Below are 144179 nucleotides of genomic sequence, written 5' to 3'. Positions count from 1 at the left end.
AGAGAGTGCAATTTGTATAATCGTGGAGGACCAGAGTTGGAGGTGAAAGATGCTGGAAAAGTGTTGGAGGATTGCTCGGAGGTTGGTGAGTCTACTATGGAGGGACAGGTGATTCCTGGTGTGCTGAAAAATACCACAAGAACCTAATTGTTTCATCAGAAGATGCCAATGTGGAGTCTACATATTTTTTAAATGATGTAGAGTGTGAGGGTGAGGGTTTGGCAGAATTGCCTTTCTATGATAACATAGGTGATATGATGCTAGCATGAATTAGCACTTAGGTGTGCATGGAGATATGGATAGTGGTGTGGATAATGATACGGGTGCTTTGTTGGGATGATGCCTTGGAGGGTGTTTTTAGTTTGTTTAAAGTATTTGTGAATCTAGGTGATGGTGAGCACATTGATACCTATGTGGGTACTAGAGTGTGTGTCAGTGATGGATGAGGTATTGGATGTTGTGATGAGTAGATTGTGGAACAAGCAAGCGGTGGTTGATTTTGCTGATTAGAGGATGCAACAGATTATTGATTTGAGCTGTTTGGATGTCAGCGTTCAGGTTGTTCCTAGAATTTGGATTGATGTTGAAGAGGATAGAGATGTGTGTGCAGGCAAGAAGGATTTTTGGAATTGTGCAAGAATAGTCTTTGGGTTGGGTTGTATGCAGGTGTGCAGCACAGGGATATATGGTGTTTGATCCAGGTGGGTGGATCAATTCAGCCGGATGGCTTTGGAGGATTGACATATACCCTTTTGATCTAGGAGGGTGTTGAGATGCTGGATGGTGCCTTTGTTGCTATATATAGTGATGTATAGAGTGGTTTGTGGAAGAGAGGAATTTGGAGCACAAAGGAGACAGTAAAACACTTGAAAGTGTTTCACCTAGGGGGTTGGGAAATATGTGAGGATAGCACATAGGGGCAGCAAATGTAGCCCAATGGTTGACTAGATTGAGCCCAAAACATGGGAAATTAAATCTCAATCAATCTAGCACTATGGATAGCAAGCAACTTAGGAAGAGGAAAAGATTTGGTTTGGAAGTAGCATAACCTTTCTAGAAGTAGCACAACCATCAGGCACATGTCTTTAGGATAATGGGAGAAATGCATGGCAAGTGTGACAAGACACAGTCTCCAAAGGATCTAACATCAAGGTTTTACTACAAAAATGGGGACAAAAGATATGAGGCCTCTTTTCGAAGCACAACTCGACTTTTGCCATGTTGCTGCTTTGCACCTTAAGACACCGGTATGCTTGCTTTGCTGGTTGAGAAGAGCATGGATCTGCATGTACATTGTTGTGTATCAAAGGTCGTATCCCATGCCCAAGTCGTGTTTGCGTGACATTAAATCAAACCTGCCTAATGCCTCCTTTTACTGGCAAGTCAATCTTGTTTGGAGTCAGCACATTCAAGAGATTGTCCTTGGATATTTTTAGCTACCAAAGGGTTTCTCCCTTGACCATGGAGCTAAATGTGGGGAGATCCTCGTGAAGCTTTTCAAGAATCTTCTTGAAATCCTCAATGGAGGTAATAGATCCGCATAAGATGTTGAGACGAGGTAGCATGAACTTCTAACTCCAGAACATCAGCTTCATTGCATGTATCTTCTAAAGTAGGCATTCTCGCCATTTCATGCACAGAGTCAACGATGAGAAAAATGGAATGCAGGTGTGGAAAATGCTCCTTGAGTATAAGCCAAATCTTGTACATGTGCTTACAATGAGTTGTCTAATCCAGACACTCACAATAGTTTGATTGCATGCTGATCAAGTACCAATGGGATTGTGTACTTGTACTTTGAATCCTAAAAAGCATCGAGGTCTCATTCAAAACTAAAAGAGTGGAAGGATCAGCCTTGAACCTTTGAAGTATCTTTTCTCATGTAATCAACTTAGTTGTATCTCTCTTGCTTGTGCCATATGTATTGAACCGACCACAATCAGCTGGAAAAAAACCAAACCATTAAGTCAAGCAAGAAGTTGCAAACCATATAGTAACGCAAGAAAATGCAAACCATATAATAACGCAAGAGAGAAGTACAAAGAGGACAATAGAACGAATATAGAAAGTAGGACAAGAAACCATCGCCTAGTTCTTGTATTTGCTTGAAAAATTCAAGTAACATCCCTCCTGTTTGAGTACTAGTGAGACAATCCCCTACAAGTGCATGTAGTAATTCAAGGATAGATCTATTTATCCTAGCATCTAAGAGTATTTACTTAATGTATTGCCACAATATCTTCACAAAATTACTCATGTCAACATTGCTATGTGGAAACAAGCGTCCAAACTTTGGCCACATTTCTTGCCATATGCATGTCTTTGCACACCAACCATTTGAGATGTATCATTGCACATTCACATGCAAAGGAGTAGCTCATCACCACCATGAGAAATTGATACCTTGCTTCAGACTCTTCCTCAGTAGGTGTGTGCATAAGTTCCGATAATGCATTGTAGATATGGTCTCTCTTGTCTTGTGGGACTTGAAGAAGAAGACTCTCTACCCATTCCTTCTTCGTTGTTATGAAACTAGCACACTAAAACATGGCATGCACTTTGTACTCGATGCCCTTCATGTTCTTTAGTCTAGCAATGAGGATCCTCATCGACCACTTTCAAAATAGCCTCAAGCTCTTGTATGAACTTGTCTATCACAATAGCCTTTGGTTGAATAGCACTCATCCTTAAGAAGATGACCCTCATGGTTTACTTAAGTGTAATGTTTGGTGCCAGGGTCATTCGTGCACATCATGAACCATATAGGCAAGCCAACACAATGCTGTTTTGGCAAGACAACAACATACAATGGCAAGTCAAAACCATTTGTTTTGAATATGCTATCTAAGGCCCAGGAGTTGTGGAGGGAGAAACAAAGAGCATTTTCTAAAATCCACTCATCTTGGATGACAATGTTGACATGCCTTTTTGTCTCCTCCAGCACACTTGGGTCATAAGGCTGGACGTACAACACCTACAAAAGACAATACGAGCATTAAGTGTACAAAGTCACTATCCATCACATGTCTATATTCTCACCATAGCAAAGAAGGCACGTATACCAAGAAAAGCAAACAAGTTGACTTAAAATCTAAAAAATACCATCTTTTGGGCCCTGGGCCTTCAATAACTCCACAAACATTTATGCTAGTCATCCTTGGAAAGTATTCCTGTGAAGAAAATGGTTGTGTCACTGTCCCCGCTCATGTTAGCGAAAGGTAAGAGTAGTGCTTTTGCACATGCACAATTGGTAAGACATCGTTTGAACTTCCTTAGGGATCATGCAGAACTGAAGGTGTCATGATCCAACGGTGAGGCACTTTGCATGTGAAAGCTTTCTTTCGATGTGGACATCCTTGCTACATGCCGACATGTACTGACATTAAACAGATCATCCATGCAAGATTGAAGCACACATGAAAATGGTACAAGTTTGCGAGGGCCCAGAAGATGACCCTTGTGATGTGCATGCAAGATGGTGGACACATTATCCAACCCATCAACATACTTAACTTGCACCTTGACGGGGCATCCACACTTCTTCTACATTCTTAATCTTTGCATGTGAGCTCCCTTTCGACCAACTCTCGGCCAACTCTACCACCTCGAACAAATATACTCAACATGCATTTTAGATGCCCCATATTTCTACGTAGAGCAAAGTAAGACTAGCCTCACCTTATGCTTGATCATGATGTCAGCCAAGGCATCCTCCACTCTTTTTTGATCCTTCTTGTTGTGCAAGTCAAGGAAAGTATCAAAATCAACCTGCTTGTTGATGCTCTTGTAGAGTTCATATGACCTAATCACGTCTTTGAAATAAGAAACGGGTATACCATGCTTTTCCTTGTCAATGCACCACCTTGATTTGATGACGTCAAGTGTAGCATTGATCCCTAAGTGATATCCATGTCGAGGATTACAATGACTTCCTTGAACAACTCCTTCCCAGTCTTCCATTGGTGCAATTAATAAATGGAGGCTTGCTTTCAAGCATAGCCAATATCAATCACAACCTTCATCACCTTAAACCAATCCAATGGCATCCTTCATCCTCCACCATTTTTTGAGTCATGAATCCCTTTGTTATCACATGCTTTCAATGTCTCCAAGGTGACATGGACACTCCCTTGAAGATCTTCTAGCATAAGGTTATAACTCTTTTTATCAAAAGGATGAGACATAATCTGAAGGATTCGGTAGAGTACACACTGTGGTTGAAAAACTCTCCTTGTCGAGGTTCAGGATGTGTGGATCATCACTACTTGGATCTGAGCTTTGCACATCCTGATATAAGCATTCATCAAATTGGAAGGCATTTGGTTACATCTAGTGCGAGAGTGTTTGCTCCCTCCTCTATAAACTTCCTTCTATACCCTTGATCTTGCGTCTGAGGTTGTTCTCAGGTTACACCACACAATTGTTTGCCATCGGGAACTATCTCCAACCTGCCTTCACTCTGTGAACTGGGATAGTGGATGTATCCCCAGTAAGAATGTGACCAGAATACCTACAGAGATCCTGTAAATCTAAACGGGAAGGAGTCATGTGCCTGGAAGCACTAGAAGCACCACTGTCTAGAATCCACTCCCGAGTATCCGTAGTAGCGAGGCGAGTCCTCCAACCTCCTCCCTGCCCGAGAAGAAAATGAAACATTGGTGTCCATCACCTCCAGGTGCACAAATGCTGGAGTCTTCACGATTGCTACTAAGGATTCTTCACCCTTCTTAGTGTTCCGCTTGGGAGTGGCCTTTCTCACCACAATCATTACAGGTCCTCTCTGCCTTCAGTTTATCGCGGTCTGAGTCGGACTTCTTCTCAGAAGACTTCTCCGATGAAGCCTTCCCTTTGCCCTTGTTATGGCCTTTTGACCATTGGCTAGTTAAGGCCTCCAAACCTTCGCCCCCTGTGGAGGATTCGAGAATCTTTTCTCTTAGTCCAAGACCATGGGCACAAGCTCCTCCCACGTGATGGTGCTGAGCCTGCCACCACTGGTAATCAAAGACGAGTAGAATGTTGAGTACTAAGAGGACAAATGCGACAGCAACGTGATGGCCATATCCTCTGATGATAGCTCCTTCTTCTCAACCTAAAGAACTTCCTGCTGAAGAGCCTGCAGCTTGTTAATGTGCTCCCGCATCGTTGATGACTTTGCAGGGTTCATAACCCGCATCTATACTTCCAAGGAAATCCTCTTCATGGGCGATACCCTATTATAAAGAGAAGCCAAATGCTGCCATATACCTTTGGCCAGTGTCATATGCTTTATATGATTGAATACCTGCAGTGTGCAGTTGAGGAAGATGAATGAACGAACCCTGGCATTGACATGATCCCACAACTGTGCCTGTGCCTTTTGGTCCTTATGAATCGACGATAACTCCCCTTCCTCTACCTCTGGCCGTAGAACCCCAACAAACGATGAAATCAGCAAGGTCGTATGACTCCAGAACAAATTCCATCATAACCTTCCATATGCCGTAGTTAGTCCCATCCAACTAATGGTCCATAGGGAATGTGGGGAGTGTCAGCCATCTCAAGCAGATCTGCCATTGCGGGGGGATGTAATTGAAAAGGGTGGGTGGGTGGGTGCGAACAAAGAAGAACTTACACCTACAAGTGGCTGTCCAGCAAATCATCCCGCATTCCTCTTGCTTCTCCTCTTCTCGAGCAGTCCAAAACAGTCCAACAATCAGCAACACAACAGTCCCCCTCTTGCTCACACAATTCCCAAGATCTATCAAGAGCCTAGGGCTTTGATAGCATGTCAGAATATGTAGCGGAGATGAAGACAAAATCTGAGAACACAAGAGCAAGTGCAAAAAAATACAGCAATATATATATATATATATATATATATATATATATATATATATATAGAGAGAGAGAGAGAGAGAGAGAGAGAGAGAGAGAGAGAGAGAGAGAGAGAGAGAGAGAGAGAGAGAGAGAGGCGTGTAACTCTGCTCTATATACACAAGGAAAATCCTGGAAAACAAGATACAATGGCATGGGGGCTATGGGGCCATTTTATATGGCCCCAAGAGAGCAGTCGGCCAGTAGAAGGGACAGTTGACAGGACACAAAATCCCACGACCAGCATATGTCACCTGTCGGCCCAGCAGAAAAAAGTCGGCCAGCATCTGAGAGGTCCACCACTAGATCACAACAGTCGGCCTGCTCCAGAAGGTGAACACATGCAATCGGCCAACTACTGGGACATCCTGCCATCACAAGTCAGCCACCCAAGCCATGGAAAAATAGGGAACAATAGGAAAAAAAATGGAGAGTGGATAAAAATGAGAAAACACCTAATAAGGGTGGGCACACCCACAACAGAGGCCCTGGTGTATATGTATAAACAGGAGATGACTTCTAACAGTACCATTGTAGGTTCTTGCATTGAGTCCACATAGCACAAGGAGTCAAAGCTTTAGTGCAGATCTCACAATGTTCAGTGTTTTGGATTAAGAAGACTTCAGTTTGCTAGTTCCTTTTTTGTGTGTCTATCAAAGGAAGGGGCTACGCATCTGAAGACATCTACACTCTTAGGGGTGGGAGAATGTCAAACATCTGCCACTCACAACTACAAACCCATCGCAAAAGAGAGTAAAGATACCTGAATTCATATCCCAAGCCTTCACATAGGTATATAATTGGGCGGCCAAGAAGCTTAAGGGGGTTATTTAATAGATGAAAACTAGGGGGAAAAAGATTGACGATTTCTCTTTTCCTTTGTCATACAAAGCAACAATGACTACCCCTTTTGTCTGCTCTTCACTTCTAGACTTCTTGGCCTCTTGTTGTGGGCTTTGGGATTTTTCTTTTCTCCTAGACGACTCAACATCCTCAGAGGTGCACTCCACGACATCAAAGGTGGGCTTGTCCACATTTTCACACAATTTCTTTTGTTCCTTTGGGATTTTAACAACCATCATGGTTCTTTAAGTGTCTTCCTACCTAGATCTGTATCAAGCTTGAATCTCTTTAGTTAGCCATCAAAATCTGTTTCTTGGACTCCCCCGCATACTCTGTTTTCTACACACAAAACAGAGGATTATTTTGCTAATCAGTGATTAATCAACACTAATCACTGATTATTTTGCTAATCAATGATTAATCAACACTAATCACTATATTTTGGTACAATTGAGGGTTCAAATTAACCATTGGGTATCTGATAGAGATCCCTATAACTTCATATTGCAATTCGGAGATGGTTTGATACTCCAACCATTCAGTATAGATTTGTTACCCTTTGCTTTATGTAATTTCTGGTGAATTTATGGTGATAAATCTGTTGTTGTAATCATCACCTAAACACTAGATTGAGTTGTAAAAGGATAGACATTGCCCTTGAATCTTGAAATTGGATCAAGAGGTAAGACCCCCTTCACATCATCATGATCACGGCACAAGAGAGCCAAATTTAATGGGGAGCAATTTTATATATGGCAAACAAAAACCATGTATTTGCTCATGAGGAAAAATCTGTGGGGGCTAGTTGAGGGAAGAGATGAATGCCCAGAGGTGAGTGGGAAAAATGAGTGGAAGATCAGGAATGAGAAAGCATTAGGACTCATCGCACTCAGTTTAAATGATGAAATCATTCATCACATCACAGGGATACAATGGGAAAAGATGCATGGGATGAACTCAATAAATTATTTGGCACTCAAGCAAAAAATTCAAAGATAAATATGTTAATGCAATTCTACAAACTTGATATGAAGGAAAGTGAACCTTTAATCACACACTTGAACAAATACAAAAGCATTAAGCAACAACTGGCAGCCATTGGCAAGAAGGTAGAAGATGATGAGGCACTAGCAGTGCTTCTGAAGAGTGTGGACAAAGGTGAATATGAAATTATTCTATAAATTGAGGCATTGGCCTAATGAGAATTTGTTGGTTTTTGATTATCCATGCCTGGATGCTTGGATGTAAACTCTATAAATTGAGACATTGCCTAATAAGAATTTGCTGGTTTTTTATTATCCATGCCTACATTAAGCTATCAGTTAATTTCTCACTAATCTCATCTTAATCATCATCTAATCTCTTTGTAATGATGTTGATTCTAGCATTTGATCCACCATAGCTCATCACATTGCTGCAAATTTAACATTATCACCCACCAACGAGCTTCCACTTTGAATTCTTTTGGACTTCCTAACCAAGATTTGAAGATGCTCATTAGCCTTAACAAGGCTTCGACAATGATCTCCTTTGAGCAATGTGAAACTAGCCTGGGGTTATCACCCACCAACAATGAGCTTCCACTTTGAATTCTTTTAGACTTCTTAACCAAGCTTTGAAGCTGCTCATCAGCCTCAAGGCTTAGTCCACATAGTTGGGAGAGAAAAATCTCTACCTTTTCCCTAGACAACATTGCTTCCTATCCAGTGAGGACTAGAGGAGATCGAAGGTGGCATAATGGCTTCCAAGGGCAAGGAGGTGCTCAAGAAAAGATAGGGGATGGACTATACATTAATCTCCATGGGGGGAATCTGGCTTAAGTACTCCACTTCTTCCTTAAAAAAGGCTTGCTCCACCATGCTTGGAACTCCTTTCGAAGAGGCACCGAGGCTCTTAAAGCTCCTTGGGGCAATGTAACTTTTTCCACAATGGGAGTCCCTTGCTGAATATCCCTTGCTGAATAAGAGGAAATGCCTCAACTACGGTGAGACCGAAAGGATGGCAAGAATGGGTTTGGTGTAAGGATCTCTATTGTTTGAACAATGTAAGCAAGGTGGAGAGCCTTCCAGCATCGAATATACCGTGACCGGTAGTGCCCACTCCCACTACATTTAAAGCATATAAGAGGCCTAGTTGGATTGTTCGGGCCGGGGGTGAGGGGGAGGGGCAGATTAGTGTTTCTCTGAAATGGTCAAGCCCCATATTCTTGATTCAAAGGGGGGGACACATAAACCATTGGGTTTTAGTAGAGACTAGGGCTAGTTCGGCCAAAAAATAGGGCTGATATGTTGAGACTATACCAGCTTGGTACTACACTTGCATTATTAGAGAAGGTGAAGCATATGCCATTGTTTGTGCCCTAGGTTGGTGAGCATGCGCATAAGAAGCTATAGCCAAGGGAGCGATGATGGTTTGTGGAGAGGTTAAAGTAAGTGGTGGAGATGGTAGGCAGAGTCACATAAGCCTGAGGTTAGGATGTGGGAGCTACTACCACCATTATTATGGTATGGTAAGGATAGTATACCACAATGCTACAATTGGGTTTATCGCCACTTTTCATATCAACACTAGGAGCATTGGTGACCATGGTAGTCTTTGGAAATTGGATTTAGAGAGGTAGCCCCTTGGTGAAGATGTTGCTACATTAGTTGAAGACCCTTGCGGGTAATAGCAATCACCCTTTGAGCACAGAGGGAGAGAAAATGTTGGCCTTGTGAGCTGCATATTGTGTGCCCCATGGGCGTGTCTTGGGATCTTTGGCTTTGAGTTCTTTAATCTCTTTCCTCTCACAGTGTGTCGTAGTGCTGCCGATGGTTGCACATACGCTGCTGTACTGGTGCTACTGAAACCTCTTGAAATCTTCAAGCTCCTTGATGAGCTTAGCTAGATCAAAATGGGGGTAATAACATTCCTTCAATGATTATAATTTTAAAGGGAGTTTTTGTCGTAGTAGTTGAAATCTTCAAGCTCCTTGATGAGCTTAGCTAGATCAAAATGGGGGAATAACGTTCCTTCAATGATTGTATTGTGCCACCTCCCCACTATACCTTGTGTATGGTCTTTTTTTCCAACTCACACACATATGCACAGAAGAAAGGTTTTTGTCGTAGTAGTTGAAACGATTAACTTCATCGAGAAATGATGTTGGTTAATATATTGATGTGTATAGATTCTATGAGAGGCATCTTCAATAATTATTTAGAGAAAAACATCAGAAGCATTACCATTAGGAAGAATTTGGACTTACAAGGGCCCTCTATAAGAAGAGCCATATCATCACTTTTCTAGAAAAAAGAGAGGGCCATGGTGAAGGAATCATGGTGAATCTTATGTACCTTACATTAAAACTGGGCCCCCAAAACCCCCCATGTGATATACCATCGAAAAGCCCTTGAAAATTAGATTCCAAATCTACTATCTCTGACAAATTTAGAGTTGATATGCTCAAGTTATGCCTTCCCTACACTAAAAGGGCTTTCTAACATTAAGATATGTAAAGTTCACCAAGAAAAGTGATGACATGGCTCTTCTTAGAGGGCCCTTTTTTGAGTCCAAAATTTCCTATGTGGAAGATCTTCTTCTCGATGGAAAACTGGGTTGCCCAATTTCTTTAGGTAACTTATCACATTATGTAATCATTGCCACATATTTTGCTATAAAGATTGTGCATGTACATGCATAGTACCACGAAAGCACATATGTTAAACCACATGTCAAAAAGCACATCGAACCACATGGCTATAAAAGCGGGCAAGCAAAAAGCATGAAGAGTTGATAAATCTATCAATACTATTAAAAATGTGTGCTTTTGAATTGGCCGGCTCCTTCTAGCTTTTTTAACTAGCATGCTCCAAAGCAGTAACATTAGTCTTCTTGAGGGAAGGTTTTAAGTGTGTTTCAATCGCGCATTATTATGCATGATAATATTTGGGACTCTGGGCAGAACAGTTCAAGTAGAAACAAGTGAGTGAGAATCTCAGGGTTCGAGAAATTTTTTTTAATGAACCGGCCATGAATCCTCCTCGCTACAAGTTGAACAGGTATTTCAAAATTTTAGGCGGCATGATCCTCTTCATACAAGAATGAAGAATCTCAGTCCCTCTTGCTACTTGAAGAAGGCGGACCATATCCTTCTACGACTTTTCTAAACCAAAATAACATGCATTTCATAATGTACACATGCTATAAAATTTAAACTTAAATACGCTATCCTTCTACGACTTTTCTAAACCATCATAATATGCATTTCATAGTCACTAGTGTATATGTGCTATAACATTTAAACCTTAAGATGCTGCATTTTGCCATTGATACAACTTCACATAGTTGAAATAAAGAGACTAGAAATCATACTTGAAAGAAGCAAGCAAGCATATTTCCAATCCTGGTATGACATCTCCATAAACGTTTAGTGGTTGTTGCTAAGCACCATTGCTCTTTGAAGAGAAAAAGGTTCCTGCACATGCATTTGAAAAAGTTTATCTATTCACAATGAAGCATGCACATTCTATAAAACTATGTTACTTATACTTCTAAGATAATTTGACATCCTTAAGAACTACATACAGATGCCAAGCCTATCAAGTTAGAGGATGAAGATTGAGGTATAGAGGAGCCCTTACCAAGACTTGAAGCACTCAAAGTACTTTCAATACTATACAAACCTGCAAGGCAACTCATTTGATAGGTTTACTTTCCTAAACTCAACATAAGCAATCACGATGATAATAAAGTAGTATCATTATGCATTCTTACTTGAAAGTTGAAACACCCTAAAACAACTAGCTCTACACACACACACACACTTATATATGAAGATATATATGTATGTGTGTGTGTGTGTGTGTGGCCTCAGAGAAGTATATACATCACTAAGTCTCTGCACAAAGCCAAAAACAATAAAAACCAATTTTAGTTTTTCAATTTGAAAGATAACAAGTAAAACTAAAAATGAGAGAGAGACTACTAAAGAAAGAAATGAAAGGATAATGAGAAAAAGTCAAGCAATAGAGACACATAAAGAGAATGCATACATTTATAAAAATTCTGTAAACAATAAAAAGAAAGAAAGACAAAAGCTAAGCTAAACAATTAGGCAAGCAGGTTAAAAGAAGTACATAATAATAAAATATAAAGCATAAGAAAGAAAGAAAGAAAAAACATGAAAAAAATTACATACAAGTAAGAAAACTAAAAAATAGTACAAAGCACAACTCATAAAATTAAATAAACACTAACTAGTAACAACTTAACCGTCAAAAGCTAAAAAGAACTCTAAACAATAAAAGATGAAAAAAGCTAAGCATATGTACAAAAAAACCCAAAAAAAGAAAGAAAAAATGCTAAGTACATGTGAGCTTAGGATCCACAACTACTTCAATATCTCATCATCAGCCATTAGTTGTTTACAAAGCAAAAAATCAGCATAAAACCCATGTCTTACAAACTTTATTGCAAGACCAATGAGCAAATACCATTAGCTGTGAATAAATGTCGATGAGCTTTGCTAGCCCACAAGGCTATACTATCAGCAAACTCTGAATCACTCAAGTTCTCAGGACCTTCAACATACAATTTCATTAAAGCATCTAAACTTTTTATCTCTAGACGATTTCTTAGCTTGTCTTTTATCACAGTACGTGCACTAAAGCCTCTTTCACAAATTGCAATACTGGAACATTGTACAAGGGCAACTTGACAAATAGATAATACATTGGGGAATGCATCTTTCCACAAATCATTGCATGCAATAGATGAAGTTACCTTTGGGAGACTATACCTCACCCAATCCCTTGATGCTTGATGCTTGAACTTTGTATACTCCTTTTTGAACTGCTTAGGATTGATCACTGCATTAAAATCTTGCACATGAAGCTTTTTAGAGGAACCATAGAACTTACATATTCGATCGACCTCGTTGATGCCATAGGTTTTCAAAGGCCTTTCTAACAATGGATGTTGTGCAGGCACCAACACCTTCATACAACTCAACAGAGAGTTGTCATCAAACCTAGAAGTTAAATTTTCAATCACAGCATTTGCAATTTGAAAATCCAATGCTCTGTTCAAATCTTCCCCAAACAAATCACGAGTCAAATCATGATCATACATTCTATTACCACGCAAAGCATTTCTCAAACCATATAAATATTCTTTTTCAGGACCATACTCTGGAAGTAAAGCATATCCATTCACTCCATATGTATAAGCATTTATATCAACATCTGGGGCATCCACATAATATTGTTTGATGCAAGCAATCTCATTGTGTACAAGACTTTCAACAGTAGTAGTGACATCAACAAATTTCTTTTGGAACATTTGACTCAAAGTAGCTGATCCTCTTAAAATGTCAACCATAAAATGCAAGCAATAAAGACACTCAAAATCTGATAAATCACGGTAAATATGAGGGGCCTCAGTCTTTGTAATGGTAAGAATAGATTCCAAAGATTTCACAACTATACTTATCGCTCGATACCTGCTTAGCCATCTAATATCAAATGTGTGTTCCAATCGAAGAATAGGGCATGCAAGATCAGCTTGCATGATTTCAAGGCCCTCTAATCTCTGGGAACTTCCATTGAAGTAGCTTGCAATAGCATTGATTTTTGTCAAGCTTTTTGCAATACTCCATCTCTTTGGCCATATTTGATACTGCTAAAGCAGCACGATGCGCTACACAATGTATCGAAGTCAAGAAAGGATTCACATGTTTTTTAAGCAATGCTTGAACTCCATTATCTTTTCCTACCATTGTAGCACATCCATCAGACCCAAAAGCAACAAATTTAGAAAAATCAAGGTTCATTTTCTTGAGCTCTTCAAGAATCGCCTCATAAATAGATTTAGCAATACCATCATGAACACACACAATTCCATAGAAGCTCGTTTTTGGAATGCAAGCACTCTCAAGATAAGAAAGATAAATGACCATATGACCATGTTGAGAGATATCATTAGACTCATCAATTAAAACTCCAAACCATGGACTAGCTGTAACCTTCTTTATGGTAAAATCCATAAGACACTTTGCCATACAAAATATCATCTCAGCACATGCTTTATCATCATTATATAGAGTAGTAGTGTATGGAGCATGACAATCTTGCACATATTTTATGATATGAGAAAAATCTGCAAATGCCATGTTTCTCTTTGCAATGAGATATGCACCTCTAAACAAACATAATAAAGCTTGATCTTTTATCTCTACTACTTTTTGCATACTATTTTGAATGCAATCTTTATTCTCAATAAGCACGGCATTCATAGCTGCCTTATGACAATCAGTTTGTGCATGAGACTTAAAATTACTTACCTTGAAGTTTATCGATCCACCTTTGGAATACGCAGAATGTGGATGAGGATACTTTAAGCAAAATTTGCAAAATAATTTCACCTCCTTATCATCATACTCGAGCCACTTATAATCATCTAGCCATTCTTTTTGAAAGAGTGCACGCCTTTCATTTTTCCGATCATACTCGACTCTCTCTTCAAGAGACATACACTTCAAGGCTTCATTAGTAACATTAGCAACACTCTCACAAGCTGATGATGGACCAGATTCATTCTCAACAACCTTTTTAGCCTTTTTAGAAATATTAGTTACATCAATGCTAGCCCAAGTAAGAAGTGTACCTTGTCTTTTATCTTTTGATTTAGGTGCCATGATGAAGCATAAACCTTACCTCAAAATAGACACCTTTTCTACAATTTGATAATACATGTCGCTCCCCTGCATGCAAAGAATTGTCGTCCGTCTTTGATAATACACAAGCTGATAACCAGGGAGAGAGAAGCTGCGTTAGGGTAGCAGCTAGCTTGATAAGAGGGGCAGCATGAATGGCTGCAAATGCAAGGCAGCCTGTAGAACTCATATCCCTGGCATACAGACATACAGTTCATGTGGAGCTAGCACCAACATCCAACGGTCAACCAAGGCAAGCACAGTTGAAAACTTGAATGGAAAACAGTTGCGTGGAGTTACTGCCCTGAGGTTCCCTCCTGTAGCGACTTAATGCTCAGCCAGGAAGTAGCTGTACTCGCGCATACAAGGTTGAAGGCTGTATGCCGCATGCGTGTAGACAAAATTTATTTTCCCTGGGGAATTTTCCTTTTTTTAAAAAGCGACAGTAAGATTCAGAAGATTATCTCTTCACCGTTCACGAGCCGACGGGCAGGGGAGAGTCGGAGACTTTTGAATCTTGATGCAAGCGATGGCAAGCAGGTTTCAAAATTCATCGCTTTGAAGCCATTGTCGCCGCGCAGTGCACACACAGGCAGAAGAAAGAGGACGATGACTCTTGTCAGTTGTGGGTGTGGCAGTTTTCATGCAGGTAGTAGATGTCGAGGGTGAACTTGTGAAGCCACATGGCACAGAGCGCTCAGCCAACCTTATCCACCCGTGCACCCAAAATGGCAAAACGGTAAACCCCCTCAAGTTTAAATCCACCATAATAAATTATATACTATATACTAATATTAAGTATAGTATATACTATAATATATATTATATACTATATTAGTATATTGTATAATATATATATTATATACTATATAAATTAATCCTCCTAGTGCTAGTGTGAACCGATCGGAATCCCTTTCGAAAAAGCTCCACGAGGTTTCAATCCTTTTCATGGAATTTTTGAACAAATTACCACTTCCTCCCCGACTCTAGATGAACAAGTATTTGCACAATTTGAACCGGCCCAAGGTTGAAGCGAACCCGACTTTTCCCGAACCCTGAGTGAGATACACAAATACAACACGAGAAGTGTGCTTTGTTCAAAGCTATGCACCTGATGGGAGAAGCTCTGCCTAGTCTTTGTTTCTAAGGGATCTCCAGCTGCCCAAATAAAGAACGACGTGGTGTGGTGATGCAAGGTGTGGCAGAAACACGACTAGTTTTAGTACACTTTATTGGAGTAAGATACACAAATACAACACTTTGATCACAGCTATGCACCTAAATCTCCTGATAGGAGAAGAACCTCTCGTTACTTTATTGAAAGCTATGCCTACTAACTCTAAGCTCCGATGACTTTGTTTCTGATCCGGTGGCTGACTTCCAGAATTTTGTGAAAGGGTGCCACGTCTTTCACACTAGGGTGCTCTACGATGGTTTTTATCCATGCATGGAGCTGGGGGCACCACTGGGTTTGGTCCGGCAGCTGGAAAGGTCTGGAAGGCGTCGAACCAGGGTATGAAAGGGGCAAGGGCGATGTCCACAAGGCCGATGCTGTCGCCCCACCAGACAGCTGAAGGTGCTGGGCGCCGTCCAGGGTCACGAAGCAATCAGCGAGCTCCTTCTTTCCCTGCTCCCTGGCGTCCTCCTCGGGGCTCTTTATGATGCGCATGCCAGCATCATAAATCTGCAAGAAAAAAAATAAATAAAAATTGCATCAAAGTTTGCAGAAGCTAGCTTTGTGTGTGGGTTGTCTGTGAGCTTACTTACCTTCTTGTCAATATAGTCTGTGAGTTTTTATCCATGCATGGAGATGGGGGCACTGGGTTTGGTCCGGCAGCTGGAAGCCACCCAAGGTCTGGAAGGCGTCGAACCAGGGTATGAAAGGGGCAAGGGCGATGTCCACAAGGCCGATGAGAGACTCGCATATGGGCTGCTGGCCGTTGTGGATCAGCACGGGTACCTTCTTGTGCACAGGGTTGGAGTCCAGCAGCAGCAGCTTAATTGCTCTTGTTGTTGCGCACTAGATCCTCCTCCTCCACATACTCGTACTCCACGCCTTTCTCCTTGAGAGGGCAATGAGCACCCTCATGCCAAACATGCTCCGCCATCTGTTAAGCACCTTCACATGAGCACCGCTCCCTTCAGCAGACATGGTTACTAATCACTCTGCTAGGCTTCAATTAGATGAAACTGTATTAATTACACACGCTTACATTGTAGCCACGGAATTTGAGAGCTTCTAGGAGTCTCTCTCCTCACGGTCTATGATGGTTATGCTTACGCACAAAACAAAAGTTTCGGCAACAGGAGTCGCAGTGCTAGGAAAAAAAAAGGGGGGGTGTGTTTTAATATATTTTTGAAGGTGCAATAATTAACACGAAGCACTCGCCCATTGTTCCGGGTCAAATTAGAATGAAGAAGGTGACGACCTATTACAGGCGTAGCAGCATTACACCGTTTTCGTGATTCCAAAATCACACAAAATTCCATCCTTAATTTCGTCATTAAAAAAACACACAAAAAAGCTATGATTAAAACTAGAGGGATGTGTATCTATCTATCTATTTATACAAGATATACAAGATACAGGAAGAAGGAAGAGTGCCTACCCTTTCACTTGAGAAAGGAGAGGGAGAATTTTTGAAAAGGAGAAAGAAAAAGAGAAGACAAGTGTTTTGGGGTTTCTTTCCCACATGCCTAGATGCATTGGGGCTCACAATTAGTTGTCACCATCAAACCATTTACTCATTGAATTAGTTTCTTATATATATATATATATATATATATATATATATAATACATTAGAAAGCAAATTGCCTACCCCTGTCCCTACTCCTCACACATACACACACACATACATCTCTTCTCTTCTATATCTATATCTATATATATATTACTTGTAACTTGCCATGTGGCAAGCAAAGGAGACCCCCACTTGGTAGCAAGAGGAGTAGAGATCTTTCACATAAAGGAGAAAGGAGATTTTTTTTTAATTTTATACATATTTTTTACACATGCCTAAATGCATTGGGGCTCACAATTAGTTGTCACCATCAAGTCATTTGCTCATTGAATGAGTATATATATATATGTATGTATGTATGTATGTATGTATGCATAGGAGAGTTTCACATTTTTGAACTTTTTAAAAGGAACGGTTCTTTTCCACCACAAGCCTAGAAGCATTGGGGCTCACAATTAGTTGTCACCATCAAGTCATTTGATCATTCAATGAGTTTCTTATATATATAAACACACACACACACACACACACACACACACACACACATATATATATAAACACACACACACACACAATATTATATTATGTGCACATGTGTGAGAGAAGAGAACACACACACACACACATATATATGTATTTATAGGTGTGTATATATGTATATATAAATAGATCTATATGTATGCCAACATAAAAACATGCATGTGCATGCACACAACGCACCACACACACACACATGCACCCAAAAAAAACACATACACACACACTCGCATGCACGTGCACATACACAAATATGCACGCTTACACGCACACACTTACTCAACCTCACACATACACATACATGTATATAAACTTACATATATATACACGCATACACACACTAAAATACACAAATACATGTGCACACACATCGATAAGCACACATGCATATGTAGATACACATGCACACACACATTTGCATGTGTACATGCACACAATCTCACACACATATGCATGTGCATGTGCACACACATAGACACAAAAATGTCCACATAAAAAAATTGACATGCCCTCACACATATACATTCGCATATGCACACATTCATATATGTGTGTGCGTGTGTATGTGTGTGTGTGTGTAAATAATATACATATATACATATATATATATATATATATATATTATAAAGAGTATAATGTGTATATAACTATATGATATATATATATATATATATATATATATATATATATATATATATATACATACACATATATATATATATATATATATATATATATATATATACATGTATGTATGTATGTATGTATACATACATACATACATGCATACATACATCCTCTTTATCAGTGGCATGGTCAAAGGAAGGGGTCCCTTTGGTGGCTCAATTAGCTTTAGCATTTACTGGAAGAATGGGTATTTTGTGGACATGGGCTCTTCTTCTCTCATCAACACGGTTACCTATCCCAAGGCTACTTGTTTACAAGGTAGTGGTTCTTGAGTCCTAGTCAATTATGCCCCATCTATCCTTGTCCAAGAAGTATGTCTTTGTGCATGGTAACCTGTAAGCACGACAAAAACTTTCCCTTCCAAGGGGTTATTCCTCCCAATATGAAACATGGTAGTGAAAGCTTCTATGCATGTGGTTTAAGACATGGTAGTGAAAGCTCATATGCATGTAGTTTATAAAAAGTTCACTCCTTCCACATGCACTTTTGTGGGGGTCAATGATGGTTGCTATAGCGTGCACTAAGTCTCATAAGATATTAGGTTATGATGGTTGCTATAGCGTGCACTAAGTCTCATAAGATATTCGGTTATGGTGGTTGGCTCTCGTGTCCGCTCGCGAGTGCTAGCTTTTGTTTGAGACCACTTTCTATGGTCATGCTAGCTAGCCAGAGTCTAGCGGGCTTCACCTCCCAATATTTCTCTTCTAGGTTAATGTCTTGGGCCATGTTATCGGAGATGCGCAGAAGTTGCATAGCTTGTTTTGCCTACCCTTAGACTGGGCCTCTCGTTTTACCACTCTACATCCTCTTTTATTTTCTCTTTTTTCTTTTGGTGAGAATGGCCTTTTAATTTGCAGTCAAAGGACCATAATAGCATCTAAGTTTACTACCATTAAATAATCATTCAACACCATCATTTCAATGCGTGTGGATCCTTGAGGGGTGAATTTGCAAACTAGGAATGGTCCCATTCCCTTGTACTTTAGCTTGTGCTTTTGGTTCTTGGTATTGTACATGAGAACCATATCCTCGGCTTCCATTTCCTTGTCTTTGAGCTTCTCATCACACAAACTATTCCTTACATCATAGATTTTCAAGGATCATTCCATAGACTGCGTATAGTTTGGCTTCTCCTAAATAATTGAGTAGTTAGGATGTTTTCTATCAACCTTTCCTTAACAGTAGTCCTTAAGCTCAGTACTAAGAAATCCATGGGTATGATGACATTTGTTTCATATCTCAAGTTGAAAGATGTGGTGTGGATGGCTGCCTTGTAGGTAGTTTTGTATGCCTACAGAGCAGCTAGTAACTTTTTTTCTCACTTGTTACATGGGCTTCAACTATCTTAGTCAGAATAGCACATATAGTGTTGTTGGTTCTTTCAGCATGGCCATTAGCCTAGAGATAATAGAGCGAGGATTTGCAATGTACTACCATAAATTTGCTTAGCAGCAAGAACTTGATCACGTCATTGAAGTGAGTCCCCCCATCACTCAATAGTTTGAATCTCATCAAGGATTTTAGCTATTGCTATGGCATCAAGCCTATTGTAGTAGCACAAGCCTCAAACCATTTGGTATACTAGTTCGTAGTAGCAATAATGATGATAAAATATGCTCAAGTTCCTAGCGCATCTAGACTAACCGGTCTAACAAAGTCAATACCCCATTTCTCAAATGGTTGTAGGGAAACTACAAGGTGTAGGGGCATTTTGTCATGGTTGTGAACTCTAACGAAACCCTAGCAAAATGTTGACATTCATCGTCGTGCAGCCTTTTATAAATTATGTTGCATCTCCAAATAAGGTAGGCCACCATAGGCCTACATTAGGGAAATTACGAGCTCATTAAGCAGTTTTCTGCTCTTTCTTTCTCTAAAAAATGGGGCCATGGTGAGCCCTATCAATCTTACGTTAGAACCCCTCCATGTGACATATCATCAGGAAGCTTATAAGTAGATTTCAAATATACAATGTCCGATAACTTTAAAGTAGTAATACACAAGATACACCACAAACAAGATAATTTTTAAAGGCCGAAGTGTCAATGTGCACATGGAAGATAATATCCTATTTGGGAGATCTTAGGATTGGTCCACTTGTTAAGAGGGTACTCTCAGTTGGACTATTGCAAAAACCATTCACAACCAAATATGTGTTTTTCTCATACCATGCTTTGAGAGCCTAGTTAAGGCCACATAAAGCTTTTCTTAACCTTTATACTATAGAATCATGTGTCTTGTCAATAAAACCATGAGGCTAAGTTATATAAACCTCCTCGTGTATGTCACCTTCTTGGTCTCAATATCCAACTGATGTACATTCTAACCACCATGATGCACTATCAATATGCAATAATATAGATATAGTCATATAAGACATGGGTACAAAGGTCTCATCATAATATATGCCTTTCTCCTGAGCATAAACTTTACAACAAGCCTTGCACTCAAGCTTGTAAACCCACTTCGTACCAATAGCCTTTTTACTGTAAGTCAAATCTGTTAAATACCAAGTGTCATTTTTGAGGATTGAGTTATATACTCATCTTGTATGGTCCTACATCCAATTATCATTTTTGTGTGCTTCCACAAAGGAAACAAGTTCCTCTTCTTCATGGCAATGAGAGCATGATCCACAATAGAATAAGATGCATGCCGAGAACTTGCACATGTCTTGTTATGTAAAGAAGTATCTAATTTGTTATCTTGCAATGTTTACACCACCCATTTTAGCATACTCTTGGATGCTTGTATGGCTGCATCAACCATAATTGACTCATCAATAGAATGATCTATGGGCTAAAAATTGAGCCGATTTTCAGTTGGTATGGGTGATTTTTGCAACACCTTATTAAGCATTCATTTACTCCACATATGGCTACCTAACATTGTACAAAGGTAGGAGCGTATCAAAATTTACTATTCTTTGCACAAAAGCATGGATTGAATTGAGTTTTCAATGAAGACATCTCTATTTACCAAAATCCGCTTTGTAGCCAAATGGTAGAGTCTATATGCTTTGTTTTTTGAGCTGTATCCCACAAAAATGCAGTTTACCGCCTTATCATCCAACTTATTGTGTTGTTGCTCAAGCATAAGAACATAAGCAAGACAACTAAAAACACATAAATGATCCACAAAGGGCTTCCTACCATTCCAAGCTTTATAAGGGGTAATTGTCTTGGTGGGGCATCTGTTTAGCACATAAGTGGCATATATAACTACCTCCAACTAAAAAACATGAAGCAAATCTTTGCCTTTAACCATGCAATATTCCCTCTCCAGGAGAGATCACTTCTTTTTCTTAGCCACACCATTTTGTTGAGGTGTGTAAGGTATTGTGCATCGATGTTTTTATGCCTCTTTTAGCCATATATATATAAAACTCCTTTGACTTATATGGGCCTACTTTACATGTAGACACATTTTTAGCCATAGAATCAAAGTGTTTGAAGTATGTAAAAACCTTATACGTTTCTTTCAATGAATACACCTAGGTGCTAAGTCTGCTTGGAGTAGTCATCAATAAAATTCACAAAGTAGAGATATCCCGAGATTGTTGATGTCATCTCAACATGAACAAAGGAGACATGGTACTTATTTACTATGTCAAAAATGGAAAAAAAAACTCAAATAAAGAGGCCCAAGTCCCTATAGAGTCTCAAAAATCACTCCTCAAGGGATAGTTCAAATTGAGACCCTAGATGTACAAGAAATGGTTGGATTTTTCAATGGTAGCAAACTAAAATGCTACTATGGACCGCTCACCCAGGATATGCTTTATTAAATCCACAAGAAGAAAGAAGAAAAGAAAAAACAAGACAATGAAAAGTGCAAAGCATGACTTGAAGCGATGGATAGACAAAAAAAGAACCAAAGAGGATGAATACGTGATAGTGTACATATAAATGTTCATAAAGTTGAACTTATAGGTCTTGATAATCAAAACTCATATATGGAACTAGCTTGTCTAGATCTAGAGTTTCCCCAACAACTAGACCATATATCAGTATGGCGAGCCGTGGTTGATATAAGAGCCAATCATAATGTAATGTCATGGGAAACATTGACCTCGTTAGGTCACCCAAATCTCACACCGTCGATAGCAACGATTGCTGTAGTCAATAATTGTCAAATAATGACTGTAGGAAGCCTTGAAACTGAGTTTTTTATTGGGACTAAATGTGTATTTTGTAGCTTCTATGTGACTCTTGCAGGAAATTGAAGAAAGGGGGCAGATTGGAAAAACAATCCCCAAGGGGTTGCACCACAGAGGCAATGATGGTGGAGGCTTGCATTATGTTGGGCTATCAGATTCCTTGGGAGCAGTCCAGCTTTTTGTTGGAAGAGGAGAGATGGTCTTTACTTTGTGAACTCTTAAATGAAGTCAAGCGTGAAAAATAGAGGTTTGTTAGTGAGGAAATTTTCATATGTATATGGCTTAAAAGTGTACTTCACTTTTTTCAGCACTTATATATAGATATATGCTATTGAACCCAATTTTTTTTAAAGAAAACATCATACTAGGGAGAACATGGATAATGGCCATGGATTGTATATTGGTCAATTAGACAAAAAAACGGTAACCCTTCAATTGCAAAATGATAAAGTTTCGGTACCATTGGAGCATGGTACTAACCAGAACCATGCAATCTCTCAAACTTCCACTTTCAATAACAATAACACAAGTCAGGTAGGTTTTAAACATGAAAAAAATACTAAAGTTATCGTGTTGAATAGAAACCATAAACCTTAATGAAAAACCACAAGAACAAAAATCAGAACCTAGGAAACCAACAAAACAATGGCCTAAACAAGCCCCAAAAAGTATGGACACCAAAAATAACCTTGGATTAACAGAATAGATACAATGCCATACCTAAACCATGGCAACCAAAAACCTCATCCAAAGGTACTCCATACATCAAAAATTCGTTTAGAAAGTATCTCTTAAGTTTATAACTCTCTTAGCTGACTATAGAAGAGGTACATAGATTAACACCTACACAACATAAGTCAAGAGAAAGATTGGAGCAACAATATGAGAGGATGAATTCTATCCACTATGACACGAAAACCTTATTTTGGTATGAAAACCCTTTTCTTGGTTTACACTCTAATGAGTTATCATAATACCATGCTAATTGATTAAAAATGTACTAAAACTTGATATTTCTTATTCAGTTTTGAGGAACAAATAGAGCAAATTTTTGACACTCCTTAGGAGACGTAAATAATCTAATAAAACTAGCTGATCGAGAGGAAAGGAGAAGAGAAAAATGTTATATAGAAAACATCAAAACTTGGAATCAGAGAGGATGAGTGAATACATGCATGAGGTGCTCATAATAACATAGTCTCACCAGAAATAAAAGTATCTATCTCAAACAACATCAATAGACTAATACATGGTCTTGATTAGGTGTTATTCATAATTATTTTACAATATGATTTTCTCTATAATGAAAAACCATTGCTCACATGTTTACAAAACTATTTCTCAGAGTATTTAATGGAAATGTTTTTTGGTGCAACTTTTTTTTAAAAGTCTTATTTGGGGATTTTCCAAAGAGATTTCTTAAAGATGAACTTTGGTGTTCTATCTGCATCTGTTGTGTATGTTCTCCTTGGTCCAATGTTGTGGTGGTGGAAACTAACATTTTTTGAACTGATGATACTCGAGTTAGCCACACATAGTCATTTGAATTAGAAAATAAATGAAAGAAAGGGAATTCTAGATTAGCCTTGGATTAGCCTAGATTAGGGAGATTAGCCTAGGTTTAGAGAGAAAAGAGAGTAATTGACTTGAATTATGATGGTTATCCAAAAAAGGTTTTCATGGCATTGGCCCATGTTCACTTATATACTAGGCCACCCTTTCACACTACACTTATTAATGTCCATGGGTATGCCCAAACCTAGTCCTAGCCCTTGGTCCCTTTCACATCTTCTTCATGGACCAAATTGACTTGAGTCCCTTTTTGCTGTGTTACAATCTATCTCCACCCAAGAGGTTTCGTCTCCGAGATCTTAGGCATATATGTACAAACTTGCATGGATGAAGTATACCATCAAGGACTCATGTCACGTAGCATGCTCATGCATGATCCATGTATATTGGAGCCATAAAGACATATGTATGGCTATAAACTTCCCTCAAATCAAGCCATATCATGTACTACATAATGGCATATGCACTTCATGAAGCTTCCACGCATTTTGCATCCATAACCAAAAGGTATAGGGCTGTCCAAATAGTGATTTTTAGAAATTCCAAAAATCCATAATCACTGTTTTTATGCGGCGCCAATTGATTCCTCAAAGTAGCCAAAGGACAACTTATCAAAAACTTTGACCTCCCGGACAAAAGGAAAACTGAGAGAGAGACCAACAATCATGCCTCCTCAAGCACAAGTAGCCACTTGGATCAAAAGGATAGCTACTATAGTTTCCAACCCATACAACTTGGCTACCACATATACCGGGGTCAAAAGGAAGGCATATCGGTATATCCATCAATCCAAAATATAAATCCAATACACCATGTGTAAGAGTATTTCCATTATCCAAGGGCAATATACCAAAATCATGGCATGTCACATAGTCTTGCACCATGCATCTCATATGACAAGTGATGCATCTGAAAGTGAATACCCCAATCGCATAAACCATATAATCACTTTGGCATCCACAAAATCTAAAAGTGTACACCTCAAACTCCATGTCCATATGAACTTTAGTGTCATCCTCAAAATCCACTTAAATATCTCCACTACAAAGCATAGAACATGCATCCACATAATGAATATCTTCCTTGTCAAGGCTACCATCATCCACATCTTCATAGACATCCTCATCCTCATGAGATGAATGGTAGTGCCATGATCATCAACATCAACCACCAACAATCACCAACACATGTGTAAACATTCTCAGCATGATAAAATTCTCCTTTATTTGCATCATGATCCACATCTTCTAAGCCTTCATAGTAAAATAATTGACAATCATATGTCTTCCAAACCAGATCTAAAAATGGATCATACAATGTATTCTCATGAACCTTCCATGAGCCACTCAATGCATCACCCAATGCATGATCATCCAAATCTGGTCATCATGTGTATCACCAAACAAATGAGTCATCATCCCATTTGTCATCAACAAAAAAGTACTCATCTAAAATGTCATCAATGACCATGTCCTCACAATCTTGTGGCATCATGTCATGAGTTGAAAATTCATGAATCAAAGCACTCAAGAAAGCTATCCAATCATACCCATTTTCAGCTTATGTATCGCCTTTGACCATGGATATATTGGGGTGACTTGGCAAGAAAGATTAGGCAACAAAGTATCTTCATCTTCTTGCTGTCTAGAAATTACAGCAGCATGCCCTCCAATTCAACACCCATAATGTGTGCATAAAGGCCCACATAATCATACTCTATGCATTACTAAATGTGAGAGTGAATGGAGACCCTCTATTGCTTTTGGTGAAGTCCAAATCTAGCAACATTGAGTGTATAATAGACCTTCTATCCCCACTCAAAGAAATAAGGAAACCAAGAGTCAGCACCAACAATTCACATACTTTGATCCTTCTTATCTTGGCTTCACTTGTAGTAGCTTCACCATCAAGCATTGTGTATTGCCTTTATCCAATCACTCCTTTTGAAGAAAAGAGTGTTTGACAATGTGGCTCATTAATAGACAAGGGTGAAGTGAATCTTTGATTGCACATATGCATTGAAGAGGAACCATACATAGGCATACTTGATCCATATGTATCAACTTGATGCATAGACATACCATACACATAAGTTCCACCTTGGTGCATTGAATATGGAGGTAAGTCTCCCTTTCCAAGCATAGGTCCATGACTTTGATCACCATAATACATATTGGCTTGAATAGCATGTAATGTATTTGCACGTGTTGAACCCACAAAAGGCTTACCATCTTGTGGTCCACTTGCTTGAAATGTGTTTGGTGCATAAACATGCAACATTGATTCACCCATAAGTTTTATGGCCTTTGCCAAGTTTTTGTTCCAAGCTAGATAATCCACAATAATTCTTCTTAATCTAGGCATTGGACTTGTCCACTATGCGTTAGAAATTTTGGTCCATTCTGTCAAGCATACTAGCTTGAGGAGTATGCAATGCATTTGCATGTGAAGGTCCCGCAAAAGATCCATAAGCTTGTGGCCCCATTGGTGGAAAAGGGTTTGGTGCATATGGATGCAACATAGGTCCACCGTAAGCTTCTTTGCATTTATCCACATCTTGCCTCAAGCTAGTGATCCCATCATGCAACTCCTTGCTCTCATAGAGTTAAACTTGTCCACCATGGACTAAAATCTTTGGTCCACCTTTTTAATCATGTATGAGATACATCATGTTGTTCATGTTCATGTCCCTGCCTTCTTTAGGTATTTGTGGAACATTTGCCTCTTGATGTATCCCTTTATTGATATTTCTACTAATTTATTCTTGCATAGCTTCTTCAACATCTTGTCTTGCATCCAATGTGCCCGCTTCATACTCAAGAGCTTCCTTGTAGTTCCCCTGGTTGGGTTTGGCCTTTGGCATCATCTCAAATGTTTAAAAGGCTTTTGAAAGGGTTCCCTAACTCCAAATCAAATGGTCTTTGGCTTTATAGATAGGTGTTCCAATGCCCTATCCACTTATGTAGTTGTGTTTGACTTGGTCAACCATGTACTATTCTCTATTTTGACTTTTTTTTTTGAAAAGTCTACTTCAACACAAAAGTGACCAAATCTTGATCAAACGAAAGCCAACTTTGAAAATCTTTAGCTCGGTGGAATGCTTAAAGTAATCCCTACGCATCCATGGCAACACCTTGACCAAATTTGATCGGCAACATTCCTCTGTTTTGACCCCTTTGACCAATCAATTATTGCCATTTGACCAAGTCAATGGTGCCAAAATCAAGATCCCTTTGGTTTGTTGGGAAGCTAATGGCATGTACAATGGTCCCACATACTCAAATCTCAAACTTAATTCATTGTTTTTGACTGGGAACCACTTTTGCCTTGCAAGGAGACTTGCCAATTGGAGAAGCAAACAAAGTCAGAACAATAGAGCACTTGAGGGCTCCAAATGTAGTCCTTGGAGAGTAGAATGATTCTCTATGTAAACCACTTGAAAATAGCCCCAACCTTCTTGGATTGAATTAGGGATTAACACCACAATAGAAAACTATCAAGATTGGCTGCCTCTATAGGCATGTTCACATCCAAAGTAAACATCCTGCCATTTCTGTTACCCTTTACAACCAAGTGACTGATTTTTGAAGTCTTCCACAAAACATCCTTGAGGATTAAACCTTACTTGTGCAGACCTTGCTCAACAATCTATCCCCAATAGAAACCAAGTTCTTTGTAATATTTGAAACATGAAGTACATCTGCCAAGTACTTCATTTTGCCATCCTACATAGACAATGGCACTTTACCAACATGCACAATGGGATGTGTAGTATCATCACCTGTTTCTACATAACGTGGGTTTTCCATTTTTTACATGTCTCTAAACCACTCAGCATGACTTGTCATATGGTTAGAAGCACCATAATCCAAATACTATGTATCTTAATATCTTGACACATCTCTTGTTATGGAACTAAGCATATGCTGCATCACAAACAATTGTTCACTTCTGTCTCATCACCTCCATGTTTACAAGATAATGCATAGTTGCCTTGCTGCAACTTTCCACTTTTAATGTCATTTTGCTTTTTGCCATGGGCCCTGGTTTGCCACAATAATAGCACTCTATGCTATTTGCATTCTAATTTCTTTGCCAACCACCTCGGCCTCTTTGGCTCCCCCTACCTCTACATTGACCCCTTCCACCTGTGTATGATTGCTGCTATGAATCATTGGATTGTTGTTGTCCAAAATTTTGATTTCTTTGTCGGCCACCACCTTGGCCTTGACCACGACCTCTACTTCTACCTCTAACTGAAGTAGAATAAAAGGCCTATTCCGATGTGTTCTTTATTTGTGCAGAAAACTCCTCACCTAGTGACTTTTCCTCATTATCAGCATAGACACCAAGTCCCGAAAGTTGGAAATATTTTCCCTGACTGCAATGGAGGTCTTGAATAACAAGTACTCTTTGCCAAGCCCATTCAAACAGACACTTACCAAGTCATCATCTTCCACCGATACATTAATATACCTAAGGGATTCAATAATTCCATTAATCTTTAAAGCATACTCATTGATAGACATGCTTTCCTTTCCACAGTATGCAACTCTTGCTTTAGCCGCAATTTCCTTGCCTTTGTGTTGGTTTGGAACATCTGCACCAGGTTCTGCCAACGCAACTGCTCGAGTATTGGCATCCTGAATGTGTCCTATCATTGTGTATATGACACTAATTGAAAGCCAATATATGACTTTCCTTGCACCTTGATTCCAATCCTCAAATGCCTTTATGTCTACTAGAGTGGCATTCTCTTCAACAACTCAGGAGGCTCCTCATTGTCTCCTTCGACATAGTCCCAAAATCCTTTATCCATAAGGAAATTGGTCATTCTGAACTTCCAGGCATGGAAGTTGTTCTTGTCTAGCTTCTCACTGACAATTTGATTGATTTTGTCAACATACATGTTTTCCTGCAACAATAAAAAATCTACAATAGACAATTTCTATATGCAACCTGTAACACAACAGTATCTTCTATGACTAGCAAACAACGGTACTTCAACACAACCTATAGGTCACCAGATTTTACCAGAGTACATGTACATACACCCAATGTCAACAATACATGTGCAAATATTGTCTACACTCCCAAAATGCACTACAATAACCAAATTTTGACTAGAGACAGTTCTCAGCCAAAAACTTCCTAAAACTGTAAAAAATACCTTAGTGATAGAACGGAGACCAAGATGCACTCGAGATGCATTTCTAGCTGCAAAATTGATGTACAAAGTACTATGTACCACATAGGAAGCTCCAAGCTTGCGAAGACAGCTTCTCAATCGCAGATGTGTAGCTCCTAAACTACCGAGGGGTGTTGTACCTAAACCAAGGAGGGAAGGAGATGGTGATGCTCCTACCCATGTACCGCTTCCTTCCTTGCTTGTTCTTGCCTCTTGCTTGCCTCCTTAGCTCTCACAACAAAACCGTAGCTCTGATACCATAAAGATAATGTGGGGGAGAGAGAGCTTGAGTTTCTTGCCAAGCAAAACACACACACACACACACACACACACAAGAGTGCAAGACGCAAGAGAAAGATGGATGACTGAATTTTATTCTATCTTCTTCTCTTCTCTACAACCATATAACTAAAAGATAAGAGTACATACATAAAGGAAAAGTACTCTCCTACAACAACATACAAAGTATGAACCCGACTATATGAGCTGGCGTTATAACTATGCCATAATTCTAGTGCTTCAAAGTGGCTGTCACACAGCCTTTCATCCACTGGCGGCATATCAACCATAATCTCACCAACTGTACCAGTGGCATAAGTGCAAAATCTATTACCCAAATAGGTCATCAATGCCTGCCCATAGCACTAGTTGAGCTTGATATCTCAACAAAAATGGGTAGAAGACAAGGCTTTGAAAGACTATAAGGCATCGTGAATAGCAAAGTTTCTTTATGAAACTATTATGACAAGATTCGGGTGCCCAACTTCCTCAATAAAGTGATTAAGAAGATCACAGAGCAAAATATGATCATACATAAGAAATCAACATTCTACGACCCACAGGCAAATAGGCATGCAGAATCCACCAACAAAATCCTGAAAGGAATTCTGGTCAAGACGGTAAATGAAAACAGAACCAACTGGGACACGAAGTTACATTCAGCATTATGGGCATTTAGAACAGCTTACAAGAACATGCAACGGGACTTATGCCATTCAGCATAGTGTATGGAATAAAAGTAGTAGTGCTCATGGAGTTCCTCACACAAAGCCTCAAGATAGCCTTGGCAGAAAGAATCTCTTTGGAAGAATCAAAAGTGCATAGAATTGAGAAACTCTTGTGAATAGATGAAAGGAGACTGCACAGTGCACATAGATATCGAGGAGCCAACTAGCAACAGTGTGGAGGTGGTGGGAAAATCGATGTTGCCGCCTCAAAAAAGGATGCATGGATGGAAAGAGAGAGGCATCATGTCACTTTTGCTCCAGATCAACCTGGCCATTAATGACCTCGCAACTCATGCACTAGAGGCACTCATGGACAAAGTTTTAAAACAATTAGGGAGAATCATGGAGATATCAGGCAATTATTGCTATAATAAGGGAAGGCATGCACCATGACAACGGCTAGAAATTGTATCACTTTCTCTATCAAAAGCCTAATTTTCATGTCTGTTATGCAAAAACTCTCTACTCTGCGATGTGCTTCCAATACACTCTGTGCTAAGCTCTACTATCACCCTTACCTTCTTTCTCGCAACCCTAGCTACCTCGTGTCTTATAGGATGGTGGAATTTGAGTATCTCTCGTCCATCCTCAAGTAGATAGATAAGCATGTTGAAAGGCTGGAGAGGATGGGTCTGAAGAAATTTGCAGAGCCACCCTGGGAGGAGCTCCAGCACAATTTCACAGCTGGGGAGCAGTTGGAGCAGCTCTAGAAATCAAACGGCATCATGCTACCCTCTATATGTGGCCGAGGTGAGAAGAAAGAATTCGACCCTCTATATGTGACCAAGGTGTTCATTTTGCCAACTGAGGGAGAAGTGGAGATCAAGTTGGTGAAGGACAATGACTTGATTAAGGAATTTTGCCCACCAGAGGGAAAAGCCAAGGAATATAAAATAACAAGCACAATAGATGAAGATAGGTAGAAGCGAATGCGCTTTATGGTGGAGATGATAAATCTCACCCACAAATCGTATTGCATGTCTAGAAAGACCTTTGGGGGGATGGTGAAGGCGCTGATGCTGGAACGAGAGTGGCCTGGGTGGCTGGAGTCCTATATCACTCCCTGAAAGAACAGATAGGGAATCTCACCTGGCCCATAAAAAATGAAGAGTGGCCCATACCTGGATGCTATGTTTAACCAAGAGCTAAAAAAGATAAGGAGGAGGGCCCCAAGGAGAATGCACCAAGAAACCCTTATGAGCATAAAACTTCCGGACAAGGGAGAAAGCCTCAAGAGCAGGAAACTTCCGGACATGGCAAAAAATCTCAGGACCTGGCAACTTTAGGACATGGGGAAAAAGAGGGCATTTGAATTTGGAGAGAAAAAGGCTGATAGCAAAAAGGGGAAGATCCAAAAGAAAGGGGACAAGGTGATGGAAGTGGCAAGCGGCTAATTTGAAGGAGGACTTGGTCGACATAGGCAAGTCAGTTTTGTCCCATAGGCTGCAGCAACAGTAGGAGGCTACCTCCACCACCGGCCTACAGCTAGATACACATCCTTCACAGCTAGGACTCAATGCACCCATTTCTACCCAAACTTTGTAAGCACATGCAAGTTTTCCAAACACCATTGTGTGTAGGGAGCCCTTCATTACCTTCAACGATGCATGAATGATGGGCTGAAGGAGATGACAAAGCTACAATCTATCATCAAGGAGAAGGACACTGCCCTGCAAATGGTTATGAGCCAACAAGAACCCCTACAAGAGGAGATGCATAGGAGAAGAATGGAAAGCAGGCTGACTCAACAAAATGCAAAAACAAAACCAAGAGCTCCAACAAGCCAATAAAGAAATGAAGAAGGAGATGGAGGAAATGAAGGAGTTGCACAAGGAAAACAAGCAGCTGAGGCAAGAAATTGAAGCTTGGAAAAAGAGATTCATGGTTTTGAAAGGAGAAGGGAAAAATTCAGCCACACGCAATCCAAAGGTAAGGGGAAAGAGATCGTTCTGTGGACTGGATCAACAATGGATCTCATCCTCGAGGATGAATTAAAGGAGCATGCATGGGCAGCCACAAAGAAATGAGAAGAAAAAGTGAATGATGAGGCCACTCTCAAAGTCTAGATAAAAGAACTAGAGGCACTATCAAAGAATTCAAAGAACTTCAGAAACAAGATGGCAAGACCATCAAGGCCCTAAAAAAGGAAGTGTAGGCACCTACACCTACAAGAGTGACCAGAGGCAAAGGTGCGAAGATGACCATAAACAAGCTAAACATCTCTTTGATGACAACTAATGCTGACCTCAAGAAAAAACTAGATCAGATGGAGGCTATGAAGAAAGCACATGTTGAGGAATTGCAGTCCAAGGACAATATGCTTCAAGACTTCCAAAGCTAGGCCAAAAGAGAAAAAAGGTCAAGGGAGGACATGCAAACAAAAGTGCAAGAAGAAATAGGCCAAAAAAGCCTAAGTGTCTGAAGGAGACCTCCCTTAGTGTATGCAGAATTTGGTCCACATGGCATAGCAGGCGGGTGCCATGAGGCCTTCCGTAGTGGGATGACATTGCTAAGTGCATGAGCCAGTTGGAAGTGCCTAAGGTGATAGGTCAAGGCCAGAGCAGCTCCCACACAGCAAAAACGACAGGACAAGGTAGAAGCCCCTCCCTCGGATCCAAAGCTACGTGGGGAAGCAGTGGGCTCTTATGACTCATGGATCTGAGTGAGGAGGAAACAGCTCACTCAAAGAGTAACATTGCTAGTTCCCCTCACTAATGGAGTCACCTAGCAGACAGAGAAAAGGGGGTTCCAAAGTCAAGATCATCAGGCATACCACCCTATGGATGGAAATGGAGTCGAAGTGGAAGAAGACGGCCAAGAGAGCCAGAACATGCCATCTTTGAAGATGACATCATCACTTCAAAACAGACGTAGCCACACACTTTTGCGATCGGCATGGCCATAGATACCATGAAAAGGGCTAAGGCAAAGTACAAGTGCCTCCCATAAACATGTAGTTCAAATGGGCAGATGAAAGAATGGGATTGGCACACACCTAGGTGATCAGCAGAAAAAGGGCCTATGAGCCAAGGTCTTCCCAAGACCGCCCAATAAAGTTTGTATAGGGGGCATCACAATAGAGGATAAACTAGAAGAAGGCGGCTAGAATAGGCCATAGGTGCCTGGATGACATAATCTAGAGTTAGAGGCAATCCGGATCCAGAAAATTTTTAGAGTAACAACAATTGTGGGCTTCACCTCTGCTGGCGCAATGTCCACCGTGATTGCCAATTATTGGCGGCCAACTAGCTCATTTAGCTACTGTCACTCAGACTATCCCGTTGTATAACAAACTATTATGGTTTAAGCCTTCTTGCTTTGTAACAAACTTGTAATGGTTTCTTGGAAACAGGTAGTACCCGGATGGATGTAAGCAGCAAAGGAGGGATTATTCAAATATGTGTGGATTAGAGGATAAGGAACGGAGGGGATAGTTGAGTACAGAGTCGATGAGTTAGTCTTTTGCCAATGTATTGCATTGTATTGTTCAAGCTTAGTCTATCTATTATGCATCATCCATTCCATGTTAAGTGCATTCTTACATGGACGTGAACTCCTGTCCGGAATCATGAGATGAGATTAGGAACTAACCTACTTGTAGTCACGATAAACTCCCCTAGATTAGGTAGACGAGTAGCTCAACGTGTGGACGTTGGCTTATTGCATTGGGCACAATTTCATTAGTCGTCACTCTTCATTCAGAAGCCAACTAGGTGGTCCGGAACCACTTAAGTGCCACATCTTCAAGACAGCGACAATCACATATCACTAAGTAATACATCACACTATCATCACAATATCATCATAATATCTCCTTACACCTGCCTGTGATCCTCAAATAAGACCTCATACAAGATGGCATACACTATTGAGCCCGATCACTCTTAGATCTTTGTGTAGGCTAGTGCATGGTGGGACGAGCCCAAAAGCTCAATCCCATGTGGTGATTTGATCACCTCTATACGTAGGGAGTATTGCACCTCACCTAAATCCTTCATTTCAAACTTTTTCTTAAGGAGCATCTTCACCTCATGAATATCAACATTAGTGTTCCATGTGACATCATCAACATAGATGACTACTAGAGTAATTCCCCTGTCTATCTTTTTCACATAAAGTGAAAAACATGATGTATATATATGAAATCTAATATTGACAATATACTCTCCTATCTTGTCTGACCATACTTTAGGTGCCTATTTCCAGCCATATACGAGGCTTTATGTAACCTGTAAACAAAAATTAGGCTTTCATAGTCCTCATATACTAGCACTATATAGACCTCCTCTTGAAAATCACCATGTAGGAAATAATTCTTTACATTCATTTAATGTAAACACCATCCCTTAGCTGCATAGCAATGATTGCTCTCATGATTGGGCTTAAATCCCAATTTCCATCCTAGTAATTGGGCTAAAAGTCTCCTTTATGATCAATGCCATAAGTCTATACATATCCCTTGTGTGAGGCAGATGCAAGATATTATAGGGCTACTTCGATCATCACAGTTGTCCAAGAGTGCTCAGGCTCATTGGTGCATACCATCATGGTCTAAGGATTGCGGTCATGGTGCGAGGATATTTTTATTGATTGAGGTCTCTGATGAGTTACTTGGATATTTGTAATGTGATGTGGACATATGACATGCATGGTTTGAAAAGAATAATGTGACGTATTTTTTCTTTTGAAATGACTTTTTATATATAAAGGATTTTGTGTGTGAACTCTTGTTTTTCTTTATGAGTGGTGTGTGTGATTAAAGTGGTAATTTTAATTATGGGCATGTCTCACATCCACCAAAATTTGAAATACCACTATCCTAGGAGCCAAAGTCAGCCCATCGTAGGAACCTAGCACACTTCAGTATCGATGTCACATATATATCTAGTCCTATACCAAGCCACAAGGCACTACCTTGCCCTTATCACCTGGAGTCGCTTCCTTTTTCATCACACTAATTGTTCCACCAAAACCACACCAATTGTTTGGTTGAGAGGAGTTAAGGACTCAGAAGACCACCTTCATGTGAGCACCCTATGGATGACATCAATCCATACATCCATGTTTGGTTGAGAGGGGTCAAGGTCTTGGATGGCGGCTTTCCTATGATGCACCCCATGGATGACATTAATCCATGAACCTTTGTGGTACCTTCACAGGTTTCCACAATAAACAAAACATGTATATCACATGAATAGAGTGTCTTTTCAAGACATGATTTCAAGTAGCATACGTTATACACATAACCAAAGGTAGTGTAAACCATTGCAAGTCTGACAAGACATCATATCTCTCTAGTCAAAAATCCAAATAAGTTGAATTCCTCCAGCCCATATGTATCCTAGTGAGGTCTTCTCAAGGAACTTTCTTCTCAACATTCTTGGGATCATACCTAATTTTCTTACGGTATCACAAATCTTTTTTCTCTACAGCCTTCTATGGTCCTTCTAAGGTCATTATAATTTTGATCTAAAGTTAAATGAAGATTCTTTCTTGGGCCATTTTTGCTCTAATTTCATAGCCTTAGAAATCTACTTAAGTTGCTAAAGTATTTTCTCTATCAGAATTGACTAACTTTAATTACCTATTTTTAATTTTCTTATTAGGGTTTGCCTATTTTCTTCACTAATTTCTAGAGAGATAAATTGTGAATTGAACAAAGGTTTTTGATAATAAATTGGTTTCACATGGGTCTTTACTCCTCTTTACTGATAACAAATTAGTTTCACCTAGGTTTTATTTTTCTCTTTTATTTCTCTTTTATTTCTCTTTTATTGCTCTCATTAGAGCTCATGCATAGCTAATGAGAGCTCATGCATTGTTCTCAATAGCTACAAAAGAGAGCTTATCAGATATCTCATGCATAACTCATGAGAGCTTATACATAACTCATGAGAGGTTATGATAACTCATGCATAGCTCTTATTATGCATAAGAGAGCTCATGCATAACTGATGAGAGGTTATGCATGATGTAGACCTTTTCTGGCAAGAAAGTGAACTAGGGAAACATTTTCCGGCAAGAAAGTGAACTAGGGAAAAAAATACCAAGATTTAAATTTTAAAACACTATCCACAACCTGTTGGAAAGTATAGCATAGTGGTTAGATGTTGAAAGCTTGAGCGGTTGGTTCCAAGTTCGAATCCTCTTTTGCATCGAGCTCAACCCCTCGAAAATTTTCTAAGTCCCAAAAATCCACATGGTATACCCTGAGTTCACCCCTAGTTTACCCTGAGTTCACCCCTAGTTCACTTGCCCAACAGGAATCGACGGTCTAGATTAGGCAAGATCTCGATGCCTCTTTTCAGCCTTAGATCCCTCCTGATCCATAGAGTGTCATTTAGTCTCGTGGTGCACCCAGCTATGCTGACATGGGCCTCGTCCTCTTCTGTGCCTGTGATGTGGACCCAGGATGGCAGGTTTGTGACGTTGCATGGAACATAGCGGGGATGGCAGCTTGTAGGGGACATAGCAGACAGTATGGCGATGGGGCAGAGGAGCAGCAAGCGAAAAGTAGGCAGGGCCACGAGCTTTTTTCTTTTTCTTTTTCTTTTTTTAGGTTTTGGATTTTTTTTTGGTTGGTTGTTTTTCTTTGGTTGGTTTTCTTTTCTGTGTTGGTTGTTTTTTCTTGGTTTTGTTTTTTTTTTCCTTTGGTTATGCAGCTGGCGAGGATAACGTTGGCGCTAGTAGCGACAAGAAGTTGCAGCTGTGACGATGGCAGGAGACGAGGAGAAAGAGGTATCGCGATCGGGATTTGATTAACACCGTTGGATTCCCAAGTGAACTGTGGGTAAACTCGGGGGTAAACTAGGGGTGAACGTGCAAGGTGAACTAGGGAGACCTTTTCCGACAAGAAAGTGAACTAGGGAAACATTTTTCGGTAAGAAAGTGAACTAGGGACCAAAATATGAAGATTTAAATTTAAAAACACTCTCCACAACCTGCTGGAAAGTATAGCAAAGTGGTTAGATGTTGAAAGCTAGAGCAAATGGTTCCAAGTTCGAATCCTCTTCTGCATTGAGCTTAACCCCTCCAAAATTTTGTAAGTCCCAAAAATCCCCTTCACCCTGACTTCATTTGCCTGACAGGAATCCGACGGTCTAGATTGGGCAAGATCGCGATGCCTCTTTTGAGCCTTAGATTCCTCGTGAGGTATAATGTGTCATTTATTCCCCGCCCGGGGAGAAGATGGGGAGTTCGAGCTGGTGTGGAGTAAACGTTTTTTTTTTTTTGCGCTTTTTCCTCAGCTGGATCCACGTGTTTTCTTCATAAGCCTCCACATGTGCTACTGCGCTTGCCGCCACCTTGCTCATCTGCAAGCCGTAAGTGATTCCTGCTTTGCTGCGAGCTGTGTTGATCGATAGCCCATGCTCTTCTCTGGTTGTGTGTGGTGTGGTGTGTGGTATCTGTTTGCTTTAGCTGCCTGCTAGACTGCTTGCTCACCTGCTGCCGGTGCTACTATATGCTGTCATGCCCATGACCGATATACAGAGGAGGCGGCTGTCCGTTGCTTGTTTGGTTGGCTGCACTGAAAGCTTGGTTACGCTGCACTCTCTAGTGCCGGGGCCTGTTGCCCATTTTGCTTTCTCGGCTCCACGGGCCTGGTCTTGCTAGTCGGCGTCTGTGCAACAGTTTGCTTCCACACTAGACAGTCCATTGCCAGACTGTGGTTGCTTGCCCATTTTCTCTTGTCCACTCCTCTTATTCCCTTTCTTCCTAGATGCAAGTGAGTACCGTACACGCCTCTTATGCAATGGGGCACCTGAATATTTTCTCTGTCCCATACTCTTTGTTTTAAAACAAGCTATTGAACATTTTCTTTGAAACTCGATCTCTTGAAACTTACTTTCAAAGAAAACAGAGAAGCTAGTGCATAACAATTCGTTTTTCTATTTTGAAAAAAAAAATGACAAAACAAATGCAAAATCGATGGGTTTGAGGATAACAAGAGATGAGTAAAGAAATGATAAAACAAGAAATGAATACCAAAATTAAGAAAACACATGGTTTTTACGGGGGTTTTTTGTTAACTTATCCACTCATTCTTTTCTCGTTAGTAACCCAAATCAAGCATGCAAGCAATGCAAGGATGCTAGGTGATGTCCCGGCAACGGAACCATTTATGTCGGGCCTTTCGGCCACTCCAATGGGACTCTTCTCTCATGCCTCAGGGAGCCTAGAGTCCAACCCAAACCCAATATGCCATGGGAAACATGCAATGCATTAGTGAGATAACTCTCACTTACCTTTACTCGTTTTCTTGAATCAGAGACTAGTAGCTACGTCAATGGAAGCACGCCAAAGTAGCTCAACAAAGCCACCACCACCACCCCTCAAGTGTAGCCACTTCTCACTCCCTCCCTCACATACACACCCACACAAGCATTCAAGGAAAGAGATAGGCAAGGTTTGATAGATGAATAGAGCACTATCTTTACTTAGAGCACACAAGAGTGCATGCAAGAATGCATCTAACAATGCATACAAGAATGGGGATTTAAAGTTACAATTTGACCTTTACATTGGGTTCATAGAAGAATGAGGATTTAGAGTTACAATTTGACCTTTATACTGGGTTCATAGTGTTCACACTTCGCCGGCCAATGTTAAAAATGAGGTCCTAGTGTATCTAAGACTGCCTACACTAGTGCAAACACATTATCCTAGCTAGTAACTCTAACCTTATTATCCCATGGCGCGCCTTTCATATACGAGCAGCGATCGCACATGTAAAATAATCCATTACAAGATAAATATGAATTCTCTAGTGCCCAGGCCTTTCATATACGAGCAGCAATCGCACATGTAAAATAATCCATTACAAGAGAAATATGAATTCTCTAGTGCCTAGGCCAATCAAAATATGTGGTGGCTATGGTGTCATAGAAATCGATGGTGTAGAAATGGCTGGTTATTTCAATGGTAGCAAACTTAAACGCTACTATGGCCCTCTCACCAAGGCTACCTACCTTAAATGGTTGGTTATTTCAATGGTAGCAAACTTAAACGCTACTATGGCCCTCTCACACTGAGGCTTGATGGTGTAAGAATGGCTAGTTATTTCAATGGTAGCAAACTTAAACGCTACTATGGCCCTCTCACTGAGGCTACCTTAAAAGCCATCCACAATTAAAAAACAGTGCAAGAAAGACTGATGATATGAAAAAAGATGCACAACAAGAGGCCAAAGTAAGGCAAGCCAAGCTTTGGTAGAGACACATCATGGTCAATATGGCCTAAGTGGTCGACCTTGAAGATGAAGAATGGGAGGTGAAGCTAGCTCGGTTGTGGTTAGGAATGACCACCCCGATGAGCTTTGTCCAAAAATTAGCTCTTGTCGCGATACCGGGGCTAGTTACAATTTGATGTCCCTTCTTGAAACATGGTGTTCCCTTAAGGGATCCTCACTAAAAGAAACCCTTGCCATTGTTACCACTGTAACGTCACAGTATGTTCATTGTTTAGGAGTTGTTTAGGCACAGTCACACTTTTATTCCACATTGGAAATAATCTCCAAAATCTGGAACGGGCACCACCTCCGGACCGCTTCACAGATATCCCCTCATTCATAGAGGCCGGACCCTCTTCCCCCCATGCAGCGTAACAAAATATAGTTAATACCCTTCGCTAGGCACAATCAGGTAGTTTTCGCTCCAGCCAGGCTTATGCTGAAAGTGTTCATGTGCAGCCTATGGCGACGTGCCAAACTTTGCTTTGGGAGTTTCACACATGGCCAGAGAGTTGATCACGTAGATGAAGGGTTGCATCTAACATCAACAAGAAGTGGCAAAAGTTTCATAGCGTGTGATGCTGCTAGCTAAAGCACAAGAGCGCTAGGTGTCTGAAGACCTTTATTAAGCCAATTTGCTTAACATGCAGCTCCAAGCCAAGTTTGATGAACAGACACAACAGCTTGGGCATGCCCTTGCCAGAATCACTGACTTCTAGCAACAACTCACACAGGCCCATGAAGCTGCTTAACAGGCACACCATGAGCCGTCTGTCGTGGAGAACCTTGCACATGAAGCCCAAGATTGTGTGAAGGTTGTGGAGAAGGCGCTTGTACATACACAATATGATTTTCAGAGATATAGGGAGATTTCCAAAGATGTCATAAATCAGATGATGGAAGAGCACCTCGGCAAGGCAGAAGCCTGAGCAAAACAACCCCCTTCCACCCCCTCTGCTCCCTCCTCCAGCGCTATGGATCGTAAGGTGGATGCTTTGATGGACACAACCACTGATCTCCCTATCCTAGCACTCCTCCCACAAAGCCCATACCAGCTCATTGACCTCCACTTCCTCCAGTACAACCTCTACTTGGACGAGCCCCTCTCCTGACACAATTACACGTACCTCCTTAGCAAGATCCACATCTCTAGTATCACCCTCATCCCACACTTATTTTTTCAAGGCCTTCTCTCTTTCCACCACCCCCATGACTTCTACAAACTCCCTCAACACCCTCTCCAAGCCATTTTGACTAGTTCGTTCCAACTACTCCGTTTTGGCTTCCCCTCCGACCCTACAGAGCTTATAGACCTCTCAGTTCCAGAAGGTCTCTGCCCATATCCTTACCCCTTCCCAAGTTTCTATAGGGGATCTACATTATCTATAGGATATTGGGGATGGCATGTGGTTAATAGCGCATACGTCTCTCTCTGTGGGTGCTGATGCTCTCCTGCCCTATTTTGCCGAGGGCCTCCTCATTTTATACCATAGGTGCTATGAACAGATACAGGTGATGGCCGGGAATGCGCATCGCCTTCCGTGACATTCCATCCACCTCCGCAAAACCCCCACCCCTCTTTGACACAAGACTCGCCATGGGAGCCTCCACCTGGACAACCCCTCCAACCTCGTCGCACTGACACAACCACCCTCCCCACACACAAAACCTCAAAGAGGGAGAGATTCCGTTGCCACCACCACTGGAGAGTGAGGAGGTCGATCAACCCTCTTAATTGGCAGGACCCCCTCGACCATATGGAGTTCGAGCAGGCGATTGCCATCCTGCTCGGTCAACAACTCCAGGCAGATCCCATCACCCGCATCATGGACTGCATGGACATCCATGTCCTGAGTCCTTACCTTGAAGCCAAGCATCACTAGTGGTAGAGCGAGAGCATCCCCCACGAGCGCGCGGAAGATACCACCGGCCACTGGTCCACCGCACCTCGCCCCATCACGTTCGAGCTCATGGGCGAGTAGCCGGTCTGGAGGCGCCCTTTCCTCTTCAAACCTTTCATCTGGGAGACTTATTGCAACTCACCTTGTGCACTTCGCATCAGCTCGGACTACCTCTCTATACAAAGATGCTGAGCATGGCATGTTTTCCACCATGAGGGACAGAAGCATAACTCGAATCTTAAGTTAAACTTTCCTTGGTTCGCTCCTCCATCAGTGCATCAGCCATGTACTGAAGAGACGATGATTTGACACTTCAGTGACTTCATCTTGCCTACAACACGAAGTCCCAGACCCAGTCGTGATCGCAGAGGATTTGCTTCTTCCACTTGATCATCACGTTGATGGAGTACTTTCTAGATTGGGACCACTACCATGAAGGCGTGTAGTGTTTGGCATTCAACATCAATAAAGGCCCAACCGTCAAGAAGATTTTTGGTTACTATGAGCGCATCATGTAGATGCCCGCTTGGCGCGCCTGTAGACCTTCAAAGACATGATGGAGACCACCTTCTGGACAAGCTACAAGGTCTTCCATCGAGCCCCCCCCCTACTCCAACCTCGCACTGCGACTTCATCCGAACCTATTCAATCTACTACAGATAAATTCGTCCAGCTTCGAGGACGGACCTGCATTAGGGAGGGGGTATGTTAACCACTCTGGTTAACATTACCTTTCGCGTGGCTACACTCTTTGTAATCTATCTTTTGTGATCGTGCAATGTGCTTATTGGGATGATCGAGCTTACGACTTGTGTAATGATGGTCATGTGAGGAATAGTTGTACATAGAGCTAGAGAGACCAGGAAGTTTAGTTTTGGGCCCCCACTTGTAAATGGGTGGCTGGCCATTGTAACTATGAGCTCTTGTATATAAATCATTTTATGAAATGTGAAAAGGGACAATCCCATTTGTCTCATTTGAGCTTGTGTATGCATGTTAGCTTGTGTTCTTGCTTGCTTGCATGTTTGATTGTTAGTGTATGTAAGTAGGGATGGTAATGCTCTCATTTCTCTTCTTCTCTACCCTCTCTTTGCTATCTACCAAGTCCCTTTTGTATGCTACCCTCTCTTTGCTATCTACCAAGTCCCTTTTGTATGCTAGTTGCATGAGGTGAAGGTTGAGCTCTCCATAGCTCCCTCCTTCTTGCTCTCTACTTGGCCATTGGATTTCTTCTTAGGTGACACAAGAAGAGGTCGAGTGAGCCCCTAGCGGCTTCACATCGAGGAGTTAACCCTCTTAGGGTTGGCTAAGTGCAACTCTTCGACCCTTGCATGCATCTCTCTTCTCTTCTCTTTCCTTCTTGTGTGCAAGGTAGCATGTTATCCTTAACACTCCGACACTTCATCATTGGCCATTCTACAACTTCAAGCCTTTGCCTAGCCCCTAGGCTATTTGCCATGCATTTCAATTCGGAGGAAGCACCATCACCATCGCCAGCAACTATCGATTAAAATGAATCAATGTTTTTTTTTGGGAAAAACATAATGGTGAGCTACCTAAGGTATTTCTAGCCTAATTCCACTCGTCTCTGAGGGGTTTTGGGGTGCTGCAAATTCACCTACGGTGTCCATTTTGTGAATCATCGCCTGTAGTAACTGCCTCGACTCTGTGTGCATATCAGAGTAAGCCTCTTTATCAAAAATTAATTAATTCTTGATTACTCTAGTTAATCAAGGTGTTATGGGCTTAAAACACAAGCACATAGGGTGCTATTTCTCCCCCTTAAACTTTCTTGAAGAAGGGCTCCAATCAAAAGCTCCAAAGTGCTGCTATTTTCTACCTCATAAATTCTAATCTTTCACTAATCACAATGAATAATGATTGATTAACCACTAAATGTCTGTGCATAATTAGTAAGGTATCAATCATGCCTTCATCTTGTGAGTCCTTGAATGCAAGGTATATCAAGAAAAGCAAAAAGGTCAAAAAATCTAAAGCCAAACCTCATTATTATTCTAATGCAAAGAAGGTGGGTTTCTTTGAATTGCTACTCACATGCATTTGTATCGAGAAGGTGGCTTTTGAACTTTCTTTGATCCTTTGTAAGGGTTTTAGACACTGCCCTTGGACCAACTTTCCAAGTGGTAAGACCAGCCCACATCATGTCAAACTCTTCTAATTCTAAAAAGTTTGAGGGTAACGGTTTCCACACATGGCAAAACAAAATTAAGTTTATGTTGATGAAGAAGGGATTGTGGGGTGTTACAAATGGAAAAGAGAGAATGCCTGCCCACCAGAGAAGGAGATAGCATCTGGGCTAGCAACAAGGATGAAAAGGCACTTACGATCATGGCCTTAGGTTTAAGTGACACTTACATCCATCATATAGATGGAAAAGAAACTTCTTAAGAGACCTGGAATACTCTTGACACTTTGGAGCTCAATCTAAAAGTCAGTTTTCTCATTAAATTCTTTGAGTTAAAAATGAATCCAAAAGAATCCCTTCCAACTCATTTGAATTACATGAAGAGTATCTTAACCCAGCTATAGCAAGTATCAAGAAGCACATTGAGGAAGATGTTATCAAAGCAGTTCTTTTAAAAAGTCTCCTTCAAGAAGAATATAGTAACATTGTTACTACTCTTACCAACTTACCTATATCTACATTGATGGATGTTGAAGCATCTTTACTGGAAGAGTTTAACAAATTTAAGCAAAAGAAAAGCATCTTAGAAGCAGCATTTTTCAACAAAGGTGGGGTTAAGAAGTTTGGTTCAAAAGCTCCCTTCAAAAGCGCACATCTAAAAAGGGATCTTTCTACGAAGTCCTACAATTTCTATGGAAAAATAGGACATGAAGAGAGATACTTTTTCTTTAGAAATAAAGAAAAGAAGGCACTCCTTATAGCACGTGACGATGAAGCAAGTGACAAAGAAACAGAGGAAAAATAAACAGCGACCCCAGTAGAGGTCAACTTTGCTCAAGATGATTGGGCTTTCTAAGACCAGCTAACTAGAACAAGCCCAACACCCCTCTATCCTAAGTGAAATGTTATCATAACTAGAAGTCTAACATCTATCTCATCATTGACTGGCATTGTACACAGCCATGAGTAAGACCTATGGGCACTTGCCATGGTCATCATAAGTAGCTTTTGTAAATAGTAACTAGAATTTAGCATTGACATCATACTAGCCATATATATTTTGTTGAGGGAGGGTGATAGAAATACACCAAAATATCATGTGACATTGGGGATATGGGCATATGGTTCTATGGTCTAAGGGTCAGCCCCACAGCATATAAAATAGCCTTTTGGGTTCCACTTCATTCTAGATAATGGGTGCTCTTTTTGATGCACTTTTGGATTAGGTAGTTGGGATTATCTCTTAATTACCTTTTAATCACCTTTGTTACAAGCCTATAAATAGGTTGGCTACCATTGAGTAAATATATGAGATTTGTCTCTCCACTCTCTACATCGCAAATATATGAGATTTGTCTCTCCACGCTCTACATCGCAATTGTGTTGAGCTCTTGCTTTCTCTCTCTCTCATCCACCTTGGATTCCAATAGTAGCGAGAGAATTGCATAAAATAAAAGGCCTCACCATATAGTGAAATAGAACTCTAGTGAAATAGAACTCTCTTGGTCCTAATTTTTGTTTTGATTCCATCGCTTCCTTCATTCTAATAGACCTCACCATTAAGCTTGGAAGGTAGCGACGAGAGAATTGCATAAAACAAAAGGCCTCATCATATAGTGGAATAGACCTCTCTTGGTCCTAATGTTTTTTTTATTTCATCCCTTTCTTCACTCTAATTTGATGGTAGCCCGATCTCAAATCAATCTTTGAAAAGAAGCATGCACCTTTGAGTACATCAAGGAGATAGATCATCTATCGTTAGAATAGGGTAATGGTTCTTAACCGTAATCTTGTTGACATCCCTAAAATCCACACATGCGAAAAGTGCCATCCTTCTTCATCACAAGGAAAATAGGTGAAGAAAATGGTGGGTGACTTGGGTTGACACAACCCATATCAATCAATTCTTGAACTTGTTTTCATCTTTCTCCACCTTGAAGGCCTATATGGAGGTCTATTGACAATCTTCTCATTTGGCTCTAACTCACTAGTATGATCTACGTTTATTTTTGGTGGTAGGCACTTTGGCATGTTGAATACATCTTTTTATTCTTCCAAAATTTGTACCATATCCTTATGTAAAACCTTCTTGTCTTCCTCATTAACTTCATCATTGTTGCAAAGCTATAATACAAAGATTTGCCCATTTTTTACCTCTCTCTTGAGTTTCATGACATTTATCATTACCATCGTGGACCCACAACATGAACTCTCAAGGAAACAATATTTTCACCATACATAAATGTCATAAACCCTTGTTGTATATTCATGTGGTGAATGAACCAAGAGTGGCCATATCCCATGGCAATGTCAATCGGGTCACTTGACCAACCATATGACTAACAATTCAACTTTGTGTGCTTAGTCAAACATAAGCCCAACATTTTGACATGACATTATACAATGCATTTTTTTTCCCATTGGTCACTTGTACCATGTATAAAGATTCCAAATATGTGGCTTTAATTTTCAGGTTTTACAAGGATTTACTATTTGCAAAACTATGCATACTCTCACTATCCATAAGGATAGGTGCCTTTCTACTCTTGAGTTAGGCTTTGAGCCGCCTCAAAGTTTGAGAAATTTTTCACCCCATATAGGCATCATGTGACAATTTACATAAAGTGACATCCTTGCATCAATCATCCAAAGTTTACATAGTTGGAAATTCATCATCATAGTTCTCCAGATCTTTGCTACAAGAACCACCGGGATCAAAATGGATTTTCCCATCAAGTTCATGATACTCCTCTTCTCCCATTGATTCATTGCATTCCCACAAACTCATCCATTTCTTTTCCATGCTCTTCCCCATCCACCTCCGTGAGTATGGCATTGAGCGTAGATTTTCTTGCATGTCTTTATGCCACTTCCTACCATATTTAAAACACAATCCTTTGCTCCTAAGCTCATTTAACCAGTCCTCTATACTTTGTCTTGCTTCTACCACATTAGAGACCTTTCCATCCCCACTTGAAGCCTTTGAAGAACTACTACCAAATCTGAACTTTTTGTTATCATCCTTTTCATAGATGACTGTAGGATACCCAGGAATGGTCACATTTGAAGAAACATTGCTTATGGGTCTCACATAAGAAGATGGGGCAGCTTCAATTCACTTGAAGCTCTTGTAACTAGGCATTTTTTTCATATGTCTTTGCCAGCATCATAGATTCTTTAAGAGTGGTTGGCCTTTGAGCATTAACATCAGCCCTTATGTCCTTTACAAGGCCTTTGACCATCTTGAAATCATCACTAGGGCTTTCAACATAAAGCATAAGCTTTAGGAACTTTTGAGATGCGCACTATGCCTTGTGGTGTTATCTCAGTGACAAGGAAAGGTCCTAGAGCTTCTTTTTATGTGTCTTGGTCCTCGTTCATTTTTTTTCCCTTAAGCTAGTCATCGAACCATTTTTTGCGCCTTAGCTTCTTAACAATCATACTGTATACTGCTAAAAGGCGTGTTTCATTGAGCTTTTCAAGCTCGAATAGGTGACAACCTCAGACATTTCCAATGAGCTTTTCTTATACTGCGACATGCAAACTGGGGACTAAGAACTCCATGGGTATGATAGCTTCAGTACCATAGATTAAACTGAAAGGGGTGGCATTGGTTGTTGTCTTATAGAAAGTCTGATAAGCCCAAAGTGGAGCCGGCAACTTTTATTCCCAATTGTTGCGGCTGGCCTCCATGGTTCTAGTCAAAATGGCAATAAAATTTTATTCGTTCTTTTCGCTTGGCCATTCGCTTGTGGGTAATAGGGGGAGGACTTTCTGTGAGTAACAAGGAACTCTTTTGCAAGAGGAATTGGATTACCTCGTTAGTGAAATAAGTCCCATTGTTGCTAACGAGCTCAAGGGGGCAACCAAAGCGTGTAATGACTTATTCGTAAAGAATTTAGTAGTCGATCTCACATTAGCCCTTACGGGTCGTCGCCCGAGCTTCTACCCACTTAGTGCAATAGTTCGTAGCAACTATTATATATCGAGCTTAAGTGTATTTGGTTGCTGGACTGATGGGTCTCATAAAATCTATACCCCATTTCTCAAATGGTTGCAGGGACACAATTGGGTTCAAGGGGGCATGTGGTCCTTAAAGCGAGGATTTGTTGTACGCTAGCACTCGTAGCCCAGTTTAGTGTAATTCTATTAATCCTCTTCTTCTCTTGGAGATTACCCTCTTCTTCTTGGTGGCCAAGCTTCTTCTTGTGGGCTTCACTTCTCTCTAAAGAATCAAGCCAAAAACCAAGGGTAAGCCTAAAACAATGGTTTTTTACTCTCTTCTTCAATGGTAATCTTCTTCCCAACCCCTCTAATTCTTAGGAAGCATTTCAATTTGACGTATTTTGTTGCGTTAGCCATTAGAGTGGGCCATCATAACCTAGCCCATGAGGACCTTCCGTCGCGTAGTGATATCTGCTACAAAGTGCCCCCCAGCACTGGCAGAGTGAGCCTATTCAAGGAGGAAGACATACTCGTCTTCCTCGGACACAGCATCATAGAATTTTATATTTCCCCTGTTTATAAAGCTGACCTGAAATGAGTTGGTAGGGGGCTGCTTTTTTTATTAGACGAGGGGCACGCTCCTTCTTGAGGAGGGGATCTACTATAGATAAGCCATTGGCTAAGAAGTGTGCCACCTCCTCGCCCCATTCAAGAATCAAGCATAGTTAGAATAGCACGGCGTCTGGTAAATCATCCTTTTCTCCCACCAGCGGTTCTTCGCGTTGGGGATCCTCGACATGTGATCTGCTAGAGCATGCTAAGAGCCTTTCCTCACCGTGATGGTGAAGTCAAAGTCAAGCAATGTAAGTAGCCATTTAGTGATTCTACCAATCATACAGGGCTTGTTTACCACATTTCATCTCCTTTGAAGTATTGTCCAAGTTTTTTCACTTGAACCGTAGGGGTGACAGTTACCTTATGGGATATAAGAAATTCTTCTTCCTCAAACTCATTAGAACTATCAGGCTCCATAGATTCGTGCATGCCTACCCCGAGGCATCCTTCCATCCAATCCTTCAGATCATTCCTTAAACTTGGGTTACCTTCAACCAGTGCCACTAAGGATTTGGATCATTCCTTAAACCAGTGCCACTAAGGATTTTGATCTGAGAAGAGAGGAAGGAAGAGAGACCTGCAATGTCTCTTCGAGTGGGGGTTTCCCCGCGAGGAAAGTTGGTTTGGCTTAGTGTACAAGATGGGAATAGGGATTTCTATGCTCGTTCTCCTAAGATGGTCATCCCCCAGGTTTCTAAGATATTCGGCCACCCTGTCTCCCTGTTGGGGGTAGCTGCTACAGTGGAAGTTGCTGCTTCTGCTAGCCTTTGTGGGGGTGGCTCTCCAGGATATACTTGAGCTTCTTCCACAGGTCTCAGATTTGAGACCGATGGGCATGGCTCAAGATAGGTTGTAGGAGGCTTATCTTCCATTTGTGCTTAGCATTCCCTGACCAACTCTTGGGCTACCAATAGTCTCTCCTTTTCCTCCATAGGGTTGAATATTCAATGAGCTTTTTTGGTAGTTGGGACGTGTCGATAGGTTCTCTGGCGCCCGGGCGGCAAAGCGTAGCAAATCTTCTTCTTCCGATAAAGAAGATGACGCATGAGTTATGCCGTCTTCTGAACCACTTTTGATAACCACTCGGCTCTCACCCTTGCCAATCTTTGTGGCTTTTTTTCTTGAGAACCTAGTCGCTCTCGTACTTATTCAAGGGCACTTGCTTGGCCCTGGTCTCATGAGATTGATGCCTCCGCTGTACAGCGTGAGCTGCAGCCCTCTACCTGTTTTGCAGTGTCTAGTTGCAGCATTAAGTTGGACTGCTCTGATGAAGCCATCTCTAACACTCAGCAAGTTAAGGCTAGTGTTCGGACTGGCTTCGTGAGACCTTCCTATTGTTCCAGGTCTTAGCATACAATCCTTATACATGTGATCAATACCACACCCTACACATAATGGAGTCAAGGAGGAAGCACCTACAGAGGTACTTGCCATCCCTTTCCTGTTCCCTTTCCTATTGGGACACTCAGCCACTCGGTACATTAGGACCTCAATGGAAGTCTTCTTGGGCCCTTTTATTTGGCAGTTTAAGGAGTCAAACCTTTTCTCTTAAGAAGAAACATTTTCTAATTAGAAGCTTCAAAACGGCTACTTTATTCGAATTTGAATTTTGGAGAAAAAATGGAATTTAAAATCTAGCGGACAAAACCATATCATGTAACATATCTATGGAAAGCTCTTGATGCGTAGATCACGGATCTATACTCTCCGCTCAAATCGGAGCTTGTATGTAGAAGTTATGGAGGTCCGAAAATTGTAAAATTGCCTCCCCCTTTTTGGGGGAAAAAGTGCACCCTTTGACCACTCTTACACCTCTCTTACAAACCCAACATTTCAGTCCACATGGCAACCCCCCATTTGGCTATTCCTTAATCACCTTGATTAGGCTTGGGTAAATTAAAGGGCCCAAGAAGACCCCATTCACTTCCTAATGATCATAGCACTATATGGGTGGTCATTTAACCATCCTATTCATGTCTCTGGCCCGCGGCATTGGGGTTGCTAAGTACATCGGGTACATTTGGTCTCCCTCCATAAAATAGTGACTTAATATTTAAGAGGGTGGGCTTGTTGGCTCTAGGTTTTCATAAGTGGGAACTTCCAGAATTTCCCCCTTGTTCCCATCTTCGAAGATTTCAGTTAGAGTTAGCTAATGAACTGGTGCAACTCTTAGCACAGAGTGGGGGTTGAGGTGGAAGAACCGAGGGTGGTAAGGGCATTTCGGGCACTCTGAGGATTCCTCTTTGGGCCACTTCTTAGTAACTGGGTTGAGATGCGTTATGGAGGGCTGGCGGTGCTGGCAAGGCCAGTGGTTTCTTGGGTTGGCTTTTGCAAGGTGTGAGGTAGAGTCCGAGCTAAGGCAACACTTTGATGATAGCAGTAGGAGCCTTCATGATTTTCCCATTTTAAATAATAGGTGCGGTAGAGGTTAGTACAGGGTCTCAGATGTGGACACTCCGTGTGCCAGTATGGTTAGCTTGACAGTTCGGACACCATACATGCTCCCTCTTTGGATAGAGATGGGGTTGACCTCCTCGATCCCGACCTTGGCCAATTCTTCATTGTTGGGTCATTTGTTGTCATTAAGGCAGTGGACAACTGCTCAACTTGTTGTCCAGATGTGGACTCTTGCCTTTCCCCTTTGACTTAGTGCATGTGGGCTTACAAGAAAGTTCTGATGTGCCCTCATGAAGTTCTCGGGAACGTGTTCCCGTAAAGTTGTCCTCAAAATCTATAGCACTCCTGCAGCATTGCTCAAAGGAGGTATGGCCCAAGGCATACAATGAATTGTGTAAGGGCACATCATCAAGACCCTCTAGAAATCTCTCTATTAATCTTTCGTCAGAGAACTTGTCTTTGGCATTGCAGCATGAGTGGAGATATCTAATTCTATTGATGTAGTCTCTGATGGTTTCTCCTTCCTTCTGTCTAACATTATGCTGCTGCTCCACTAGGCTCCATCTGGTGCCTTAGCAAGAATATCCTACCTTGAGGCCTCTTTCAAGGCTTCAAAGGCGGCCTTGTCCTCAGCTTTCAAGGACCTAAACCATTGGCCTGCTTTGCCATCAAGGGTGAGGCTGAAGGCACTCACCTTGACTTGATCATCTACATGGCCAAAAGCATCGTAAATCTAATTAGACATCTCGAGGTGTGGGATGGGATTTCCAGTCCCCTCAAACTTAGTGATAAGCTTCGAGATGTTATCAGGTTTATTCCGCTCTAATCTTGGTGCAAGTGTAGGTTGTACTGATACTAGGGGGGGTGTGATGCGCCTGCAACCACCCCCTCCCTATTTCCATGGCTAATCTCAACATTTCTAGTGTCAGCCCTCCTGCCATGGCTAGAGTGGGTGTAGTTTGAGAACAGGTTGGTGGAGAAGTGGAGCTAGAAGAATAATATACCATTGGAGGCTCTTATCTGATACGTGGGTTAGCATGTATCACTTGTGTTCCCATGTGGCACCCAAGGTAGACTCCTTGTGGTGGGTATTCTTGATATACAGAAGCTCAAATAAGACAAATGGGATTCTCTTTTCATATTTTATAAAATGACTTATATTCAAGAGCTCATGTGGTGCCCAAGGTAGATTCCTTGTGGTGGGTACTAATGATATACAGAAGCTCAAATAAGACAAATGGGATTGTCCCTTTTCATATTTCATAAAATGACATATACAAGAGCTCATAGTTACAATGGTCGACTGCCCATTTACAAGTGGGGGGCCAAAACTAGTCTTCCTAGTCTCTCTAGCTTTATGTACAACCATTCCTCATGACTGGCATTACACAAGTCGTAAGCTCGGTCATCCCCCATGTCTCTTATACAATAAGCACATTACGTGGTTACAAAAGATAGATTACAAAGAGTATAGCCACGCAAAAGATAATGTTAAGAGCTCATAGTTACAATGGCCGGCTGCCCATTTACAAGTGGGGGGGCAAAACTAGTCTCTCTAGCTCTATGTACAACTATTCCTCATGATCGGCATTACACAAGTCGTAAGCTCGGTCATCCCATGTCTCTTATACAATAAGCGCATTGCGTGGTTACAAAAGATAGATTACAAAGAGTGTAGCCACGCAAAAGGTAATGTTAACCAAAATGGTTAACAAGGAGAAGAAATCATCCCTCCATTGGCTAGGGGTAAAGAGTTAACAAACCTGCAAGCTCCACAACTAGGGTTTTTGGAGTTTATCCACAAATAGCTCATGGCTCTGATACCATGTTGGAATCCATGGTGAATGAGAGAGAGAGAGAGAGAGAGAGAGAGAGAGAGAGAGAGAGAGAGAGCAAAAGTTTAACGTAATTGCAATGTAGAGAGTCGAGAGACAAATTTCATATATTGATTCAATGGTAGCTAACCTATTTATAGTCTTGTAATAAAAGTGATTAAAAGATAAAGGGATAATCCCATCTACCTAATCCAACATTGCATCAAAAAGAGCACCCATTGTCTAGAATGGAGTGCAACCCAAAAGACTTTCAAATGCTATGCCTGACCCTTAGACCATAGAGCCATATGCTCATATCCCCAATGTCACATGATATTTGGGTGTATTTCTAAGAGCTACCTTCCAAGCATTAATAAATGAGATGCTTCATCCTTATCTGTTCAAATTGATGTTGGTGTATTTCAATGAAATAGATCTTGTGAAGCATGTGCATGAAGTTTTGGAGGCATTAAGAGCCAATGAATTATATGGTAAAAAGAGAGAAAATTCACATTTATGTCACAAGAGGTGGAGTAACTTGGGCATATTTTTGAAGCATGTGCATGAATTTTGGAGGCATTAAGGGCCAATCAATCATATGCTAAAAAGAGATGGAGTACCTTGGGCATATTGTTGGCAAGGATGGTATTAGGGTGGAAGAAAGTGGAGTGCATCAATACCATTTGACATCACACAATTAAGAGGATTCTTGGGTCTCTCATCTATCCAAGGTAATTGCGACCCCATTGGCAGATAAGTTGAAGAGGGATTCGTTCTTTTGGGATGCAATGGCATACAAGAGTTTTGAAGAGCTCAAATGAATTCTTACTTCAGCCCCTATTCTTGTATGCCATGATTTTTCCAAGCCTTTTACCATAAGGGAGGATACATGTGGAAGAGGGGTTGGGGCTATTTTATAACAAGATCATGGGGTATTTTCTTTTGCGAGCCAAAAGCTATGCATGTGTATGATCAAGAAATGATAGTCATTTTACATGCAGTTATGAAATCGCATCATTATTTTTATGGGAGTAAGTTCAATGTTTGAAGTGTCATCGAGTGCTACAATATTTCTTGTCATAACCTACACTCTCACCCAAGAAAAGGACATGGTTTGACTATATTCTATGTTTGAAGTGTCATCGAGTGTGCTACAATATTTCTTGTCATAACCTACACTCTCACCCAAGAAAAGGACATGGTTTGACTATATTTCACAACTATGAATCTAAGATCACATATTCAAAGGGGAAAGACAATGTGGTTGCCAATTCATCATCAAGAATGTGGGCATTTACATTGGCACCCATATCAAAAGTGTATAAATATTGGATTATGGACATACAAGAGGAGTATTTATTGGATGATGATTCAACTCATATGATGCTAAAATTACAGCGTGGTACATGTGAAGCATTGCCTCATTTTTGTATGAGAAATGATCTCATATATATTTCAAGAATAAAGTCTATCTCATTTCCACTTTAGCATTCAAGAAAAAGGTGTTGGATAAAATGCACCCTTTGCCCATGGTGGCTAGTCATTGGACTCTACAAAACATATGATGCCGTGAGAAAGAATTTCCATTAGAATGGGCTTTAGAAGGATGTGCATGCTTATGTGTCCAAGTGTTTACCATGTCAAATGAACTAAGACCCTATGCATAAAGAGGGTGGTTTTCTTCATCCCTTACCTATTAGAAAGGCAAATGGATGCATATTGCTATGTACTTCATTACCAATCTTCCTATCACTAAAAACAAAGGATGGGATAGTGTTTATGTGGTGGTGGATAGGTTGACAAAGACATCCCACTTTATGCCAAAAGAAATGAGATATTAGGCATCGCAGGTGGTGCATCAATTCATGGAGAGTGTGTTTAGATTGCATGGAGTTCCACAACAAAGTAAGCAATAGAGATGTAAAGTTCACGAGTAGCTTTTGGCACGCTTTTGGCGCGCAAGCATGGGAAAAAATTTTGACACCAAGCACCGCCTATCATCTTGAGATGGATGGTTGAGCCAAGAGTGTGAATGACTTATTTGAGACACTATTTCTTTGATACCCAACATGTTTGGGAAAGTTTATGTATAATAATAGTACTTACTCTAGCTTTGAGATGTCACCATTTGAGGCTATGTATGGATACAAAGTGAGTTTACCAATGGTGATTTTCAAGCAAGATGGTATGAATCCAAATCTAAGAGATGAAGTGGAAAAGATGCAAGGATTCTTAAAAGTAGGTAGATATGGCTCAATCAAAGGCAATACATGCACAAAGCTTGGTCATCATTATTATGAAGAAGGGATTGCCTTTCAAAGGAGGTTATTTGATGTTTTTGAGGATTTCCAAGAGTAGGTAGATATGGCTCACTCAAAGGCAATGCATGCACGAAGCTTGCCCATCATTATTATGAACCATTTAAAGTATTAAGAACGCTATTATGGACCATTCAAAGTGTTGAGAAGAGTTCCCCATAGTTATTATGGACCATTCAAAGTGTTAAGGAGAATTCTTGGCCATCGTTATTATGGACCATTCAAATTGTTGAGGAGAGTTTCTTATCAACTGTTGCTCCCTCCTATCACTAGGATACATGATGTTTCCTATGCATCACATTTGAAGGCTTGCTTGGGTATGGATATACAAGTGGTGGATACCTCCTATGAATGAGGAGGGCATGATTGAATATGTGCATAAGAGTATAGTGGAAAAAGAGTGCTTTGCAATCTGTGGTGGACAAGAGGGAAAGAGTGCTTTGCAACAATCGTTCACCATAGTGGACAAGAGGAAAAGAGTGCTTTACCAATCGTTCTCTAATGGACAAGAGGGAAAGAGTAATTTGCAATCGTTCTCTATAGTGGACAAGAGGGAAAGAGTTCTTCGCGATCGTTCTCTAGTCAAATACTTGGTAAAATGGAAAGGTTTACCCCATGAGGAGGCTTTATGGAAGTCTTCTTCCATGTTGGAAGGGTTTAAAGGACTTATGGATGCATTGGGTGGTCGATAATAGGATCTTTGGCGTCGTTGATCCTACCTTTAAGTGGTTTTGTGTAGATAAAAAATGGTTGTCGATGTCGAGTGGCAAAGTAGGCTGTTTTGTGTAGAAATTCAAAGTCATGTTACCATCATAAGAGGTTGGGTTGGATAATAGCAAGATTGTTGTGGAAGGGGGTCTTTAACGTTGTTGATCCTACCTTTAAGTGGTATTTTATGTAGATAGAGAATGGTTGTCGATGCCCAAAATTCCTCTTTATTTAGCGAAGTAGGTTGTTGAGGGTTTTTTGCAATTGGAACGTGTTATTTTAGAAGCTCAAACATGAGGTTGGTGTTGATGTAAGATTTTTTTCCGGATGGAAGTTGTTATTGTAGAAGCTTGGGCTTGAAGTTGAATGGGTGTTGTTATCGATGAGATTAATGAGATCTCTTGCTCTTCAGGACACAATTTTGTTGTCAAATCTTTTTTCCTTGATTAAAACATAAATGTGGCATTGAGTGGCTTCACTCCACGCCTATATGTGCACAATTGAATCTTGTTTGTATCCTATACAACATTGACATCATATTCAAAAAACAAAATTTGCTCTTTTCGGGTTATAAAAAAGATATAGTAGATACTCAAAATATCCTATACAAGAAGGTACTTTAACTTCAAGGATTCACAAGCAGTTAACATTGGTGCACCCAAGTCTATCTATATTTCCTTAAACTTAAGATTATTCTTGGATTCTACTTGACACACACACACACACACACACACACACACACATATATATATATATATACATATGTATATATATGTGTATATATATATATATACACATATATATATATGTGTGTGTATGTGTACATGTGTGTGTATATATGTATACATATGTATATATATATATATATATATATGTATATATATATATATATATATATATGGAGAGAGAGAGAGAGAGAGAGAGAGAGAGATACATACATGTGTATTAGGATAGATATACAAAGATATACATATATATACGTGTATATAGGTAGATATACATGTATGTATATATACATATACATATGTATATATATGTGTATGTACACACACACACACACATATATATATATATACGTACATATGTATGTATGTATGTATTTATATAAGGTACCTTAACTTCAAGGATTCACAAGCGGTTAACATTGGTGCACCCAAGTCTATCCATATTCCCTTAAACTTAAGATTATTCTTGGATTCTACTTGACATACATACATAGCATTTTTGACACCTGAGTGTGGGGGAATTCCCCTCATGATGCATATATATATATATATATATATATATATATATATGCATATGTATATATATGCATATGTATATATATACATATATACATATATGCATATGCATATGTATACATATACATATATATATATGCATATGTATATATATACATATGCATATATATATATATATATATATATATAGAGAGAGAGAGAGAGAGAGAGAGAGAGAGAGAGACAAAGATATATATATATATATATATATATATATATATATATATATATAGAGAGAGAGAGAGAGAGAGAGAGAGAGAGAGAGATATACATACATGTATGTGTATTAGGATAGATATACAAAGATATACATACATACATGTGTATATAGATAGATATACATGTATGTATATATACATACATACATATGTATATATGTGTATGTATATACATACATATATGCATACACACACATATATATATATTTGTACATATGTATGTATATATATATGTATGTATGTATGTATTTATATAAATATGTAATTATATTTATATATATACATGTATTCACACAGGCACACAAAGAGACCTGCATTTATACATACAATATATATATACAATAAGGATACATGTGCTGCCTTAAGGCCGCTCTCCATGACATATGCATGGTCTCAAGTCTTGCAAATAGCTCATGAGTATGTCTGTGGCCTCATAGTAATTTGAATCCTATACCCTTGGCCCTAGCACAGGAGAAGGGTGACAGGTATGACCTCATGACCAAGTACAACTCTCAAACCATATTAAGGCCCAGTACGCACTTGATTGGGAGAAGAAAGCTGTCCTATATCCAGAGCACAGATGCTACAACGTTGAGTTTTTTCTGCATAAAACAAGTGATTCGAGGGTTCACCAAAAGGCTAGCTTCTCTATTATTCATGGGGAGATGAGATGAACTTTTTTCGAGTCATAGCCACGCTACATCTGCACTTTATGACCATGAAGCTGCAAATAAGGCATCCCATACTGTCTTATTTGCAGCTAAAAATGAGGCGGTGTCATTTGACCCAATCGGGACAAGATCTAAAAAAGTTCCACATGTAAGCATGAAAATTTGTGTGCATTAAAATAACTATCACTGCACCTAACCAGAGGGAATAAAGTTATTCAACAATTATAATGCGTATTTGACCCATGAATCAGACTTTATGCAGAGGATTAGACAAGGATTAACCTCTTGGTTACAGAGGGTCTTCCTACTATGGGAAATTTATCTTGTACAAGTAATACTCTCGACCCACCAGGCATAGAACTTCTCCCATCAATTCTTACCGGAGATGTCTTGATCAATATACATAAAGCCCATCGTCCAAATCAACGAGCAACCATGATATGATGCATCATCAGCATCAAGGGATGACTGCCATGCATTGCCATCTCTTGTGTTGGCATAATCCACCACGTGAAAATAAGTGTAGAGATTTCCGCACCATGAAAAAAAAATACACCATGCTCTGCTGAAGTTGAAGTCCTTTGAAGAAAAAGTTAAACCACACCAGGCATTATGCTTCATTCCATCAAGATGGTGGCTTCACCATAGAGGTGGAAGCGGGCATCGCCATACCACCGCCCAGACCCATCGTGTACAAGCCAGGCCTCAGCATATGGGAAGGATGGACAGCTCCAGATGGCATGACAGCTCCTGTTGGCATGACAGTGGGGGCTACTGCTGACCCAGAGAGAGGGCCTGTTGGTCTCGTATTCATAGGATTTGGGTTCCCTGATATTGGCATCTGTGGAGTGAGAGCTGTAGGACCTAGATGGGTGCTCATGAAGCGTATTCGCTCCGTCGAAAGACGTTGTCTGTTCTTTTCCATCTGCTCACGTTCTTTTTCAAGGACAGAATCAATGTCTCCGAGTTGCTTCAGCTTGACACTCAGCTTTTTCAGCTGGTATAGACAGCACGGTTTAGTAGAACATTCAATGTCACCAAAGAAATTGTTCTCCTGAAACTATTACTCGTTATACCTGATTGTCGACAATAATTGCTGCCAACCGCTGCACTTCACGCTCCTCTTGTTCGGCAAGCAGTTTTGCCTTCATTGCAGCCGTAGCCAAAGCAGCAGATGTGACTTTTCTCATTGAATCCTTGGATAGGTAAAGTTGGTGGCCATCATGACGGGGAACTTCTGGAATGCTTTGTTCTCTCGCACCTCCTTTATCTAGGTAGTAGGAACAAACAAAATTATTGCCACATAATGCATGCAACATAATAAAACCAAGAACAGCAGCTTCATCAAGAGTGTAGACAACAAAGTAACCTGTGGCATTTTCTGAATTTGTTGTCTTCTCAAATCCTACATGCATTGGACCTGTAGAGTTTGCAGCCATGTTCTGATGCCGCTTTTCTTCTCCCACCCTGCAAGGTTCCAGGGCAATCTGAGAGCTCTAGATTTTTGTTATCTTTCTTTATTACTATTTTGTAACCAGGATGATGTACCTTACGGATATGATGTAACCTTTTGGTCTCATAGGTCATTTTGCCTTCTGAAGACGTTAATACAACTCTCTCTCTCTCTCTCTCTCTCTCTCTCTCCCCCCTTGATGGCCCCCTCCCAAGGGGTTAGCTCCATAGGCTTTATGATGATGATGATCATCCCATTTTGTATCATATGGCTCGGATTTGACATTCCCAGCTCATAGCTCTCGTCTTTGTTTTATTTTGTACCATGATGAGATTACATGGATACTATTGTATCACTTTGGTCTCCTAGACCCATTGGGTCCTTTGAAGACGTTTAATGTAACTTTCTTTCTTTCTAGCAATCAATGCGCATAATAAAACAACACTTACTGAGCAGCCTGGTATTCTTCTGAGAGGCTTGAAAGTGCAGCATGGGCGGCAACTGCAGCCACCCGAGGTCCCACTGTGGCTGCTAAAAATGCCACCTACAAGACAGCAAGAGAGGGATAGGGAATGAATCTCCCTATTCATGACATATGTGCCACTCATTCCATGCTACAACAATAACAACTGAAGGCCATGGGAGGATAAAGAAGACATACCAAAGACATCACAGGGTTGGTTGCCCCTTCAAACGCCACATGAACTTCAGGTTCGCCTTGCAACTCACCCGAAGTTTTGGGGTTCATGATCCACCCTGCCTTGTCTGATCCTACTGGTACTTTGGCTTCTAGATCGATAACAGTAGTTGAATGTTCTTCTTGTGAAATTAACGATTGGTGAAGATTGGTTTGTCTAGTTCTTACTGTTGTAAATGACCTAGGTACTTCCATATCTTCAAAAAATCTGTCTTCGATAGACAAGCCAATAAAGTGCGAAATACACTGGGCCTTGGACTTGGTTCCCACAAATTCTGAGACTTCTGTCCAATTGTCACCATGGATCTCCAGGGCTTCTAGCAGCATCAGTGTCTCCTGGTCACTCCAATTGCTACTATCAAAAAAATCTGACGCCTCAGGGTACCCATCTAAAGGAACAAAATCTGTAGTAGTCATTCCAATGCCAAGCTTCCCATTGCCATAACAGTCAGGACAAACAATGTAATCTGCCTGTCAGAATCATGGAAATTGATTAGTATATTCTGCAAGCTAAGCATGATAAGTTCAAGTGACCAATACAAACATCACATAATTCCTGTGGACAACCTACCCACCATGAGGCAGCTCCAATTCTACACTCAACATAACATGCCTATCAAGGGTGACCATAGCTAGAAACCTTAGTGACTTTGAAGTTGAAACCAATTTCTGCATTGAAGAACACCAAATCACCTTTTTTTAGGGAGGAACTATACCCATCGTTGCATGAAACAGAAACGGAAATGGCTTGAAACTAGGAAACGGAAACGGAAACGGCTAGGAGACAACAATTCAATAACATTAGACAGTACATGACAAGTAAAATTGAAAAATCAAATAAAAATGAAGGAAAACCCTTTCATACTTTACCCTATTTTAAATTTTTGGGGGCTTTTGAACATTGTTGGATATCTGTCCCAAATCTTTGCATTTTTGTAACTAATTTATGTAACTCATTTATGTTTTCAAATCCCCTAGGAAATTAAATTTGGAGTGTTTTCTATGCCTAAAGGCACCCAGGGTAGGGGTGGTTAGGGGGGTATAATTGGGGCTGCGAATGATATCCCCCCATAGGTTGAAGCAAACTTTTCCATACCTATCATGCTTCCAAACGTTTGGTGCTTTCCAGACAAATGATTGGAACTATGATGTCACATGCTAACTATGTGGAAGAATAATTAATGATGATTAAAGTTAAGCTACATAGATTAACGCTAATCACATGCACAATGATGACACGGAAAATATACCAACATATGATGTATATACCGTAGTGGTTGCGTACTTTAGTAGGTACGATGCGGTACGGTATGGTATGCGTATGAGTACATAAAGTACGCATCAAGATAACGCATCAAGATAAGTACTTTAAGTACGTTCACTTTTTTAAAATAATGTGTATATAATTAAAAATATATATATTAAACCATTCATAATTTGGTAGCACTGGTATACAAAATTGCGCAAAAAACAATTGAAATTCAAACATCTATGCTCTATAAGTGTCAAATGAGCTGCGAGCATACAACATGAAGTCTTGCTCAATCTAAAATCCTAGTTCAAATGCCAATAGCCATATGGTTCACACAAAAGAATATGACATCATACATCTTTGAAGTGCACTTTCCCCTTCCAATTTGGGGGCCCAAATCTGAAGTTTCAAATTTGGGTCTGCCAAAATGTGAAATTTCAAATTTGGGCCTTCAATTGGAGAGTGTAAGTGCAATTTCTCCCTCCAATTTGGAGCCCAAATCTGTAATTTCAAATTTGGGCCTTCAAACTTATTTACAATTTTATTTTAACACTTACAATCAAGAAAACAATAGTACCAAAATCAAGTAGCGAATAACAAAACAAAGTTTAGAACTATGATGCATTGTTGATTGCATCCATGGACAATTCTCAATGATTTTCTCATTCTAAGTGATACTGAATACATGTTACATAAACAAAAAATAACATGCATCATAATTGGTGGAGCCGCAAGCACACATTGCAATAATGTTCAATATTGAACGTTTTTATTTCTTCCTTCTCGACTTTTTTCAGTTGCTTTGAAATGTTGGATGAAACATCCATGACTAAAACGTTTCAATAGCAAAACATGTTTCACGTTTCAGCAGCAACGAAACACGTTTCACGGTGACCCTGTTCACATGATCACCTACATTTCCAATTTGTACACATCGCCTACTCAGAATGGCATTTGAGTCTTCTAGGTAGCTTGCACAGGTTGTCAGGTAGATCCGGCTCTCGCTCCGCCCCTGTAACAAGATTCCAAAATCCTTTTCCTTTCAGAAAGCTTTTAATCCTGTACTTCCATGCCTCGAAGTTCTTTCTATCCAACTTCTCACCCACAATCTGTACTGGGTTGTCTGACATATTTGCTCAATGCAAATGCACCTTCTGCACACATCCAATTCTGTAAATGAGCCTTCCTCAGCTCAACCACACTCTAATAAGTGTCCCAGATACTCCAACGTACTCAACCAACTTCACTGTTGATGTAGAAAATCACCCTGATTGCATTCAAATTGAATTGGCATACTCAGTCCAAAAATACCATGTTTTGGCGCGCTTTCCAAGGCTTCCAAATGCTTCAAATTGCAATATCAAGTGTGGATAACTTGCATTGACACCCGAACAAGCTCAATGTTGCATATTAACACCAACCAAGGTGCATACATACTAGAAATATCAAATCCCCTTCTCTGTTTTGGGAAAAACCAATAAAACCATGAGAAAAAATGCTCTAATTTCTTTAATTCTTGTCCAAATTGAGGGACCAGGCATTCATTAGCTTAGCAATGATGTCTACTAACTCCATGTAAAAGGAATTAGACCAATTGTAAAAGTTAAGAGAGCAATTAGTTGATTAATGACCCTCTGTTTCACTAATAACTGTTTACAGCCTTTTTAATCAGCTCATAATTAGCTCCAAAATGCATAATTGCTCCGACAAACCACATAGCAATCTTTTCCTCTGTGTGTATCACACTATTGCTAAGAAGATTTTGAGGTTAATCAACCACCAAGCTTGTATTTGGCCTCCACTATGCAAAGTGAGGAAGATTCTGCCCTGTTTCTGGCCTTCAGGTTGCGCCACTTGCTATTGGGGGGATTTGGAGAGTTGGTTGTGGCTATTGAAGCTGAGGGTTCCCAACACTCCTAGGCATGCACCCAAGCCACCACTTTGTTGATTTTTGCAAACAACCGGCTCCAATTGCATCAAAATTGAACCTCTATTCTCTGTTTTTGTGAGGGCTTCAAAACAGTATTTTTCCAATCACTTCAATGCATCAAACTTGCTCCAAATTCACTCTAGGGCTTGCACATGAGTTGCCAACACATTCCCATTTGCCAGATACATGAATCTTTGCCAGATTCGCAATCATTTGTCTCATACATTCACCACAATCAAGCTTCGATGGAGAGGTTGCAAAACAGAAATTTTTTCTTTGCTTTGGGCAACTAAAATCTGATGATGTTTGTGTTTTTGCACCTACAATCCGCTCAAGGATGTTTAGTGTTCCTTACCCGGTAGGCCAAGCTCTCAGATTTGGTGAAAATCGGTGTGCTCCAAGCTTCACAGCTCCAATGGCAAGCTCCACAGCTTTTCTTCACAGCTTCTTCTCCCTCTTCTCTCACTCACTCATAAACCCTAATAGAGAGCACCAGGCTCTGATACCATGATGAAAAACAGGTAGAGGGAGAGGAGACACACACACATGAGCAAACCCTAATGTACTAACCATAGAGGGAAGCCATGTCCCATTTCATACAATGCATAAAGCCATAATCCAAAAGCTACAACACACTACTTGTGTTGTGTCCACACACAGCTAACCCTAGCTACTGTCCACACAATATGACCAGCTGGACGCGGTCATTTATGTCTCACACATGGTACTACCTAACATGCTAGCACATAGTGCAACTAGCACAAGCTGACATCGAGCTTGAATCTCAACATTTTGCATCAATCATGCTACTCACCTTACGCCGCACAGCATGGCCAATCACCATACTTACCATTATATGAGGATATCATGGAGTTCTCACAACTGGGGGAAGTCCTACTACTCGGGGATTTCAACGCCAGGACGGGAAGTCAACAGGTCCCACTACTCGATCTAGATGACCCTATCAGACTACAGGAGCTGGACATCACTGACACAGGGCTGCAGCGATCATCACAGGACCGTGAGGAGGTCACAGTGTCCGAGAGATATTTCTTAGAGTTGGGAGCTGCACATGGTCTCGTTATCTATAATGGGATGTCCCGATGGCCCTCCTCTAGCGCCCTCACCTCCTTCTCTCGCTCAAGAGGTACTAGCACTGTGGACTACCTTATGGGATCTCCGGCTTTGGCACACCTTATCCCCGACTTCTCCATTCTGCCACCCCCTTTTGAAGCTGACCATGCCTACCTCTCTTTCACTCTTACCTGCACACCACTCGTCCCTCCACCACCTCCCTCCCAGGTCCTCTTTGATCACAAGCTTGACCTTGTTTACTCCAACCACATCTACCGCCAACTCCAAGATGTGGAACCTACTGTCCCCCTGTCCACCCTCACAACACAAGTCACCACCATACTCCACACATCCGCCACAACTTCTTTCATATGCACGCGGCGGTCTACCGCCAAGCCACCTTGCGGTTCCATGCCCCATAACTGTTGGTATGATGACGAATGTCAGGCCACACGCTCCCGTCTTAAGCATGAGGTATGGATTGGGCAAATCACGAAGCGCCAAGCACAACGGATTTCTCAACGGCTCACCCGACGCAAGAAACAGGAGTTCTATGCTCGGAAAGAGGATGAGTTATACCGACTTTTCTTAGGGCCGAACTGCAAAGAGGCATGGAGGAAACTCCAAGAACATCGCCCTCCCACACCTATCACCTGCCCACACACATGGCACTCCTATGCACGCTCTCTCTATCATATCCCCCATCAGCCACCCCTACCCCCACCACCAGACCCCCGCCCCACCACCTCCACCTTCTTCACAAAGGGCATGGTCCTCAAGGCCATTCGTAGACTACGCAATGGGCAAGCCCAAGATCATGAGGGACTCACTGCCGAGTACATCTCGCATGCCCAATACCCTAGCGCCCCTACTAGCCTACATGTTCGATAGAGCCATTTGTGAAGGATTTCCACCCTCTTGGTCCACCAACACCATCACCCCCATTCTCAAAGCCGGAGATCCACTTGATCCTAATAACTACAAGACAATCATGATTGGCCACACGTTGGCCAAGCTTTATGGATCAGTGCTAGAGGCAGACCTCAGTTCATTTGCAAAGAGCCAGGGATGCAGAGCCTCAGGACAGGCTGGCTTTCGGAGGAGCTACTCTACCCTTGACCACATCTTCACCCTCCGTGCCATCATCAAGGAGGGTAGAGCACGACACCATAGGATATACTACTGCTTTGTGGATTTCCGCAAAGCTTTTGATACTGTACCCCGATCCCCCCTCTTACACCGTCTACAGGAGATCGGAGTCCCATCTGACATGGTTTGGAGCATCATCGCCCTCTATGAGTCCGTCACCAGACGAGTGAGAGCCCCAGGAGGTACATCACAGGAAATTTCCAGCACCATTGGGGTGAAACAGGGCTGCCCTCTATCACCCACTCTTTTCGGCCTCTACATTGATGAGATCTCGAGCTTCATTGATGGATTAGGCGGGGCTGGTCCCACACTGGCAGGCATATTGATCCCCATACTACTTTATGCAGATGACATTGTCCTCCTCTCAGACTCAGCCGAAGGGCTTGAGAGACAGTTGGATGCCTTACATGACTTTTGCACTCAGCGGGACCTCTCTGTTAACCTTGGTAAAACCAAGGTAATGGTCTTCAATACCTCTCGCCCCGTCACATCCAGATTGAGCTTCACATATAGAGGGGATCTTGTGGAGATTGTCTCATCCTATGTCTACCTTGGTGTCACTTTCAGTGGCCCACGCTTTACCATGCTTCCCGCAACACATGCCAGAGTGACGCGGGGGTATGCAGCCTTGAGCTTACTTGAGCGGCAATGCTTCCAGGCACATTTCCAGGAGCCCAGGACGAAGGGCTGTCTTTTTGACACCCTTGTCACACTAGCCTTGATGTATGGAGCAACTTTCTGGGGGCCAGATTTATCCGATGAGGATTGGCAGCGAGTTGAGAGGCCCCAGGTCATGATGTTCTCCCGTATGATCCGCAGCAAACCATCAGTCCCACACCAGATTATCCAAGCAGAGTTTGCTTCAGCCCCGATGGTAGTGGAGGCACTCTTCCAGACAGTCACGTACCTTCATCGCATCAGTCCCATGGATCCCCACAGGTACCCGAGGCTTGCCCTGGAGTCCTCCAGACAGCTAGCACTTGAGGGGCACTCTGGAGTATGGTATGCACTAGTTTCCACTTGGTTCTCAATATACGGGCTCTGCATGGACCGCCTACCCCCCCCCTTCAGTACAGTTTGGACTCCCCTTTTTTCCGGCTGTCTCACGAGGATACTAACCGGGTTATCCGGTTAGATCTTCTTAGCCTCTACACACATTGCACATGTATCACAGCCCCGGAGCTCCCCACGAAGATGCACTTTTACAGAGACCACTTCCTCACACTCACTGAGGATGGATTCATCCAGCAGCCGGGCTACTTGAGTGTTCACCTGTCCCATGCCATGCGGATTGCGATTGGTCAGATACGGGTTTCTTCCCACCGCCTCAGAGTGGAGACAGGTAGAGCTGAGCGCATCTTCAAAGCCGGGAAGCTCGTACGGACACCCAGAGAAGAGAGGATCTGCCGACTATGCCACACAGAGGTTGAGACGGAGGAGCATTACATATGCCGCTGCCCAGTATACTATGAGATCTGCGGGAGGTTTCAATGTCTATTTCATGAGGGATTCGGTCCACTCTCTAGGATCATTGACTTCCAGGACCAACATTGACTGGGCCTCTTCTTGCTTGAGCTCCGCAGACACAAGGACACCTTCTTGAGACACAGGCCCCAGCCACCCCGCCCCCTCCCTCGGCAATCAACCATCACCAATTTCTTCCGAACCCAGGAGGTGGAGGACACCGACATAGTGGATCTTGTGGACCCTCCACGAGCTGCTCTGGACCTACCTCGCCCGAGAGGAGTTACCTCGGACCGAGCCTCTGCACTCCAGCGTGCCTGACGCCCTCGACCCCCTCGTCAGCCACGATCACCTCATCAGCTCCAGATCCAGGACATGCTCCACCGCCATCGAGCTACCTTTCCACGTGACATAGCTGAGGGAACCCTCTCGACCATACTCGTCAACCCCATGCTTGACATTTTGGAGAGTGGTATACCATCTACTTGGAGCTAATGTTGCTCCCATGTTTTTATGTTCTTAGTATTCCATGACGAGTTTCCATGGACAGTTTTGTATCACCCCAATGAGATAGCTATATTTATGTTTTCATTCTATTTTATTTTCCATTCCATGATGAGATATGCCATGGACATTATTGTACCACTTTGGTCTCATAGGCCCATTGGGTCTTTAGTAGACGCTTAATATATCTTTCTTTCTTTCTCTCTCTCTCTCTCCACGGTGGTGGCCAATGCCACAAGGGCCATACGTAAGCTTAAGAGTGGAAACGCTAGGGACCATGAGGATCTCCAAGCTGAACACATCATACATGCATGTGATACCCTTGCACCCTTCCTCGCTGAGCTTTTCAACACTGCCATATGTGAGGGCCTACCCCCCTCTTGGGTTACCAACACAATCTTTCCCATCCACATAGCCGGGGATACCCTCCACAGAAACAACTCCTGTAGGAGGGTCACAGATCGTATGCGGACAGTTCTGGGAGAGCCTCTTTTAGAGGATGAGCTTGTTGAGGCTTTGAGGGTCCTTTCGCGCCATAGTTGCCCTGGGGAGGATGGATTGACACCTGCCTTTTTTATGCGCTATTGGGACCTCTTGGGGCCAGGCCTCCGCAGGGGCTTTCAATATGTTTTGGACATTGGGGTGATGCCACAGAGCTTTTCAGAGGGCTTGATCTTTCTTATCCCCAAGGGGGAGGGAGTGTCAGATGATATTCGGCATTGGAGACCTATTACGATCCTCAATACTGTCTACAAGGTCTTGGCAAAGGCCTTGAGTTTGAGGATCCACCCCTTCCTTGGGGAGCTGATTCATGCTACCCAGATAGGATTCGTCAAGGAGCGCAGTATCCTTGACAACATTTTCACCTTCTGGGAGGCGACGGCCCGAGCTAGATTTCTCGGTGAGGACCTGGTCGTGATGCTTCTCGATTTTGAGAAGGCATACGGTAGAGTCGATTGGGGTTTCTTAGAGGGAACTATGCTTCGCCTGGGTTTTGAGCCAGCCTGGATTCGAGGAGTGGCGGCTCTATATTCCACAGCTCGTAGCCAGGTGCTGATGGCAGGAGGGCGGGGGCCGAGTTTTGAGTTGACCAAATCAATCCATCAGGGGTGCCCTCTCGCCCCGTTTCTTTTTCTCTTCTTTGCTGAGGCTATGAGCATGTATCTGACAGCAGAGGAGGTTGGTTTGAGAGGACTCCAGCTCCCAATCCGGGGTGAGGACCTGCTCGATTCTGAGTTTGCTGATGACACGGGATTGTTTTTGCATGGCCAGGAGGCCAATCTTCAGAGGGCAAAGCAGTCGCTACAGGTTTTTGGTGCAGCTTTGGGAGCATTGATCAATTGGCGCAAGATAGTGGCCTTTTGGATCAGTAGCGCTCCCGCTCCGGCATGGAGCCCAGACTCGGGTTTTAGATGGATTCCTTGAAACCGATCCCGTCAAGTGGGAAGGACTCCGTTGGACACCCACACGCTTAATAGCACAACTTTAAAACCACAAATTTGAAATGGACAACTTAAAACAACTTGAAATTTAAATGAACAGAAATGGAAAGATGGACACCAGCACTGGGGCCGGAACGGGCCGACCCCCCCCTCAATATATGATATATTTATTGGGAGTATTTAATGAATACAATGCTCCATGGGTTCTGAGAACCAGATAATGTCCATGTACATATGAAAACAGTACCAAACAAATAGGCTCGGATTTCGATGTAGAAACTCGAAGCAGAACGACCACTAGTGTGGCCCAATCGCTACGGTCCTGTGCTTTCACTGGACTCCGCGGAGAGCGCCTCACTGGTGTTCCGAGACCACGCACAAACAGGCGCTCTCGTACTAACGCCTGGCTCTCCCGATCTCAGCACCTTTGGACCGAGGTTCGTCAATACAGCTTGGAAAACCCGGCACCGAACGGGTGTGGCCGTAGAGGGATGAATCCCTTATCAGATTTAAACATTAAATGCTTTACTCAAATCTGAAAATCACTTACTTGTAGATGGTTGATAGGAAACCAATACCCATGTGTGCAGTTCCTAGTGACGAACACCAAGAAGCAACAGCACGTCGAGGGGAGTAGTGGCCTGTAGAAAGATATAGCCTCCTGAAGAAGAGAGAGCAACCGCCTATGAAAGAAGACACAACCTCTTGCCCAAAAAGAAGTTGGAGTAGCCGCCTTAGGAGAGAAATGCCTTGCTGACTGCAGTGGAGGAAAGGCAGCCTGATGGAGGAGATGGAGGCACACAACCACCTGCAGCCTGCTGGACAGAGGGAGCAACCACCTTGTTGAGAGAGCACAACTGCCTGCAGGAGAGGAGGTGGAGCCACCTGTGTGCAGAGCACAGTTGGCTGGTAGAGTCGCCTGGTGAAAAGGGCAGCCTGCTGGTGAATCAACGCAGCTGCCAGGTTCAATTAAGGCAGCTGTCTGGTTGCAGCCGCCTGGTTCAACCTGAGGAAAAGATGGTGTTGAGTATGCAGCCGACTGAGAGGGTACGTGCAGCAGTAAAAGGAGAGATGGCAGCCGCTTGTATGGATGGTGAAGCAGCCACCAGGTGTACAGTACAGCCAGCCGCCTGGGAGAGTGCTGCGTGGAGTAAACAGCCGCCTGTAATAGCTCTCAGCCACCTGTAGAGGCAGGCGCAGCCAGCAGCACTCGCCTGGGAGCAGAAGCGCATACAAACCAGCAGTCGCCTGAGGTAAACATGCGCAAGGAAGGGTGGTCGCCAGTTCTCTACGTAAGAGGGAAGCGATGTTGTTCTACGCTTGATGGAGAAAGCTTTATTTAATAATTATCATGTGGAGATAACCTTGGTCATACCCACGAATGCATGTGGGGGATTAGTGGGGGTAGGTGGCCATGCCCACCCCCACACTCACTTAAAAGTGGGGCTCCCCACCTTGGCCCCAAAGTGGGTGCCCAAAGGGGGTGCCCACTTTCTAAATAAATGTGAACACTTAACCTTATAAATTAAAGGGTTAGAATAAAATATTAAAACAACATGTGTAACATACTTACCACCTGTTCACATGCACTGAAACTCGTCAGAATACAGGGCAGACTTCACGACTCACTGGCAGGCGTCCCCGCTCAGTAAGTAACACGTCAAGCAGGCAAACACACGAATACATGTCATGCGAAAACAGTTTCAAGCATACAAATCATGTGTGCATGTGCAAATAATAACATGGACATATCTCCCGTTCATGGAACATGTACAAAATATCTGTCGGCACAAAACTGGCACGACATAAAAACATAAAATCCTGGTCTTCCTATGGAGTGACAGTCCCATAGGTAAGACACAGTTCCAGGCACGAGTTTCCCTATGGTGTGACAGTCCCATAGGCAAAACACGGCACGAATACTGGCTCTTCCATGGCGTGACAGTCCCATGGATCGAACACAGTCCAGGTCATACACGGGTGGCACTGATCTGGCTCCCGTCCATACGACACCATCCTGCTAACACACGGGTGGCACCAGTCTGGCTCCCGTCCATGTCAGCAAAATACTGGCCTCTTCACATGAGACACCGGCCTGGCCTCAAGTGAACGAGACGCAAAAACTAGGAATGGACCAAATGGTCGGCCAATTGGTGACATCCCCCCCGGGCTTCTAAAGAGTTGACCTCAACTGAAAAGCCTCAAGATATGCCTGCAATAATTGCGGATAATCTGCAAAATAATCCTCATTTACCCATTTGGCATCATAGGCAAATAATTCTTAAACTTCACAAGATATCTCCTGGAAAGCTTTCCTGCAGGTAGCTTTCTCTCCTTGTGAAAAACAATCTGTTCTGGCTGGAGGATCTCCTCAAGCTCTTCAATTTCTGGCGGATCTTCTGTGACAGGCTCATCAGGATCTGGCCCCACATATTTCCGAAATAGACTCACATGAAAAGCATTGTGAATCTTCCAATGACTAGGTAAAGCAAGCCTGTAGGACACTTCATTGATCTTCTGAATCACCTTGAAGGGTCCATAATAGCGAGGAGAAAGCTTAGGATATGATCCTTCTCGTCCTGGCCTCTTCCGAAGCCTAGCCTTCTCAAATTTCAGCAATACCCAATCACCTTCTTTGACTTCCATGTCCCTTCTATGCTTGTCAGCAGCCTTTTTATGCTTATCCTGAGATCTTGCAATGGCTGTCCGCACCTGACCAAAGGCAACATCCAAGTCACGAACATATTCATCAGCTGCAAAAATCTCATCCTTTGTACGAAGGATGGGTGGCAAGACCACTCTGCCATAAATAATCTCAAACGGAGCCTTTCCTGTGGAAGCATGGATTGTATTGTTGTAGGCAAACTCAACAAGTGGAAGATACTTCTCCCATGCACTCTTTTGATCTGCCACATAACATTTCAACAAATCCAACACGGCTGAATTTGCAGCTTCACTTTGGCCATCCGTTTGGGGATGATAAGCTGATGAAAACTCAAGCTTAGTACCCATATTATCAAATAAAGCCCTCCAAAATAGGCTTGTAGTCCTGGGATCTCTATCCCCAACAATGGATTTAGGCATACCATGATGCTTGAAAATATTAGCAAGAAAAAGCTTTACCATATGATCAGCTTTAATGGTTTTCTTGACAGGCAAGAAGTGAGCTTGCTTGCTAAACCTGTCCACAATAGTCCAAATAGCATCATTCCCATGTTGGGATCTAGGCAAATCCATAATAAAATCCATCGTGATACTTTCCCAAGGTTGCGAGGGAATAGGCAATGGCTGAAGCAAACCTAGAGGCTTTTGCCTATCAAATTTCACCTTTTGGCAAGTAATACATGCACGCACATAAGCCTCAATGTCTTTACGCATGCTTGGCCAAAAGAAATACCTCTCAATCATGCGAGTAGTAGGCATAATACCTCTATGACCAGCATATGGTGGAGCGTGACATTCGTCCATAACCTTTGGACGCAAATCCTTCACCACACATAGGCAATTATCCTTCATTAGATAACCCTCGTTGATAACATAAGAGGCATGTGAATGACCAGCCATCAAATCAGTCCATATATGGCAAAAATCAACATCCAAATGATACAAATCTCTCATAGCAGATAGATCTCCATGAGAGGCCACTGAGATTGCAGCAACATAAGGCCTCCTAGATAGTGCATCGGCCACCACATTTTTCTTTCCTGGGGTATGCACAATCTGAAAATGAAACATGGAAAGAAAGTTTGCCATTCTCATCTGCTTCTCTGAAAGCTTGGTTTGAGATAAAAAGTATCTCAAGCTTTGATGATCTGACTTGACTACAAATTCAGCCCCAAGAAGGTAATGTTTCCATATCTTTAAGGCGTGAATTACAGCCAAGAGCTCTTTCTCATAGATATCCATATGAAGCTCAGCATCATCCAAACGACGGCTCTCGTATGCAACTGCATGCCCTTCTTGATTTAGGACAGCTCCTATGCAATCACCACAAGCATCACATTCAACCACGAATGACTTGTGCAAGTCAGGAACAATCAATACTGGACCACATATGATCGCATGCTTGAGTTGCAAGAAAGCATCCTGTTCCTTTGAAGTCCATTTGAAAGCAGTTTTCTTCTTTGTGAGATCATGTAGAGGAGTGGCAATCATAGCAAAATGCCTTATGAAACGCCTGTAGTACGAACATAATCCCAGAAAACTACGTACTTGATGTACGTTTTGCAATTCGGGCAAATTCCGAATAGTCTCTATCTTTGCAGGATCCATTGTAACTCCATCTTTGGATACAATATGTCCCAGATAATGAATCTCTGAAAGGAAAAACTCACTTTTCTTGGCATTGACGAAAAGTTTATGCTTTCGCAACTCTTCGAACACTGTGACCAAATGAGTTCTGTGTTCCTGCTCATTCTTGGAGAAAACCAAGATATCATCAAAGAAGACTCCTGTAAACTTGCGATGGGGTCGGAATATCCTATCCATCATACGATTAAAAGTAGCAGGAGCATTGGTGAGACCAAAAGGCATTACCAAGAATTCATATAATCCGAAGGCTGTCCTGAATGCAATCTTATGGACATCTTGTGGCACCACGCGAATCTGGTGATAACCACTCTTCAAATCAAGTCTGCTAAAGCAAGCTGAACCATCAAGCTTATCCAAGATATCATCAATACGTGGAATAGGAAATCTGTTCTTGATAGTAAGCTTGTTCAAAGCTCTATAGTCCACACACATACGGAATGATCCGTCCTTCTTTTGAACAAGAAGCACACGAGAGCAGTAAGGTGAGGAACTAGGCTGAACCAAACCTTTCTCTAAAAGCTCGTTTACCTGCTTCATAATTTCTTCTTGTTGTGCAGCACTCACTCGGTATGCGGGTTTGTTAGGAGGAGAACTACCTGGCACAAGATCTATGCGGTGATCTTCGGGCCTTTGGGGAGGTAATTCACCTGGCAATGAGTCAGCAAAACAGTCGTTGAATGCATTAAGAAAATTCAGCCTATCATTAGACATAGCATCCACATTTTGACGATTTGGCACAAGACTATCACGCACAAAAACCAAGTACGCTGAAAGACTCTTTTTCATTGCTTTATTAATTTGGATGTGTGATACAACTGGGATGGAATCCCCTTCTTTGCCAGCATCAATAAAGTGCATGCGGCCTTTATGCATAAAAGAAATCATATTGGACTTGTAGTCTTTGCGGGGCTCAAGCCTATGATGCCACGGCTTGCCCAACAATACATCACATCCATTCAGTGGAGCAACTAAGAAATGCTCATTGTCAAGGTAGCCCTGGATATGGATACGCAACTTCCCAATCAAAGGGGTAACCTGCACCTCTTTACCAATAAATGCAGCTTCAGCTTCAATCTGAGGTCCCATGTTTTCAACCTCAATACCCAATGCAGCTGCCATTTGCATAGAGATGAAATTGTCAGTTGCACAGTCATCAAACATGAAGAGTGCGGGCTGATCCTTGATTTGCCCCCAAGCCTTGCAAACCATACGCTCTTTTGCATCATGACCTGTATTACCTTGCACATCAGGAACTGCATGAACATTTGCTTTGGTGTGCTTGTCCTCGTGCTTTGGTTTGCGATCTGGGCATTGCCGAAACATGTGGTCTTTGCTACCACAAGAAAAGCATTTTCCATCCTTGGCATATTGCTCTCTTTGCTCCGGAGTTAATCCAAATTTGTTCTTTCTTGGGCCCTGTTCTTTAGATGTGTTATTTTCAGCTTTACCACCCTTGTAAGGCTCCCGGAAGTTCTTTTTAGGTGGCTGTCCACCCTTTTGCTGATTTGGGACAGCCTTGTCCTTTCCCTTGGAACCTCCTTGATCCTGCTTAATCTTGAGCACCAATTGCTCCGTAGCAAGAGCAGAAGCTGTGAGTTGTTGCAACGTATATTTTGGGTGCAATTCAATACCCGATCTATAAGCAGGTTGCAATCCAGAACGAAACTTCCTCTTTCTTTCATCCTCAGTGATTAGCATGAAGGGAGTCACTTCCAGCAACACTTTCCAGAATTTGTTAACATACTGTTGCACACTCTCATTATCTTTTTGTTCCAGCCTGTCCCACTTTTGAGTGAGAGTTTGCTCCGCGTTGGGTGGCAAGAACTGAGCATAAAATCTATCTTTGAATTCCTTCCAAGTAGAGATGGGATCCTTGGTGATCTTTTCGGTGATCCACCAATGGGCAGCAGTGCCTTTCAGAAACATGCTAGCATGGCGCACCTTCGACTTTTCTGTGAAATCCTCGTCGCTAAAAGCAATGTCGAACTGTGCCACAAATGCTAACACCTTAGAGGCATCATGTTCACCATGAAAGACATCAAATTTGACAGATTTATCACCTGCTTTGAACTCCTTGAGCTTCCTGGCATGAGGCTCATGGTCCTCTCTTTTTCTTTTCCCCTTATCCAACGGGGTAGCCCTGTCTGCATGGGCTCCATGGGCCGTCATAGAAGCTTCATGGGGCACGGTGGCATGTGCTCCACGAACTCGAAACTCAGATGCATGTGACTTACCTGCATATGGCATTGTCTCTCCATGAGACAACTCAGAAGGCAAAATTTTTCTGGAAGTAGACCTGTCACCATGAGATACATATCTTGCATGCATGTGACTTTCGTGCCCTCCATGAGCACTGGCATACATATATCTGTCAGGCTTAGTGCCTTGGGGAGAGGATGCATGTCGAGAGGTGACAGTCACCTCTTCCTTTTGCATAAAAGATTTCAGCCTCTGGGATGCGGGATCTCCATGCTTCAAACGAGGTGGATTTCTGAAAATCAGCTCTCCGTCATCCCCCTCTTTGATATCACCTTTGCGAAGGAGATAGGCAAGTGCCAACTCCCTTGGTTTCTTGCCCACTTCACGAGCCATTGATTCAAAGGTTACATCAACCATAGCATCAGCCTTCCTGGCTTCAATAGCACTTTGTAGATAAGGATCTTCATGCAAAAACTTTAATTCTTGCTCTTGAGCCTGCAAAAGTTTTCTCATATGTTCCATTTCAGCCCTCATAGCATCAGGCTCTTGTTCAAGCATAACTGTCTTTCCTGGAGACAGTTGACCCTTGGATTCACTATCCATAACCCTTTCAAGGGGCTTGTGTCTACCACGCAGGGCATCAGACCCACGAGAGGCACTAGAGGGACCCCTCGAATTAGGTACTTCCAAAGGGTTGCCTTGGCTGTCCATTGTGTTCAAAGTTTGCCAAAAGCGGGATGTCCAGTACACAGGTTCGTTTCCCTACTAGGAAGAGGGAAACAACCGTGCTCTGATACCAATGAAACCGATCCCGTCAAGTGGGAAGGACTCCGTTGGACACCCACACGCTTAATAGCACAACTTTAAAACCACAAATTTGAAATGGACAACTTAAAACAACTTGAAATTTAAATGAACAGAAATGGAAAGATGGACACCAGCACTGGGGCCGGAACGGACCGACCCCCCCCTCAATATATGATATATTTATTGGGAGTATTTAATGAATACAATGCTCCATGGGTTCTGAGAACCAGATAATGTCCATGTACATATGAAAACAGTACCAAACAAATAGGCTCGGATTTCGATGTAGAAACTCGAAGCAGAACGACCACTAGTGTGGCCCAATCGCTACGGTCCTGTGCTTTCACTGGACTCCGCGGAGAGCGCCTCACTGGTGTTCCGAGACCACGCACAAACAGGCGCTCTCGTACTAACGCCTGGCTCTCCCGATCTCAGCACCTTTGGACTGAGGTTCGCCAATACAGCTTGGACAACCCGGCACCGAACAGGTGTGGCCGTAGAGGGATGAATCCCTTATCAGATTTAAACATTAAATGCTTTACTCAAATCTGAAAATCACTTACTTGTAGATGGTTGATAGGAAACCAATACCCATGTGTGCAGTTCCTAGTGACGAACACCAAGAAGCAACAACACGTCGAGGGGAGTAGTGGCCTGTAGAAAGATATAGCCTCCTGAAGAAGAGAGAGCAACCGCCTATGAAAGAAGACACAATCTCTTGCCCAAAAAGAAGTTGGAGTAGCCGCCAGGAGAGAAATGCCTTGCTGACTGCAGTGGAGGAAAGGCAGTCTGATGGAGGAGATGGAGGCACACAGCCACCTGCAGCCTGCTGGACAGAGGGAGCAACCACCTTGTTGAGAGAGCACAACTGCCTGCAGGAGAGGAGGTGGAGCCACCTGTGTGCAGAGCACAGTTGGCTGGTAGAGTCGCCTGGTGAAAAGGGCAGCCTGCTGGTGAATCAACGCAGCTGCCAGGTTCAATTAAGGCAGCTGTCTGGTTGCAGCCGCCTAGTTCAACCTGAGGAAAAGATGGTGTTGAGTATGCAGCCGACTGAGAGGGTACGTGCAGCAGTAAAAGGAGAGATGGCAGCCGCTTGTATGGATGGTGAAGCAGCCACCAGGTGTACAGTACAGCCAGCCGCCTGGGAGAGTGCTGCGTGGAGTAAACAGCCGCCTGTAATAGCTCTCAGCCACCTGTAGAGGCAGGCGCAGCCAGCAGCACTCGCCTGGGAGCAGAAGCGCATACAAACCAGCAGTCGCCTGAGGTAAACATGCGCAAGGAAGGGTGGTCGCCAGTTCTCTACGTAAGAGGGAAGCGATGTTGTTCTACGCTTGATGGAGAAAGCTTTATTTAATAATTATCATGTGGAGATAACCTTGGTCATACCCACGAATGCATGTGGGGGATTAGTGGGGGTAGGTGGCCATGCCCACCTCCACACTCACTTAAAAGTGGGGCTCCCCACCTTGGCCCCAAAGTGGGTGCCCAAAGGGGGTGCCCACTTTTTTGAACACTTAACCTTATAAATTAAAGGGTTAGAATAAAATATTAAAACAACATGTGTAACATACTTACCACCTGTTCACATGCACTGAAACTCGTCAGAATACAGGGCAGACTTCACGACTCACTGGCAGGCGTCCCCGCTCAGTAAGTAACACGTCAAGCAGGCAAACACACGAATACATGTCATGCGAAAACAGTTTCAAGCATACAAATCATGTGTGCATGTGCAAATAATAACATGGACATATCTCCCGTTCATGGAACATGTACAAAATATCTGTCGGCACAAAACTGGCACGACATAAAAACATAAAATCTTGGTCTTCCTATGGAGTGACAGTCCCATAGGTAAGACACAGTTCCAGGCACGAGTTTCCCTATGGTGTGACAGTCCCATAGGCAAAACACGGCACGAATACTGGCTCTTCCATGGCGTGACAGTCCCATGGATCGAACACAGTCCGGGTCATACACGGGTGGCACTGATCTGGCTCCCGTCCATACGACACCATCCTGCTAACACACGGGTGGCACCAGTCTGGCTCCCGTCCATGTCAGCAAAATACTGGCCTCTTCACATGAGACACCGGCCTGGCCTCAAGTGAACGAGACGCAAAAACTAGGAATGGACCAAATGGTCGGCCAATTGGTGACATTCCTCCTGGCATAGCAGTGCGGTATTTGGGATGCCAGATTGGACTTGATTTGTCACCTGAGCAACAGATCGCCCCGCTTCTTCTGAGCATTCGGAAGAAGCTTTTGTATTGGAGTACAGCTCGGCTATCCTTGGTTGGGAGGGTGGTGGTGACAAATCAGGTGCTTTTAGCGACTATGTGGTACATCACGTCTTGCTGGATCTTCTCGAGCTCTTGCATCAGCCACGTACACAGGCTGAACAGGAACTTTCTTTGGTCTGGGCGGGATGGTCAGCCGGCCCGGGCTAAGGTTGCTTGGGCAGTTATTACTCTTCCGCAGGCCCAGGGAGGTTTGGGCATTATAGACCCAGTTGATCAGAGTAGAGCCTTATTGGGGAAGCTTATTGTTCGGGGGCTGCTTCCAGGCGCTGAGCCTTGGAAGGAGCTTCTTTTCAGCGACTGTAGGCTAGGGCTCCCCCAGCAGGGGGCACTTGGGCACCAAAGATACGATGGATCTTCATAGAGATGAGGAGGACAGGCCTCAGCAGAGGATGGGAGGACAGATTTGCCTTGAGCATCCTGCGAGCTTGGGAGCTGCTGAGACCGGGGCTTTCTCAGAGACCTACTTGTGATGAGGAGCGGGCCAAACAGCCGCTCATCTGGAGCCCCGCGGTACGCACAGAGCAGGGTCATATGCAGGGTTCTCGGCCTCGTCTAGCCTGGGGACCATTGGCGGCAGGCCCAGCACGCAGTTTTGGAGACTAGCAGACTTTCTGCAGTCTCCCAGAGGAGATCCAGGTGGAGAGGCTGAGTCACTTCAGAGGGGGGCTGATTATGAGGGATGACATTCAGGAGGCACTCACTGAGGAGTGGTTCACGCCTTTCGAGCCATCGGCCCCACGGTGGATGGGAGCCTTTACACAGTTGGAGATCCTGATTGCTGTCAGAGCTTGCACTGAGGATGGTAGATGCCTCTACTATGAGATCCAGGATGAGGGCAGACTTCAGAGAGTGGAGGCGGAGTCGCCTTTGGTTGCAGAGTGCATCTTTCAGAGGATACGGGTAGTGGCCGCCGCTTCCCGGAAGTGGCATATTGATCCAGACCCTGCAGATGTGGACTCTGATTGGCGCATATGGGCATATGTTGCGCGCCCCTTGGCCCGGCTCCACTGGGACCCTGGCGAGTATGAGTGGCATGATCCTTATGCGTCCCCCGAGGCCACAGAGATCACCTTTTTCCAGTACACTGTTCGGTTGGGGAGGCATATTTTGACTGCGAGGAGGATGGTCTCTCCAGCTGCATCGGAGCATTGGCGGCTACAGGGACTCTCACAAGAGTTCCCGGAGGATTTTTGGACCAGGCTCTGGGCTAGCCGACAGGCACGCAGGATCTCGACTTTCCAGTGGTGGCTGGTTGCCCACAAGGGCTCTGCAGTTGGCACTTGGCTTGCCTACAGTGGTCTTCCGGCGGCCTGCGTCTGATGCGGCCACCCATTGGAGACACAGAGACACTGCCTATGGGACTGTCCACAGGCGTAGTAGATTTGGCTAAGGATGCTGCGCATTTTGGCCTCCTCTCTCCAGAGGGCATGTATATGTGGGGTGCCGCTGCTTGGTCGACTTCGTCAGGACCTGCTCTAGGATACGAGACGGAGCAGGACAACCAGGCCATCAAATTCATTAGGGGCCAGCCTCGCCTTGTTCCTTCACCGGATTTCTCGTCCGCCGCCAGGACACAGGAGAGGGATCTACGATGGGAGCTCCTTGTAGCCTCACCATATGGTTCACTTGGAGAGCCCGGTGTTTCAAGGCCTTTGAGGGGAGGCTGGAGCCACCAGCAGAGACTGTTCGGGGGATTTGGCAGGAGTTGATTCACACCCTGCGAGGGCAGTATGACCGCATCCGGGGCGACTCGAATGCGGCGATCTTGCGGCGCCAGGCCTTTCACACCACTTGGCGCAGCGGTCCCTTCTATACCCTACACGCGGGTACCCCCCGCTGGCATTACAGGCCACCTGTTTGGATTTTCCCCCCTCCTATTGTATGATATAGCCTCTCAGTTACTTGTACTGATCTTTGTACTTTTTTGCACCTAGGGAGAGTCTCCCTAGCAGCCTTGATTGGATCTCTGCTCTGCCTTCTTATGAGCAGGAGAGTTTTTGTAGCCCAGCGGGCGTTTTTTTATAACTAATGAAAGGATCTTTTCTCGGGAAAAAAAAAAAAGAAACAACTCCTGTACTCTCATGATAGGACACATCCTAGCCAAGCTTTCTGGTTCAGTCCTAGAAGCAGAAATCAGCAATCATCTAGAGAGACATGGCCAATGAGCCAAGGGACAAGCGGGGTTCAAGAGGTCTTTCTCTACCTTAGATCACATCTTCACTTTGAGGGCCATTTTTTGAGGAAGCCAAGCATAAGGGAAGACGTGTGTACTACTACTTTGTGGATTTCCACAAAGCTTTTGATAGTGTCCGGAGGGCTCGTCTTTTCATGAGACTCCAAGAGCTTGAGATCCCAGTGGATATGATACGGGCAGTACTAACACTATATGAGTTGGTGTACGGGCACCCGGAGGTATGTCAGAGGAGATCATCAGTACTATTGGGGTGAAACAAGGATGTCCGCTATCACCTGGGCATCATTGCCGGACAGCCACCTTGCAACAAAGTGTCACAAATCCCCATATTCTAGGGACATGCGGATGCGTGTCAGGCCTAGAAACATGCGGATGCATGTATGTATTATACCTGGGCATGTGTATGGATCATATGAGTGGATGCATATGAGTCCAAGGACATGGCAGGACATTTGTGGACATTCGGTCGGTGCCCGTGTGGATTCCGGCCATGCACACATGGTGTGTTATGATGGCAGAAGGAATATTTTCAAGTACAAGAATGATGATAGGTGGTTCTTCAAGTTTACATGTGCACAATGCATAAATGATGCATGCCATAACTTTATTTTACTTTGTGTCACATTGTCTTGTTGCCTGGACAATGCTTGTTATTTTGGCTTGTGAAGTCCGAGGGACCGGGGACGCCCGGGCACCTTGTGGACGCGTGTGTGCACTCCTGTTTGGGCCTAAAACTGTGGGCTTATTGGTTTTGCAGGTGGTAAGTGCGTCCACACTCAATTTACAGCTTATTTCATTTACTACTAAAGTTTATTGGTTTGCAGGTACACACTCATTAATAAGTGGCCGGACAACTTATAATGCGTTCGCATTTGGTTGGACCAAAATTAATGAAGTCCGGACAGCTTATGGCCATTTCCCATTTGGTTGGACCTAAACTTATACAAACAGGACAAATGGAGCACTATGGGCTGGACACCTACCAGGACACCTTATGGGGACACTTGTCAGCCATTATGTGTACCCACCAAGCCCCTTAGGTGGCACTGGAGAAAGGCGCCTCCTTCAAGAGGCCTTTTGGGCTGTTTTATTCATTACTCAACACATTGGAGAGCTGGTTGAAGCTTTTGGAGTTGCTACAGGGCTGGTTGCTTGCTTCCCTGACTCATACAAGCTTGGATATCGATCCCCACACTCTTCTAAAGGGCTGGTTGGTAAATTTCAGACCTGTAATTTCTGGTTATTGCGAGTTTTGAGCTGGTTACAGGTGTCCAAAGTCAACTTGGACAGTACAGGACAGCTCTAGGGACCTCCACAGGGCTGTAGGACCCATTACAGGTGGATTTCTCGCGATAGAAAGTTGCTGTTTTGGACTGGTTATTGCACAAAACAGGCCGGACAGCAATGGAATATGTGAGCATGGATGTGTCTCAAGGATTCCTGGTATAACAGGTGCTTAGGGCAAGCATTGGGGACACTTGCTCGCGGAGAACACAGGTTTCTGGATCAGTTTCTCGCGTGGAAACAGGGCCTAAAGATCCATTTACATCTTGTGCAGGGCGGAGTACCTGTGAGGATTGTGATACTCTTGTGCAGGGCGGATGTACCTGTGAAGAGGTTTGTGCAGGGCGGATGTACCTGTGTGTAGGGCGGATGTACCTACAGATTCTATTGTTTGAAATGTATTCATTCATGATGTATTTGGAAGAATCAGGTGTGCAGGCTGGTGGTGAATCCCCAGGCACCCGTAATCTTGTACTTTGCAGACTCTTTTGGTAATATAACCTAAAGGGGGGGGGTCAGCCTATCATCGGCCCCTTTATGTGGTGTACTGTCATTTTCAGCTTTGTGGTTGTAATGCTCAAGTGTTAAGTGCTCAGAATCTTGTTCACATTTATACGATTCCAATACACGCGTCCGCCTCCCGTTACATTGGTATCAGAGCTCAGTTTTTCCCCTCATTGGAAAACGGTTTGAGGCTTGGAATCATAAGTGGTGACCTGATTTGAGTGTCATGGACAGCCACATTTCTGACAGTGTGGAGAACACACAGGACCGTGAACTTCATGGTACAAGGGATGCAAGAGATGCTGCAGGCAATGATGTCTATGGAGACGCAGGTACTCATGACACTATGCATTCTGATTTGGAATCTTTGAGGCGTCAAGTGCGACGCTATAGGGCTGAAACCGAAGAGCTTAGGTCATTGAAAAATGACCCGGATGTACAAAAGGTGTTGGCTGCGAAGGCAAAGGCTTCGGTCCATGAAGTCACTTTTGAAGCAATTGCAAAGGAAATGGATGTTGAGAAACCCCGAGAGCTTGCACTTGCATACCTAATGGTTAAGGGTGATGTATACACTGAAGCAGATGGTAGTTTGGCTTTCAAGAAGCCACCCCTCATGGCTGCCCATGGTGATGCACATGATGCACAACAAGCAGAAAGAGCACAGCAAGTGCCAAATGCTGAAAGGACAAGAGTCCCTGCTGCTAGGCTTGATGCAGGTCAAGAGAAGAGTAAGGATGAGGGATCCTCTACTCATTCCCGCTTTACTCCAAGACGACATATCCGTTCTCGTGTTGAGCTTTCCACTCATTTCGAGAGTGTGGCTCAAGAGAGAACGAAGAGGGATCGTGAATCTTCATCGCGGCATCATCATCATGCAGATGAACAGGATGTACATAGGGATGCATATAGAAGGAAGAAGCCTCGAGAGTTCAAGTCCGGTGACAAGGATGTAAAGTTTGAAAACTTTCAGGGACGGATGGACTCTACCAAAGCACTTGCTTTCATTAGACAGTTTGAGATAGCTTTTTGCAATGAAGACTTTTCAGAAAAGTCTATGCTCAGGCATGTGGGAATGCATCTCAAGGATACGGCAAGTGATTGGTGGCTTGCAAAAATACTTGATGGAAGTGCTGCCCCAACTTGGTCTTCTTTCAAAATTCAGTTTTATGATCAATTCTTACCACCAAACTTTGCAAAGGATGTACGCAAGGAGTGGGATTGGCTGTCCCAAGATGAGGGAGAGTCCGTTGCTTCTTACATAGCAAAGTTTTGGAAAGTCCTTCTCAAGGTTACTCCCTTCATGAAGATTGGAGAGGACGAGAAGAAGAGAAAGTTTGAATCGGGGCTCCATCACATCATCCAACAAAGCTTGGGAGTGTACCCAAATAAGACCATACAAGAGCTTATACACTCAGCCATGATTGCGGAGAACTTGCACATAAAAGCACCCACAAATAAGCCATTTGCAGGTCAAAACAAGAGCAAATTCAGGGCTGGTTATGACCAGAAAAAGGGTGGACAGCCACCTAAGAATGCTCCCAAAGATGGCCGAGATGCAAAGGATGACTCCGAAAAGAAGCCGGGGGGTAAACGCCACAATTTTGGGCTCTCAAAACAGCAATTGGAAGAGTACAGGAAGGCTGGAAAATGCTTTAAGTGTGGCAGTAAAGATCATATATATCCTAAATGCCCACAGAATCCTAAGAATGCTGAGCCTAATGTGCAAAAGCCTCTTGTGAATGTTGTACCCGATGTGCAGGGTAATACAGGGCATGAGCCCAAGAGTAGAGTCATATGCAAGGCTTGGAGCAAATTGAAGGATCAGCCCGCTTTGTTTCCTTTTGATGATGCTTCCACAGATAACTTTATATCCGTTCAGATGGCTGCTGCCATAGGTCTCAATGTGGATAACATGGGAATGCAAATGAATGCAGATGCCGCCTTTGAGGGCAAACAGGTTGATGTAACTCCGGTCATTGGTAAGCTCCGTGTACATATACAGGACTACCTCGACTATGAGAGCTTTTTAGTGGGATGTCACAAATCCCTATATTCTAGGGACATGCGGATGCGTGTCAGGCCTAGAAACATGCGGATGCATGTATGTATTATACCTGGGCATGTGTATGGATCATATGAGTCCAAGGACATGGCAGGACATTTGTGGACTTTCGGGCGGTGCCCGTGTGGATTCCGACCATGCACACATGGTGTGTTATGATGGCAGGCGGAATATTTTCAAGTACAAGAATGATGATAGGTGGTTCTCCAAGTTTACATGTGCACAATGCATAAATGATGCATGCCATAACTTTATTTTACTTTGTGTGACATTGTCTTGCTGCCTGGACAGTGCTTGTTATTTTGGCTTGTGAAGTCCGAGTGACCGGGGACGCCCGGGCACCTTGTGGACGCGTGTGTGCACTCCTGTTTGGGCCTAAAGCTGTGGGCTTATTGGTTTTGCAGGTGGTAAGTGCGTCCACACTCAATTTACAGCTTATTTCATTTACTACTAAAGTTTATTGGTTTGCAGGTACACACTCATTAATAAGTGGCCGGACAACTTATAATGCGTTCGCATTTGGTTGGACCAAAATTAATGAAGTCCGGACAGCTTATGGCCATTTCCCATTTGGTTGGACCTAAACTTATACAAACAGGACAAATGGAGCACTATGGGCTGGACACCTACCTGGACACCTTATGGGGACACTTGTCAGCCATTATGTGTACCCACCAAGCCCCTTAGGTGGCACTGGAGAAAGGCACCTCCTTCAAGAGGCCTTTTGGGCTGTTTTATTCATTACTCAACACATTGGAGAGCTGGTTGAAGCTTTTGGAGTTGCTACAGGGCTGGTTGTTTGCTTCCCTGACTCATACAAGCTTGGATATCGATCCCCACACTCTTCTAAAGGGCTAATTGGTAAATTTCAGACCTGTAATTTCTGGTTATTGCGAGTTTTGAGCTGGTTACAGGTGTCCAAAGTCAACTTGGACAGTACAGGACAGCTCTAGGGAACTCCACAGGGCTGTAGGACCCATTACAGGTGGATTTCTCGCGATAGAAAGTTGCTGTTTTGGACTGGTTATTGCACAAAACAGGCCGGACAGCAATGGAATATGTGAGCATGGATGTGTCTCAAGGATTCCTGGTATAACAGGTGCTTAGGGCAAGCATTGGGGACACTTGCTCGCGGAGAACACAGGTTTCTGGATCAGTTTCTCGCGTGGAAACAGGGCCTAAAGATCCATTTACATCTTGTGCAGGGCGGAGTACCTGTGAGGATTGTGATACTCTTGTGCAGGGCGGATGTACTTGTGAAGAGGCTTGTGCAGGGCGGATGTACCTGATGGGGAGAAACAGTTAGGGTTAGAGTTCATTCATGGGAGACATACACAGAGAAGCAAGGGAGAGAGAGAGAGAGAGAGTTGTGGGGATAAGTCAACTCATCAATTGTGTGTGTGACTCCCCTATCACACATGTATATTGCACTAGTACACATAGTGCACTTAGTACATTAAAAGTACTAAGTGTACTATGTACTATAACTTATGGGCTTGTACACACTATAAGGGTGGGCATAACGCCTTTACCCCAACAACCTCCCACTTAAAGGCAAAGTGCCCTTAAGTAAAGGAAAAGAAAAAATCAGCATGTACATGATAATATACAAGGCCATATCAAGGCTGAAACTGGCCTCATCCAATGCCCATCAAGTGTCTGCAATGAGCAAACCGCTCCGGAGGCAAACTCTTTGTCAACAGATCAGCCGGGTTGTCATCCGTATGAATCTTAACAAGCTGAATTTGCTTGTTCTCTATCACCTCTCTGATGAAGTGATACTTCACATCCACATGCTTCGTCTTTGCATGAAAGACAGGGTTCTTTGCCAACTGGATGGCACTCTGACTGTCACAATGCAACAATGGAATATCCCCTGTATAGCCCAAATCAACCACTAACCGAGATAGCCATAATGCCTCCTTGCAAGCCTCTGTGGCTGCAATATACTCGGCCTCTGTAGTAGATAAGGCTGTGCACTTCTGCATCCTGGATATCCATGACACAGCACCTCCTGTGAATGTAAATACATAACCGGTAGTAGACTTCCGGTTATCTGGATGACCGGCATAATCCGAATCCGTGTAACCATGCACTAATGCATCTTGTTTGCCAAAACATATGCACAAATCCTGTGTGCCCTTCAGGTATCTCATGACACCTTTCACTGCTTCCCAATGCTTCTTGCCAGGGTTGGCCATGTATCTAGAAACCACTCCCACTGCAAATGCAATGTCCGGCCTAGTAGCAACCATGGCATACATGAGACTGCCACAAGCTGAAGCATACGGAATCTTGGCCATATCAGCCCTGTCTCTATCTGACTGTGGGCTGTCCATAGCACTGAGTTTCACATATGGAGGCAAAGGAGTACTAGCTTTCTTCCCCCCGTCCATATTGAACCTCTGCAAAACTTTGCCAATGTATTCCTTCTGAGACAAATACAACACATGCTGATTTCTGTCCCGAAGTATCCGCATACCCAAGATGTGATTTGCATCACCCAAATCCTTCATATCAAAGGTTTCATGCAGCCTCTTCTTCAAGGCATCCATCTCTTTACGAGATTTCCCGGCAATCAACATATCATCAACATACAAGATGAGAATCAATAGACTGCCATCCAAAGCTTTCTTGGTGTACAAGCAGTGATCTATGTCACTTCTCCTGAATTTCTGTGATTTCATGAATGTATCAAATTTATGATACCATTCTCTTGGTGCCTGTTTGAGTCCATAAAGACTCTTTTTCAGCTTGCATACAAGCTTCTCCTTTCCACTCACTGCATAACCCTCTGGCTGCTGCATATATATCTCCTCATGGAGATCACCGTGAAGAAAAGCAGTCTTCACATCCATCTGAATCAAGTCTAGATCATCATGCGCAACCAAAGCTAATACAGCTCTAAGTGTGGTCATTTTGACCACTGGAGAGAAGATCTCATCAAAGTCCACACCATATTCCTGCTTGAAGCCCTTAGCCACTAACCTGGCTTTGTATCTTGGCTTTGCATCTGGTGCAACTTTGAGCCTGTAAACCCACTTGCATGGCAAAACCTTCTTGCCTGCAGGCAAATGCACCAACTTCCATGTTTCATTTTTATGCAGAGAATCCATCTCTGACTTCATGGCACGCTCCCATAGAGCTTTGTCTACCCTCTGTAAAGCCTCTTTATAACATGAGGGCTCCCCACAGTCAGTGAGCATCAAGTAGTCAACCCCTGGAACAAACCTGTCAGGGGCTCTGGAGGGTCTAGTGGACCTCCGTACCCAATGACCATCATTTGCAGGTTGCTGTCCAGCCTGCATATCACCCATTGGTGGCTCCTGTTCCATGCCATAAGGCTGAAAAATCATGCCCGGTATATCCTCTAACTGTGGTATATCCATAGGGATATCTTCTGCCATCTCTGGCTGTCCATTTGGACCATTTTCAGCACCATTTAAGGGCTGGTTTTCCTGCTGTAATGGCTGATTTACAGCCCTTTGTTGTTGTCCATGATGTCCATCATCATCAAAGATGACTCTGCCAGGCTCCTGTTCCCTTGCAGGCTCCTTATACATGCATGTTTCATCAAAAATGACATCATTGCTGCGTATGATCTTTCTATTCATGGGATCCCAAAGTCTATACCCCATTTCACCTCTGTCACCATATCCTAGGAATATGCATTTGTGAGACTTAGGATCAAGTTTGGTGCGCATTTCCCTGCGTATGTGCACGTACGCAACGCAACCAAACACTCTCAAGTGCTTGTATGACGGAGGCTTCCCTGTCCATACTTCTTCTGGCACTTTCCCACCAAGCCTCGTGTTAGGTGACCTGTTTATAAGGTGAACGGCTGTCATAACAGCTTCAGCCCAAAAACCATGAGGTAATGCAGCATGTGACAACATAGAACGGACCTTCTCCTGAATGGTCCTGTTCATTCTCTCTGCTGTCCCGTTTTGTGGAGGATCATAAGGAGTAGAGAGCTCCCTCTTGATGCCTTTAGCATCACAAAAGTCCTGAAACTGTTTGGACGTATACTCTCCACCATTGTCGGAACGCAAAGCCTTCAGTGTTTTGCCAGTTTGATTCTCAACATGAGCAACAAACTTCTGAAACACTGAGAATGTATCACTCTTCAAACGAAGAGGATAAACCCACACCTTGCGTGTGGCATCATCAATGAAAGACACAAAATATTTTGCCCCTCCCAAAGAAAGCTGAGGCATCTCACATACATCTGTATGCACAAGCTCTAACTGAGCATCTTTCTGTCCAAGAGCTTTCTTGTGGGGGCACTGTAGTTGCCTACCATATATACAATGCTCACAAAATTGAAAACTTGAAAACTTTAGAGAAGGCAAGTAACCCAAACGAGACAATTGCTCCATTCCTTTGACACTCATGTGTCCCAACCGGCTATGCCACATAGAGATTTCCGGCAGCTCGGTTGCATTTACATTAGCATGGTGACAAACACCTGCATGCATAAAGTAAAGAGTGTCCACCTTAGAGCCTCTGGCAACAACCAGTGAGCCCTTACTAATTTTCCACTTTCCACTACCAAATGTGGTAACATAATCAGCATCATCAAGCTGTCCAGTAGAAAGCAGATTCTTCTTGATCTCAGGCACATGCCTGACATCATGGAGCATAAGCTGTGAGCCATCTGAAAATACAAGCCTCACATCACCTCTGCCAAGAATTTTGCATGCATGGTTATCACCCAAATAAACCACTCCTTCATTGCCAGCAGTGTACCTGACAAACAAGTCTCTGCAACCTGTGACATGAAAGGAGGCACCTGAATCAATGATCCATGAGTGCATACCATGACCACCTGTAAGAAGTGAATGGGCATCAAGTGAAGACGTAAAGAGGACCTCATCCTCACTGCCACCTGCATGTGACACATTGATTTCTTCGATCTTGACTCCACTTTTGCCCTTTGGCTTTACATCTTTGGCTTCATCCTTCTCTTTGTCTTTGCCTTTTCCCTTTTCTTTTTGATCATTTTTCCATTTGTAGCATTGCTTTTTAATGTGTCCCTTCTTGCCACAATAATGGCATTCCAAATCCTTTTTGGAGCGAGACTTGCTCCTTCCCCTTTCTTGGCTTTTCCCCCTTTGCTGGGATCTCCCACGTGCATTCATTGCATTGGACTTTCCAACAGAGTTGTTTTTCCTGTTCATCTCTTCTTGAAGAAGAGCACCCTCAACATCTGCATATGACAGCATAGCATTCGAATTGCTAGTGGCTGTCCTGAATGTGTCCCAACTCTCTGGCAAAGTGCATAACAAAAAAGTGGCTTTGAACTCATCGTCCATTGCCAGCTTTTGATTGATAACTTGGCTGACAATACCATTAAACTCATTGAGATGGGCTGTCATAGATGCCCCTTCCTTCATCTGAAGACCTATGAGTTTCTTCAACCAATACACTTTGCTTGAGGCACTTTGTTGGGCATACAAGTCCTGCAATCTCTGCCACATTCCCCAAGCTGTCTTCTCTTCACGAATGCTGAAAAGTAATGAGTCTGACACAGACAACATGATAGTAGATCTTGCCAGCTCATCCATATCTTCCCACTCTTCAGCTGTAAGAGAAGCGGGCATCACACCCCTTTCTTTGATAGGCTTGTGCTGCTTTTTCTGGAGCAACACATTGTAGCACTGGGTTTGCCAAATATCATAATTCTGCGAGCCTTCAAGCTTCTTGATGTGAAGCAATGAAGAGCTCTCACCTGTGGTTGCCATAGCAAAATGCAACTTGTCAATGCCTGACTCCCTGCAAAGTGTGCAAACACTGCACCAAAAGCACACAAAGTGCTCACAATTTTTCTCCCAAAGTTTATCTCCCACTGCGGAAGCAAGAATGCAACTTTTCTCCCACTTTATGTGATGAAAACACCAAAATCTGGTTGCTGCAGATTTTGGACAGCACCTTAAATGTGCTCTTTTGCCCTTCCAAAGTACTGTACAGCAGTACCAAGTGCTCACCAATGATGTACCAAACCTGTACCGGCAAGTTCAGCAGCTGAAATTGAACCTTTTGGTCACTCAAAGCAGTGTACAGCCATGCCAAAACATGCACAAAGTTGTGCCAAATCTGTACCAGCAGGTACAATAGCAATAAATGCTCTCCTGGCTGTCCAAACGAGTAAAAATCAGACTTTTACAGTCCCGAACACTGCATAAAACAGTCCCGAACAGAAATTGGGCAAAAGCCCCTTGACTGCAAGCTGATTTTTGAGGATTCAAGGCATAAATGTCTTGCCTGCTGCTTTGCCAAGCTCAACAAGCATACAAACTTGAAAAGCCCCTTGATTTGAGATCAATTTCTGATCATGCATGGAACATTGACGCACATGAAGGCATCCAGAGTGTTCATGATGCTTCCCCCTGGCCACATATACATCAAATTCATGAATGCCCCTTGATTTACAGGCACATTGAGTGCTTGTAAGGCATCAACACATTATCCACAGCATCAAATGCGATTGCCTGCATGCAAATCAATCCAATCGGCACAAAAGCCCCTTGATTTGCACTGCAATTTGCTGCAATTTTACCCAAATGTGCGATTTTTCACATCATACAGCATGTATGAGTGCTTAATTGCACAATTACATCAAAAGCCCCAAATTTCAACATCCAATTTCCTGCAAATTGATCCTGACTGCAAATTTATCCTGATTGTGACCAATGTCACCCAATTTTGCCAATTTTGCTCAAAAAATTGAGCAATTGGGCACCTGTACCTGCAAAATTGATTTAATTGATAAGAAATTCGCAAAAATTAAAGGCAAGTACCTATGAAATTCTGAATTTCTCTGATTTGCAGGTTGATTTCTGTTGCAGGAGGGGGGGGGCGTGATGAATATGCTGGTGCTGTATTGATGCAGATGCTGATGCTCCTGCAGCTGTGCAGGTAGGGAGGACGGCTGGGTGACAAACTCCTGGTTTCACCTCTTCTGTAGAGCCTCAAGAGATTCCAATCGAAGAATGCACACGGTTCACCTTCAATCGAAGGAGTGGCGGGGTATCGAAACGAGAAGGGTGACGTTTTGATGGTGTGATCAAATCGACGAAGCGCTTAGTAGCTTACACCTTGTGGCTAAGGCTCGACTGCGTCAGCCACCAGTTCCCAGGCGAGAGCCGTCCTTGCCGAAGCGGACGATGAAGCCGGCAATGTTCGCCTAGCGCCAGCCTTCGCATATGTTTCGCCTGTTTCTTCGCTTAGCGCTGGCGCCTTCGCCTAATTATGTTGACGCCCAGCCTTACACTCCTTCGCTTGGCGCCAGTTGTGGTTGGGCAGCCTGGGCAGCCACGTGGGCTGGCTGGGGCAGCTGGTTGGCCAGCCCCTTTTGTGCTGCAAGGAGCAGGGCGACCAGGAATCAGCAGGGCCCAAGAGCAGGCGACCAGCAGAGCAGAAGAGGGAGGAGAACCTGGTGACCACAGCTCTGATACCAGTTGATGGGGAGAAACAGTTAGGGTTAGAGTTCATTCATGGGAGACATACACAGAGAAGCAAGGGAGAGAGAGAGAGAGAGAGTTGTGGGGATAAGTCAACTCATCAATTGTGTGTGTGACTCCCCTATCACACATGTATATTGCACTAGTACACATAGTGCACTTAGTACATTAAAAGTACTAAGTGTACTATGTACTATAACTTATGGGCTTGTACACACTATAAGGGAAGGCATAACGCCTTTACCCCAACAGTACCTGTGTGTAGGGCGGATGTACCTACAGATTCTATTGTTTGAAATGTATTCATTCATGATGTATTTGGAAGAATCAGGTGCAGGCTGGTGGTGAATCCCCAGGCACCCGTAATCTTGTACTTTGCAGACTCTTTTGGTAATATAACCTAAAGGGGGGGGGTCAGCCTATCATCGGCCCCTTTATGTGGTGTACTGTCATTTTCAGCTTTGTGGTTGTAATGCTCAAGTGTTAAGTGCTCAGAATCTTGTTCACATTTATACGATTCCAATACACGCGTCCGCCTCCCGTTACACAAAGTGCAGCCTCTTCTTCAATTTCTTTTCCCACCCACCCTCCCTTCACAAGACCAAGTGAACCCCCGAGATGGCAAATTTGCTCGAGATGGCAGAGAAACCTGTGAAGATCCCACCCTCCTGACGTTCCTAGTGGACCGACAGTTGGACGGGTGGCATTTGGAAGGTGATGATGGAGTCTGATATGATTTGGCTGACTTCGTCACAGTTGGTGTTTCAAGGCCAGATCCGGCAGAGGAGGACTCTTCACTATCAGTCAATGAGCAGGAGGCCCAGGCACAGTTGTGGGATAGTGTCAATGCCCGTGTGCGCTCTTTCATCTTTCTTAACTGCACACTACAAGTGATCAATCATATCAAACACATCACATTGGCTCCAGGGATTTGGCAACACTTGGCTTCTCTGTACAATTGGGTGTCACCCATGAAGAGAGTTTCCTTGGAAGTGCATATGTGAGCAATGAATCCTGCAAAGTCTTCGATGATGCAGCAGCACATCAACAAACTCTAGGCTCTTCAGCAGGAGTTTCTTCAAGATCGGAAGGAGATATCATCAAAGGACATGGTCATCACGCTGTTGTCTCATCTATCCTCTCCGTACTCAGCTTTCTATTCCTCTTTGATCACCAATGGGAGGCTCAATCGGTTTTTGAACCCTCCATAGAGCGAAGGTTCCGAGGCTTTGACTGGCCAACAGTCGAAAGGCCGCAACAACAACAACAAGGGCAAAGGGAAGTCTTCACAATCGAAGTCTTCTGACAAGAAGCCCAACTCAGATCGTGATGCTTTGAAGGCTGAGCGGACCTGTAACCATTGTGACCAGAAGGATCACTATTGGAGGAAATGTCCTCAACAGAGCACCGAGAAAGGTACAAATTCCTCAACTGCAACCGCGAAGACTCCAGCTTTTGTGCACTTGGAGATTATGGACACCGAAGCTTCATCTTCTTCAAGCAGGGAGACAATTGGTCTTACCGTTGGGGATACTCAGGAGTGGATTCTTGACAGTGGTACTTCCAGGCACATGACTACTACTCGAGAGTTGTTACAGGACCTTCAGAGGCAAACATGCCACATCTTTATTGGTGACAAGTCCACAACCCCGATTCAAAATGAGGGCAAGTTGGAGATCATCCCCGATGGCAGAGGGGGGAAGCGTTCCTCCCCAATTCTTTATGTTCCATCTCTTGGTTTTCATCTTTTGTCACTGCATGAGGTTTGCAAGACTCGCATGCGGGTGGAGTTTGATGAGCATTCAATTGCTATCCGGGACAAAGAAACGGGCCAGGTTGTTTGGGAAAGCGGCGTGGAGAATGGGATTTACAAACTCTCAGTACTCTCTTCTCTTACAAGTACTCAGCTCGGTGATTTGTGGCATTTCTGTTTTGAATGTGGAGGCGTTGCGGCAGGCTTTCCGAGACCAGATTGTGGATGGCTTGCCAGATGTTGGCAGCAGGCAGGGACACAACAATTCTTGCATTCGTGGAAAGCAGGATAGGGAGTCTTTTCTAAAGCAGGCTACCATGCGGGCTTCAAAACCACTAGAGTTGGTTCACACTAACTTGTGTGGGCCTATGCAAACCCCATCCTTGGGAGGAGCCTTGTATTTCATGCTGATTGTGGATGATTGTAGCAGGTTCACATGGGTGTATTTTCTGCCACATAAGGACCAAGCCTTTTCTCGGTTCAAGGACTGGTATGCTTTGGTGGAAAAGGAGTCTAGATTGCAGGTGAAGACTATTTGGGATGACAAAAGAGGGGAGTTCTCTTCCAATGCTTTTGTGCGGTTCTTTGCGGAGAATGGCATCAAGCGGGAGTTGGCCAATACAGGGTCGCCTTCAGAGAATGGAGTGATTGAGCGAAAGAATCGGACTGTGGTGGAGATGGTGAGGACAATGTTGGAGCATCACGACCTTCCTCGTCCACTTTGGGGAGAGGTTGCGGCAACGGCTGTCCATATCCTCAACCGATCTCCAACGACTGCAATGCCTAAAATGACTCCATTTGAGACTTATTCTGGCAAGAAGCCAGATGTCTCCCATTTCCGTGTTTAATGCCCCTTTACTTCATGCTGATGATGTTGCTGATGTATTGATGATGATGATGATGATATGTTGTTGACACTACTAACGCTATGACTGATGCTAAAGATGTTGATGTTGATGATGACACCTATATGCTGTCCTAACTACTGGATTAGTCAGGGATTAAGACTGTTCATGCACAAGATTAGCCATGGCACGGGCTTGCACGTGACATTGCTCTGATACCAATGTTGCATGCACGGAAGCCTTGTTGTATTGATCCACAACCCTAAGCTTGATTAAGAACATTGATGCTGATTAAACATGACTAAGACAAAGGAGAGAAGAAGAGAGAGAGTTGGTGTTACGGTTTTCTGTATTTTAATATGGTACAAAAAGGTTGCATAACTGCTTGTACATGCCTAGGTCGTTGGTCAGTCCCTAGGGGGTGACCTATGGCCCCTTTCTAGCTAATTGATGAATGAACTTGTTAACTGCTGCTGAAGCTCCGCCCCGTCCCTGCCTGCGTGTCCTGCACACCAGCGCCCCCCGCCTTGTCCCCTCGCCCTTGCTCTTGCCCCCCCCGCCTGCTGTAGTTTCTGCGCCCCCCTCCCTCGCTGCTCTGCCCGCCGCCCATCTTTCTTGCCCCCCTTCGCCTGCTTCGTTGCTGCGCCCCCCTCCCTCGCTGCTGCGCCCCCTCCTCGCCCTCTCGCCCCTCGCCTCCTCGCCTTCTCGCCCCCCCCCCTTCTTCGCGCCCATCTCACCTCTGCAGCGCCCCGACCCCCCCTCCCCTTTCGTGCTGACTTCCGCCCCCAGGGGGTTTTGTTTTTCCTTTTCCTCCGGTCTTCCGCCTCTCTGTGTGCAGCCCGTTTCTTGCAAGATTTCCGCTTTCGCCTCGCCTACGCCTGAGCTTCAGACTCTGATGGAGACTCCTCCCGCCTCGCCTCAGAGGGACTCATCCGCAGCCCCCTCGCCCGCCCCCGAGGACACCCCCATCAGGCTTTCTCTTTCGCCGGAAGAGGAAGCGAGCCTCACCGCAGAGGTGGAACGCCTTCAGGTCCATTCCACCATCTGCCTTATAATCGGCACTCGCCCCAGCAGAGGGGAGATCTGGGATCTTCTCCAGGCCCGCCTTCTTGCAGATGTGGGCAAGATCCTGGACGTACAGCTACTAGGCCGTGGACATTATCAGATCGAGTTCGAGACCGCCCAGAGTGTGGCCAAGGTCCTTGCCACGAGTCCCCTTGACATCAGGGGTGCTCGGGCTTTCTTCAGACCTTGGCAGCATGGCTTTGACCCAGCAGCGGCTGAGCAGGGAGAGCGCCTTTTTCATGTTACAATTTGCTTCCCTGGACTCCGCCGGGAGTATCTTCCGCTCCTCTCTCGGCTAGGAGCATTGGTGGGCTCGGTACTCGAGACTGGCCCCACAGCAGCTTCAGTGGTGGCCAGAGCAGCTGGGCTACCCTCCGTCAGAGTTTTAGTGTCTGACATCTCCTCCCTTCCTAAGGTCATTCAGCTACCTAGGATTGGATTGATCAGAGAGTGGAGTTCTCGGGGCTCCCGAACCAGTGCTTCATATGCAGGCAGGTCGGCCATCTGGCCAAGGCCTGCCCTCGCAGGAGACCTCGACCCTCACCACAGCAGCAGGCCCCTGATGGCCCGCCCACAGATGCAGCACGGCAGGCTGCCTCCGGGACACCTGCTCAAGCCACAGAGACCTCGGAGTGGCAGCATGGACAGGGGCGCCGCCGAGGGAGACAGCCACAGCAGCACGCCCAGAGACCGCTGCAGCAGCAGCCACAGTCTCAGCCTCACTGGGTTCCCGTGAGGAACAGCTTTGCTCCCCTCCAGGAGGAGACACCTGCAGCGACTGAGGACCAGGAGATGCCAGCACCCCCTCCTTCACCCCCCCCACCCCCATCCCCTCCCACCGCCTCGCTTCCACCTTCGCCTCCTCCCGCCCCCGCTTCGGTCTCGGCAGCGGCTCCCTCTCCACCCCCCTCGCCCCCCCCTCCTCCCTCCCCCACCCGCCTCGCCTTCCCGGGAGACCCTGGCAGTCCCCTGGCGCTCGCCCGCAGTCCGGAGGGCGCTGAGCACCGACCTCACTCGAGCACCACAGAGGAGACCTACCATGCCGATTCGGGCTTCACGGATATCATCTATCTGCAGTCGGCTGAGTCGCCTCGGTGTTAGACAGCGATCGGAGGCTTTCGATTACGCCTTCACTCGGCTTTTTGGAGCAGAGGGCCCTCATGAGCCAGCACCCATCCGAGTTCATGTAGTGATACCTCCGGCCCGCGGGGAGGAGGCACTTGATTCAGCGGTGACCTTCTCGTTCCCTCTATGTGGCCCTTGCGACCGGGAGTGGACTCTAGAGCTCGCTCTTAGCACTTTGAAGACTCAGGCAGTTGAGTTCTCTCATCATGTGAGCGACCTGGAGGTGACAGATGTGATAGGCCGGCTCTGGGAGTTGGCGCATTTTTTCTTGGATCCCGGGAGTGTGGATGCCTCAGGGATTCGGCATTTGGTCGTGCGTATAGTGGCAGACTTAGCACATGACCCTAGATATGTATGTATACACGAGGTTGCTCTGTCAGAGCGGGAGGCAGTCGCCATGGGCCACAGCCACTGGCGCCTGATCCGAGATTCTTGCAGTACACCGGGTGGGCAAATTCGCAGCCGCTCGGATGGGGACTACTCTCCATCCAAGCCGCTTGCGAAGGCCCGCCGCACGGCTGAGACAGCATCCACCTCAGCAGGTCATCCATGAGGATCATCTCATGGAATGTACAGGGCCTGGGCGGAGCACATTTTATACGCTATCGAGGTTGCTTGAGGCAAGAGTTTCAGAGATGCCTGGTTGGTGGCAGCATTGATATTTTGATGATGCAGGAGCACCACGTGGGTGAGAGCAGGATCCGGAGATATGGTTCGGTGATGCCTGGTAGATGGGATACCTTTTGGTCTGCAGGGTTTGGTCCTTTGGGTGGACAGGGAGGAGTTTGCATGGTCATTGCAGATGTATGGCGGCAGGCCATTGTGGATCGAGGGATCATTGTGCCTGGTAGAGCACAGTATGTCATTCTGAGGATGCATGATGAGCTATTGGGCGTGCTCAACGTCTATGCGCCTAATCATGCTAGTGCCAGAGCAGAGTTCTGGACCCAGGTTACGGATGCATTGCCAGAGGCCGCACATTGGTGTGTCGGGGGAGACTTCAACATGCTTGAGGACCCGGCCGATAGGGTGGGAGGCAGTCATGTTACAGTGCACGGCACGGAGCTTGCAGCTTGGGACCGGTTTTGCATGACACTGAGGATCACTGATGCATGGCACCATGGGGCCTTCTCCCGCTCTCAGGACAGTCTTAGTTTCTCTCGGTCGGATCGCCAACAGGGAGGGACTAATCTATCACGGATTGATCGCTTATATGTGGGCGACTGGTTAGGGGAGCGAGGGGGCTCCGTCGCATTCTCGTTGGCACCTCATTTTCAGATCATGCGCCAGTTATCCTGACATTGGAGGAGATGACACGGGAGCCCAGCTTGCAGTTGAGGATCCCAGAGAGGGTACTTACAGATCCCAGTCTCGTTGAGGACATTGAGAGGATCTGGCATGATAGTCAGTGCTCTGACCAGGATGCAGCAGGCCAGTGTGCCCAGGGACTCATCGAGCTTAGCTCTTTTCTGCACGCTGCAGCTTTGACACGGCTGGGAGAGAGTCGCGAGCGGGAGCATCGGCTTAGACGCAGCCTTGCCTCGCTACAGCGCCTTCAGGAGCAGCAGCCTGCATGTGAGTGGTTGGCGTCACAGCTGAGCCCGGCACGCCAGGAGGTTAGAGAGGCACAGGAGCAGAGACATGAGTTTTACTATCGTCGTCAGGCCTCTCAGTGGACGCAGCTTGGTGATAGAGTGACTGGAGAGTTTTTTGAGACCACTGGACCCCGCCATGCTCGGGCAGGAGTTCGTCAGCATGGTAGACCGAATGGTTCGGTAGCTACTGAGCCCGGGGAGATCAGAGCCATTGCCACTGCATTTTATAGAGACCTGCTTTCAGCGGAGCCAGCCACTGAGGACAGAGATGCTTGCAGACAGACTGTGTGGGCCCATGTGCAGAGGAGGGTCACAGATCGTATGCGTTCAGTTCTTGGTGCGCCTCTTTCAGAGATTGAGCTTGCCGAGGCCTTGAGGGTCCTGCCGCGACATAGTTGCCCAGGGGAGGACGGACTGACGCCGGCCTTTTTTTATGCGCTATTGGGACCTTTTGGGGCCAGGCCTCCGCAGGGGCTTTCAGCATGTTTTGGACACTGGGGTGATGCCGCAGAGCTTTTCAGAGGGCTTGATCTATCTTATCCCCAAGGGGGAGGGAGTATCAGATGATATTCGGCATTGGAGGCCTATTACGATCCTCAATATTGTCTACAAGGTCTTAGCAAAGGCCTTGAGTTTGAGGATCCAGCCCTTCCTGGGGGAGTTGATTCATGCTACTCAGACACGATTTGTCAAGGAGCGCAGTATCCTTGACAACATCTTTACTTTCTGGGAGGCGACGGCCCGAGCTAGATTTCTTGGCGAGGACTTGGTCGTGATGCTTCTCGATTTTGAGAAGGCATACGATAGAGTTGATTGGGGTTTCTTAGAGGGCACTATGCTACGCCTGGGCTTTGAGCCAGGATGGATCAGAGGGGTGGCGGCTCTGTATTCCACAGCTCGCAGTCAGGTGTTGATTGCAGGAGGACGGGGGCCGAGTTTTGAGCTGACCAGATCAGTCCGTCAGGGGTGTCCCCTCGCCTCCTTTCTTTTTCTCTTCTTTGCGGAGGCTATGAGCATGTATTTGACGGCAGAGGAGGTTGGTTTGAGAGGACTTCAGCTCCCAGTCCGGGGGGAGGACCTGCTTGATGCTGAGTTCGCAGATGACACGGGCTTATTTTTGCATGGCCAAGAGGCCAATCTTCTTCGGGCAGAGCAGTCGCTCCAGGTTTTTAGTGCAGCTTCGGGAGCATTGATCAATTGGCGCAAGACAGTGGCCTTTTGAATCAGTAATGCTCCCACTCCGGCATGGAGCCCGGACCCCGGTTTTAGATGGATTCCTCCAGGCACAGCAGTGCGGTATTTGGGATGCCAGATTGGCCTAGATTTGTCACCTGAGCAGCAGATTGCCCCGCTTCTTCTGAGCATTCGGAAGAAGCTTTTGTATTGGAGTACAGCTCGACTATCCTTGGCTGGGAGGGTGGTGGTGGCAAATCAGGTGCTGTTAGCGACCATGTGGTACATTACGTCTTGCTGGATCTTCTCGAGCTCTTGCATCAGCCAGGTACAGAGGCTAATCAGGAACTTTCTGTGGTCTGGGCGGGACGGTCAGCCAGCTCGGGCAAAGGTTGCATGGGCAGTTATTACACTTCCGCTGGCTCAGGGAGGTTTGGGCATTATAGATCCAGTCGATCAGAGTAGAGCCTTATTGGGGAAGCTTATTGTTCGGGGGTTGCTTCCAGGCGCTGAGCCTTGGAAAGAGCTCCTCTTGCAGCGGCTGCAGGCTCGAGCGCCCCCAGCAGGGGGCACTTGGGCACCAGAGATTCGCTGGATCTTCATAGAGATGAGGAGGACAAGCCTCAGTAGAGGATGGGAGGACAGATTTGCTTTGAGTATCCTGAGAGCTTGGGAGCTGCTGAGACCGGGGCTCTCTCAGCGACCTCCTCCTTGTGTTGAGGAGCGGGCCAGACAGCCGCTCATCTGGAGCCCAGCGGTTCGCACAGAGCAGGGTCATATGCTGGGTTCTCGGCCTCGTCTAGCCTGGGGGCCTTTAGCGGCAGGCCCAGCTCGTAGTTTTGGAGACTGGCAGGCCATCTGCAGTCTCCCAGAGGAGATCCAGGTGGAGAGGCTGAGTCACTTCAGAGGGGGGTTGATTATGAGGGATGATATTCAGGAGGCACTCACAGAGGAGTGGTTCACGCCTCTCGAGCCAGTGACCCCACGGTGGATGGGAGCCTTTACACAGTTGGAGATCCTGATTGCTGTCAGAGCTTGTACTGAGGATGGCAGTTGCCTCTACTATGAGATTCAGGATGAGGGCAGACTCCAGCGAGTGGAGGTGGAGTCGCCTTTGGTTGCAGAGTGCACCTTTCAAAGGATTCGGGTAGTGGCCGCCGCTTCTCGAAAGTGGCATATTGACCCCGACCCTGCTGATGTGCTCCCGGATTGGCGCATATGGGCATATGCAGCGCGCCCCTTGGCCCGTCTACAGTGGGACCCCGGGGAGTACGAGTGGCATGATCCTTATGCATCCCTTGAGGCCACAGAGATTACCTTTTTCCAGCATACTGTTCGGCTGGGGCGGCATATTTTGACGGCGAGGAGGACGGTCTCTCCAGCGGCAGCGGGGCATTGGCAGCTACAAGGACTCTCACAGGAGTTCCTGGAGGATTTTTGGGCTCGGCTCTGGGCTAGTCGACAGGCCCGCAGGATCTCGGCTTTTCAGTGGCTGGTCGCCACAGGGGCTCAGCAGTTGGCACTTGGCTTGTTTACAGCGGTCTTCCGGCGGCCTGCGTCCGATGCGGCCACCCTATGGAGACACAGAGACATTGCCTTTGGGATTGCCCTCAGGCGCAGCAGATTTGGCTGCGGATGCTGCGTATTCTGGCTCCCCTCTCTCCAGAGGGTATGTTTACGTGGGGTGCCGCTGCTTGGTCGACTTCGTCAAGGCCTGCTATGGGCTATGAGATGGAGCAGGGCAGTCAGGCCATCAGATTTATTAGGGGCCAGCCTCGCCTGGTTCCGGCACCGGATTTCTCGTCCGCCAGCTGGACACAGGAGAGGGATTTACGATGGGAGCTCCTAAGCAGCCTCACCATCTGGTTCACCTGGAGGGCCCGGTGCTTTACGGCCTTTGAGGGGAGATTGGAGCCACCAGCAGAGACTGTTCGGGGGATTTGGCAGGAGTTGATCCACACCCTGCGAGGACAGTACGACCGCATCCGGGGAGACTCGGATGAGGCGATCTTGCAGCGCCAGGCCTTTCACACCACTTGGAGCTGTGGCCCCTTCTACACCTTACACACGGGATCTCCCCGTTGGCACTACAGGCCACCTGTTTGGCTCTTCCCCCCCCTATTGTATGATTTAGCCTCTCAGTCCTTTATACTGATGCTTGTATTTTGCAGCACCTAGGGAGAGTCTCCCGGGCTGCCATGCTGTATTCACTGCTCTGTTTCTCTTATGAGCAGGAGAGATCTTTTGTAGCCCTACGGGCGTTTTTTATATAACTAATGAAAGGATCTTTTCTCGGAAAAAAAAAAAACTTGTTAACTGCTGAAACACTTGATGAATGACTGAATTTTGTGGCTTGTTCTTATATATTTGTAGAGGATGTTGGTCGGCCAACATCAGCTGCTATCAACTTGTGCCGGACATGTCTTAGGCGTAAAATGCCCCTAAAAGTCTGTGCTTAACTGTTGATGTTGGCCCTTCTTGTGCTGGTCTTTACTATGACACAAGCCACCTGCAGTATGAGCTCCTGCTGACTGCCAACAGGGCTGCTGGCTACCAACTGGTTCTCATGCCCCTTTACTTCATGCTGATGATGCTGATGATGATGATGATGATGATGATGATATACTGCTGATACTATGACTGATGCTGATAATGACACCTATATGTTGTCCTAAAACTGTTGGATTAGTCAGGGATTAAGATTGTTCATGCACACAATTAGCCATGGCACTAGGCTTGCACGTGACATTCCCTTCTGCTAAACTTGATGATGGGGTGGACATTGTGTCATCCCTCCTCCTTGGACTACTAAGTTTAACTTTGACCTGCTACTTTAACTGACTTAACTTTGACTGATATTTTTGTTTGAACACCTTCCGGTTCTAATCTCCACTTCCAAGTCTTGCTGAAGAACTCAGCATCTATTCCACTGTTGTCCCCATGCCTGGTTTCCCTTATCCTTAACAAAGCAGTGGGTCACCTGCCAGAACTGATCGTGCATGTTGCTAGGCCTTTGGAACTTATATGAGAGCTTAATGATGTACTAGTTCTGCATACATACCCTTAGGGAATGCTTCCTCTGGCTTCGCCTGTTTGCAGACCACTCCATCTGCTACCCTGCTGGAACTGTGCACCTTCTTTGGGACAATGCTTAGTGGGCTGAACCTAAATGCTCTGATACCAATGTTGCATGCACTATCGTTGATCGTGATAACGCACAACAAGGCCTTCTTTATACCTTTATGTGGTGAGAATCTTTAGCATCTAATTAAGATTAGAGAGAGAAGAGAATGAGAGAGTGAAGTAGACGACACCTTATTGGGTCCCAAATACCTCCCCCCCCCCCCCCTGCAAGCAAGAGTATTTGCTTATTTTATTCTTTGGAGAATGATGTACAATGCTTGAGTAGACAAGCGATGTGAATGCCCAACGCAAGGACAAGGAAGACCGTACGTCTGCGGAGTATCCACCAATCCAAGGCTCTACTGAAGACTCTTTGGGCCACTGATGCAAGTCCAAATAGTTGTAGGACTACACATATGCTGGCTGAATAACGAAGAGGACCTTTGATGATAGCCTGGAGATGATTGGATGCTGAACTGCTATTGTACTTTGCTGAAAATACTGAATGCTGGAATGAGAATGATGCGCTTGCTTTTATATTCCCCTAGACTATTGGTCGGCCAGCAAAAGCTGTCGGCCAGTAGCAAAATGGACAAAAAATAGCATTAAATGCTATAATAAATGCTGTGCATGGGATACTGCTGCTTTTTCTGTCTTGCCCGACTGGAGCAACCTGGCCGACTGGGGTCTGACAAGCATAAGACTGTCGGCCTGCTGTAAACACTGGCCGACTGTATATGAAGGCTCCAATGCTTTGTCGGCTGGCCCATGCTGCTGTCCAGGGCTGTGATTAGCCCTTGGACAGGCCAATAAAGCCAAGGGCTGGCCCATAGGCAAAGCCATGCTTTAGGCTTAATGCTACTGATGCATACCTACTTCTAGGGCTGACTCTACATGCACTATCTGATGAATTCTCCAAGTGGGTTAAGAGGACTGACTCTCGACTGACCTCTAAGGCTCAGAGACTGACCTACGTAGCTCGTGCCTGACTGTCCCTTGACTGACGGCTCACAATGGGGTCACGGCATATGACAACTATTCCTACAAAAGGTACTACTTCTGTACAAAATGTTGCACTGTGTGTCACTGTGTACCCCAGTGCAGGGTGCACGTAACAATCAGCTTGTCTTTAGCTTAGCATCATAAGCTCTCAAGGTAGCAAAGAATCCAGTTTTAGAGGGGAGAATTATGCGAGGGGAGAATTATGCGAAGTTAGTTATGACAGGGATGCTTTAGATGGACCCAGCTCTTTCTATGCAAGTGGCTCGCTTTGTCTTGTGCATGATTGGAAAAGCACACAGAGATATATGTGCAGCTAATCGAAGCTTTTAAGCGATTAAGTCCATTAAATGAGATCAACTAAGAAAGAGGATCCTACAGTCACAGATTGTTAAAAAAACAAGCCAGTTGTTTATGCCCTATCTTTCCAGCGAGTTATTTCCACCTCCAGCACCCGTTCAAACCTTCTGCAATAGCATCTACAAAAATCCTCTGTGCATTGACAGAAAATCCACACATCACAATACAGTCCCAAAGAACAACTCAAATATGTGCAAAGGTAAATCTTGAGAAAGATCACATGCCTTCACTTTAGCAAGATTTAAGAGTGTAATAGAAACTCCTAATCATTAAAGTCACATTGGTTGGAGAGTCCAAACAATGTGACTTAAACACTCATACTCCTCTTGAAACCAATTAAAGTTCAGCGGTCACAAAGAATGCTGACACAGTATGAATTTCAAAGAAATAGCTAATAAAAAGTACCTGCTTCTCGCAATAAAAATGGCGTTGGGAACAGTCTCCAGCGCATGCACTGCAGAAGTTTCCTGAAGTACCACTCAACACTGTGCCACTTGCTTCCTTGACCACATTCTCAGGCAGAACACTCGAAGGTTCTTCGTTTAATGCTAAACTTTTCAAAGCCATGGCAGGAGCTTGCAAAGGTTCATACTGGTATAAGTATTCCAATGGGGTTAGAGAAAGCTGCGATGAACTCAGTACCCCTGAGCCATCTTCTGTAAGGTAAACTGGAACCTTGGTAGGGTATTTGAATCCGGCAGTCTCTAAATTCAGTTCGGCTTGGTAATTTACGAGGCCCCATTGAACCAAGAACTCCAATATTTGTGCCAACTCTTTGTCACCAAGATTACTTAATCCTCGTATGTCGAGGAGGCTGATAGGTGTCTGAGGATTTAGTCTACATTTCAGTATTATAGCATTCCTCGCCTGCATAAAGGTTTCAGCAGACTGCAATTTGGACTTTCCATAGAAAAATTGAGGCATAGCCTGCCTTTCCAGCTTGTGAATGCGATCCCATGCAAACCAACCTGTTGTAAAAGTAAGCTCACCCATTCAAAGTTCTGGTCAAAGCAAGTCATAATATGTGACCAAATGGCATCATTGAGTTCATAAAGATGGACATTACTTGCATGTGTGGGGACGATAGTGACGTTGTGGCCTTTAGAAGGTTGTGGATCTGGCCTTGTCCATGATGCAAATGGGTAAACTTGCTGGCTGACAGCAGCATCGATGGAAGCCCGCATAACAGAATCACTTTGACCCATATCATCCTGGCTAGAAATTGCCAATCTGGGACCTGTGACACTGGAAGGGACAACAGAGATAACCTGCAATTGGCCATGGGAGATATTCTCCAGTGCAATGGCAGAGCTTCTGAGCCTGCTAGACCTAGTATCTTCATCTTCCACTCGACCCTGTTGTTCTCTCTGAATAAGGGCAGCTATGGAGGCATGGTGGTGCCCTAGCCTCTGCTTTATAACCAGAGGCTCTGCTGACAGCTGCTCAAATCTTTCTGGCAAAACTTCTGGCAGTCCTGCCAACGCAGGAGAAACTTCCAGTGACTCCCCAGAAAGGGGAGAGTCTTCTCTAAAGATCCTCTTTGAGACAGGTGATGAAGTGGGCGATGGGAACTTACGCTTGTACCCCCCTGCTCTGCCATCTTCTTCAGATTTCTGGTGAGTTGAATTTGTTTGCTGCTGGAGTGTGATGGTTTGCTGCTGTGCAGAGCTAGGGTTCTGGTTCTGGTTCTGGCTTGCTGCTGAAACAGGCAGCGGCTCCCTGCGTGGCTTGAGCTTGATCTTAAGAGCTGAAAATCAAGGAGAGTTTTGCAAGTAAAATTCAAGGAGACAGATCTACATAAGAAACAACATAGAGAGAGAATACGTGGTGAAAAAAACCCTAATCTACAACAAATCAGGCTGCCCCAAAACCCTTATTTGGGCAAATATATGCTGCCAAAACCCTAATCTAGCAACCAATCGCCCAGCTCATAAACAACCAACAAGAAACCAATCAAATGACCAGTTCATACCGTCCACAAAACTCTAATCTACCAAAAAAAGGTGCCCAATTCATGCTGCTAAAAAAAACCCCAATCTTGCAAAGTGGTGTCCCCAATTCACAGTACCCTAATCTAACCACCAGGTGTCCAACTCATGCTGGCCAAAATTCTAATTTTGCAACTGAGGTGGCCTAAACCCCACCTGATATAGCAGTCAAATGCCCAACTCATGCTGCCTAAAAACCCTACTCCAGAAGTACACCATCGTGGAAAGATGTGATTGACCTCATCTATCCTTATGCCCTTCCTGGGTTAGACCAAATCCAGCACAGAAATGGGGGCTACTGAGGAGAGCAAACAGCATAATTAAGCCCAAAATCCAACCCAAAAGCAGAGATTATTAGAAGACAAAAGGAACCGAAACCCAAGACAAGAAACATACCTGGGGTCATAGTTGCACGGCAAGGGGGGAGAAAGGTGGAGGAAGCAAAGAAAAGAAAGGGATCTTTCTCACTCTCTCTGAAAAGAGGGCTTTGACTTGACTTGGCAGTGGGAGAGCGAACTAGCAAGGCCTAGGGGGGTAAGAGAGAAGAGGGTGAGGGTAGTAAAATAAAGAAGAGAGAGAATGGGTCTATTGACTTATGCGGGCGTGCTGCCATAGCTATATGGGGGTGTCCTGCCACAAACACGCATATCCACACACCCTCAGCCCAACACGCACACTACCCAGAAGCCCTCACTAGGCTCTGCTGTTGATGTTACTGCCCACTCCTCTTTGCATCAGATCCATCACTCCCTCCCACGTTGTTTTGCAGTCTCCTCCTCCCCTTCCCCAACTTCAGACCAGCCATTGAGAGACATATTTCTACCATTCGAAAGTGTACCCAAAACACCTATGCTCATTGCTTCACCAGTCCAACCATCTGGTTCCCTTCACCCCAAATGCCACATTTGAAGATATCTTTAGACAGTGTCTTTCCTATATGCTGATTGTAATGTAATTTCAATCAAAATATGGTTTTCTCCTAACTACACCCCCTATCTGCATGTTTTTAGTTTATCCATCTGCAAATATGCAAAGTTTGAAGCCCATGGATGCCCCTTGTATATACAATAACTCGTTTTGACAACATAAATTTGCCATCTGTATCAAGAATGGATCCACCAAATTCCCCATGGTTTGTCCAAACGTGAAGAAATAAACCTCCAAACCAGCCAAAATAGGTTCTCTCATATCAATAATGCGGAAGCTTGGTGGAAGAATCAATAACTTCAATGGTCAGAATTCAGCAATCATTCACGACGAATACAACGCACAACATAGAAGAAGATGTGCAGAAAATAGAGAGAGAGAGAGAGAGAGAGAGAGAGAGAACATGCGGAAGCTTGGTGGAAGAATCAATAACTTCAATGCTCAGAATTCAGCAATCATTCACGACGAATACAACGCACAACATAGAAGAAGATGTGCAGAAAATAGAGAGAGAGAGAGAGAAGAGGACACAGTATTGGGTCCCAAATACCCTCTGTAGGGCCCCCACTACGAATCAGCTTAGAAATCAGTAGATTCATCTCATTATTCACAAGCATTGGTAAGTTCCAAGGGCCAGGACAGCCAAGGGGAAGGTGCTCTAGCCAAGGAGAAAAGTGCAGGTCAAGAACCGGTCTTTATTTTCAGATTTACATCACTCTAATAAAGCAAATACACCCCTAATATGCTCTGGTCGGCTGCCTCTACAGGGGTCGGCCTGTTTTGCTGAATCCCCGCGACCAGGTCAAAAGCAATTAAATACTCTTTTAATCGGCCTTTTCACACTGGACAAGTGCTGGCTACCCTGCGCATATGCTGGCTGCTGTCCCAGCCTGTGCATGGCAGTGGAACAGCCTCTTATCGCCTGGCCGCCTAGCTGGGCAGGGCCTATAGGCCTGTCAGCTGTATGGCCAGGCCCTCTTGGGCTCGCCGACAGCCTGCCCAGCCCATTCTAGGGCTGGTGGGCAACACATAGGGCCCTCGTTGGCCCCTTGAGGTGGCACAAGGCCTACCCCTTGCCCAATCAAGGGATGGAACATCTGTTAGAAGTCATCTCCTGTCTTAATGTAGACACCAGGGCCTTTGTTGTGGGTGTGCCCGCCCTTGTAGGTGTTGTTCTCATTTTTCCTCACTCCCCGTATTTTTCCCCCATTTTTTCCCATTTTTTCTGTGGCTTGGGAGGCAGCCCTGAGGTGGCAGGTCCTATTTCTTAGCCGACTGCATCTATGTGTTTACTGGTGCTGGCTCACTGTGGACATCTTCTTGATTCTGGCCGACAGTACACAGAGCTGGCCGACTGGGTGTTATGCTAGTCGTGGAGATTTGGACTCCTGTCGGCTGCCTACAGCAGGCCGACTGCTGTTTGGGGGCCATATAAAATGGCCCCACAACCCCTTGCCACATTGTGTATCATTATTCGGGATCTTCTTTGTGTATAGAGAGCAGAGTTACACGCCTCTATCTCTCTCTCTCTCTCTCTCTCGTGCTGTTTTTCTGCATTGCGTTTGCTCGTGTTCCCAGATTTGGTCATCATCTCCGCTGCGTATTCTGACATGGTATCAGAGCCATAGGCTCTTGATAGTTCTTGGATTTGTGTGAGCAAGAGGGGGACTGTTGTGTTGCTGTACGGGACTGTTTGGGAAGAGGAGAAGCAAGAGAACGGCGGGCTGACTTGCTGGACAGCCACTTGCAGGTGTAAGTTCTTCTTTGTTCCCACCCACCCTTTTTCAGGTTACATCCCCGCAATGGCAGATTTGTTAGAGATGGCCACAGTTGTGGGATCGTGTCAACGCCACGGTCCGCTCATTTATCTTCCTCAATTGCACACCACAGGTAATCAATCATGTAAAGCATATGACGCTAGCCAGAGGTATATGGCAGCATTTGGCTTCTCTTTTCAACAGGGTATCACCCATGAAGAGGATTTCCTTGGAAGTACAGATGCGGGTTATGAGCCCTGAAAGTCGTCGATGATGCGGGAGCATATTAACAAGCTGCAGGCTCTTCGGCAAGAAGTTCTCCAGGTTGGGAAGGAGATATCGTCAGAGGACATGGCCATAACGTTGCTGTCGCATTTGCCCTCTCAGTACTCAGCATTTTACTCGTCTTTGATTACCAGTGGCAGGCTTAGCACCATCACGTGGGAGGAGCTTGTGCCCATGGTCTTGGACCAGGAGGAACGATTCACGAACCCTCCTCAGGGTGGAGGTTCGGAGGCCTTAACTGGCCAACGGTCGAAAGGCCGTAACACGGGCAAAGGGAAGGCTTCATCGGAGAAGTCTTCTGAGAAGAAGTCCGACGCAGACCGCGAGAAACTAAAGGCAAAGAGGACCTGTCACGATTGTGGCGAGAAAGGCCACTATTGGAGGCAGTGTCCCAAGCGGAAGACCGAGAAGGGTGAAGATTCCTCAGCAACAATCATGAAGACTCCGGCTTTTGTGCACTTGGAGGTGATGGACACCGATGCTTCGTTTTCTTCAGGCGGGGAGGAGGTTGGAGGACTCGCCGCAACGGATACTCGAGAGTGGATTCTAGACGGTGGTGCTTCCAGGCACATGACTCCTTCCCGTTCAGATTTACAGGATCTCTGCAGGTATTTTGGTCACATTCTTATTGGGGATACATCCACTATCCCGGATCACAATGAGGGCAAGTTGGAGATAATTCCCAATGGCAGAGGGGGGAAGCATTCCTCCCAGGTGTTGTATGTTCCATCACTTGGTTTTCATCTATTGTTGTCAGTGCATCAGGTTTACAAGACTAGCGTACGGGTGGAGTTTGATGAGCATTTTGTTGCTCTCCGGGACAAGGCAACAGGCCAAGTAGTTTGGGAAGGCGGAGTGGAGAATGGAGTTTGCAAGCTTTTAGCACTCTCTCTCCCAGGTACTCAGGTTTGTGATGAGTGGCAGTCTGGTAATGGCCACTTAAGTGTGGATACGCTGCAGGTGCAGGCTTTCCAAGACTAAATGGAGGATAGCTTGCCAGTTGATGGCAGCAGTTGGCAGGAACTTTCCAGTACTGATGTTGGTGGTTCTTGTGTTCGTCAGTCAGAGGGAATTGAACAGGTAACTTATGCTCTGATGTCTCGTAGTATTCGGGACAAAGAAACTCCTGTAGATGAGGATGTTCTTTCCACGAGGACCTCTTGGAAAGCCAGGCAGGTGGCAATTGATTACTTGCAGAAGGAGGTGGATGTTGCGCACTCTCCAGGCTTTGTGGTTCCGGATTCAGAGGGGGTGGTTGATAGGTTTCAGAAGGCCTTGCGTGGTCTTCAGCAGGTTTCCAGGACTTGGCTTTGCACTGTAGCAGGTGTTGATCCTTGTGAGCAGTGTGATGCCTCTTTGACTCGGAAGCACGAGAGCTTCCTGATGAGGCAGTTGAGCTCATGGTTGCATATGACTCTTTGGTTTTATTTTTTAAAGAGAAAAGTACTGCCCGACACCCATACTGTTGTCACATTTCACCGGTCGCTTTTTGAAAGTTCACCCGTACTGTTGTCCCCGACCTGCAGCCTGCTCGATGCCCGTACTGTTGTCGCCGACCTACAGCCTACCTGTCACCTGTGGCCCTGTACTGTTGTCGCCTGCCTGCCTACCCATACTGTTCTGTACCAGGCAGTACATCTAGCCGACCTTCAGCAAACTGCAGCTGCCAGCCAGTCTTGAGTCGCCCCCGCCTCCAGGCCCCCAGCCCTTGCCGTGTACAGTGTACACTGGTGACTGTACACTACATTCTACTACAGTCTACAAGTTCACAACAGTAGTACACTCGTGACTCAACACTGTGCCTAGTACCAGCCTGCAAGCAGCAACAGTGCAACCTGCCTGGGCCTTGTGCAACAGAGTGATCAAGACTCAAGTTCAACAGTTTACATCTTTACAAGGCAAGGCAGCAAGCTTTTCTCTTTCTTCTCTCTCTCTTTCTCTGTTTGAACTTTTGGTGTTTTAAAAATTACCTATGTCACAATCTTGACTGCACAGTCTCTCCCCATAAAACAATAGACGGAAAAAGGACTCATTTCTCTGTAATGGTTAACTTTGAAAGTCTATTCAACTTTTTGCCCGAATTTGCAAAAATCATGGCTTACTCGGGTTCAAAGCGATCGGCTTCAAATGCTACTTGGTGGGACGAGGTTGAAAGGCTAGAAAGGTATTCATCTAAGGGAGGTGCAACACAATGGAAATGCAAGCAATGTAACAAAGAGAAGTCAGGAGGAGCAAACCGTGTGAGAGCACATCTATGCCATGTAAACAATGAAAAAGCACAAGTGAACAAATGCCCAGGGACAACACCTGAAATGCGTAGAGAGCTTTTGGCAAAGTACCCAGGTGAAGAGGAGAAAGTATGTGCACGAAAGAAACCGGCAATTGATGCATCTTACTTCAGTAGACATGGGGAAGATGTACACTTGGGAGATGGACAACAGTATGGAGGACTTGGGAGCTTTGCATTTTCCCAAGATTCGCAATCTATGGATGCAAGCTCCGACAAGCAGCAAACCTTGGAAGCAGCTTGGGATCCCCGCAAGAAAGAGAGGGTAGATGCAACTGTTGCAAGGTTCTTTTATCATGATCATGTAGCATTCAATGTTGCCAGGTCTCCATATTTCATTGAAATGGTCCAGGAGATTGCACAGTATGGCCCAACATACAAGCCTCCTTCGTATGAGACTATGCACCACCTTGTTGCAAAAGGAGAAAGCTGCAATTGAATGTGCTTTAGAGTCTGTGCATGAAAGTTGGGCAAAGAATGGTGTGTCACTTATTGCAGATGGCTGGAGTGACACTCGAAAAAGGTCCATTCATGGCATGGTTGCTTATTCTCGAGGAAGAATGCAATTCATTTCCTCACATGATGCTTCTGGGACTGGAAAAACTGTAGATCAGCTTGTGGAAGAGTGGGCCGAAGGTATTGAGAAAGTTGGACCAGAGAATGTTATTCAGTTCTTAGCTGATGGTGAGGCAACAAATAGAGCAGCTGGTCTTAAGCTTGAAGACAGGTATCCGCATTTCACATTTAGTCCATGCTTTGCTCATTGTTTGAGCAACTTATTGAAGGATGTTGGCAGCTTGCCATGGGTTGATCCACACATTCAAAAAGGCAAGGAGATAATAAGCTTCATTCAAAACCATCAGTTTATTTTGAATGAATTCCGCAAGAGATTGCCCAAAAAGGATCTCTTGAAGTACTCAGAGACACGCTTTGGTTATAACTTTCTCATGATGAAGAGGTTATCCAAAGTGCACTTGCCTTTGAAGCAGTTGGTTGTATGCAATAAGTGGATGGGATGGGCTCTTTCTCGGTCAAGAGCGGCATAGAGGTTGCAAGAACCATACAAGACTTCACATTCTGGGATGAAGTCAACACTATCAATGCTATGATGAAGCTAATCATGCGCTTGATGCGGATTGCATATGGACAGGAGCCACGCATTGGCAAGGTTTATGAGGGGCTGACTGAATGATCAAGAAAATAGGGGAAATGGGCTTGTCTAATGAGAAATATGCAGAGGTTTGAGGATTATGTGAAGCATGATGGAATGGTTATCATTCTCCTATGCATGTTGCTGCGTATGTCTTGGATCCCGAGTTCCAAGGATGTGGACAAGAGGCCAATGATGAGGTGATGGATGGTTGGGAGATAGTGCTTTCTAGGTAGGTTCGTGATGCAGATAAACGAAGGTTGGTGAAAGACCAACTTGGATTTTATCACAGCAAGTTGGGAAGGTTTGGATCGGCTGATGCACAGAGAGAGAGGTTTAAGATAGGGGCTGCTTTATGGTGGGAGGATTATGGGGCTCGTAGACCACAGCTTCAATCATTGGCAGTAAGGATCTTGTCTCAAGGTGCAAGCTCCTCTTCGATTGAGCAACTATGGAGTGTGTTCGGCCATGTTGCATCCAAGAAGAGGAACAAATTTGGAACAAAACAACTCGTCCTGGATTGGGCTCACATGGGCCCAGTTTCCACTCCAAGTTGTGTACCTTCTTGTTCAGATATGTCTACATGACATCCAAGTGCGAGATGCACGTGACACAAATAGCCTTGAATATGCCCACAAGACTTAACCTCCAAACCCTCCAACACAAAATAGGATGTGCCCAAATGCAAGAGATTAGGGGTTTAGCATAACTAATTTCATCCCAAATATCCAATGGGTTGTCCTCCAAATAACCATATTTTGCCCCATATGTGATTTAAGACCCAAAATCTTACCCCAAATGGGATGTAGACCTCGAAATCTTGCCCCAAAATCTAATTAAGACCTCAAATTCCTGCAGCTTAAATCATGAAGTTTAACATGAGATTACCAACCAAAAACCCATGTTAAGCTAACTAAGTCACCACAGAAACCCTTGGCCTACCGCCTCCAAAATCCAAGTAGATAGGTTGGAATCCGAGTGTCTAGCAGCCAAAGTCAAACCCTTCGATCCACAAAAGTCTACATTTAGTATCTAGGCACCTACAACAAGCAACCCTCCCAAGTAGAGCCCCCTTGCCTTGCTTTATTTAAGATTTCAATTACAAAGGGCACTCTCAAAGGTGAGGGGAGAGAGTGAGAGTAAGTACTTTTTTCGTGAGGTTTTGCAGAGCTAAAGGGAGACCAGCAGTGGCCATGCTCTATCACAAACGGGAGACCCGAAACAATAATAGACCAACACTTCAAATACCAAACAGAGTATGATAACACAACAGAAGAACCATAAATAATACAATAACACCGCACTGAGCCGCAACGGTTGGCCCCCATAGGAACTTCTTTATTGAGAGAGAAGCTTTTACAATAAACCAAGATGCGGGTGCATACAGCACCGGATTTTCCACAAAGCATCAACACAACTCTTGCCCAAATCTCAACCTGAAGCCAAGATACAAACATAGCACCAAGAGCCATCCAAAAAACTGCCTCAAAAAGCCCAGAAATAAGTCGACTAGCCCTATCAAGCTCTGGGAGAAAGCGATCAGCCATCTGGCTGCCTTGGAAGAAATCGACCAGCTCTCTAACTGCACTAGAAGAAGTCGACCAGCTCTATGGCTGTCCTGGAAGAAGTTGACCAGCCCTATAAGAGATATGGAGCAAGTCGGCCAGCCTTGTAGGACATATGGAGCAAGTCCGCCAACAGAGGAAAGAGAGAAGGTTCCAGAGAGATACACCTCCTCAAAAACAATCCCAATCCCTGCTTTAATAGAGTCGACTAGCTGTATTTGCAACACTTTTCCCTTTTTGCCCAGAATAGCTGAGCTTGCCCAAAAATATCAACTTTTTAGCTTTTCTTGGCTTGTACTCCAAGTTTTAGCCTAAAAATATCAACTTTATGCTTTTCCCAAGTTTGTTGGCCAAGTTACAAGTAGGCGCCTCCTTTTGTCCACCTGTCCATGCCAAAATATCATATGTCTAGCCCATCTTTAATAATATGTGAACACACCAACTTATAAACATTATAAGTCACTTTGATGAAAAAATCCCATGCTGCTTTTGCTGTGTGGCCATATTTTAGGCCAAACTTTACCGATAGATGCTTCAGCTTTCTTCTATGGAAGATATCCCCGTTCACACCTTGGTTCCGCTCAGTGTGTGAAACATTGGTCAAGACTGGTGAAGAGACCAAATGGTGACATGCTCCATATTTTAGATGACCACTTTCTACTAATTAGATTGTCATGTGCAAGAATTGCCATGGACATTCTCACAAGCTAATCCAGAAGGGGCAGCCAGAAAAAGATCAGTTAGAACCAGAATTTAGGAGCATCAGGTGCAGAAGAGGCTAGTGTAGACTTGGAGCAAGGCATGGAGGACATGAAGAGGATGCTGTTGGCTGCAAGAAGGGACTGTCGACTGCATGAAGGATGGCATCGGCTGTACCAAAAGACAAGGCGACTGAAAGCGCATCATTACATGGGATTATGACCAGTCGGCGCTGCATTCATGATAAGATAAGCCAGTCGGCTGACCACTCCAATGCTCCAAAGGGCCTATAAAAGGCACAAAGTGCTCATTGTTATGACCATTCAACTCCTTATGAGTTGGGTCCTAGTTAGGGACAGATCTAGGTGTTTATCACCTTTTGTTTAAGGCAGCTTAGGGCTGCAGACAAGTACCCTTTTTGTACCATATGAATATACTGAATTTCCAGCACATCTCTCTCTCTCTCTCTACTCTCTCTCTATATCTGCGTTTTGCATCAGATGGTTTCCAAGAGTGTTGAGGGCTGAAAGAAGACTCCCAGAGCTTCCGCGTGTTACATTGGTATCAGAGCATCAGGCTCAGCAAAGCTAAACACTGAATCAATCCCAAATGATGGTGTACAGGTCCAAGGTACAAGAAAGTACACGAATTCAAAGCCCAAGGCAAGGAACAGAGATTGGGAAGAGCTCCCAGGAGGTTTGTTGGTGGTGTTCCACAAAGCCAAAGGGGATGGCAGTCCTATGAGCCAAATAGGTTCTCGGGCAATGGTCCCAAGGGAGGATTATCCTCCAAGGGGTGATGTGAGAGTGCCAGACTCATTTCTCAAGAATGAAGACCAAGACAGTGTTCAGAGTCAGGGCAGGAATGGATTGTGGACTAGATGGAACAGATGCATAGATCTTCGTTTGAGACAGAGTGGTTTCCAAGAGTGTTTAGGGCTGAAAGAAGACTCCCAGAGCTTCCGCGTGTTACATAGATGGTGTGGTCCTTTTTTAAAAATATTAAATAAAGCAAGTCAAGGGGACTCTGCTAGAAAAGTTGCTTATTGCAAGCGCACGGATATCCGTGAAAACGTGGACTTTGTCTGATTGGTGAGTTGAAAGGGTCTGACTTTGGCTACCAAGCCCTCATATTCCAACCTATCCACTCAGATTATGGAGGCCAGGAGATTTTTGTGGTGACTCAATTAGCTTAAGCCAGGTTTTCGGCAATTTACCCCATGCTAAACTCTGCAATTTCGAAGTCTTACATAGATTTGGGACAAGATTTTGACATCTAAGTCCCGTTGAATGCAAGATTTTGAAGTCTTAATCACATTTGGTACAAGATCTCATTACCAAAAAGACAACCCATTGGAATATTTGGGATGACATTAGACTCGCAACAAGACCCTAATCTCTTAGATTTGAGTAGAATTTCAACTTGCAAGTACTATCTCTTGCATTTGGACACATCCATTTTGGGTTGGGGGATTTGGAGGTTAAGTTTTGTGGGCATAGTGAAGGCAATTTGGACCCTATTGTGATGAGTTTTACTTGCATAAGATTACCCATTTCAATTTGCTAGAAGGTTCAAACTATGGGACATTTTGTGGATCCCATTCTTAACATATGAATCAAATTGCCCCAAAATCCTAATTTGGGAAAATTTATGCTCTCGAAACCCAATTGCCCAACTCATGCCACCCAAGAAATCATGAACGACCAACAACTAAGAAATCAGATGACCAGTTCATGCCGCCCACAAAACCCTAATCTACCGAAACGGTGTTTAACTCATGCTGCCCAGAAATCCCTAGCCTAGCAATCAGGTGCTCAACTTGCCCAGAAATCCCTAGCCTAGCAATCAGGTGCCCAATTCATGCCACTAAAGTGGTGTCCCCAATTCAAGCTGCCCTAATGTAGCCACCAAGTGTCCAATTCGTGCTGGCCAAAGCCCTGATGTTGCAACTGATGTGGCCTAAACCCCACCTAATATTTTAGTTAAATGCCCAACTCATGCTACCCAGAAACCCTACTCTAGCAGTATACCACATTTCACATGGACATATGTGATTGAAGACCAAATTCAAGACAAAAATGGGGGGTACGGAGGACAGTAATTAAGGCCCACAAATCCAACCCAAAAGCAACAAAAACGATTAATAGAAGACAAAAGAAACCGAAACAGGAAGCATACCTGAGGTCACAGCAGCACGGCGCACGTGAGGGGGGGTGGGGGGAAGGGAGGGCGGGGGGCGGGGCGGGGGGGTGGGGGCAAAGAAAAAGACAGGGATCTTTCTCACTCTCTGAAAAGAGGGGGCCAAACGGCAAGAAATGGAGGGTTTGACTTGACTCGGAGTGGGAGAGCGAGCTAGCTTGCAAGGCCTAGAGGGGATAGAAAGAGGAGGGTGAGGGTAGTAAAATAAAGAAGAGAGAGAATGGGTCTATCGACTTACCAGGAGGGTTGGCCCCAGCAGGGCGTGCTGCCATAGCTGCGTGGGTGTGTCCTGCCACAAACACACGCATCCGCACACACCCTCAGCCCAACACACTACCCAACACCCACACACAAAACCCAGAAGCACTAGGTTCTTCTGTTGATGTTACTGCCTACTGTTTTAATCAGATCCATCATTCCCTCCCACATTGTTTTGCTCCTTCCAACTACAGACCAGCCATTACAAGAGACACATATTTCTACTATTCTGAAGTAACCAAAACACCTATGCTCATTACCTCAGCAGTCCAAAAACGCCACATATACCATTCTAAAGTACCCAAAACAGCTATGCTCGTTGCCTCACCACTCCAACCATCCGGATCCCTTCACCCCAAACGCCACAATTATTTAATAATAAGTTAAACTTCTGCAGCTATGCAACTATATGCTGGTTTTTTATTTTTAGATGAGTTGGTGTAACTCTATGGCTCTCATCTAGCCTAAATAGCAAAAATTTCCCTAACCCAGTACAACCCCAAATATATATATATATATATATATATATCAATCAAAAATATGCTCTCTCCTAAGTGCACCCTCTATCTGCATGCATGACATAGGTTACTTCCATCTGCAAATATGCAGAGTTTGAAACCCATGGATGGCCCAGTATTTACAACCATAGGATATGTTTGATAGAGCCCAACACAGAGTCATGAATTAAGAATTGGATCCACCAAATATCCCATAGTTTGCCCAAATGTGAAGAAATAAACCTCCTAACCAGACAAAATGGGTAATCTCATACCAATAAACTCATGACAATTTTGCCCAAATAGCCTTGAATATGCCCACAAAACTTAACCTCCAAACCCTCCAACCCAAAATGGGATGTGCTAAGTGCCCAAACACAACAAATAGTACTTGCAAAAGTTGCCCAAATCTAAGAGATTAGGGTTTTGCACGCCTAATTTTATCTCAAATCTTCAAACGGGTTGTCTTCTTGGGGTAACCACATCTTTTCCCAAATGTGAAATAAGACTCCAAAATCTTGTCTCATATAGGGTTCATGCCCCAAGTCTAATTAAGACCTCAAAATCACGTAGTTTAGCATGGGTTTATCTACCAAATATCCCATCTTAAGCTGACTAAGTCACCACCACAAAAACCCTTTGGTTATTACCAAAATCCAAGCAAACATGTTGGAAACTAAAGTCAAAACCTTCATCAGCCTACCAATCAAACAAAAATCCATGCTTTTACGGATATCCACACTTCCACAGCAAGCAGCCCTCCAAGCAAAGCCCCCTTGCACCACCACCTAATCAGTAAAAATTTAACCTCCATTGCAGAGACAACACAAAACCTCACGAAAAAAGTACTACCCTCACTCTCTCTCCTCCTTTAAGAAACTCTTGAAAGTCATGGCCTCCGCTTCTGAAGTCCATGCTTTATTTATTTAGTCTTAGTTGGATTATTGCATGTAATAAAACTATATTTTATCTTGTCTCAATGGGTTTTAATCTACACTACACAAACATGTGGGCATTTGAATGTGCACCTATGCCCTCAATGCAAGGAATTTTAAAATTGGAATGTGGAATGAGAACGAGGTAATACTTGCATATGCTCTCATATGAAGCGCACATGCCTAGGTTTTTTCAGGCCATCGATTTTCACGCAGGCAAAATAAATGCTACTTAATTTGAAAGATTATGCACATGTTACATCGTGTATTGCAAAGGTTGCAAAAGTTTTTCAGGCTTGACTTGAAAGATTATGCACATGTTATAGCATGTATTGCAGAGGTCATAAGAGCAATGCATGCTAAAAAAAAAGAGCTCGGAGAGTGTGCATCCACACACATATCAAAGGAACCATAGGGTTTGTACTTGGTCTTGAGCCTGCCGACATCTTAGGCAGAAAAATATTTCTCAAGCACCCATCTTGCATCTTCACGAGGATGATTTTGGAAAGTCGCTAAATATTTGATATATTGATTTTTCCAGAATGAGTTGATGTAATCTGATGATCAATGATAGCATATGGAAGCAAAACTTCTTCCTCACCCTCAATAATAGGTGGTTCCTCATACACAGGATGAGTGGGAAGTGATCCCTTGAAAGGTTTTAACAAACTCACATGAAATGAGTTATGAATCTGCCCCAATGAGAAGGTAATTCAAGTTTATATGTAACATCATTGATTTTGTGAATCACCTTAAAAGATCCATAAAATCTTGGGGCAAGCTTAACAGTTGGAAATTTTTCAACACTCTTAAGTCGATGCTTTTCAATTCTCAAAAGTACATAATCTCCAACTTCAAAAGATATTGCTTTACATTTACGGTTTGCTTTCTTAACATATTGTTCTTGAGCATGAGCAATATAATGTTTTACATCATTCAAAATGCTACTAATATCGATAGTGAATTGATCAGTAGCTTCAATTTTATGGGAAAGTCTAGTTGTCGAAATAGGCAAAGGTTTTTCATACAAAATTTCGAAAGAATGAGGAGTTTTATTGTAAGCAAATTGGAGAAGATGAATGTACTTATCCCATGAATTAGGTTGTTGGGCAACATAGGCTCTAAGTAGATCCAAGATAGTACTATTAGTAACCTCAGTTTGTTCATTAGTTTTCGGTTGGAAAGCTGTGGAAAAATCTACCTTAGTGCCTAAGTTGGAAAAAAGAGTGATCCAAAAGTTACTACAAAATCTTGGGTCTCTGTCAGAAACAATGACTTTTGGCAATCCGTGATGTACAAAGATTTGTTTGATAAACATAATCACGGCTTGCTGAGAAGTCAAAGTTTTCTTACAAGGTAAAAAACATGCTTGCTTACTTAAACGGTCAACTGTGGTCCAAATCATATCATTATGACTCGATGTAATAGGCAAACCTATAATGAAGTCCATAGATATTTGTTCCCAAGTATCGTCCTTGGGTCTTACCTTTGTAGCTTTTAATTTTCTAACAAACAGAACATTTAGCCACAAATTTTACATCTTGTTTTTAAGATAAGGCCAAAAGAATTCTTTAAAGACTAATTGTAGATTAGCTAAAACACCTCGATGACCCATATATGGTGGTTAATGCATTTCCTCCAATACGAATTGTCTGAAAGGTTGTGCAATACACAATCTCTTTTGGAAGAAAAGATAATCATCATGGCATGAATAATCGCCAATAGGGTTCCACACTTTGAATAACAGAAATGTTGTGAACACTAGGACATCTACTTAAAGCATCTGCCCCACTACATTTTCTTTGCATGGTTGATATTGAATCATGGGTTGAAAACTTTGGATAAATAAATCCCATTTGATATGTCGATTAGAGATCAATGGCTGGGTCAACAAATGACGAATGCTTTGCTGGTCTATCTTGATTAAGAATTCAGATCCCATTAAATAAAATTTCCAAAGTCTTAAAGCATGCACAACAATAGCTAATTCTTTGTCATATGTACTATAATTTCTTTTTACTGGTTTGAGATTACGACTTTCATTAGCAATGGGATGTCCATCTTGCATAAGGATAGCACCAAAGCCTTATCCACTTGCATCAGTAACTACAACAAAGAATGGTCATTGAAGATCTGGTAGTGTAAGAACTGGTGCATGGGTCAATGCTTTCTTAAGTTCAGAGAAGAAATGATCCTATCTACTAGTCCAATCAAAATATCTAGCTTTCTTAAGAAGTTTGGTCAAAGGATGTGCAATGTATGCAAAATTTCTAACGAACTTCCTATAGTAACAACATAATCCAAGGAAAGATCAAAGTTCGTGAATATCATGTGGTATAGGCTAATTAGCAATGCTTTCGATCTTTTTGGGGTCTACTCGAATGCCATCACAACAGAAACAATGTGCCCTAGATATTGAATTTCATCTTGAAAGAATTTGCTCTTTTCAGAATTGACCTAGAGGTGATTCTCTTGAAGAAGTGAGAACACTTTTTCTAAATGTTGTTTGTGTTCTTGATGATTCTTATTGAAAACTAAGATATCATCAAAAAACACCACAACAAAATTTTGATATTTCAAGAATATTCTATTCATCATTCTGTTGAAAGTAGCCAAAATCTGGATGTACATTACTCTCATAACCTGGTGGCTGCATTATGTACACTTATTTGTTGCAGCCATAGTAATGATAACTCTCACAGTTGCCATTCTTACTACTGGGATAAATGTCTCCTCAGAGTCTATGCCATAAGTTTGCGTATAGCCGTTGGCAACAACCAATCTTGCCTGCATTTGCATCCGATGCTGCCATCTCCTCATCCATGGCATCTTCCCATTTTTTATTTTTAATTGCCTACTCAAAGCAAGTGAGCTCAACCTCCTGTATTGCTTTTACCATGTAAGCATAACGATGGGTTGTATATCCATCATATCTTGAGAGCTTCAAACCCTAGCAAGCAAATACACACACACGAGAGAGCAAGCAAATACACACACACGAGAGAGCAAGCAAATACATACACACAAGAGAGAGCAAGACACAAGAGAGAGATGGATAGCTAAATTTTTTTCTTTCTTCTTCTTCTCTACTCAACCAACATAACATAAAGATAAGAGTACACACTATATGGGTTAGTACTCAACTACTACAACATACAAGGGTCGGTCCATAATGTGAATCTGACTAAATGAGGTGGCGCTATATCTATGCCAATCTCTAGTAATCCAAAATGGCTGTCACAAATCCTGTCATCTGACTGGCCGGCATATCACCCATAATCTCACCAACCATGCCAATGGTGTAAATGCGGAAGCTATCACCCAGGCGGGTTATCAATGTCTGCCGTAGCACTAGTTGAGCTCGATATCTCAACACAGTAATGAATTTCCTTTGTTGCTCTTTGTCCTTGACTTTTTCAATTACTTGAAGCTATAAAAGAATGTCCCATTTTTTTTTGATGTAGGCTTGGACATTTTCTTTCTCGACTTGCGTAGAGTGTCCCATCGTTAGCGTGCCTTAGCCTTGTACTGAGATGGTAAAAAATGATTCTTTAAGAGTTTCTGGAACTCTTTCCATGTTGAAGGTCAATGTTTACCCTGCTTGATCACATTCCACCATAAAACAGCACTTTCGATCAAGTGATTACAAGCATATTTAATTTTATCCTTTTTTGAGAACTTTTCGCCTGAAAAATAGTCATCTAATTGGCTAAGCTATGCAATAAGAACTCATGCATCCTTCTTGCCATCATAATTATGGAAAGTGAATGCCTTTCGACTAATTCGTGAATCTTTCTAGGAACTCTAAGTACGCAAGGTAGCTTTGACAGTGTGCCTAACATGATCACTTTCCTCCTTGTCAGAGTTGGAAGAGATGCTTGCGCTTGGAACGCTTCACTTGATGCTCTAGTTTGCGTCGGAGCTCACGCTCCACTAGCAATTTGCTCTTGTAGTGCTAAGATTTGCTCTTTCATAATGGGTTGTGCAAGTAGAGTGGCCATTGCAATTAAATAGATACAAAAGTGCGATTTAATAATGAAAATAAATAAATGAAGATGGAAAACTTAGCTCTTGAATCATTGAACTCGTCGCGTCAAATGGTTGGTCTAAGCACCATCCTCCAAGAATTGCCGATATTTCTTTGATGTCCTTCGATGCCGAAAATCTTATTGCAAGAGGCTTCCAAAATTTTTTTTTTGGAAAAAGCAAAGAAGACTCTTTTGAATTTTTTATGCAAGATCCTAAATTTTTTCCTTTTGTAAAACTCCCTTTCTTGGCTTTTTGAGAGCTTTTAAAAGCTTTAGAAATATAAGCTTTTATCAAGAACACTGTTCGAGCAAAATAGGTAACTGACGAGGGTTACCTAAAAAGATTTCCTTCCAAAATGTGTGAAATCTAAAAAATGGCTTAAAAACATAGTTTTTTGAAAACACATCTAGAATTCCATGTATAAATTTGAAAATTACATCAATTTTGCTATTACAAAATGACATAGGAGTGTACATAACTCAAAGAAATATCAACCTTTTTCAAATATTTTTTATATAAATTTCATAAATGTAAGATACTTTTTTAATGGATTTTCTTGGGACAAATTCTACCACTGCATAAATATGCATATTATTTGACAAGCACTCAAAAAATATTAGAATACATAACAATATAAGCTCCATAATTCATGAAAAATTCTACAAACATCCTTGAGTCTATTTCTAGACCCAAATAGCAAAGTCTTTAGTATATACTTACCTTGACAGTTTGCATGACATAATTATTTGCTCTATTATGTATAAGCAGATAGTGGGCATGATATACAACTAATGCTAAGAGTTCAAAGAGGTCAACTTATAGGTGTGCAAAGATAGAATTCTATTCATATCTATATGTAGAAGATGGTAACTATGGAGGCTCTGAGTAAACCTAAGCATGTTAAAAGAGTAGAAAATTGAAATATTTTTTTGACGGGACAATTTTAGAGACAGACATCATATAGCCTATGGGTGTAAATTTTGACCCACATAGGCATTTGTTTTCATGAAGGAAATTCTTGTTATATAATATGGATAAGGGTGGCGAGAAGAAATTGTAGCCTATATCATGTACATATGTGGTGGTGGCAAAAATTCATAGTATGCATATGTTGATGTTTGATCCATATAGCCATTATCATATATGTAGATGATGGTATATCTAAGAATAGTCTAGGAATGAGCTCTAGTTATAATTATTTAGAGTACATGTGAAGGATGTTGAGAGATGGTATGTCTAAGGGTAGTGTAGAATGAACTATGGTTATAATTATTTAGAGGACATGCGAAGGATGCTAAGAGATGCAATCTTCACTACATTGTCTTTGTGTACAAAGAGAAAAGAGAGGAGCTTAGGGACTCTGGAATGCTGGTAGAGAAGAGCTTGGAGCTTTCACGATGACGGTAGATTCAAGGTTTTCTATGTTGGAGAGCATACTACTGCACATAGGCATGGCAAAGTCCAGGCTCACATGCACCCCCTCCTCGACATAGATTGTCCCACCATGTGTATCTACTTATAGTTCTTCAGCTTTAAAATTAAATTGTATAACGAAAATCAGGATTGGCAAATCAATCGACTCGTGGTTTTTCAAATCAATGGAGCCTTGCACATTTGAATTAAAATCAATGGATTATAGGTCATCATGGATTATCTGGTCTAGCTCTTCTGCTATCATGAATTTTTGGCATCTACTATGTATCGATATTATTTATGATACAAAGGTTACATGGTTACATAGACAAGCATGTTTTTTAATGACCTCCTCTCAACTTTGTAGTCAAAGGTTGCGACCATATGTGTTTTTCAGGTCCTTAGTGTTAAGCCTATGTTCTACCTATATCACCTTAACCTAGGTATATTTTTTCTTTAATTCAATGATTTTTTTTTAATTTTTTTAAAAGATTTTATTGGCTAATATATAATATTTAGAATGAGCTTTTACAGATTTATTGGTGATAAGAATAAAAAATAATTCTCATAAAAATGTAAAAATATTTCAAAGTTAAGAAAAATAGCCCCCTAAAAGTTGATGTTTTACATCAAAGTTGATGCAAAACATCAACTTTTTCACACAACTTGATGTTTTGCATCAAAGTTGATGCAAAACATCAACTCTACCATAAAACTTGATGTTTTACATCAAGTTTCAAATGCTCCGGAGAAAGTTGGAGGATCGGAGGTCGATTTTCACAAACGGTTTGTTTTAGCGATTTTGTCCGTGATGTCATGCTCAGATAACCTATTCCACAAATTTTGAGTACCAACATGACTATGTTTCGATGCGATGTGCAAACGTCACAAAGTGATTTGTTGATACAAAACATCAACTTTTCCACACAACTCGATGTTTTGCGTCAAAGTTGATGAAAAACATCAAGTTTTATGAAAAAGTTGATGTTTTACATCAAGTTGATGCAAAACATCAACTTTCTCACAAAACTTGATGTTTTCCATTAAAGTTGATGCAAACTTTCTATGCAAAAGATCAACTTTGTTTTGCATCAAAGTTGATGCAAAACATCAAGTTTTATGAAAATGTTGATGTTTTATATCGAGTTGATGCAAAACATCAACTTTTCCAAAAAACTTGATATTTTGCATCAAAGTCGATGCAAACTTTCTATGCAAAAGATCAACTTTTTTACAATACTTGATGTTTTGTATCAACGTTATGCAAAACATCAACTTCCCACAAAACTTGATGTTTTGCATCAAGTTGATGCAAAATATCAAATTTTCATAAAAGTTGGTGTTTTGTATCAAGTTGATGAAAAACATCAACTCTTAGCTGAGAAGTTCTTACTCAACATTAAGTTGGCAGCAAATGCTATAGCTAAAACATCCTTACCATGTGTAGTAACCAGTAGGATTTGAACCTAAGTCCTTGCCTGATATTTTACAAAAAAGTATTTTGAAAAGTATAAACTTTGTTTCTTAAAGCGAGCTTTTTCATGCTTTCTAAACTCATTTAATAACTAAAATTACCATTTAACCCCCCTTTTTGTCACATCAAGGACACATTTTCTTTAAAAATGAGTGTGTAATTATTTTTCAAAATTATACAACTTTTAAATAGCTTATTCATGATATTTTAAAATTCATCTGTACGTAACGAACTCTTTTTAAAAAGGTATATATTATCAATTAAGAAATTGTGATACTCAAGAGCTTCAAAGTGGATTTTAATACTGCTCTCATCAAGAGCCAAAATAAGATTTTATAATTAAGATAATAACTATATCAAGATAACGTTTTTGTAATATAATCATATAAATAATTTTTTATAATTTCACTCTATAGCACATCCTCAATAAAATAAGATTTTATAATTAAGATAATAACTATATCAAGATAACGTTTTTGTAATATAATCATATAAATATTTTTTTATAATTGCACTCTATAGCACATCCTCAATCATGCTAACATGGCAGATGACCCAAGGAGTCTAAGCTTCAAGTGTACACATAGAAGAAAAAAAATGTATTTGTGGATAGTGAAGAAGAGGATGCCTCGTCTACCTTCTCAGGGAAAGGCACATCAACTAGTGATGTTGTAGCAAATGATTATGAGGAACCATACTATGCCATAAGCTATATGTTTAGAAAATAGCTTATTTTTATAGTTGTATCATTTTTTTAAATGGATTGTGTTGGAATTAGGGTTGCAGGAATGCACACACAACTTCAAGAAGATGAGGAAGCTTGAGCACAACACAGTAGTATATTATGAGTGCCAAAAATGAAAGATAACAAGCCCTAGAAGATAATGGGCGTATATACAATGCACGGGGGAAAAAACCTCCTAGTGAGGGAAAAAGTGCCCCGGCGGTCCTAAGTGTGTTCACACACATCACTACTATAATATGGTAACAAATCCCCCCTGGAGTGATGCGGTGAACAAGAGCTAGCACTCATGTATAGGGAAGTGTCTAGCTATGTGGACGAATCCACAAAAGGGAGTAAGCCCAAAGCTTTGCGAAAAGCTTCGAACTTCTCACGAGGCAGAGCCTTTGTGAAAAGGTCTGCAAGGTTATCCTGTGTTGGCACATAAGCCAAACTGATCTCTCCTGCAGAGAGTCTCTCCCTGACATAATGGTAGTGCACCTCAATGTGCTTCGTACGAGCATGGAACACTGGGTTCCGCGCAACTGCCAATGCGCTCTGACTGTCAGTGAAGATGGTGGTGGCAGATGGCTGCCCAACACCCAAATCAGCCATAAGGCGTCTGAGCCACACACACTCAACCGTAGCTGTGAAAGCTGCCCTGTACTCAGCTTCACAACTAGAAGTGGCCACAGTAGGTTGCTTCTTGCTCAACCATGATATGCATGAGCTTCCAAGCATGAAGCAAAAACCACTCGTGGACACGCGTGTGTCATAACAACCAGCCCAGTCAGAATCTGAAAAAACATGTAAATCTGGCGGCAATGATCCCCCCTTGGGATAAAACAACCCAAGATGCCGAGTACCACTCAAATAGCGAAAGATACGCTTCACTGCCTGCCAATGCTTAATGCCTGGGCTATGCATAAATCTGCTCACCTGTGAGACTGCAAACTGAATGTCTGGCCTCGTAATGCATACATAAATGAGGCAACCAACAGCTGTCTGATAGAGTGTGACATCAAAGTGATCTCCAGCATCATGAAGACTCAACTTCAAACCTGTCTCCATTGGAGTAGCAATAGGCTTGCAGTCTTCAAGGCCAAATCTCCGCAACAATGTTTCAATATACTTTGTCTGACACAAAGCAATACCTCCATCACACTGCTTAAATTGTATCCCCAAATAATGATGCAAATGCCCCAAATCTGACATCTCAAAAGAGGCATTCAAATCAGCCTTAAAATCAGTAATATGACCTCATTTGGTCCTGTGAGCAGCATGTCATCGACATAGAGAGCAATGATTAGATGTAGACCATCCACACGTTTAACATACAAAGTGCTTTCTGTTGGACTATTCTGAAACCCATGTGCAGTCAAATATGCATGTATTTTTTCATACCAAGCTCGTGGAGCTTGCTTTAAACCATATAAAGCCTTTTTTAACCTGCACACTTTGTTTTCCTGCCCTCTTTGAACAAAACCACGAGGCTGCGATACATACACCTCCTCATGCAAATCTCCATTTAAGAACGCAGTCTTTATGTCCAGCTGATGTACATTCCAACCATTATGAGCTGCTAATGCACAGATGCTACGAACAGTGGTCATACGACATGTGGGAGCAAAAGTCTCATCAAAATCAATGCCCTTCTCTTGAGCATAACCTTTTGCAACAAGCATAGCCTTATGGCGATCCACTGTGCCATCAGGCTTACGCTTCAATTTGTATACCCACTTAGTGCCAATGGCCTTCTTGCCAGGGGGCAAGTCACATAAAGACCATGTACTATTCTTCATAATAGCATCGTATTCTGCTTGCATAGCAGCCATCCAATTTTCTGAACTTTGTGCCTCATCAAATGAAACAGGCTCACTTTCATCGCACATACTAGAAACAGCCAATGCATAACAATCTGACGCATAAGAGGCACCATGAGAGCCAGAACGAGTGCGACTAGACAAAGGGGCATCCAACTTGCTGTCACGCAAAGTCTGCACCAGCCATCTAGGCATATTCCTAGAGCCCTCAATCTCTTGTCTCTCATCCTCAAGTGCATCATGCACATCTGCATCAGATATAGGCTGATCTGTGCCATCATTTAAAACCTGCATAGGCTGAAAAACTGCCTCGTGAGGTATTGCACTTGACTGTGCACCACTGAAAAGAGGCAACAATGTATCATAGACATCACGTGAGCTGATATCTGTCTCCTTAGTACATGAAACCAAGGGCTGAACTGCATCTTCCACAAATACAACATCACGGCTAACCAAAATGCGCTTTGTCTGTGGATGATACAAACGATAGCCTTTGCTCTCAGCACTATATCCAACAAAAATACATTTGACAGCTTTGTCATCCAATTTTCTGCGATGTTGCACAGGCACTAATGCATATGCCAGGCAACCAAAAACACGTAAATGGCCAACAGATGGCTTGCGGCTATGCCAAGCCTCATATGGAGTGACAACCTGTAATGCTTTGGTGGGACACCTGTTTAGTACATAAGTGGCACACATGACAGCCTCAAGCCAAAAACCATGTGGTAGACTTTGACTCTTAACCATACATCTTGCCATTTCCATGAGAGACCTGTTTTTTCTCTCAGCCACACCATTTTGCTGTGGTGTATACGGCACTGTACATTGGTGTTTTATCCCACGCTCAGCCAGAAATGCATTAAATTCTGAAGACATATACTCCCCCCCTCGATCTGAACGGAGGGTGCCCATCTTACTTTCTGACACATTTTCAGCCATAACCAAAAACTGTTTGAAGCACAAAAACACTTCGGACTTTGCCTTCAAAGGATATACCCATGCATGCCTGGTAAAATCATCAATGAAAGTCACGAAGTAAAGGTAGTTTCCAAATGATGGAGTTTGCATGGGACCACAAACATCACTGTGAACAAGCTGCAATCTGCGTTCAGCTCTCACTGATCCATCTTTGGGAAAGGAAGCACGCTGCATTTTACCCAATATGCAGCCCTCACAAACATGCTTGACAGGTGCCTCAAGCTTAGGCAAAGAAGACACCATTTCAGATTTCTGCAGGCGCAGCAAACTTGCAAAATTCAGATGACCAAAACGTGCATGCCACAGTTTTGCATCTGAAATAGCCTGCATATCCATAATAGCACATGCTGAATCCTCTACACACTTGCCATCCATATTGAGCTTATACAGCCCTCGACATAGTGAACCAGATGCTACAATGATGTCACCACAAGAGAGATCATGAACAGTACATCTGTCATCCACAAATTTTACAACCAAACCTGTTTTGGCAAATGCGGAGACTGACAGCAGATTCTTTTTGATCCCTGGCACATACAATGCATCAAAAAGTGTAAAGGTGTTGCAATTTGCAACATTCAGCACAATCTGTCCAACTCCTTTAACGGGATAAGAGGAGTTATTGGCACAAGTGACAGTATTCCCTGTGGGAGCAGACTCAAGGAAAGTGAATAAACTGCGCTGCGAGGTGATATGCTTAGTGGCACCACTGTCAAAGTACCATACATCTGAATCTACTGCAGACATACATGTGTCATGCAAAGATGGGTCATAACTGCACTGCGCATTGAATGCCCATTCTGTATCTAGCACAACATTAGCAGATTCATTGTTAGAAGGAGAGGCATCTGCAACAGCCATACCAGCCTCTTTCTTCTTAGCCTCTTTCGCAGCCAGCTTAGGACACGCTTTGATGACATGATCATTTCCCTTACAGTACTTGCAAAATGTCTTCTGTTTGTCACCCTTCTTCTCATCTTTGTCTTCCTTCTTTGGTTGCGCAGCATTTGCAGATTTCTGCTTACTAGAAGAAAAGCCAGCTTTACCTTTCCCGCTTCTCTGACTAGCAACGAAAGCTTGATCTGCGACACGCATAATATTCCTGTTTTGCCTTGACTGGTCTTCTTGCAGCAAAACAGAAACTAACTCCTCAAATGATAAGGCATTGGGATTGCCTTTCATCATCAAGCGAAGAGTGGAAGCAAAACCCTGATAAGAATCTGGTAGACCATTCAAAACAGTCTGCACAAGTGAACTGTCTGACAGGATTTCATCTGCAGAAATGAGCTGCTCTTTGAAATCCTTGATCTTTGTCAAAAAGCTATCCATAGAATCACCTTCGTTCATATGCTCACTCTCCAACTGTTTTCGGAGATAAGCAACACGAGCCTCATTTCTTGCCTGATACAATGTGGCAAGTACATCCCAAGCATCCTTAGAAGTCCTGCAGGAGCGAATATGTGGGATAATGGTACGTTTGACAGACAGCGCAATCAAGGCATGAGCCTGCGCATCTCTACCATCCCAACGAATCTGCTCTGCTGAAAGTGGTGGTTCTCGAACAGCTGCTACAGCACTTGTGCCTGCACCATCATCAACAGTACCTGTTTCTGATGTGTTTGCAGCATTCCCAGCCACAATAGGACGTGCATCAATACCCTGCACAATGTTCCATAACCCCTTTGCTACCAATACATGTCGCATCATATATGCCCACAATGGATAGTTGGTGCCATCCAACTTATCCTCAGCAGCCAACATGCGGAATACATCATTGTTGTCAGCCATGGCCAATGACTGTACTACTAGATGTAAATGCTGTCTGTAAGAGGTAAACCTGTATAAAATCGACCTGTGCTATGTAGCACAGCCCAAAACAGATGAATGGGCACCTGTCCTGCAGATTTTAATCTTGACAGAAAATCTGCACAGTAGGACGATTTTGCCTGCGCAGTACTTGGAATGCAAAAACGGAGGGCGAAATGACTCCAGATCAAAATTCTGAAACGAACTAGCCCTACGGGCTATCCCACGACATATACTAACCTGCAGACGCTCGTGAAACCTCGTCGCAATCGGAGGAGATGAAGCGGCAGGTGCCGGTGATGTTGCCCGGGAGGAGGAAGCCTGCTCTGATACCAATTGTTGGAATTAGGGTTGCAGGAATGCACACACAACTTCAAGAAGATGAGGAAGCTTGAGCACAACACAGTAGTATATTATGAGTGCCAAAAATGAAAGATAACAAGCCCTAGAAGATAATGGGCGTATATACAATGCACGGGGGAAAAAACCTCCTAGTGAGGGAAAAAGTGCCCCGGCGGTCCTAAGTGTGTTCACACACATCACTACTATAATATGGTAACAGATTGAAGATGGAAATAATAAACATTGTCTCTATTTTGGCATGTTTTTTGAAAACTTATTGTTAGATTTTCAATTATAATATCAAAAAGTAAGCAAAATAAAGTCTTTTTTTTCATGTCAATTTTTGTAAAAAAATGTGTAAAGTGCCCAAAATATTATCGTTTTTTGGTAGTGTTGTAGACCACTTTTTTAAAAAAGGTAAAAAACCAAACCTGATGCTAAATGTTTCTCGTTTTCAAGAAATATTACCTATTTTGTTCGCTTCGCAACAACAGTGTTCAAGTTTATGTACACGTTAAGCTTTGATAAGCTTATAGCTTTAAGCTTTTCTCTCTTTTTTTTTAAAAAGAAAAAAGAAAAAGAATCTTATCATGTTTAGCTTTGTAAAGCTTGCAAATCTTTTAAAAGAAACAAAGGAGTCTCTCTAGAGAACATGTGCAGTGTGGCTGCGCAACGATAAGGAAGAAGGCAAAAAACAATTTCAGGCCGAATTCGAACTGCCCACTCTGTCGCCACCACCGTGGAGAGAAGAACAGAAATTGAAATGTTTCTTTTGTCGTTTTTACAAGCTTGGATTTAATCCAATTAATTTAGATTTTTAATTAAAAATAAATCCATCTTGCAAGAGATTAAATGATTTTCAAAATAATTAACTTGTAAAAGCTTAAGCACTCTCCATTATGGATTTCTCTCTGCAACAATGGTTTAGCAATGTGATTATGGGGCTCAAACCTCCTTCAAGAGCTGATTCCATCCATACGGGTAGATCATGCAGAGGTTATGAATTAGGAAAAACCATTTTTCAAGAAGAAAGTTGTTTTATGGTTTTCTGCAGAGTGGTTTACCACCCCCTTTATCCTTTGGTCGTTTCCCCTTGGATAATAGAGTGCAACACTTCAAAAACCTTTGAATCAAGCTTTCAATTCTTGCCTCCATCTTCCTAGACCTTTGCTCTGATACCATTTTTATGGATCCAATTTCTAGGAAAATAGAGTTAAAAGAAACTTACAAGAATTTGATTAAATCAAATCAAATACCACATGTCCAATATATTCAATATTTGAGTGAAAAAATAATAATACTTAGCTCACAAAGCACGACTTCAATATTGGGTGCAATCACCCCCCCTCATGTGTGTGGCCTTTTCCCACACATGAGTATTTATGCAATACTTTATTCCAGATTAGGCCATAGCCTCCAAAAATACAAAAAGGTGCTTTTCTTACATAACACTCTCTTATGCTCTAAATAGAGTGTCCATAAATTGAGGCTAGGGTTTAAAGCATATCACGCTTTACAAAATATTAAAGTTCAAGTCTATGCTTGATAAACTAAGGCTTTCCAAATAAATCAAAATGTGCATAAGCTTGTTTACAAAAATGTGTGCCAAGTAATAATTATGTGCGAATTCTCCTCAATCTTTGAAATACTCTTCACCTATAAAATAACAAACAATAAATTGGTAAATAAATATTTTATAAGTATACAAACCATAACCACACACATGTTTGCTAGGCATAAGTAACCCAGGAATCACCCTTCTATACAAACTAACTAAAACAAACATTAGAGGCCCCAAACATACGTCAATATCCACCAAACATATTAATATTTATAATGGCATCACCCATGATATTAACATGATTTGGCTTGACGCAAAGATAATCCAAAAGATGGTAGAATAATATTTTTAAGAGGGCTTAAAATATATTCCCATAATAATGCCCTAAAGAACACACCTTCCAAGGCTAAAAATTGAACCACACTATGGTGTCCTAAACTACCTAATCCCAAGGAAGCATAGAATTGAGTCCAAGGGTTTGTCCTTCTTATGCCCTAAAGACTACTCCTTCTAAGGCTACAAATTTACCTACTTTATTGTAAAGGTATCCTTTCCACATGTTAAAAGACATTTGAGTTGTGCTTAAGAATGTCATTTCACTCCCAATCTATGGAAATTGGAACTAGCTAAGGAGCAACTTCAAGTGCTAATTCTCTTCAATGTCATTTCACTCCCAATCTATGGAAATTGGAACTAGCTAAGGAGCAACTTCAAGTGCTAATTCTCTTCAATGTAATAACTAGCCAATAAGTGGGAGTGATATTATAATCATATATTTAAAGTGTTCTTAATAATTATATTGGTGGCCTATACAATGACTTCCCATGCTTTAGCTAGATTAAGCTCCCTTACTATGCCTAAAATTTGGAAAGACACCCATAGTTTTCTCCATGACTTTCCCACATAACAAAAACTAGGCAGATTTGCTTTTATGCATGAAAAATAGCATTGCCATGTGGAGTTTCAATGTTATAGTTGGCCCAAGATCATTACATTTTTCTCAATTAATCAATTAATCCTTCTCATTTCTTAATTATGCCTTCTTTGGCATAGTTTTAAAATATGGACATAGTTCTAGTGTGTGAATGGTGAAAAGCTACGTTAACTTTACTTTAGGCTCATTAAAACTATGGCACCCTATTAATTCAACAATGTGAGCACAAGAAAATTTATGAAGTGGCTTATACTAACAATAAAGATTAACCCAAAATCAACATCTTAGGTGGGTTATTTTCCTCTGCATATACCAACATCTCTACTACATGTTATTTGAGCACGATTGACAGTAGACAGATGGCTTGTTTGGTTGGCTGAGGCAAGAAACAAGCCCAACCATTCTCTAAATTTGATCCAACGGTAATCTGAGATGCATCAAAGTTCTCATTCAAATCTCCTTTAAGGGACCCCCATAACAAACCTACAATTGATAGTAGAGTAGATGGCTTGTTTGGTTGGTTGTTACAAGCAAGCAACAAGCCCAACCATTCTCCAAATTTGCTCTAACAGTAATCTTAGCTACATCAAAGTTTGCAATCACAAAAGATCCTTTAAGAAACCCCCATAATAGACCTACGATGGTCTCCTTAGTCACATTGTATGAGAGCCTTTACAACTATGTGAGTACAATAGTAGTTGTGCATAAAGACTTGAGCAACATTGTCTTTTTGCTCAAAGCAACATTGCCCAAATAACTTGATATGCTCCTTTACTCCCTACATCACCCATGGGCATCTTGAAGCCCTCACATTGAGAGAATTTCCATGGGAGACTTTTGATTTGGATGGAGTACCTTGGTGTTACTTCTTTTTCTTAGACACCTACAAATTGAAAATTTTAGACTCTTCCTTTGGCTTCTTCTTCTTGACATTGAAAATTTGGACTCATCCTTTGGCTTGCTAGTTGTGATGTGGTTGCCTTTCTTGCACGTGCGGGTTCACCAACTCCATCACATAAAAACTTGATGAGATCCTAAAAAATTGGCATCCCTTCTTTCTCTTGTTCTTTTTGTTTTAATTGGACTATACTTGGTCACCAAATTTGGCTACTAACTTGGGCTTATGATTTTGAGACTTTTGTATAATTGCTTTAGGTAGTCTATAAGTGATTAGGATTCAAGTGGGAATTTTTGTTAGTTCATCCCATATAAAAGGATACAATAATCATTACAAGAGATGATTCTAAACATTGAAATTGCTACTAACTTGGGCTTATGATTTTGAGACTTTCGTATAATTTCTTTAGGTAGTCTATAAGTGATTAGGATTTAAGTGGCAATTTTTGTTAGTTCATCCTATATAAAAGGATACAATAATCATTTACAAGAGATGATTCTAAACATTGAAATTGAAGGCCAGTTCATTATTCCACTTCAAACACCATGAGGCCAAGTGCACAACTTTAAAAAATGTTTTTCTTATTCCAAGCATCACAAAATTTTGACTTTTGTTAGGCAAATTGTTGAGTAAGGCAGCATACAAGTCAAATTTAATACAAATGGTTCTTTCATTGAAATGTAATGGAAAAATTATTGGTTGAGGAGAAAGAGAGGAAGGGCTCTTTAAGCTATAGGTATGCAATCCACATTATGTAAATTTCTCAGCTCAAACTTTTAAAGATTACTTGTAGCCATTTGTATGGTATTGATGTTTGGAGGTAGGCTAATAATGGGTTGGACACTTTTTCACTCTTTAGGAGGTTTTTTCCCCTAAACGTATGTGCACACTCTTATGAGTGTGTGTAGTGACCTTATCATGTCATTTCACTTGTACTTCACTCAATTTACTTTTAGTGTTGTGCTTCTATCGATCTCCCCTTGCTTCCTGCATCTATGTGCGTGTTGCTATCTTTATCTCCACTCCAACAATTGGTATTAGAGTGGGTTCTCTTGGCTTCCCCTTGTCATCTTCTCCTCGAGCTGCTCTTTTGGTTGTCTCTTAGATTGAGATATACTCTTAGGTGGAGAAGGTATACCCAATAGTATATTGTTAACTATGTTAACCAATTGTTAACTACACTAACATAGTTTGGCGTGTTTCAAAGTGTTTCGAACATGTTTTGGGACATTTGGTAAGTTTTAAGCGTTTTGGGATGTTTGGTATGTTCTTGAGCATTTTGGGTGCATTTTTAGAGTTGACTGCATGTTGTAAGGTTTTCATAGACATCGCGGGGAGAGTGTCAATTCGAACTGCTTTTGTTTGATTTTTGGGTTTTTTGCACCGTATCAATATTTGGTGTGTAGATAGGGCCATCATCATTATCAACAGCTTCAACATCATCATCGATTTTTGCATTCTTGCTAAGTAACATTTCCACACTCTACATTGCCATTTTTCATATACTTTACTTGTTTCCTTTGTTATCAATGATATACTAGCAACCATCTTGGTTGCATTCAGTAGCATTGATAGTATTTATAGGTAGTTGGGATATTTGCATTTTATGTCAAAGATTAGTTATTTGTAAATGGTAGGTAGCGATGTATTTGGGATGCTTTCCATTAAGGATAAGCTTAACGAGATCAACTACCCATTGTGGTCATATACGAAGCATCATGTATTGGTTGCTAAAGGGCTTTGGAATGTCACCATTAGCATTAAGACGCGCCCTATCTCACCAGCATAGGATAGTACATATAATAGTAGTTTAAATGTGATTGTGGAATTTTCCTCCACACCTCCCAGGTGGGATGGTATACGGATGTACATGTAGATGCTTTAGTGGCACTTCCTATGAAAAGAAGCATTATTCCTCATATTCACATTGATGTAAAACTGCCAAGTAGGCTTGTGATACACTTTTGATGCACTTTACTAAGTGTGTTAAAAGCAGGATTAGGATGCACTTTACTAAGTGGGTAAATGAGGCACGAGTGACCTACTTGCATAAGTACTTAGAGTTCGAGCATAGATTTAATGGATGAGTTCCTTATATAAATCAAAGATCTCAAGGAGAAACTTGCATTATTGATGAGGCCTATCCGGATAGTTCATTAGTGTCTCTACTATCCTCGTAGCTTTTCGAGATTCATACTAGGGTTTTACATCCACACTTTGGCTCATGATGAAGGGTAACCCTAATGGCCTTACGTTTGATGAGTTGGTTATTATAGTGCTCTTATAAGAAGAGTTATCTCCACAAAACTGAACCAATATATGCATGTGGAAGATCGTGCATTTGTTGCCAATAAAAAAGATAAAGGCAGAGCCTTTTCTTAAGGGTGGCTATAAGCCAAAAAGGCAGAATCAACCTAATCTTCTAGATGTACATAAGGCTTCAACAAGCTTACATGAAATACACTGTGGACCTTATCATGGTAGGCGATGTTATGGTAAGAAAAATACTTCAATCGGGGTATTGGTGGCCCATGCTCTTCAAAGGATGTGACAAGTGGTGTCAACGTTGTGAAAAGCCACGTAAGAAAGACATGATGCCACTACATTTCAGAGTCAATCAACCTTTTGAAAAATGGGGATTATATTTCATTGGCCTTATTAGTCTTGTTACACGTGACACACAAGCACACTTCATCATTGTTGCCAATATATTATGTAACCAAATGGGCTAAAGTAAAAGCTTCCCGAAAAGTGGATGCCATGGTGGCGACTGCTAAGTTTCTCTATGAGAACATCATTACCCACTTTGGATGTCCATTTAAGCTAGTGAGTGTGATCAAGGTAAGCATTTCATCAACAATGTTATAAAAAATCTCACTAACACATTCATGATCGCACACTGTAAGTCAACACCATATTACCCACATGCAAATTGTTGCCATATATATAGGCAGTGATGTGTGTGAACACACTTGGGACCGTCGTGGCACTTTTTTCCTCTTTAGGAGGTTTTTTCCCTCTTTAGGAGGTTTTTTCCCCCGGCTTGTATATACGCCCATCATTCTAGGGCTAACTTATCTTTTGTACATTGACACAATCTAATACACTGTGTGTTGTGTGCATTCTTGTTTTCTTCTTCTCCAAGCTTTGTGTGCTTTCCTGTAACCCTAATTCCAACAATTGGTATCAGAGCAGGCATCGGCTCTCAGGGCTACACCGCTAGCACTCTCCGACTCACGTTCTCTGATTGAGGTGAGCTTTCACGAGCACTTACAGGTCCTTGTACTCTGCACATAAGCCCCTAAGACTTGGCGTTCTCAGAAATTGCATCTGAGGTCGTTTCGGGCTCCGTTTTTGCAATACAAGTTCTGTACATGTGTTTTCGTCTGTGCAAAAATTTCGACAGTGCAGTTTTCTACAAACAGGCATATGTATTCTATTGTGGACCGTGCTACATAGCATGAGTTGTTTTCTGTTCAGTCTTTGCTTCATTACAGGTAGCTTTTGCATCAGTTTCAGTCGGTGGCCATGGCTGATAACAGCAATGATATATTTCCCATGTTGTCTCCTGATGACAAATTGGATAGAGACAGCAACTACCCACTTTGGGCGGCGGCATACATGATGCAGCATGTTTTGATTGCAAAAGGAGTGTGGAACATTGTGCAGGGTATGGATGTACGTCCAGGTTCTGTGGATGTAGGATCTGTTGAGGACGTTGCAGGTTCTAGCAGCTCTACTATTGCTGCTGTTTTACCCACTGCTGAACAAGCTCGTTGGGATGGTAAAGATGCGCAGGCTCATGCCTTGATTACACTTTCTGTCAAACGTAACATCACTCCACATATTCGTTCAGCTAAAACAGCAAAACAGGCTTGGGATATTCTAGCTCGTTTGTATGCAAGTCATAACAAGGCAAAAATCTCTTACCTACGTAAAGAGCTAGAATCGAAGATTATGTAGGAAGATGATGACATGAATGTTTTTCTTGCTGAGATTAAAGATCTCAAGGAACAATTGATTTCTGCAGGTGAGATTATTCCTGATCATTCTCTTGTGCAGACTGTTCTTGACGCTTTACCTGAGTCATATCAGACTTTTGCTTCCACGTGGAGACTTGTTACTGAGGACAGGCCTGATGTTGTCAAGTATGATACTTTAGTCAACAAGCTCTTGCAAGAAGCGCAGTCCAGGCAAAATAGGGCTAGGCAGCGTGCAGTTGATCAGGCATTTGTTGCTGCCCAGCAGAGAAGATGTGGTAAGGCAGCCCCTTCCACTGTTTCTTCTCCTATTAGTAGGTTTGCAACTTCTTCTCCTTCCACAGGTAGCAACAATAGGTCTGAGAAGGCTCTTGATAAAGGCAAGAAAAAGATCAGGTGCAACTATTGTAAGGAAACTGATCATGTCATTAAGAATTGCCCTAAGCTAAAGGCTAAAGAGACAAAGAAGAAAGAGTCAAATGTAGCCACAATAGCGAATGCTTCTACAAATGCAGATTCTACAAATGTTGTGCAGGATACAGAATGGGCGTTTAGCGTGTATTGCTAGTATGACCCATCTGTACATGATGCATGTTTTGGCAGTTTTTCTATTGACTCTGATATATGGTATTTTGACAGTGGTGCTACAAAGCACATTACCTCGCATCGCGATATGTTCACTTGTCTTGAGGTTGTCTCTAATGGGAATACTATCACATGTGCCAATAATGCTTCTTACCCAGTGAAGGGCGTTGGTAAAATTATGCTTACTGCTGCAAATGGCAGCGCTTTCACACTTTCAGATGCTTTATATGTGCCAGGGATAAAGAAGAATCTATTGTCTGTCTCTGTGCTTGCTAGACTTGGACTTGTAGTCAAATTTGTGGATGACAGATGTATCGTTCATGATTTGACTTCTGGTGATACGATTATTACATCTGGCACCTTGTTTCGTGGGCTGTATATAGGCTCAATTCTTATGACAAGTGTGTGGAAGATTCAACAAATGCAGTTTCTGATGAAAAGACAGTTTCAGATGCAAAACTATGGCATGCTCATTTTGGTCATCTGAACTTTGCTAGTTTGCTGTGTTTGCAAAAAATTGATATGGTTACTTCATTGCCCCCTCTTGAGGCAGCATTAAAACATGTTTGTGAAGGCTGTATTTTGGGCAAAATGCAGCGTTATGTATTTCCAAAGGATGGTTCTGTGCGGGCCACTCGCAAATTGCAACTTGTACATAGTGATGTATGTGGGCCTATGCAAACTCCGTCATTTGGTAAACACTTGTACTTCGTGACTTCATTGATGATTACTCAAGGCATGCATGGGTATATCCATTGAAGGCAAAGTCCGAAGTGTTTTTGTGCTTCAAAGAGTTTTTGCTTATGGTTGAAAATGTATCCAATTGTACTGTGGGCACCCTCCATTTTGATTGAGGGTGGGAGTACATGTCTAAAGAGTTTGATGCAGTCGTGGGATAAAACACCAATGTACAGTGCCGTATACCCCTCAGCAAAATGGTGTTGCTGAGAGGAAAAACAGGTCACTTATGGAGATGGCACGATGTATGGTCAAGAGCCAAGCTTTGCCACATGCGTTTTGGCTTGAGGCTGTCATGTGTGCTGCATATGTACTCAACATGTGTCCCACTAAGGCCTTGCAGTCTGTTACTCCATACGAAGCTTGGCATGGCAGGAAGCCTTCTATTGGTCACTTGCGTGTCTTTGGTTGCTTGGCCTATGCTTTAGTGCCTGTGCAACAACGTAGAAAATTGGATGATAAGGCTGTCAAATGCATTTTTGTTGGTTACAGTGCTGAGAGCAAGGGTTACAGATTGTATCATCCGCAATCAAAGCGTATCTTGATTAGTCGAGATGTTGTTTTTATGGAAGATGCTGTGCAGCCTTTGTTATAATGTACTAAAGAGATAGGTGTGAGCTCACGGGATGTATTTGATACGTTGTTGCCTTTGTTTATAGGTGAGAATTCAAATGTAAGTCCTAATGAGGCAAATATTCAGCCTATGCAGATTTCAAACGACATCATAGATCAGCCTATTTCTGATGCAGATTTACATGATGTAATTTATGAGGATAGGGCTAAAAATGAGCAGGCTAGAGGTATACCTAAATGGCTGGTGCAAACCTTGCGTGATAGTAAAATTCATATTGCTGATTTAAGGCTGATTTGAATGCCTCTTTTGAGATGTCAGATTTGGGGCATTTGCATCATTAATTGGGGATACAATTTAAGTAGTGTGATGGAGGTATTGCTTTGTGTCAGACAAAGTATATTGAGACATTGTTGCGAAGATTTGGCCTTGAAGACTGCAAGCCTATTGCTACTCCAATAGAGACAGGTTTGAAGTTGAGTCTTCATGATGCTGGAGATCACTTTGATGTCACACTCTATCAGACAGCTGTTGGTTGCCTCATTTATGTATGCATTACGAGGCTGGACATTCAGTTTGCAGTCTCATAGGTGAGCAAGTTTATGCATAGCCCAGGGTCTCAGCATTGGAAGGCAGTTAAATGCATCTTTTGCTACTTGAGTGGCACCATACATCTTGGGTTGTTTTATCCCAAGGGGGGATCGTTGCCGCCAGATTTACATGCTTTTTTGGACTCAGATTGGGCTGGTTGCTATGGCACAAGAGTGTCCACAAGTGGTTTTTGTTTCATGCTCGATACCTCATGCATATCTTGGTTGAGCAAGAAGCAACCTACTATGGCCACTTCTAATTGTGAAGCTGAGTACATGGCAGCTTTCATAGCTACGGTTGAGTGTGTGTGTGGCTCAAACGGCTTATGGTGGCTGACTTGGTGTTGGACAGGAGTCTGCCACCTCTATCTACACTGACAGTCAGAGCGCATTGGCAGTTGCGAGAAACCCAGTTTTTCATGCTTGCACAAAGCGCATTGAGGTGCATTATAACTATGTCAGGGAGAGACTCTCAGCAGGAGAGATCAGCTTGGCATATGTGCCAACACAGGGCAACCTCGTTGATCTTTTCACAAAGGCGCTTCCTCGTGAGAAGTTTGAAGCTTTCTGCAAAGCTTTGGGCTTGCTCCCCTTTGTGGACTGATCTACTTCAGGCATGGCACTTCCCTATACATGAGTGCCAGCTCTCGTTAACACCATCACTCCCAGGGGGGATTTGTTACCATATATATAGGCAGTGATGTGTGTGAACACATCACTGCCTATATATATGGAAAAAGTGCCCCGGCGGTGGTCCTAAGTGTGTGTGTGAACACACTTAGGACCACACACTTAGGACCACCGGGGCACTTTTTCCCTCTTTAGGAGGTTTTTTCCCCCAGCTTGTATGTACGCCCATCATTCTAGGGCTAACTTATCTTTTGTACATTAACACAATCTAATACACTGTGTGTTACGTGCATTCTTGTTTTTTTCTTCTCCAAGCTTTATGTGCTTTCCTGCAACCCTAATTCCAACACAAATGGCCAAGCAGAGAGCACCAATAAGGTTCTTATTTCAATATTGAAACACTGCAACTTTATGGACCTATTGCACACCATACAAAGCTGCACATCATTTAAGATGGTGTATGGAATTGAGGAAGTAATGCCTTGGGAGTTCATGATTCCTAGATGAAGGATAACTGCTGTAAGTGAAAAGCTTGATGGTAATGAATTGGCTGACTGGTTATTTATTTTAGAATAACTTATAGATAAAAGACAAATTGTAGTGCAAAACATGCTGATAAAAAAGGACTGAAGAAAGAAGTGGTTTGACCAAAATCTCAAGGACAAGGATATCGAGGTAGGAGATCTTGTACTTATGTATGGGATGCTTAAATATACTGGAAAGGGACCATTTAGGGTTTGTGAAGTTACTCCACAAGGCACTATATAAGTTGAGACTCTTGACGGAGTTGAAACTGTCGGTTTTCTTAATAGTAGTAAGTTTAAAAAATACTATGGACCACTTACCGAAGAATCCTTATCTGCTTCTCATGATAAGAAAACCGCCAAGGAAAGAGCCGTTCAAAAGAAGACCCAAGCCCAAGAGGAGGAAAAGGAAAGATGAGCCAAACTTTAATAACATCAAGAAGTAACCTTAGACCTACTGCACAAGCTTATGTTGGAGAGGTAATCGACAACATGGAGGATCACATCCCAGCTCTCAAAACACCCATTGAATTGCCTAGCCCCTATGGTAAAGTGTTTAATAATGCTATGCTTAACACATTGTGAGGTTATTGGGTGATGGTCTCTATACCACCACCAACAGGCATATAAGAAGAAAACATAAAGGGATCAAAACTAGGGGATACTAAGATCTCAACTCCAAGGGCACCAATCAGCTCTGCACCTATCCTCAGCCCTTCAGCTCTACTGACATAATCAGACACCTCCACACTTTCCAATCCAACTCACCTGACTCCTCCAACTATCCTCCCAAGTTGGTTCTGACCTCTAACACCTTTGATCTTTCACCTATATAGCCCAGCAGCTGACAACCAAATGACCTGAATCATCCTCCCCAAGCTGACACATACCTAACTGTAAACCGAATCAGATGGCTGATGCTAACTCCGGTTCGATATGTGTCCTCCAAGCTTTACTATTATCCTCTAGCATTAGCTAACCTTAGATCCACAACCCCAGGACCTCATTGAACTCTTTGTTGATGCTCTGTTGACCTTCTGCTAATGCATGTCTGACTGAATCTGACCAAAACGGATTCAGCTGCTACTGTCGGCTGAATCAGCTACATCAAAAACTCACTTATGTATCCTCTGACACTCTCTGACTCTCAAAAAACTCTATTCTCTCAAGGATCCAACACCATGAACTCTCAACCCCGATGATAATTGATTCATAGTATCTAACTCCAATTTGACTCAGCTGATTCAGCTGGACCAGATTTCCTCTTCTCCATGTCCTTTGACACTTTTAGCCCTTCAAAACATTTAAACCTCACGAGGATCCAACACTATAGACACTCAGTTGATTGCAGCACTCACAGCTAACTTTGGATCACCTTTCAGCCCACTATTCAGTATGTCCCTACTGACTACTACTGACTGTTGAGCTAACTACTGATAATCCTTTGTGTGATATTAGACTCATAAACACTTCCCTCAAACCTAGACAAGCCAAGCCAAGCCCTCTACACCTTCAACTGACTTTATCTAATACTCAGCTGACCTTGTCAGACTCTATACCTTCTCAACTGATGCTGACCGAGTCAGCACTGACTCAGCACACCAGCTCCCTAGAGTTCAGATGAACACACACATATGTTCTATCTCCATGAAATTAATCAAAGCAACTCGTTTACCACAACAAAAACATTAAAACATAAACACTTTGCATCCATTCATAAAACTGACACAATCCAAACTCTCAGACTTCATCATATAGACAAAAACAAGTCAGTGTCTTAACAGCCTTGAGATGTGGGCACAAACATAAGAAGAAAACACCAAAAAGCTCAAGGATCCCCCACAGGTCGACCTCAGCCCCACAACTCTCCAAAGCTTTATCTTCAGCCAACGACTTCAAACCTCACATAATTCACTGCTGCCACCCACAAGCAGCATGTCTTCTTCAAACACATACAAAATATATCTTCATCTAATACTTAGCAACCCAACAGTTGAGCAAGAACTAGTCTGAGTCATGTCTCTAACAGAGATGCTGCACAAAGAACCTATGGGGCACACATCCTAGCGGACTCTCTGGTCTTCAACACACTCTCTGCTCTAACCCCACCAAACCTTTCACACTGTTCTGATCTTCTCTGTGAACTTGAAAATATGCAAGATCTCCAGCTTGCAGCCTTCAAAGAAAACGGACCTACAAGCAACTACTCTTCTGCAGTCCTTCGACTCTCTCTCTTTTTCTAGTGGTCTCTCTACCCACCCATTTCTTAGAGTCCCCTGAAAACTACCCATTTCTCCTTCTTCCACTCGTTGTCGCCACCTCGATTTCTTCCAGGATGTTGCACCGCTTGACTTACTTGATCGTCCATACACTTTCTT

The 144179-nt window shown here is 43.2% G+C and overlaps 1 protein-coding gene and 1 long non-coding RNA gene across 2 annotated transcripts; both read right to left on the bottom strand.

Annotated features, from left to right (window-relative positions):
- Positions 1-15416: 15416 nt before the first annotated feature.
- On the bottom strand, positions 15417-16596 carry LOC147633074 (uncharacterized). Its single transcript, XR_015267044.1, has 2 exons — positions 16157-16596; positions 15417-16073 (listed from the first exon to the last, which is right to left on the bottom strand). It is a non-coding gene; the product is annotated as an uncharacterized LOC147633074 (long non-coding RNA).
- A 41077-nt stretch (positions 16597-57673) lies between these two features.
- Positions 57674-117149, bottom strand: LOC147633073 (SWI/SNF complex subunit SWI3C-like). Its single transcript, XM_086806084.1, has 8 exons — positions 116750-117149; positions 104721-105401; positions 104060-104622; positions 59639-60145; positions 59427-59521; positions 58894-58991; positions 58601-58794; positions 57674-58521 (listed from the first exon to the last, which is right to left on the bottom strand). The coding sequence occupies exons 1-8, from the start codon at positions 116817-116819 to the stop codon at positions 58150-58152; spliced, it is 2580 nt and encodes an 859-aa protein (XP_086662210.1). The 5' UTR covers positions 116820-117149; the 3' UTR covers positions 57674-58149.
- Positions 117150-144179: the final 27030 nt, after the last annotated feature.

This window comes from Cibotium barometz, chromosome 12 (assembly GCF_041138505.1).
Source record: "Cibotium barometz isolate CiBa-2024 chromosome 12, ASM4113850v1, whole genome shotgun sequence".
Lineage (NCBI taxonomy): Eukaryota > Viridiplantae > Streptophyta > Polypodiopsida > Cyatheales > Cibotiaceae > Cibotium > Cibotium barometz.
This window is presented reverse-complemented; position numbering and strand designations above follow the sequence as displayed.

Coding starts and splice junctions, on each gene's coding strand:
- LOC147633073 (XM_086806084.1), bottom strand. CDS start 116,819: ATGCGTGTGTTTGTGGCAGGACACACCCACGCAGCTATGGCAGCACGC. Junction 58,795..58,893: donor AAATTCAGAAAATGCCACAG/GTTACTTTGTTG, acceptor CCTACTACCTAG/ATAAAGGAGGTGCGAGAGAA. Junction 58,522..58,600: donor CAATTATTGTCGACAATCAG/GTATAACGAGTA, acceptor TGTCTATACCAG/CTGAAAAAGCTGAGTGTCAA.